General features: G+C 32.0%; 13 protein-coding genes across 15 annotated transcripts; 5 read left to right on the forward strand and 8 right to left on the reverse strand.

The window, feature by feature from the left end:
* Positions 1–929: 929 nt before the first annotated feature.
* Positions 930–4,011, reverse strand: LOC11426970 (40S ribosomal protein S7-1). Its single transcript, XM_003618717.4, has 6 exons — positions 3,868–4,011; positions 2,434–2,516; positions 2,256–2,329; positions 2,041–2,164; positions 1,360–1,542; positions 930–1,242 (listed from the first exon to the last, which is right to left on the reverse strand). The coding sequence occupies exons 2-6, from the start codon at positions 2,506–2,508 to the stop codon at positions 1,123–1,125; spliced, it is 576 nt and encodes a 191-aa protein (XP_003618765.1). The 5' UTR covers positions 2,509–2,516; positions 3,868–4,011; the 3' UTR covers positions 930–1,122.
* An 11,601-nt stretch (positions 4,012–15,612) lies between these two features.
* On the reverse strand, positions 15,613–17,509 carry LOC112422900 (zinc finger BED domain-containing protein RICESLEEPER 1-like). The gene is made up of 3 exons (XM_024786680.2): positions 16,969–17,509; positions 16,138–16,879; positions 15,613–16,037 (listed from the first exon to the last, which is right to left on the reverse strand). Exons 2-3 carry the CDS (start codon positions 16,546–16,548, stop codon positions 15,999–16,001), a joined length of 450 nt encoding a protein of 149 aa, XP_024642448.1. The 5' UTR covers positions 16,549–16,879; positions 16,969–17,509; the 3' UTR covers positions 15,613–15,998.
* Positions 16,722–17,689, reverse strand: LOC112422733 (zinc finger BED domain-containing protein RICESLEEPER 2-like). Its single transcript, XM_024786350.1, has 2 exons — positions 16,969–17,689; positions 16,722–16,879 (listed from the first exon to the last, which is right to left on the reverse strand). Exons 1-2 carry the CDS (start codon positions 17,687–17,689, stop codon positions 16,722–16,724), a joined length of 879 nt encoding a protein of 292 aa, XP_024642118.1.
* Positions 17,690–27,605: 9,916 nt separating this feature from the next.
* LOC11408827 (E3 ubiquitin-protein ligase RGLG2) lies at positions 27,606–32,613 on the forward strand. 2 transcript variants are annotated; one of them, XM_003618721.4, is made up of 12 exons: positions 27,606–27,761; positions 28,742–29,097; positions 29,405–29,489; positions 29,593–29,733; positions 29,828–29,941; positions 30,098–30,195; positions 30,550–30,629; positions 30,708–30,813; positions 30,924–31,051; positions 31,162–31,393; positions 31,866–31,922; positions 32,258–32,613. In XM_003618721.4, the coding sequence occupies exons 2-12, from the start codon at positions 28,759–28,761 to the stop codon at positions 32,336–32,338; spliced, it is 1,461 nt and encodes a 486-aa protein (XP_003618769.1). In that variant the 5' UTR covers positions 27,606–27,761; positions 28,742–28,758; the 3' UTR covers positions 32,339–32,613. The 2 variants fall into 2 exon arrangements, with proteins under 2 accessions (XP_003618769.1, XP_024641987.1); XM_024786219.2 differs by lacking the exon at positions 27,606–27,761 and having other exon boundaries at positions 28,231–29,097.
* A 1,946-nt stretch (positions 32,614–34,559) lies between these two features.
* Positions 34,560–43,684, forward strand: LOC11407697 (pentatricopeptide repeat-containing protein At4g35850, mitochondrial). Its single transcript, XM_003618722.4, has 13 exons — positions 34,560–34,703; positions 34,802–34,955; positions 36,994–37,156; positions 37,725–37,790; positions 37,903–38,000; positions 38,322–38,439; positions 38,525–38,734; positions 40,112–40,188; positions 41,448–41,541; positions 42,347–42,412; positions 42,502–42,579; positions 42,690–42,791; positions 43,347–43,684. The coding sequence occupies exons 1-13, from the start codon at positions 34,679–34,681 to the stop codon at positions 43,428–43,430; spliced, it is 1,335 nt and encodes a 444-aa protein (XP_003618770.1). The 5' UTR covers positions 34,560–34,678; the 3' UTR covers positions 43,431–43,684.
* A 2,113-nt stretch (positions 43,685–45,797) lies between these two features.
* LOC11416006 (pre-rRNA-processing protein esf2) lies at positions 45,798–50,639 on the forward strand. The gene is made up of 7 exons (XM_024786671.2): positions 45,798–46,265; positions 47,469–47,532; positions 47,676–47,743; positions 48,389–48,478; positions 48,560–48,690; positions 50,125–50,241; positions 50,351–50,639. Exons 1-7 carry the CDS (start codon positions 45,980–45,982, stop codon positions 50,366–50,368), a joined length of 774 nt encoding a protein of 257 aa, XP_024642439.1. The 5' UTR covers positions 45,798–45,979; the 3' UTR covers positions 50,369–50,639.
* Positions 50,640–56,544: 5,905 nt separating this feature from the next.
* LOC112422734 (uncharacterized) lies at positions 56,545–57,738 on the reverse strand. The gene is made up of 3 exons (XM_024786351.1): positions 57,409–57,738; positions 57,114–57,306; positions 56,545–57,005 (listed from the first exon to the last, which is right to left on the reverse strand). Exons 1-3 carry the CDS (start codon positions 57,736–57,738, stop codon positions 56,545–56,547), a joined length of 984 nt encoding a protein of 327 aa, XP_024642119.1.
* Positions 57,739–65,186: 7,448 nt separating this feature from the next.
* LOC11416007 (ras-related protein RABB1b) lies at positions 65,187–71,030 on the reverse strand. The gene is made up of 6 exons (XM_003618726.4): positions 70,806–71,030; positions 70,572–70,711; positions 68,073–68,155; positions 66,839–67,043; positions 66,660–66,728; positions 65,187–65,532 (listed from the first exon to the last, which is right to left on the reverse strand). The coding sequence occupies exons 1-6, from the start codon at positions 70,849–70,851 to the stop codon at positions 65,440–65,442; spliced, it is 636 nt and encodes a 211-aa protein (XP_003618774.1). The 5' UTR covers positions 70,852–71,030; the 3' UTR covers positions 65,187–65,439.
* A 3,727-nt stretch (positions 71,031–74,757) lies between these two features.
* LOC11422538 (elongation factor 1-alpha) lies at positions 74,758–77,653 on the forward strand. The gene is made up of 4 exons (XM_039826674.1): positions 74,758–74,897; positions 75,701–75,702; positions 75,898–76,369; positions 76,465–77,653. Exons 3-4 carry the CDS (start codon positions 75,908–75,910, stop codon positions 77,344–77,346), a joined length of 1,344 nt encoding a protein of 447 aa, XP_039682608.1. The 5' UTR covers positions 74,758–74,897; positions 75,701–75,702; positions 75,898–75,907; the 3' UTR covers positions 77,347–77,653.
* Positions 74,798–87,193, forward strand: LOC25495654 (elongation factor 1-alpha). Of its 2 annotated transcripts, none has more exons than XM_039826673.1 (3): positions 74,798–74,897; positions 85,268–85,740; positions 86,002–87,193. In XM_039826673.1, exons 2-3 carry the CDS (start codon positions 85,279–85,281, stop codon positions 86,881–86,883), a joined length of 1,344 nt encoding a protein of 447 aa, XP_039682607.1. In that variant the 5' UTR covers positions 74,798–74,897; positions 85,268–85,278; the 3' UTR covers positions 86,884–87,193. The 2 variants fall into 2 exon arrangements, with proteins under 2 accessions (XP_039682607.1, XP_013451336.1); XM_013595882.3 differs by lacking the exon at positions 74,798–74,897 and adding an exon at positions 83,851–84,008.
* A 33,925-nt stretch (positions 87,194–121,118) lies between these two features.
* Positions 121,119–122,267, reverse strand: LOC11413003 (F-box/kelch-repeat protein At3g23880). Its single transcript, XM_003618733.1, has one exon. The coding sequence runs from the start codon at positions 122,265–122,267 to the stop codon at positions 121,119–121,121; it is 1,149 nt and encodes a 382-aa protein (XP_003618781.1).
* A 2,945-nt stretch (positions 122,268–125,212) lies between these two features.
* On the reverse strand, positions 125,213–131,924 carry LOC25495655 (glycerol-3-phosphate dehydrogenase [NAD(+)]). The gene is made up of 11 exons (XM_024786304.2): positions 131,514–131,924; positions 130,811–130,887; positions 130,277–130,349; positions 129,865–130,082; positions 129,507–129,614; positions 128,814–128,877; positions 128,692–128,729; positions 128,485–128,605; positions 128,155–128,209; positions 128,001–128,049; positions 125,213–125,631 (listed from the first exon to the last, which is right to left on the reverse strand). The coding sequence occupies exons 1-11, from the start codon at positions 131,686–131,688 to the stop codon at positions 125,464–125,466; spliced, it is 1,146 nt and encodes a 381-aa protein (XP_024642072.1). The 5' UTR covers positions 131,689–131,924; the 3' UTR covers positions 125,213–125,463.
* LOC112422717 (uncharacterized) lies at positions 125,971–127,961 on the reverse strand. Its single transcript, XM_024786305.2, has one exon. The coding sequence runs from the start codon at positions 127,514–127,516 to the stop codon at positions 126,395–126,397; it is 1,122 nt and encodes a 373-aa protein (XP_024642073.1). The 5' UTR covers positions 127,517–127,961; the 3' UTR covers positions 125,971–126,394.
* Positions 131,925–144,179: the final 12,255 nt, after the last annotated feature.

Here is a 144,179-nt window from a genome sequence, read left to right on the forward strand (position 1 = left end):
TTTACCTTATTTAATTATTGTATGTTTGGTTTAGCGGTACGATGTTCAAACGTGTGTCTCAAAGACCAAATACCGTGAAAAGACATAAGCTAAAAAACATGGCTTCTAAGGTAACGTGATTTTCTGTCACGATTTTACATGTGCCAAAGCCATACCAAGCACGCTCTTAGTTGCATTACATGATTCCTACTTAATTACTTGATTCTACCGATTGACTTGGCTTTTAAACTATAATCCCAACCAAACAAGAGAATTGGGTGTAAGGTATATGAGAAAATGTACTGTTGATCAATTTATGAACTAGTGATTACCATGGAAAAGTAAAACATGTAAATTGACATGAATTTTTCTATTGCTTAATACAACTGAAAGTGTTATCATGATATGAGCTTCGACAAGAATGATCAAAAAACATAATTTGAACAAAAGCATCAACCATTATCTTCTTGTTACAGAAGATAAGAGTAGATGAAGAGCTTATTTCCCAAACTTGATTCTTATAAAGAATTCTCATAAATTTTAATTGAAAAACATGTCAAAAATATTTCATATTTTAGTTGTTATACACCAGATATTCATATTAGAACCGTCCTCGCTCGCACTTTACATTAACGTAGTCGCAACATCTCTTCTTTATCTTGCTTTCGCTAACGGACAAGACGATATAATTATGGCTTATAAGAGCTCATCAAATGTTGTTTCTTTAGCTTAAAAAGAGTTCTTGTTTGCATATCAGAAACAAGACGATATATCTTGCTGACGCTACTGAACAAGACGATATCTTGCTTCTGCTAATGAACAAGTTCTTATATGCATATCAGAAACAACTATGTCATTTTTTAAACAAGTATTGATGAAAGCAAATTTTTCATGGCAGCATATTAGCATATTCTTCCATTCCAGATCAAATACTGAAGAAAATTTGGAAATAAGCAAATGATTTAATCCTATTATAAATAATATATCAAAAGCTACATTAATAAACTAAGCCAAAGTATTTTTTCTGAAAGTCACCAAACAAAATCCAGAATCAAAGACAATTTGAACAAAACTTCAACAAACAGCATTCACCATATGCAATTCATGAAACAAATTCAAAACTGAGAAACAGAACCTAAGAACCTAAGCCTCAGTAACCGGATACTCAAAGACAACATCTTTGCCTGATAGTTTCCTGTAAACGGCAGAAAACGTCTCCAATTTGTATTCGGTATTGTTTCTCTCCTTTGGGTCCAAAAACACCTGTATCAATTAAAACCACAAGAATTCAATTAAAATGATTTCTTTTTCGTTATTTAGGTTTAAGTTGATTGAACACAACAGGAGTAACTTTTGGAAGTGGCTGCTACGATAGTTTACCTTCATGATCTTTGATCCATCAACTCGGTACCTAGTGCGCTTGCCAACAATCTCAGCAGGTAACACAACATCCTCGAGCATTGCCTCGTGCACAGCAGTAAGTGTACGGCTACGGGGGCGCTGAGCAGCGGAACCTTTCTTTGGTGGCCTAACAATCCTCCTGGTGGCAATCAGGATAACATCCTGCAAGTTAAAGGTTCATTAGTATATAATGGTATGGTATCATAAACTAATTACAATGATGAGAAAATCAAAGCTATTCATCCGGTATTACTTCCAATGGATGAGAAAATCAAAGCTACTCGGCAAGAATTAATATCAATGGTTGAAATTCAAAATCAAAACAGATTTATTGGTAACAAAATTTAAGTTTCTAACTCAATAATATAACCGTTCAAGCACTGTGTTTCACATCAGAACAGGTTTAGTATACAACGTGACAGCATAAACGACACGTTCAATCACAGAAACTAAACTAACAAGAGCATAAATGAATCGCAGAAATCAAAAACAGACAGTTCATAACAAAATTCTGATTTTAATCCTAACAACATTCCAATTCCAGTTCTCAGCGGAAACATAATTGAGGGAAAATTCAGAGCTATAGTAAACAGAAAGTGCAACAAGCTTTCCAAATAAGGACTATATACACAAAACAGAGGTAGATAAGACTTGGTATACCTTTCCGCTGAATTTCTTCTCGAGCTCCCTAACAAGCCTGACATGAATCTTGCGGAATCCCTTCCTCAATCTATATGGGACATGGATAACCACAGCCTTGCGGTTGCCAGAAACATCGACTTGGCTGTAGATTATGGAAAATAGTAGATACATGAGACAAATGAAAAACACATGTATCTTCTTCATACAAACAACTAGAAAGCAAGCATGCTTACACTGCTGAATTAATGTATAAATCTTTGAGCTCACTTTTCAGCTCGTGGTTTGTGTTTTCGAGATCAAACAAAGCCTGCAACAACAACAAATTTTAAACAGTTATCATCTTATAAAAATTTGTAAATAAACTAACTAGAAACAACAAATCGTTTATAAGAGTAATCAATGTATAACAACCTGTCCGACAGATTCCTCAAATTCAGTGGGCTCAGCACCTTTATCCTTGCTGATTTTCTTCCTTGATGTGAACATCTTCAAACCTATATGCAAAGTCAGAACTCATGTAAATTTAAAAAAAAACAATACAAAATAAGCTATAACCAAATAAGATCTGCTATAATCATACAAGTTAATCAAATCAAATAATACAAGTCTTCTAACTAATGTACTCGTCAAAGGACCTGTTTGGATTGGCTTATTTGACCCTCTTTACTAGCATAAACACTTCTGAGAGACTGTTATGGAAAACATGTGAAAACGACTTATAAAGTTATAACACGTTCATAAGCTGTTTTCAGCTTATTTTTTAAGCCCCCTAAGATAGATTATGAAAACAGCTTGGAGCTTATACGAAAAGTGTAACTTCATTTTAGCTTCTATTATAGAGATGGATTAAACATGTACACTTGTGGGAGTGTTTAGGAGCACTTGTGAAAAAAGCTTATCACACGTTTATAAGTTGTTTTCAGGTTATTTTCATAAGCCCCCTGAGATAGCTTATGAAAACAGCTTATGGCTTATATGAAAACAGTCTAACTTCATTTTAACTTTATTATAGAAATAGTGTATACCTGTGCACTTGTGAGACTATTTGAGAGAACTTAGAGCATAGGTATAAGCTATTACATAGGCTATATTAGGGGGCTTATGAAAACAGCTTATAGCTTATACAAAAACAGTCCAACTTCATTTTAACTTCTATCATAGAGATGGCTTATACATGTGCAATTGTGAGACTGTTTGGGAGAACTTGTGGAAACAGCTTATGAAACATTCACAACCTGTTTTCAGCTTATTTTCGTAAGCTGCCAAAATAACTTATGAAACAACTTAATAGAATATACAAAAACAAATTGATTTCATCTCATCTTGTATTATAGGGGCCAGTTAGGATTGGCTTATTTTTGAGCTTATGAAAAATAAGCTATGCAAATAAATAAGCTATATGTTAATCCATAAGTTTTTGCCAACAAAAATTGTATCTTCATAAGTTGTTGTTTTATAAACAACCTTAACAGGCTTATGAATGATACATTAAAGCTTATTTAACACACGTATGGTATAATCTGCAAATGAAGTTGTTCATACAAACAGTGCCTAACTGGATCTAATTATGAAATAACATAAACAACACATCATGTGCAAAAGTGACAACACCAGATCAAAACATTTTACAAGTAAAACATGACATTGTTTGAAGTACACAGAAAAATGATGACCCATTTAATCAAATCAATTAAAAACACAATCTTTATTAAAAAACATAAAAATCTCGTAAATTTTCAAACCAAATTACATCATTTAAACACAAAATTAACGAACAGAAACAAAGTAATAGGAAAATGAAACATAGATAGAATGAAAGAGACAAGAATCGAAGGAAGTTGTTACCTTTGCAGAAACGAAATCGAAGGTTGTTCTTGTTCAGCCGCAGAGAGAGAGTGAGAGATAGAACAGCACTGAGAATGAACGAAATTAGGGTTTTTATGTTTTTATTTGAGCAAAGATATTTTTATATTCCGAAAATGCCCTTGGTTTTTCTTTTTTTTCAACTGAATAAATTGATGTAAATGGACCGGGTTGGTATGGGTCACTAAACCCATGAATACCCTTAGGTTTTGAATTTTGATTGTTTCTTTTCCCACCCGCATACTTGTTAGAGTCTTCTTCCTTTGAGAAATGTTAGGAACACTCTCTTTCTAGCATTCTCTATAACAATCACCCTCCTATTGGGTGAAGCTCATGTGGGTCTCACCACTTTATGTGGGATCCATTTCTAATGTGTGGTACCCACATGAATTTCACCCAACAAGAGAGTGATGTTAGAGAGAGTGTTAGAAATAGAGTGTCAATAGCACTCCTCTTTTCCTTTTTTTTTACACGTTCGAATTTTAAAATCCAGACAAATATCAGGGTGTCTAAAAAGTGTGAGAGGTGAGAAGAGAAATTCATATAGGTTTGTACAATATTGCAACATCATTTGGGCTCTTGTTCGATTGTGGATCAAATTAAATGCGTAAAAAAAATCGTTACAAAGTTGTTTAATAATACATTTACATGCAAGAGCATTAAAATACTAGCTTAACGATGAAATTCACACACAATTATAAGAATTCCTGATGTATGCTGCTTCGCTTGTTATTGATACATATAAGACTTGATATTTTATGTTGGAGAGAGACAATCTAAAAGGTAGATGGGTGTGATGGTGCAATTCTAAAATTAGTGGTGATGTGAATTTTAATCATTTTTTTTTTAAAAACAATCTAATGTTTTGAGTAAGAAATAAGTAGGTGGAGGTCCTGACTCAAACTTGGGGAATGAGTACATATTAACGAGGAAATTACACTCTCCTTCCCTCAAAGATGCTTGAATTACACTCTCCTTCTCTCTTATGTTAAAATATACATTTTCCTCCCTTGAAAATAAAAGTTATACTCCCCTCCCCTATAAAATGCTTGAATTACAGACCCTCTTTTAATAATTAAATATGCACTACACTTTAATCTATTTTAACATAATATTTTTTTTAATGATATATACTAATTTTGAACCACCATTTAAGAAAAATAATTTCATTTCTTTATAGTTTAAATGGCAATGATAATTAAAGTTAAATATTTTGCTATTAATTTTATAATTTAGAGTATAAAATTAACTTTTAAATAACCATATTTTATCGTCTTTAGTAATTTTTCACATATTTAAATTTTATTTTGAGTTGTTTCATATTTTACAATAAGGTTTAAAACTATATGTTAATCAAATTGTGAAAAAATAGCGAAAAAAATATGTATTCAAATTTTTGTTATATTAAAATAGATCCGCAATACTATTTATTTTTGAAGTGTGTTACATTATTATTTTTTTGCTAGATTATTAGAATTAAAAAAAAATCATTGAGGGAGTAAAGTGTAGATTTTAACATAAGAGGGGAGGTTAATGTAATTCATGCTTCTCTTAAGGGAAAGGATTGAAATATTTTCTAATATGTTTTGAATAAGAGGGGAGTGTATATTTTAACATAAGAGGGGAAAGGAGTGTAATTCAAGCATTTTTGAGGGGAGGGGAGTGTAATTTACTCAATATTAATCTAACAACAAATTACTAAAATTTGTCATTAAAAAAAATAAAAGTAATTGTTTTAATCTATATATATATATATATATATATATATATATATATATATATATATATATATATATATATATAAAGGTTCATTGACACCACCAAATCATGTCCATTCATTTATATTAATCTAAAGGTTCATATTATTTGATGAAAATTTTCGGATACACCCTCTTCTCTCTAATCTTCCTCGGGCATTAATTATTACTTTTTTTAAGGAGTTAATTATTACTTTTATTGGCGAGACTTATTAAAAAAACATGTATTTTTTATTTTTTTTCTTTGATTTAGTCCTGCATTTGCACAGGGAAAAATTTCAGTCTCAAATCAAACCTATTTTGTTGGTCACTTAAAGTATTAGAAAAGTTCAACATTGAAATTTAATTAAGTGAAATATATCATATCCCTTAGTATTTAAATTTCGATCTGACATTATAATATTGAAATGTAGATTTTGTTAAAAACTTGAAATGGAGAAGAAGCCCTGATTAAAATATGAAACGACGATAGATCATTATTGTTAATTTTCATTTGTAATAGAGGGGAAAAACAAAAATCTGGACAATAATTCCTCAAAAAAAAAAATCTGGACAATAATAAAGATAACCAAAACGGAGAGAGAGAAGAATTAACATTTAAATAAATGAAAATAAATGGACTTTAAAAATTCAGATAAGTAAGGATTATGTGAGATTTTCAACTAAATGAACATGAGCCTTTAGATCATTACAAATGAATGGACATGATTTGGTGTTAACGAATCCTGACTCATATTATATATATAGTCAGGATCCGTTGACACCAAATCTCAATCGTGTATTTTATTTAATCAAATGCCAGTATGTTTCAATTGTGTGTGTATTCTTCCTCTCAATAGCATACAATTATTTGTATTTTGTACATATTTTTTTTAGACAAGGTCTGTGCATCTCTTCTTTCAACCGCAATTACTATTATTTTTTTAATCATTGTAAGACCTAATTCCCCAATTAGGCATGCTGATTTTCCAATCGATCTTTGTTAGAACTAGAACACCAAAGCCATGGATTACTCTTGAAATATATGCACCAAAATCATAAAATTAATTATCATATAAAATTAATTCAGATGGTGTTCAATTGAATTCAAAAAGTTTTTCATGTTACCAAAATCATAAAATTAATTATCATATATATATCCATTGTTTTGCATTCAGATGTGCAAATTCATTCATGATTAAACATCAAACCGCCATATTCATAAATTAATAAATTAATTATGGTATCATATTTTAGATCGTTGGATCAATTGATTTTAATGAATATCATTGTTTTAGAAGTTGTGTTCACATGGCACACATATTATAACTATCAACGGAAATTTTTATTGAATTTATTTAAAGATAATGAAGTTTTGGGGATACAAACTATACACATTTCAAATCATATTTAAGATGAAAAAAGATCTATTATCATCTCATCCAAGTGCTATTGGAGAATGATATTGTATGCTTAGACTTAGTAACAATATCCTTTTTTTTTTTTTTAAACAAGTAACAATATCCTCATTTAAAAAAATATATATATTTATACCCATAACGTTAAAAAATATAGATATATTTAAAACTTTTTGATACATGTTTGAAATTATGTTTGTACAAAATTGATTTAATGCCCGTACAAACTTCTTATGGAAGTCAAATATCTCAAAATATCAATTATTTTAATTGATATCTCAAAAGATTAAAATTATTTTAAATTATATTAATGCATTAAAATCATACATTTTTATCAATTTAAACGAAATTAAATATGTTAAATAGTATGATTCTCATCACCTTTTACAGTAAGTTGATGACTCTCATCTTACCATTTTCACTATTTTTTTAACAAGAGCAATCAACTTTGATTAGTGTTAATGATAATTATTTTATTCTATACTCACTAACTCATAATTTTAAAATAAATTATAATTCCCTTATTTAAACCGTGTGATTTCAATGTAATTTTTCAATGAATTTATCAGGATAGTACATTTGATGTACAAATAATTTAAAAACTATTATGATTAACATCTAAAATACAAATTTGATTTTTAATTTTTTAAGATTATATTTATACACATAGGATGCATTTGATTTGTTAAAAAATGAAGTACTTATGGAGAGGACAAGTATAGTTGTCCAACGTTTGAATTGAAAAAGCACTTATGCACAACACAAAATATGAAGCGGTGGACGTACAAATATCGCTTTTTTTGTACGGTACCAATGTAGTGTACAAAGTTTTGTCCCGTGTTAACATAAATGGAAAATACTTTTTTATCCCATTTTTATTTCGTTAGTTTCTTCTCTTTAGATAACTCTTTTTTTTTTGTTACACTTTAGATAACTCTTTCAAGTTTTCTTCTTTCAATTTTCTTTTTTCCCTTCCTGCTTTGCGTGTGTGTTTTATATATGATGATTATGATGTCATTTTTTTGTTTTGTTAAGGGCTATATAATATGATGTAGTTGAAATTTTATATAAACACTAGCGAAAAGATGGCCACTCACGTGCCCGTCATTCCGCTCTTTTTATTGCGTTAAGGTTTAAACGGTTTTTTTTTATGAAATTTTGATTTTGATTAAAACTAAAACTATAAATGTTTGTTGTTTTCAAGATATAACAAATTAAACTAACCATGATTATCTATTTCAATGACACCAACAATATAACAAACAAATATAATCTAATTTTTTTTAATGACGCCAACAACAATCTTTATTATAGAAAAAGTTGTTTAATGGTATAACTGAAATAATGAAAAAGTAATTATGTATATATATATATATATATATATATATATAAGTGTGTATTTTAATCAAATTTAAATTGTTTATAAATCGTTATCCATAATATTGGAAAAACAAATGAAATAATTTAAAAAATTTAAAATTTTGTTGTGTCTTTACGATTTACATAGTGAAAAATCAAACATTGCAAATCACAAAGGGTATTATAGTAAATATGCATTATTTTTACATGTTCATTAACATATCAAACAAGGTATGGTACAATAATGCTTGTCATGTGCATCAATCGTCAAACATAGTACAAGACAAAAAGTTGTCCTGTAACTCAGTCATTTGTTCAGTATTGTTCTGTCCAGTATCCAACATTTCACAAATCAAACGCATCCATAACGTTCATAATATATATATATATATATATATATATATATATATATATAACCTTTTTATATATGCTTAAAATTATGTTTGTATAAAATTTATTTAAATTAATATTAATACAAGTATCTCAAATATTTGATGCTTGATATCATTAATGAGTTTTTAACCAGCAAAAACAAATGAGAATTCGTGATACATTACCTGATATTTGATGTTTGATGAGTGTAGAAATTAGCTTCCCAATAATTTGGAATGAAGATTTTAATAAAAAAAAATCGGACTTTTTTGGTTTTTGGAGGTGGAGGGAAAGAAAATGGTGATTGGAACATGGACTATTGGGTTTAATACAAAAACGGTAATTTAACTCACGCAAGCTCACTTTACTCATTTCAATTGGGAGCGAGTGTTTTTAGTCGGGAGAGAGCATAATTCAAATAAAATAAAGTGAGTGTTTTGTGGGAAAGTTTAGAACACGATATGACCCTTCACTCTTGCATTTTCTCTCTCATCTCTCATACAACTTCCTACATATATACTCTCTCTCTCCACCACATTGCCCTGCTACTACTGCTACATCACCACTCACTCAGGTTTGTCATTTTTACCTTCTGCTACTCTAATCATCTACAGTGTTTACAACTCCTTTTACTAGTTAGTTATTGCAATGATTCTTGTTATTGTTTTGACCTAAAATTTAATATTTACCATGTTTATGAATATATTCTTGTTCTTGTTTCTGAATCTTTACCATATTTACAACTCCTTTTATTTATAGAATCACTTCATTCATTCTCATGTCTTCTCTCTTGTCCCACATTGTGCTGCTACTACTACATCACCACTCACTCAGGTTTGATACTCTAATCATTTTCATCGTTTACAACTCCTCTTACTGCAATATCGATCAAGAATTGTTCTTGTTCTTATTTCGCACTAAAAAATTAAATCTTTACTATGTTATTCTCTTTGTTATAAAATTAAATCTTATCAAAGGAAGTTTCTACTTTTCTATTTTAATTTGGTACAGTTCTTTTATTACCCATTAATCAAAAAATTGATCTGCACACATACACTGATACGCGTATTAAAACCATATCGATATTTTAGACATGTAGAAACAAATATGACACCAAATATTCAAACTATAGTTTTCATAAAAATAAAAAATAAAAAATCATTTATGTTTTGAAGGTATCTTATCATAAATCATTTTAGTTCAACTCACTTTTAATCAGAATCAACTATAGAAAATCAATTATCGTCATTACACAATCAAATACATGGTTCAACTCTAATTATATTCTAGTGTATTAAGACATTTAAAATCAATTGTTTATTATCATCATAGTTAATCTAACATACTGTTCAACGCCTCAAAGTTAACTATTGTTGCAAAAATGTTTGTTATTAACATTTTACATTTAAGACTTTCATCTCTGACTTAAATCATGAAATATCAACTTAATTCAAAGTTATGCTTATTAAGTTAAGTATATGTTTCCCCTAGAAAAAGGTATATGTTCAAGACCTTGATTTTATTTAAAATGTATGTATCCTTACAATGCTTATTAAGTTTCTTTTATATATAAGTCTTAGTAAATTATCAAGGTGGTTATTATTTAAAAGGAGGTGTGCTTGTTAATAATGAGCTTGTTCCATTTATTGTTTATTATGACTGTAGGTTCGCCCTAGGCCACTAAAATCTCAAAAACGGCCCTAGTCATAACCACTATTCTTTTCCATTATACAATACTGTATGAGTAATTTTAACGAAATTTAAAAGTATTTTTTATATTTATAACGACTTTCATAATATATTTGATGTTTTTTGTTATCTTTTTCCAAAACTGACAATGGCAACTGCTAACATTGCATCTACTAGAATTGATCTTGAAGCTTCTTGATGTTGTTAGAAGAGACAATTATCAATATTGGAGCATCGAAGTGAAAGACTATTTCAATGGATAAGGTTTAAGGGGCAACACAATTGAGGGTGATCCTCACATCAACAATCAAATATGGAAAAAAATAATTATCTAGCATTGCATGCGATTCGACTTATATGTGGATATGATGCATTTGATAGAATTAAGTTGTGCAAAACTGATAAATAAGTTTGGGATCTCTTGCGATCTATATTCAATGTGGATTTAAAGATTGAACACAACATCATTAAACATATAAATATGTTGCATCATGCTGTGAAGCAGGGACAATGTGATACTAAAAAATCCATCATCATCACCCATGGAGACATAAATATCATTTATGAAGCATCTGAGTCTACTGGATTGACTTCTATTCATGTCGCCATTGATGTTGAAAAAGAGGATATTATACAAAATTTGTTTGCAACGGAACAAAAATCATTGGAAGCAAGAGACTCATGGGGATATACACCTCTTGCTTTTGCTGCAAATCAGTATTCTGAAGAAAAGAAGATTGTTGAGTGGTTAATAAATGAAGGTGGAAATGACTTGCTGACTATGGAAATAACATCTAATGAACAAACCAAAAGTTACATTCCAGTAATTCTTGCAACAACAAAGAGACATAAGAAACTCAATAAATATCTCCTCCTTAAGATGAATTGGAACTACATGTTTTTCAATGATTCTTATTGTGCAGACAAGCTTCTAACGTTGTGCATCCATGCATAAATCTTTGGTAAGATTTACTTTAGATCATTTTCATTGATTATGCACTATTTTTGCATTTAGTTTGGATGTTAATTGTTTACACTTAATTATGGTTCTGATGTTGCTGCAAAAAAACACAACTTAATATGTTTCAAAAACACAACTTAATATGTTTCAACTGATTGTTTATAAAGGTACATTTTTTTTTCTTTCAATTTCAACAACAAATAATAATGCACTACTTTCTTTTATTTATTGGAGAAATGTTTGCCTAATATATTTTTGTTATAGCTTTTGGTCGTACCAGTGCAAATAGACATGGAAGAAAAATTCACAACCATAGGATCTCATGATGGAGAGAGAGAGATTAAAATGTGGTAAAATGTGTGTTTCCAAGTAGTTATTAACCCCTCTAAAATAAATATATTGAATTAGAATAATATATTTTTAATTGATACTAATGTTATGGCAATGTGAGGAGAATTACGAATCTCACATTTGATGAAAGATGAGTGTTTAAGATAAGATACTCAACTCACTTGTATGCTTACAATGTTTACTAATATGTGTGTAATATGTGTGGATTATTTTAACAAATTAATAATAAACTTTTAAACATGTTATTTTTTCACAGTATGTTGCTTAGACTTTTATATATCTAAATTTCATTAAAATTTCAAGGTGTAATGCGCAAGTTGGTGAATTCTCGTACGGGTGATGCAGTTACTGGTTTTTTAATCAAAATAACTGATGTGTGTAATATAAATTATTTTTTTACCTAAATTTGTTTTTTTTCATCAAATTGCTCCTCTAATTTTCCGTTTTTCTCATGCTCACCCTTTCTCAGGTATTCAGAAAATCTATGAAAAGAAGGTGAACCATCACATTGCAATTGAGGTTCTTAAATGTTTTTCTGAAAGAATTAAAAAAAAAATATTCTCAATCATAACTTTACAGGTTGTCAGTTCAACATGCAATGCTTAAAGCATTCTAAAATGAGATATTGGAATACATGGAGTTGATGGGTAAAGCTAACCCATACCTTTTATGTGTTACATATAAAAACAAAAGATGAATATTTGTATACTCTATTTTTAATCGTCAAAGAGAAGTCTTTAATATCATATATGAGATTGAAGGTAGGAAAAAGTTTGTTACTGCAACTAATGTGTTTGGAAACAACTTACTACGCTTATAGCAGCAGACTTAAGTCATTTTTCACTCATTGATCGACAATCAAATAGAGATGTTAAAATGCAAAGAGAACTTTGTTGGTTTAAAGTAATATAAAGATTACCCCTTCTTCTAATCTTCTGGAATAATAAAAACTTAGACATTTAAAAATTAACATTCAATAGTTTAAAATTTGTATTATCTTTTATCAATGATTCGAATGTAATTGATAAGTTGTTGTTATTCTTTGTAGGAGATAGAAAATATTTTGTCTCTAATGTTCAAAAAAGTTAAAACCTCAAGTGGTGTAAGGAATTGTTAGTTTTGAGTGTACAAAAAAGACCACAACACCGCATTTGGTGTGATTGATGCTCATTATGAGCAATACATTTTCTACAACTTAATTATAGTAATAGCAAAGAAAAGTTTTCTTTCTTCCTCGTGACAATTGTAACTGAATTTATCACATCGACTGCATCTGTTTTGCTGACTTATGATGAGATTATTACGTTCTGGTTATGATAATAAAGTTGTCGTAAGCATAGTGCCAATAAAGTTAATTCATACTCATATCAAACTTTTTTTTGTCTGCAGTGTTCTTGTTGGTTGTCTTCGGTTATAATCGTATTGCGACCTTTTTAAAATTTTACATAATTGCAACCAAGAAAGGTGCAGCGCTTCACTAGTTGCAAAAAGACACTTAAAAATTTGTAGAAGTTTGTATGTGTTTAAGAACATTTTTGTTATTTGAGTGCAAATGTGACAAAGTTTGCCTACATGTACGTCTATTCAAACATTATGTCCGTACAATTATTACCATTTTGACTTGTAGTAATTAATCATATATTCTTTATGTACTACTTGCGTCTAGACGGGCACTCCCCTGCTCGTCTGTTCGCTCTTTCTACTGCGCTAACGCATGTAACTCATAAACAATATGTTTTTCAACATCAATGTTGGTTTAGTTTTTTTAGTTTTTTTTGTATATATCTTGGAGCAAATTATTAGAATTAAAAGAATGATTAAACTTGATAAAAAAAAAAATCAAACTTGATAAAAATATTAATTTCGTATAGTAGCTATGAATAAAGAGATATAAATAGATATCTACCAAAAAAAAAGAGATCAATATAAATAAACAGTAAAAGAATAAGAGAGGATTAGAACACACCGTAATTGTTATTAATTAATACAAATGGTTTTAAAGATAAGATAATTGACATATCTCTCACTCAACACACTTCATACATACGACCCAAGATGCTCACAATAAAATAGAAATATAAATGAAACATAAAAAAATTATAATATCAACCCGTTTTCGAAAACCTCATTGTGATTCCAAATGCATAATTAATCTTTTTAGCCATTATCATTCTTTAACACTTTTCATTTCATTGGCATAGAATAAAGTTTTGACAACATAGCATAGAATAAAGTTTGTTACATAATCACTTCGTTAAAGTGTATTTCAGAACATGTATATTTACCTTTAGAGCTTTCTCCCACCACTTATGGTTCTTATTCTCTACTCTATGTTTGAGGCTGAAATGTGTTTAGCTGTTGAACTTGGGTAATAGTATACTTGAGTAACAAAAAGCAAAGCAAATAAAAAATAAGTCCAAAGGTACAAATCACAAAACCAAATTGGATCTTTACTTATAGTTATATTTGAAAATAAAACCAAAACCAAATCATTTTGTTTGAAATAAAAAAAAAATAAGACATGTTCATCATCTCTACTTACATCACACTCTCATTATCTACAAAATAAATGAAGAGAATAAAATTAATTGTAGATGTGAGCATTTGCATTTAGTCCACTGTCAAAGGGTGACCTAGATGGCTCCCTATTTTCCTTACATATTATTTTATCTCTCCCCTTTCTATACTCTTGTCCTCTATCTCACATTGAACAGAGTTTGATCGAAAATAAATAGTAAATGCAAAAAGAGACATAATCAATTTTTATAAATCAATTGGTTTGTAAATCAATTACATTGCCGCCAAGGGCATCCCAAATCCTTGTATTTTGAGTTAAGTGGTGTTCGATTGTACATAACCTTTCGATCAACTCCGTCGTGATACAATTGTTGCGCGACCATGAACAACCACTTATTTCTTTTGTGAAGACTTTGCACCATCGAAGGGTGGCCTTATGTCTCATACTTCTCTACCATTTTCTTTGTCTTTTGTCTTTCCATTTTTTCAGACGATGTCTCTCACATAAAGCATATCTCATGAATGTTTGGTATATATTATGTCACCATATCCTTATGCAGCAAACAACTGAGTCAACATGAAGTAACATAGTAAGAAGCATAATGTTGATTATTTAGTTTGATCTCCTAACCAGACATAATTATTTGAACAAGACATCTTTAAAAACATTACAAAGCATCGAGCACCATAGTTTTTTTTCTTCTTCTTGAATTTCACATACTTAAAATACAACATGGCAAAGAAATAAATGAGAAACTATATCAAACCATGGAAATAAAAAGAGAAAAAAAATTGTTAGAAGAATAATCACTAAATGCATGTTAGAAGAATAATCAACAATCATTTCACATGCAGCAACTACACCTTATAGAAGAAACACAAAAATAAGAGACAAAGGAATTAGTGAAATAAGTGTGAATTTTTTTTGAAGTAAGAGCAAATCCATACAATCTTTTTTGGTGATACCTTCTCTATTGCTGTCATGGCTTGTGCATACGTTGATGCCACTACGGGCTGCCGCTAGGGTTGGGAATAGGTCAGGCCAGGCCAGACTTTGAAAGGCCTGGCCTTCGAAAAATTATACAAGCCTAAGCCTGGCCTATGGCCTATCATAGACCGTTTTTCTTGGTCTGGCCTGACCTGGTCTGAAAGCCTAATTTGAAGCCTATTTAACATTATGGTCATCAAATAGTTCATTTTACATACTAAATAGGCTAAACAGGCCTTAAAGCCTACTTAAAAGCCTATTTTACTAAAAACAAATTTTAACAACATAACAAGCTGTTTAAAAGCCTATAACAACAAAACAACAAATCACAATGAATTTAGAGCTAATAATAATAATCTTTCATTAGTACTCATCAATGTTTATCAACCATTTGAGTACAATTCACCAAAAAATAGAAAATCATATGATTTCATAAAGTGCTTGATATGAGAAAACAAAAAAAAGAAATGAGTGATAGAGTGACACTCATTAGTCATAGACTCATAGTCACATGGTCTTAGTCAAAACTCAAGTGTAGCAAAAGTCAGCATGTCAACATATCACTCATAGTCAGCTCCATGTACATAGACCACCTAAAAAACCAAAATGATATCAAATCTTCAAGGTGTAGCAAAAGTCAGCATAATTCAACATATCACATAAGTCAACAAATCACTCATCAGCTTCATGTACACAAACCAGCCCAAAAAACCAAAATGATATCAAATCTTCAAGTTGATTTGTATCTCATCTTTATCAACCTTGGGAACCAAAAGAAAAAAAATACTTTAGTTATTGGACTAACCAATACCATATGAATATATGAATAAATATTAGTAAAATATCATGACAAAGAATAACCTTTGATTTGTTCTTCACACCATACTTATGACGGAACCAATCACCACCACAAATGAGAGCTTCAACAGATTCTTCATTTAATCTAGAGCGAAATTCATCGATAACTCTACCTCCAGCACTGAATGTGGACTCGGATGCAACAATTGAGATTGGAATAGCTAGTATATCAACAGCCAACTTAGACAAGATCGTATACTTCATGTTGTTTTTCCTCCACCAGTCCAAAGCACTAAAGGATTCAGAGTTAGGAACAACATGACCTTGATCAAGATAATCTTGCAATTCTGACTTCGTAGGAGAAATGGCTTCTTGCTCCCGAATGGTTTGTAACAAGTCATCAATTCCAGTGGCATTTTTAACATTTGTTTGAGAGGAAGATGGATTATCACAATCCAAATTAACAGCAGGCATCAAATAAGACTCTTCCAAAGATAAGGCCACATACTCATCATATAATAATTCCAAGGAACGCCTAACCTTCTCTATATTCTCATCAGAAACTTCCTTGGATTTATATATCTTGGGAAAACATATACAAACACTGTGAAATTAGCACCTAGGATCAAAAACACTAGCTATAGCCATCAACAAATTACACTCCCCCAGTATTTGTCAAACTTCTTTTTCATTGGTTTTGCCATTTCTCTCATAAAGAGATCTTCGTCTTCATCCGCCATATCAAGTACCTGCTTCACCGTCCAGACCTCTGGCAAATACAAATTTGCAGTTGGATACTCACTACCTACATTCAAAATAGTTATATTAAACACTAGTTATATTAAACATTTTTAAGAGTAATAAAATACAAAAATTAAATAGTTGAGAAACTACCTGAGATCACATGAGTAGCAGAATTGAACACTTCTAGCAGTTTACACACTTTCTCAACTTTGTCCCATTCCTCAAATAAAGGGGCATGATCATAGTGAGGCTCTCTTTCTTTGTAGGTTGAAAATACAATTTTAAATTTCAAAGCGGTTGACAACATATTGAAGGTTGAATTCCATCTTGTAGGACAATCGATGACGAGTTTCCTTTCTTTCAAACCTTTTTGCTCAACCACATCACATAAGTTCTTTAGCCTTGCATCATTGTGGTTAACATATTTGACACTCTCACGAATATTAAAAATGATATCCTTAATTTTACTAAGGCCGTCCTGCACTAACAAATTCAAAATATGCGCACAACACCTAACATGAAACAAATCACCATTAAGGATTAACTTTCTACTCAGTGATATATTATCCCTAAGATATTTCAAGCACAAATCATTGTAAGCAACATTATCAACAGATACTGTAAATATTTTACTTTCAATCCCCCAAGTTTTCAAACATTTATGAATAGCATCAGCCACGTCAATACCACGTCTTGGTGCATGCACTTTCACAAAACTCAAAACTCTTTTATGAAGATTCCATCCTGCATCAATGAAATGTCCTGTGATAACCATATATTCAACCACTTGATGGCTAGATTTCCACATATCTGTTGTTAAACTAATCTTGCTCACACTTTCCAGCTGTTTCTTTAAGATTTTTTTTCCCATTCTCGAATAGTTTCAAACAATCACTTCTTATTGTTTTATGAGTAACCTTGCGAAACTCAGGATTTGCATATTCAAATGCCCACATCCAAACATCATCCTCAACAACATTAAAAGGATATTCATGAACCATTACAGCAGTTGCAATTATTTCCCTCATCCTTTAATTAGAGTATCCAACACCAGAAGTAAGAAAGGGGTTACCTGAACTCACACGCTTAAATGGAATAGCAGCTTGTCTCTTTTCAGTAGCATCTTGCAATTTCTTGGCTGTGCAACTTACAAGATGTCGTTTCATTTGACTTGTGCTGGATCCTACCGTCCCAGTAGTATATTATGCTTTGCAGTGTTTACAAACAGCTCTAAACACACCATTAGTAATTTCCTTTTCATCGAAATCTTTCCAAATTACACTTGTTTTTTTCCTCTTTCTCCCAACAATTGGTTCAACTTGAGTTTCTTCTTCTTGGGTTGCATTTGCTTCTCCTTGAGTTGTGTTTGCTCCTGCTTGAGTTGGTTCTTCATTTGCTTGAGAAGACATTTGTTGTACATGGTAAAAACATTAATGAAAATGTGTTATATTAAGTAGAAAACTATTAATCAATTTTATTAGTTTTTGCTTATTGCCTTGTATATCAAAAAGAATATGATCAAAAATTTGATTACCCATCTATTTTCCTAATATTAGAAGCTCTTCTATGACAAAAAAAATTTAAGTATGACATAATTACATGTTAAAATCATGTAATTTTTTTATTACCCGTTTATTTTCCTAATACAGTGTCAAAAATTAAACCCAGCTCAAATCACATGGATCCCACAGAAACATAAACAAATAACCCCACCATTAGATCTTGACATCAACAACTGTATAGAACACTATAGAAATGCTAATCACAGACAAAGAGACGCCACCATCATGATTCTATTTCTATGCATGCAAGCATGGAAATCACAAGAACAAACGCTATAAAAAGGGGAAAAATTTACTATCCGAGACAATGAAAAAAATCCAATAAAAACAGAAACCCAATATCAGAAAAATCTCAAAGATTCAATCTTTAGCTGAAAAAATTAAGTTCCAATCCAAATAACGAATATAAGAAGAACACTATGAAGAGATAAAAAAAAAACAAAAGAAAAGAAAGAAGAAAAACCTGAGGGGGTAAACCGTGCCATCTGAGGAACCAAAAAAGAGAGGGAAAGAGAGAGGGTTCAAACCTGATACGGCGGCGGCGGCGACGGTGATAAGGTAGCGGCGGCGGCGATAAGGTAGCTGCAGGCAACATCGATTCAAAAGGCAGCAGCGATTCAAGAGAAGCCAAAGGAATGGGAATTGGAAAATAAAGTTTGTCGTTTCGTTTTTTTTAGAGGACAATGGGAATTGGAAATGATTTTTTGTTGATATATATTAATATAATAATAATTAGGCCTATTAGGCTTAACTTATGGGTATAAATAGGTCGGCCTATCAGGCTTAACATGCTTTTTTAAAAGCCTAAGCCTGGCCTATTTTATCAAATAGGCTTTTCTAAAAGCCTTAACTTGGCCTTTTTAATAAATAGGTCAGGCCAGGCCAGGCTTAAACAGGCCAGGTCGTAGGCCCCTGTAGGCCGGCCTAGCCAATTCCCAACCCTAGTTGCCGCTCCATTCCGTCGTTGACTTTGCCGGTGGCGAGGAAACTGTCATCCTCTTCCCCTTTCTCATATCTTTTCCGTCTCTAATTTATGTACCCCATTCAAAACCATTTCATCTCTCTATCTTCCTTCATGTCAGTGTTTCTTCTCTCTTGTGTGGAGCAGTTTTTTTTTTTTAATGATTATGTTGAGCAGTTTTAAATAGAAGAAGAGCAAGACTCATTAACCTGTAATCGTAGAATATTCTGGTGGTGGGACAGAATATTTGGAATTGGGATGGACAGTAGTTTGCAATTTGTCCTCTAAAAAAAAGTTGTTTGTAATTTGTTTCTGACTTAAGTTCTCATAAATATTGCGGCCAGTTTACTTCCCGTTAACAATTATGCAGTTACATGTTTTGAATCCAATTGCAGTTACTTTGAGGCAAAAATGTATTTAACTTCAAAATAAAAACTGTATTCAGAAAAATGAAAATTAAAACAAAAATTGTGAAGGGTATTTTAGGCAGTAAAAATAGGCTACACCAAATCCATGTAGCAAGTATGAAAAATTGATAATTGAAATAAGTTCATGATGAAATAGTTTGAGATACAAATTGAGAGAGAGAGAGAGAGAGAGAGAGAGTTATGCCTTATGGAATTACAACATTTTTATTTCATTAAATAGAAATTAAAGATACCAAATTCAAAAGTTAGTTTCCAAAAAAATGGAAGAGATAATATAAGGAAGAAAAAAAAAATACTATAGGAACTCCTACCACCATTGCATTGTAAAGGCCTCATAGCCACACATTAAAATTAAAAAAATGATAAAGCAAAGTTAGAAAGGAAATAAAGAAAGGATCCAGTGAGATGAAAGATGGAGAGAGTGATTCAAATACAGACAATCAACTTGAATTAGAAGGAAATGATAAAATAAATAAAGATATGTACAAACAATTATAAGAATCAGGGAATGAATTAGTGTAAGTGGTACCCCTCATTTCATGTTGAAATTTCCAATTTAAGTGACCAAGCGTGACTTTAAAATTAATGGGAAGGTTAAGAATATCAATGAAAAGAAATGGTAGTGCTGGGAAAAAATGATGGATGGGAAAATTGTAACGAAAGGTTGTAATGGAATAAAGGTCAATGACAAAAAGGTTGTAAAGGAAAGAAGTTACATTTTGATTTTCAAATATGATAACCAAACTTCCTTGAATTTTTTTTACTTCCAACCATTTATTTTATATGGAATATTTACAAATAATCAGGGGTTAAATGGGTAAAAAAAAATAGGCTACACCAAAATTATGTTTCGCCTTTATTAATATAAGTAGAGATAATTATTGACTTGCAGTTATTAATCAAATATTTAGTATATACTAGCTATATTATGATTATTTTGACGTGCAATAATTAATAGTTACTATGAGTGATATTCATAAACTATCACCTTGGTAGCAATTTCCAATGATACAGAGGAAAAGAAAAATCGAAAGCTGTCTATGAAATTAAGTGTTATTTACATCACTTTCCTTCATGTTATTTATTTCAATTCACGATTTGTGTTTCTTTATTTTTGTGTTTTATGCGATGTTGTGTTGTGTTCTTAAATTTATAAGACATTTAAATTTGAAATAACAATATATAGCTAGATTGACGAAAAAAGATTCATTACAGCATGTGATTTGATGATTTGCCACAATTTATTCTTTCATGTGTTATCATGTCTTAAATTGTTTATTTACAAATAATGTGCAATTGTTGAGATGATTCAACTTATTGATATCTCTTGATTTAAATACATTCAGTGCATGTTTTACTCTTGTCAACAAATGTTGGTCATGTAGCAATAAAACAATTGTTAGAACCTTTGAAGAAGAACCCGAATGATGAATATGTAGTTTATTTTTTATGATAACTATTGTATATTGCGTGTGTAAAGTGTTTGGGAGTTTTTGGACTTTCACTGAAAATTCACATAAACTTGATTTTACAATTTGAGCAAACAACTACTACATTATTGTGATGTTTTCTTGAGTTGGTGTATAATTGAGAATTGTAAGGTTTACATTACTTACTTCAAAATAGAATAACTATTGTTTAATTGTCGGAATAAATTACGCTTAGATTATTGAAATGGAATCTCATTGGAAATGCATTCAATGTCCATTGATTATACCAACACTAAACACTCATTTGGTTGATGAGATTCTATTAAATTAAGGGTCTGTTTGTTTTTACTGATGGAGGGAGGAAAGATTGCGAATGGAGAGAAAGAAAGTGGAAAGAAGAGGTTTCCATAGTTTGGAACACCATGGAAAGGCATAGGAAAGAAGAATCTTTGGTGGGGCCTACACAAAAATTGCTTCCACACTGGTTTGAGAAGAAAGTGGAGAAGAAACTATTTTTAAGATGAAAAGTCACAAATACCCTTACTTTATTACCTTTATAATGTTCATCAGTTTTTTTAAATTTCCAGTGCTTGTTTAGGTGAGTGGTGGTATAGTAATATTCTTATGCGGTCACCGCAAGAGAAGAAGTATCAAGATTCAAGAACAAAGTACAAAAAATTATAAAAATTATAATGTAAAACTTTATTCTTTGCACGGCATGATACTACACCTTTAGTTTATTACCTTTAATAATTATTTGTTACCATTCCTATGTTCTTATTTTTTGCATTATTTTTTATTTGGTACATTTTTTTGGGTATAACATTAAAGAGTTTTGTTAACGAGTGCCCCCGGGCACTTTTTAAGGATTCTTAAAGAAGAAATTGTTCCATAAAAAAGTCAAATATTTCAATTTCCGATGCATTGATTACATAAATTTTCAAAAAGAGTTATCATATAAAGGTCTTAAAGAGTGTCCCGGAGACACTCGTTAACATTTCCCAACATTAAATATATATTAATATAAGTATATACATATTAATTTAACATGTGGGTAGTTATGTAATTTACTAAATCTAACATTTTTTAATTTTTAATTTTCTATCTTTCTTTCCCTCCTTTTTCTCTTATACCAAACAACTAATAAAATCATTTCACTTTCTACTCTCATTCCTTCCTTTCACAATCTTTCCTTTTCCTTTCTTTCCTTATACTTTCTTTGATCAACTAAACATAGCCTAAAAGATTAAAGATGAAAGCGACTTCGCTATCAAAAACATGTCAGCATCAACAATTTTAATTTGAATAAATACAAGTTGTCGTTATGCTTAGGTAATTCATGTTTTAAAACATGGATAATTTTCCATGTTTAAATTCTATTAGATTGTGTGGTAACCTTAAATGTCAGTATACTTAGAGTATACTTGTTTTAACACTTTAATCTTAAAAAAAAAAGGTTTAAAACTTTTATATGTTTTAAAACATGAAACATCAACTGACTTTTGTATTATACTTGTTAAGTTAAGGTATACGTTTTTGAATTTTGATCTAATTTGAGATGTATTGATTATAAGGTTTAATAAGATATTAAAGTGGTTATCAACTAAATATGCAATTTTGGATCAAAAGACATAGAGATCGAATGTGGATAAAAAATGATGGATGATGAATATCGTTTTAATTATATAAATCATCTATCGATGAATTGATTATAGGATTAATTAAATTTTTAGTTTCTATAAATATTCACAGTTTTGTTTTTAGTCCCTATAAAATAAAATCACACTTTTTAGTCCCTGTAACATTTTCCTTAAGTATTTTAGGGACTAAAAATGCTGATTGAAAATTTTTATAGGGACTAAAAAGTGTGATTTTATTTTATAAGGACTAAAAACAAAATTCTAAATATTTATAAGGACCATTTACTTAATTAACCTTTGATTATAAAACTCTTTACAAACCCACTTGTGTAACACTTTCAAAACAATAAAGTCATATTTTATAATATAAACCTCATAAAAAAATTAATTGACATTTTCAACATTACTCACTTTTTAAATTATTCTTATTAGGGTTTTCTTCACCCTTCTTCTATTTCCCTTATGCGGCTAAGGTTTTCCACTACCATTCCAGATTCTAGATCAAGATGTAGTGCTAAGGTTGGTGGGCTGGGCCTGCTGGTAGTGTCGAGGCTCTCGAGGGTGCTTTGGCTGGTGCAGGAGTTGCTCTTGGCGTTGCTGCTAGTGGTGGTAGTTCTCTGGGCGTTGTTGGTGTTGGTGGCTCTCTAGGTGATGCTAATTATGGTTCTCACGGGACTGGACTTGAGACTAACGATACCAGACTTGTTTTTGATTGGGATGATTCTGATACTGAATTTTTCGATCCTTCTCCAACTCACTACAACCACGATCGAGAGATGATTTGGTTTTTTTTTTTTTTTTTTTTTGGGGGGGGGGAGATTATTATATTAGGCGCATTCATCCTTTTATATTTGTACTAATTAGATCCACTTGCTATGGTCTTATCATTTACCATTAGAACTCAGACAAAGTTTTGCTTCTAAGATATATATTCCCTTTTATTCTCAAAAAAATAAAAAATTATTCTTATTAGATTCAACAATCACACAGTTATATATATTGATAACATTCAACCTTAAAAGATTGAGTTAAAATTCAAATTTCGTGTCATTTCCAAGATAATAACAACTTAGTAAAGCTCTAAAGACTTCATCATTCACTTTCTACTATTAATGAATATTTATTTTTCTTCTATTTTAATTTTACTATTTTACCTCTCTTTTACTTCTATTATTTTTTAATTAATAGTGTGACAATTATTACATGTAAGTGATGTATTTCACATGGTTATTAATTTTATGCAATTTTTGTTCTGAATATTCAAATAATACTACAAAAATATCAAAACAATAAACCTTTGTTCTTAATTGAAAGTACAACCAATATAAAAAACATTATTATCAAAACCCCTAAATAAAGAACCAAAACCCCTAAATACTAATTCTAGAAGTTTCAATTTAAAGTCTTGAGCTTTGATTTATCTTTCTGTGTTGGAGTAGCAGTGTTCTAACACTCTTAGCAAGATTATTAGATTCTACACTTTGCTAGATGAGGTACATCATTTCCATAACTAATAGAGGATAAAAGATTCATTGTGGTATATGATTTTATAATTCACCACAATTTATTCTTGTAGGTACTATCAGTTCTTGGATTGTTTGTTTGCACTGAGATGAGCACTTGTTGATATGATTATATTTATTAATACATCTTGTTTTAAATACTCTTTTTGCATATTTTACTCATGTTATGGAAAATACATTGAAAAAATATATTAGTCAAATTATCTCCCTCACTATTAGGCAAATTTTAGTTTGCCCCTCTCAAAAAAAAAAGTTTGGAGATTTTCCCATGTAAATTATAGATTCTTTGATTTTGAACCCTCAAAGCAGATGACTGTTCAAAATTGATTACATGGCGTGTTGAATGTGTAAAACATTTTCTTTTGTTATAATTTCATTACATGTCATTATTGTTTTAAAAGGAAAAGCAAAAGTAAAATCAAAAACATATTTTTCTGGGTAAAATATATTATTATTATTTTATTTATATATCAAGATACTCAAAACTAATTAAAATTAGAATTCGTCATCGTCAACATTCTATCCATATTCACGTTTTCACATTAACAAAATCCTCCAAGCTTTCATTATATCATTCAATATTAAGGTTTTGAGATGACTTGAAATTTTGTTGGAGATTGTTTTTCTTAAATTGGTAGTAGATAACTATTTTCTTGAAATTTTAACTTTTAATATCCTATTCTAATTTGATTGGTCAAGAATATAGATGTAATGTTTCTCTAAATATATTATTTTTTGTATAATCTAGGTATCCTCTACGCGCGTAACTGTGTTGGCTAATCCCTCGAATCTTGTGAGATTCAAATGGGTGGCAAACTCTCCTAAGAGTTTTACTGCTGCTGCATGCCCAAAACTGGTTTCAAACTCAGGACCTTGATTAAGGTAGAGGAGATCAATAACATCTCATCTAAACGCTCTTATGTGTATCCCTGAATTTATACGTATGAACAAATATTATCATTCCACGTACACATATTAATATTATCATTCCACGTACACATGAAAAGTGTTAGAAATCCTTGGTTAGAGCAGTTTTAGCACGTACACATGAAAAGTGTTAGAAATTCTTGGTTACTATATTTTTAGGTAACACCATTCTTTTTTGTTTTTATCAATTAACCTGGTGGTTATACTCACATACTATACATAAGGAAAAAAAAATGAGAAATTTTCAAATTCCAACCCCTACATATTAATGTTCATAGAGTTATAAACTGAAATACACATACACGACTATAACGCCTTTGATTTACTTATAAAAAAATAATAACAGTTTATCATTTACATTTAAAAATAATAGTATATAAAGAAGCATAATTTTATCACATATACATATTTCATCCATTACATGGGGTAGACGTCTAATTTTGTAAAAAGAAGTGTTTAATATATACAAAGACAAAAATTAAAAAACAAATAGACATATAATAACTTTTTGGATAACAGTGCTATATTGTGCTCAAGTAGCTTATGGGTTTTATTTTTATTTTTAGGGAAAGTAGCTTATGTTAAACAACATAAAATAGACATTTTGTATTGATAAAAAATAATTCTTATACGTTTAAAATATTAGATGCATAATTTTTAAGAAAAATAATATTTATAACTTCTTTAACTATATTGATAAAAAAATAATTCCTATATGTCCAAAATCTTTTTTTAAGGAAATTTAAATGCATAATTTTTAAGAAAATTTATATTTATAAGTTCTTTAATATATATCCTAAGATATAAGTTAACAATTTTCTAATTTTTTAAGCAATGTATACATATTTTTTACGAAATATCTCTAACAAAGTTAGTGTTAATCTCACAAAAATGAAGGTTGAATATATCAACCAATTTAATTTAAAGAGGAATTCTAATATGGTCATAAGACCAAATAAATAGTCTTTGATCACACTCATATAAAGAGATTATATTTAGAGGTTTTTTTTTTTTTTTATTACAAAGCAAAACTAAAAACAACAGAAGAGCAGAAACAAGAAAAAGAGAAACACAAGCTACTGCCTAATAAAAAGGGACCCTATTTCATCTGTCCTCAACAGAGGGAGTAATAACTTAGGAGGAGAAGAGTGAATTGTCAAGTCGACATCAGTCGAGGTTCTAAGTTTGACCATGAAATCCGCACATTGATTGCCCTCTCTAAGTGTATGATGAAGAGTGAAATTCCTAGAGCTCATGATGTATTTGATGTTATGAATGAGAACCGCATAAACGTGGTGCTGAGAGATATCCTCCTTGATGAGATTGACAGTGAGTAGAGAGTCAGAATAACAAACCATTTCTTCAATATTTAAGGAGATTGCCAATTTTAAACTTTGATGAAGAGTTGTTAGTTCAGCAAACATGATATTTTGATAAATGGATATGAAACCCGAAAAACCTGTTATGTAAGTGCTTAAATAGTTGCGAATAACACCACCAAATCATGTGTAAATAGGAACACCGATGCAGCTTCTTTCGACATTCAAAATGGTGCCAACATATGACAAACAAAACTAATAAAAAAACCAGTTAATATTTTTCATTAGAAAAAGTATCTTGATCTCACGAGATGAACATGATGGAGCTAATCGAATATGTGTGACACGTGTATACAAACAAAGGATAAAATAAAGACCCATCCAAAGTCGATTACCTTTTTTCTTTTCTTTTTGGGTGGAAGTCCACTACCCTTTATTTTGAAGGAACAACCAATAATTCATCATCATGCTTTCCACTAGTACGTGATATAGTTCTCCACTATTGTTAATTTGTCATATGATTTGTATTCGGTCTCTATTTTAAAAGAAGACAAACAAAGTCATATACAATATTGATATCTCCCTTTCATATCCGATGTTTATCAAGATCAACCTATACTATATACTGAATCACATGATGATCATAAATATCACATGAAACTTACACGATATGAAACCATAAATCTTGGTCCAATTAAATAATTTATTTATGTACACATTTCGGTTACTATTATAATATGCATTATCCCTACCAACTGAGCTAAGCTTACGAGGATACATCTTTTACTATTTAACTAAGAGAAGAAAACTTGTCAAAAAAAAAAAAACTAAGAGAAGAATCAATTTGTTGTCAATGGTATAAGAGATTAATTTACACTTAAGATTTTGATATAGATTAAATAAATTAGATCGAAAAAAAAATTAAGAGCATCAAATTGAATAATTTTTTTTTTTATCAAACTCTTATAAAAATAATAAAATCTTTTTTCTTAGCCTTTAAGCTTTTTCAGCAACTTTTCACGTCTTCAATAATCATTTTATTTGTTTACAAAAAAAAAATCACTTATCTCTCTTTCTTCCACCGCGCTTTTCAACTCAAAACCACGATTCCAGAATATTCCAACCACCATTGTCATCCACTTTCCACAATCAGGTATCTTCACTCTTTGCTTCTTCGAATCATTACAATGTCGTTAATCTCTTAAACCGCAATTAAAATTATGATTAACAACATTTTTAGCAATCTTGCTTATTAATTAATTAATCCAACCGTGTTAATTGTTAAACACGAATTCATCATTGAATAATTCAGTGGAAATTGAATTGTTATTTAGGGTTAAATTAATTTAATTTAATCCATTTTTAGTAATATTGCTTTTTTATTAATCTAAGCGTGTTAATTGATAAACACGAAATCAACATAGTATAATTGTGTAGAAATTGAATTGCTATTTAGGGTTAATTGGGTTAATTGAATTTGAATTTTTTTCTATTTTTTTGTATTTATAGTTGAACGAGTTTTTGTACATTTTTGCCTTTTCAACACCAATAGAGGTTACGTGTGTTGAATGTGTTTGAAAGTTTATTTTTTTGCGGCTATTTTTGTTTGTGCATTCAAACGTTTTCATTTTTTTGATATACTTTAAAGGTTGCTTAATGAAAGTTTGCTTCTTTGAGTCGGTGAAATTTGTATGAATTAGTCATTGTTGTCATAAACTCAGAATTTGCTTGGAAACTAGGAAACTTCAAAAAGAAGATAACTTTGTGTGTTCTTTATCCATTTATAGTGTGTGGAATTGGATTTTGATTTTAATTTGATAATTGGGTTTTTGATTTTGGATTGCTGTTGTGGTAAATTTTGTTAAGGAGATAAGTGGGGTATTAGGATTTGGAATTTTGGATTGGTTTTCTGCTGAATTTTGGTTGGGAGATAAGTGGGGTGTTAAGATCTGGAATTTGGATTGGATTCAAGTCAATTTATCCAGTTATAGTGTCTGAAATTGGATTTTGAATTCAATTTTGCAGTTGGGTTTTTGAGTTTGGATTGGTTTTTCTCTTTCTGGCGGATTTTGGATTAAGGAGATACGTGGGGCGTTAGGAATTGGAATTGAAATTGTTGTTTTGGTTTTTCAGAGAATTGAGTTTGATTGATGGGGGGACAAAGTTCTAAAGAGGATAATAATTTGAGGCGGGATTCATTGCGTTCAAGTTCATCTGCTTCTGCTTCTTCTTCTTGGAATTCATATCCTGACCCTCATTCGGGTTACGGTCAGGGTGGTTATCCTCCTTATACTTATGATTCACAACAGCCTACATATGAGTCACAACAACCTTCTTATCAACCGTATTATGATGCTCGACCACCTCCTCCTCCTCAAAACTATGGATATGAGCCTCAAACTAGTGGTAGAGTGCCCCGTCATGACTATCAGAGAAAGTTAGACAGGAAATACTCGAGGATTGCTGATAATTACAACTCCATAGACGAGGTAAAAAATGCTTTACATGCTGATTTTGTATAGTTTTATCTTTAGCTTATCATGAAATCAACCCATGTTGATATCTTTTTCTTCCTGATGATTTTAAAGCTCTACATTTTACTATTTTTGTATTGATATTTATGTGATTTGACATGACCTGGTTGAAAATGACGTTGTCTTACAATTTTCAAATTTCCTTCTCACCGAAAATGCTACTTATTCATCTTTTTTATTTTGGGAAAATTATTTGCTCTTAATCATTATTTCAATTCTTAACTTCTAGTATTTATTTTTTTATACTTATATCTCATTACAGGTGACTGAAGCTCTTGCGCGTGCAGGCCTTGAGTCTTCCAATCTTATTCTTGGAATCGATTTCACCAAGAGCAATGAGTGGACAGGTTAGGCCATATATATCTACACATTTACAGTTTTCTAAGCTAAGATTATAATTTATGCTTTATACTGTTGTGAAATATATGCTGAGCTTGATGTTACTTTCAGGAAAGCATTCATTTAATAGAAAAAGCTTGCATCACATTGGGAATGGTCCAAATCCATATGAACAAGCAATATCCATCATTGGGAAAACCTTGGCCGCATTTGATGAGGATAACTTGATTCCTTGCTTTGGATTTGGGGATGGTATGTCTCTGAAAGTTCTCTCAACTCAGATACTGTGGAATTTTTGTTTGTGGTTTAAAATGTGCTAATGTGCATTACTGTGATATTATGGCAGCATCAACACATGATCAAGATGTCTTCAGTTTCTATCCAGATGAAAGAATTTGCAATGGATTTGAAGAAGTTTTGAGTCGGTATAGGGAAATTGTTCCTAATATTAAACTTGCAGGTATATATCTCCTACTTATCTTGTTGCTCTTGTAGGGATTATATTTATTCATGTTATAGATATTGTAATACTCCCCACTTAGTGTGGGATAAGGCTTGGTTGTTGTTGTATAGATATTGTAATACTGAGCTAATATTACTTATGTTTTAACGTCAGGCCCTACATCATTTGCACCCATTGTTGAAACGGCCATGACAATTGTTGAGCAGAGTGGAGGCCAATACCATGTTTTGGTGATAATTGCTGATGGCCAGGTATTCTACTCTTTTCCCAGTATGTTTAGGGTTATCTTTGAGCAAATCAGAAAAGACTGGACCACTTCTTACTTTCTCCTTCATTTATGTTTCTATTCATTCAAAGGAAAAAGTAATTGGACAACAAAGATGAACAGAATTGGAATTTTCTGTGTCTAACTCAGATCATACAACTTGTATTTATAATTACAATGGTATTACAGTAATTACATTGAATGCCCAATTGATTAGCACTCTATAGGAAACTGTATATTCTAGGAATATTAGCAAGTAATGAAGGAAGTTGTTGTATAGTTTAGGAATATGGACAGGTTTACTTAATTCTAACAATGTAGATGGCTTTGTTTGGTGCAGGTAACAAGAAGTATTGACACTGAACATGGAAGGCTCAGTCCACAGGAGCAGAAGACTGTGGATGCCATTGTCGAGGCCAGGTGATTATGCTGCAAGGTTATTCTCAATAGTTTTCTGTTTTTACGAACATCTTGTCTTACTTATCTACTTTGTCACAGTAAATTTCCTCTTTCGATCATATTGGTTGGTGTTGGAGATGGACCTTGGGACATGATGAAGGAGTTTGATGACAATATGCCAGCCAGGGCCTTCGATAATTTTCAGGTAAACAACGAAGAGCATGCAAAATATCTGATTAAATAATGCTTATTAAAATGTTCTAAAATTTTGGAATTCATCATCTGAATTATTGTGGAATTCTCTTTGTGCTTTAGTTTGTGAATTTCACGGAACTTATGTCGAAGAACATTCCTCCTTCACGAAAAGAGGCAGCATTTGCTCTCGCAGCATTGATGGAAATTCCTTCTCAGTATAAGGCCGCAATAGAGCTTAATCTACTTGGGTAAAATTTTGATTTGTTGCCTTCAGTATTACTATTCTTTTCTTCAAAAAAATCTCAAGTTCATTTCTGACAAAAATTTGTCGATATTTGTGCTTATTTATCTTAAACAGTAGTCGGAAGGCCAATGCTCCAAATAGAGTTGCCCTCCCAACACCGTCTTATGGTTCCGCGTCTTTTGGTACTTCAAAACCTTATGGTTCGGCATCTTTTGGCCCTTCAAAACCTTCTCCTCATGCTGCTAGTTTTGAGCGGAGTGCACCTTCTTACCCACCTTCGTACCAAGACGTCGTCAAACAAGTTGGCGCAGCTCCTTCTGCCCCAAGTTCTACTTATGAAAATCAGGTACAACTTACGAAGTGCTTCTAATGAAAACGTGCAATGTTCTTGATCAGGCATGTTGGTTACAAACATGAATGTTACAGGAAATTGCTCGAGTTATATGAGTACATGTTTGTTTTTCCTTATAGCTTTTGGGGCTACCTTCACATGCCAAAGTTGACTAATTAGATTACTTGTCCAACAAAGCATATACTGTCTAATGTGGAGAGATGAATGGCATCATTTACATGCTTCATTATGCTGCATAGTTTTATGGTCTAGTTTTCCTATTTAATATATATCTGAAAGGTACTTGTCTAATTGTCAACCGTCATTCATCCAGGTTGTATTATTTGCATAATTTTATTGTCCGGTTGCTTCCTGTGCATTTTATATGTTTAATATAGGGATTGAGTATGAAATGGTTCATGTTATTAATTTATCATGAGAAGATTTCCTTACAGCAAAATTAACAAATTAAATTATTCTTATGCAGCTTTGCCCTATATGTTTGAGCAATGAAAAAGATATGGCCTTCGGATGTGGGCATCAGGTAAACACAATATTTTCAAGAGCAAATGTCCAAATTGGTCCCCTAAAAAAACACAGACCTATTGATCCATGAGCAATAAAAAATACAAATCTGGTTTATAAAAGTATTTTGGATCAAAATAGTATTTTTTAAGATAATATTTTATTTTATTCACATCTGAGATTCTTAAGGATCAAATGAATATCTCTTTGTTTTTTAAAGACCAAAAAAGTCTTGGCGTTTTTTATTTAGCATGGGACCAATTTAGTTATATACTCTATTTTCAATTTCTTCCCATATTTCTGAGGTAAACAATAGATTGGGAGAATGCTTATGATTTCTTTGTTACATGACAGACATGTTGTGAATGCGGACAAGATCTTCAAACGTGTCCCATCTGCAGGAGCCCCATTAACACCAGAATCAAGCTTTACTGAGCAGCATCTTCTATTGGAAGGATTTGTTTATTTGTATTCTTTGAATTTTTTTATATGATTGTATAAAATATTAGATCAAATATTTGTTTCTACAGTGAAACATGGTGTTTCTGTATGTCAGTTGTAACCATTCCTTGATTTTTTTGCCCCATTCATTTTGGTTTCTGACTATATTGGTTTGACAACTTAGCTTAGGGTGGTATTTGTACAGTTTTAGTTGAATCAATTTGGTTTGATTTGTATTAATCGTGGCTTTAAAATGTGAATTTCGAATACAAGAGGGGATTTCCAGATTTTGGACCAAAAGAATAAACGATGCAGTCTATGATATAAGGTCCTGCTTTGTGAAATCAAACTATGTATGTTTTTTCAAAGAGAATATTTTCTAAAATTGAAGGAGTCATATTTTCTCTCTTATTTTCTATTTTATTGAAAACTAAAATAGAAAATGGGTTCACTAAACAAATCATAATTAAGATAAGAATGCTTTGGAGGAAAAAAAATACTCTTACGAGAATAGATCCTCTAATGTGTAAATCACACATTAGAGAGAAAAATGTGACTTTTCACCGTTTGAAATAAATAGATAATTATATGAGAAACTTAGATAAAGAGAGTTTAAATGATGCAAGATTATATTTTAGTCTCCATCTATTTTTTATTGTTTTGTCAAGTAGCATGAATTCATCTTTTTCAAAGTGAATAAGTGAGGTGTCTAATGTTTAAATTCCGGCCCCTGCATATAAAAATGTTAGTCTCTGTCAATTGGGCTATGTTCACATTTTTATACTCTTACCATCGTGAGCGTACAATTTGTCTCATTTTTTACAAAAGATCCCTATTTTGATTGTTGTACACACCTATCTTGTACCGTATACATTGAAATACATTTTGTTTTTATATATTTGATACACAATTTTGAAAAAATGCATACTTTAAATTTACGGTATACGCCGAAAGCTTCTAATTTATACTACTAAACATTTATGTTACATTTTTTCTTTTGTTTCACATACGTTCTTTTCCTCTAGAGTCCACTCGAGATAATCTTATTCGAGACACTATAATCATATATTAACGTGAACACCTCTTTCGGTTATGATTCAAACCATGTTTCACCATTATACATGTTTCTAGTTTTTTCCACTAGACTCAAACTCAGCCAGTATGATACATTTTTCCACCGGTAGTATTTTTGCTCCCAAATAAAAAAAAAACAAGAAAACTCTGGCAATTGTAGGTGTACTTTATCCAAATAACCTAAAGAGAATATTGCTCTTCTCCCATTTGGTTTTACTCATTCCCATCCAACGTGAGTTAACACACACTGAAAAATACATCTACGTGAATTGAAAATACATCTGCGTGAGTTAACTCACATTCGGGTTTTCCTCTAGAGTCCACTCGAGATAATCTTATTCGAGACACTATAATCATATATTAACGTGAACACCTCTTTCGGTTATGATTCAAACCATGTTTCACCATTATACATGTTTCTAGTTTTTTCCACTAGACTCAAACTCAGCCAGTATGATACATTTTTCCACCGGTAGTATTTTTGCTCCCAAATAAAAAAAAAACAAGAAAACTCTGGCAATTGTAGGTGTACTTTATCCAAATAACCTAAAGAGAATATTGCTCTTCTCCCATTTGGTTTTACTCATTCCCATCCAACGTGAGTTAACACACACTGAAAAATACATCTACGTGAATTGAAAATACATCTGCGTGAGTTAACTCACATTCGGGTTTTCCTCTAGAGTCCACTCGAGATAATCTTATTCGAGACACTATAATCATATATTAACGTGAACACCTCTTTCGGTTATGATTCAAACCATGTTTCACCATTATACATGTTTCTAGTTTTTTCCACTAGACTCAAACTCAGCCAGTATGATACATTTTTCCACCGGTAGTATTTTTGCTCCCAAATAAAAAAAAAACAAGAAAACTCTGGCAATTGTAGGTGTACTTTATCCAAATAACCTAAAGAGAATATTGCTCTTCTCCCATTTGGTTTTACTCATTCCCATCCAACGTGAGTTAACACACACTGAAAAATACATCTACGTGAATTGAAAATACATCTGCGTGAGTTAACTCACATTCGGGTTTTTTACGGGAACAAGCAAAACCAAATGGGAGAAGAGCAATTCTCTTACCTAAATCAATAAGCCCGATCCAGGCCCAAACAATCACAACCCAAAAGCCCAACAAAAACCCAAGAGAGTAAGAAGAAGAAACAAAATGCAAAGGGTTTAACGAAACGGAGAGAGAGAGAAAGTGAAGTGAAGTATTATTCTCTTCTCAAATCTTAATCTACACTACTATACTATGAAATTTCTTCAATCTCTCTTAGGTAAAACCCTCTTTCTTCTTCTTCTTCAATTTCAATTTCAATTTCATTCTCACACCCTAATTTCAATAAAGTTCACTTTATCTTCTTCATTTTTGCAGGTAAAACCCGTTTTGCAGTGCGAAATGGGTCACTTCCACGGGTTTCGGGGACCCGATTCTACAATGTTCCAGCAGAAGAGTATAACAGGAGAAACTACGCTAAAAATGTTCAGGAATACAACACTGTTTTGGGTTCTCTCAATGCTCAACGAAGGTCTTTTTCTCTTTCTCACTTTTCAATTTTATGAAAAATATCAATTTTGTTGTTAGAAATGTAAAATGTTAGTCACATTATTCATTTTTAATTTTTAGGATAATTTTAGCTACTAATTTGAACATGAAATGAAAAACGAAAAATATCATTTTTTTTTTTTGTGTGTTAACTTTCCGGTTCTCAAGGAAAAAGGGGTCCCGGTAATCTGGAGTTATAAAGTGTGGCCAAGAGTTGTTCTACCTGAGCCCAATTGCCTGGTTGAACAATGTCAATTTGGTTGTTAGGAATATGAAATTTGAGTCAAATTAGTCGTTTTTTAGGATAGTTTTAGGGATGTACTATGGTGCTAATTTGATCTATGTTTGATATTTTTAAGAACATAATTGATATTTTTGTTTTTGAGTGACCAACTAGATCTTAGTGTTTTTTGTGGAGGACTAATTTGGTAGTTTGAGTATTTAGGATATATTAGGATTGACTTATTTGAATTTTTAACTTATTTAATGGCATAAACACTTGTGAGGCTCTTAGTTAGAGCTTACGAAAACAGCTTATGAGTTATTGGACCTGACTCCTCTAAAGTGAGTAATGTCAAGTGTTAATTTACAAATCAATGTAGATATTGTTGGTACATTATAACAAATCACGAGTTTGTTAAAATAACAACTCTTGCTTGATTTTCTCACTTTACACTTTATTCACTTTAGAGAATCCAATTTTTGAGTTATGACATGACAACAAGCTGTTTTTCAGTTTATTTTTGTATGCTCTCCATAATAGTTTATGAAAATGGAGTAACTTATAACTTATATGAAGACAGTTTGACCTTACTTTATCTTTTGTTATTGAAGTAGACATAAGTACTTAAATGGTAAGTGCTTGATTAAGCTGTTTATCCAAACAAGGCATTATATCAGAGTTTGAAAATATCAATTTGGTCGTTCTGAATATCAAATGTTAGTTAAGTTAGTCATTTTTAGATGATTTTAGGGACATATAATCATAGTAGTTCGATTCATATCTGACATTCTTAAGGACGAAATAAGTATTTTCATTTGTGTTTTCAAATAGTACTTCGTGTTTATTGTGGAGGACTAATTTGAGTATTTAGGGCTTGTTTGGATTGAGTTGAATTTATCTACTTGAATAAGCACCTGTGCAACTGTTTTAGAGAACTTACAGAAACGGCTTATGGCATGTCCTCAAGCTGTTTTGAGCTTGTTTTCATAATCTTTTTAGGATAGCTTATATGATAACAACTTATAACTTGCATAAAAAGAGTTTGACTCTATTTAGTACGATAGCGTGTCCCTAAAATTATCTTAAAAATAATAATGACTAATTTGACTCACGTTTGATATTCTTAAGGACCAAATAGATCTTAGTGTTTTTATTGGAGGACTAATTTGAGTTTTTAGGGCCTGTTTGGATTAAGTTGAATTTGTTTACTGGTATAAACATTTGTGATTTCTGAGACTCTTTAGGAATTTATCAAAACGGATTATGAAATGCCAATTATTTTTATGAGCTCTTCAGGATTGCTTATGAAAACAGTTTGACTTTAGTTGATCTCTTGTTAATTGTTATAGATATATCTTATACAGAACTTGCTACTCTGGACTCAATTATATATAAGTAAAAAAACATATCTAAATTTGTTGGACTCAAATATAAGCAAAAGTTAGTTATCTATGTACAGTTAATGTTACCACTCCAAAAACACCCTTACATTAGTTCATTAATGTTGTGATGAGATGACCATAACAATTAGGAGTAGGCTTGTAAGTTTATTTCATTTTTACATAAAATGAAGAAAATCAAACGGAGTTAACTACCATCCTTAAAAAGCGTGAAAGTTTGTATTTTTGCTTATAATTGAGTCCAGAGGGAGTATGTTATAAGCACTTAACTAAGTTGTTTATCCAAACAGGGCATTACTCTTTTACTTATTTTTTATTTTATTCTGTTGTTGATTAATTTAGACACCTCATTTGTCAATTGTTTTATAATAATAATTTTTTTGGATATTATTTGGTAGGATTTTTTTGCTTAGAGATGTGTATGAAGATATGATGCTTGATGGAGTGAGGCCAACCCGTGAAACTTTTCATGCCCTTGCTGTTGGATCCATGAGAGGCTCTAGAATGCATGATGCTTTCTTCTTCAAGGACCAAATGAAAATCATGGGTTTGGTTCCTGATGTATGTACTATTTTATTTTTCCTCATAAGTTTTTGCCTATACAACTTTTTGTATGATGTTTGATGTATAGATATGGGTTATTGAATGTGTAATGTTTGATGTTGTATGATTGAAAAATGGATACTTTGCGGATTTTGTTGATTACTTGCACCAACTAACTGGGTTGCTTGTTCTTTAAAAAAAAAAACTGGGTTGCTTGAAAATTGAAATTTCAGTTGGTTGACGATATATGTGATTTGAAGTTAACATTGTTTAACTAGTTTTTCTATATAATCTTTCCAAGATTCCATGCTAAATATGGCGGTTATTTTTGCTCTTTTGTCAGAAAAATGTGACTTCAAATGACTAGCTAAAGGCTGTAGACTTTGTATTTTATAAAGTGTCAGCCTTGTTTTGTGTGCATGTATTCATGAAAAGGTGACTGGGTATGTGTATCCATTGCAGAATCGCTGTTAAATTGTTTTCTCGTATCATGCCATATCCCCCTATTGCATGTTGACAACATAGACTTCGACTTTTCATGCTTTATTTTTGAAGATCAATGACTACTCTCATATTGATGATGTAGGTTACTTTCTACAACTTTTTAATTTCAACCTGTGGGAAATGCAAGAACTCTGATCAGGCTGTTCAGGTACCTGTCGCCATCTACTTGTAGACAGGCTTTTAATATTCTATTGCATTAGAAGTGCTTATTGCTTCCTTTTCTTTATATGTATAATGTTTTGTTGTCCTTTAAAATGAAGATTTTGGAGGAGATGAAATCCATGGAAGTAAAGCCAAATGTACAAACCTACATCTGCTTGCTACATGCATGTGCAGCCCAAGGACGCATAGACCGAGTGTATGTCATATTCCTACTTCTTTTATTATCTAATCTATTTTCTACTTAATAAAAAAATGACCTAAAGGAAACATGCCATTTTTTTATGAATTTGTTTTTCGTCCAAATCGGTTTTTTAGTATCTGTGTTTTTACATGAGTTTCACTACCACTATTTTTTTCCTACTAAAACTTGATTCTTTTCATTCATTCCTTCACATAGGGGTATTTCGTATTTCACCTTCTCTTTTTTTATGTTGTCAAATGCACATCAGCTTCATCAAGTTTACCTTTATATGTTTTTATTTTTCAAAAAAATTAATTATTTAAATTAATGATCCAGGCAAATTATTGTCCGTGATATGACTGCAGCTGGTCTGGGATTAAATAAGTTCTCCTATGCTGGGCTTATAGTTGCACACCAGAACAAAACACCTTTGACTGATGATTTCGATGCAAAAGTAATTTCCGTATCTATTTCTTGATTTGACATGTATTATGCTGTATTTTCCAGCAATCTCTGAACTTGTTATTCTGTCGAAAAAGGTTATTGAGTATGTGGGCAGGTCAAAGAATTGGTCTTCAGTAGAAACTGACAGCGCAAATGCTGAGAATGTGATGGTGGGTGTTACTGATGAGGAGTTATATAACTTACCAACGGCAGAATACGTTACTAGGCGTGGAGGATTCTTGAACAGGCCATTTACTGCATACCATACTGCATTTAATGCTGCTGCGGACTTCAAGAATGTTAAGGTATGAAGTTCCATGTCTGTATGACTTTTCATAATATTTTTAAATGGTTCTTGGAAGAGTTGTTGTCATCAAGCGGTGCTATAGTGTTGGTGTTGCGGAATTTCAGCAAACTGCTATGCGATACACAATTTAGTACAAAGTGTTGTCAGATAGCAGCTATATCAGCTCTACAACACTCTAGCATAGCCTGCATACTGCATAGTGGAATTTGAACTAACCGTTATTTTTGGCGGTCGGTGGTTGACAACTCTAGGTTCTTGCATGCTTCTAAGTTCTTATTCTGATGCTGCCTGTTTGTGTGGCATGAAATCATTCAATGTGCATCTAGACCTAGTAAGAATTGATTATGTGCGATATTTAAATCTGGACGTATATTTAGCGCTTAAGTCAAATTAAGATATCCGCTTTACTGGTTAATAATATTGTATATTTCTCTTTAATAATTCTTTACCTACTTCATTCTGGCTTTCGTGGGAAGGGATTTTGATGTGATGATATTGTCTATTAAACCAGAATGTTACACGACACTCTTCCTTTTAATGGTAGCCCTCTAAATGTTCTCCTATTATGATTATGATTACACTATGTACTGACCCGTAAAAAAAAGATTAAATGAATGATAGTGATATAAATTAAAGGATCTATTTGTTAATTTTTTATGCTTTCTAGTTTCTATGGAGTAATAATCTCAATTAGCAAACTACACCTTTCTTCTATGTTTAGCCGTTATAGCATGCATGATGGTTTTAATTTGTTAAAGATAAAATAGAAAATTGTAGAACTTAGACTTCCTATTTTATTTGGGGCTAATAATTTAAAGCTCAAGATATAAATTTGATCATTTTGTTTTTGTATTTCCTGAAGGGGAATCAAATATAAGAAAAGAGCAATTTCTGGTTTCTGCTTTGTTTTCCTGCCAGTTTATTTATTGGTGAAGCACAATTCATCTTTTTTATAGAATCACATCCAATTATCTGATTTAAAATGTGTTTTTTTTTGTAAGAGCAGTGGTTGCCCCTTTATTGATTTTTGATCAGATTTAAGCTTATTTTTGTAGATTTGTTTATATAATCAAATGTGACATGTATATGGTGGTTAAATTTTAAGTAGAGTTCGGATTGAAAAATCTAAGTCTCTCATTCACTTTGATTGTGGTTTACAACTATAGCTTTCATACCTGTTTTGAGGGGAATCAGAAAAAAAAGAAAAACATTTTCTATAATAGCTCTATATTTCTGGTTTGTTCTACCATCACATTCACACATCATTTGTTTCTTTGCATGTTCAATTTTTTAATGTTACATTCGTTAATATTTTTTCTTTTTTCGTATTAAATTGTCTTTCAAATTGTTTATGGTTGATGTCTAATTTCGGCAGTTGACGGACACACTTCTTGAAATGCTGGAAAAGGAGAATAAAACCCCTGATATCTATATTGTCATGCAAGTAATTAGGTAATTGATTATTAAGTTCTCTTGTTGTACTATTTAGATAGCCTGAAAACATGCATTTTATCATACTATAGCTTTATGTTAGTATGTAATTGATTATTAAGCAATATTTTTTGGTTAACTTATCAATGATTCCTTAAAATCTACTACTGCTCTTTGAAGGATGCCTTCAGGTTGGTCAAGTTTTGCTTTTGCAACGCTAAAAGAAAAATACTATTTAGTTATTGAAAGCTAAAAATCCTCCTAAATGCATAATATTGCTTTAATTATTAAATTCACTAATCAAATGTAAGGCATGTCTTGCTGAGCCTGTTTTTTTTTATTTTTTATAATAACTAGTGTTTGCAAATCTCACAGTCGTGTTTTGTACTCATTTGTTATTTGTTAAGCAATTATATGAAGGATATAGCCTCACTCATTAGCATCAGCAAGAAAACTCTAACCCATAAACAAAACTGGGCACCAAACAGACATGATGTAGTATTTCTAAAAAGTGTTATGCACACTCCCTCAAAAAAAAAAAAAAGTGTTACGCACACTTTTTTTTTTTAGAACTTAAGGTCCGACTAATCCTAGGGGTCCAATCCCACCGTCCCACTTGTGGGGACCCCATTTAATGCCTTATGGACTAGCCCACCGAAATTGGCACCGGGGGGAATCTAACGTGAGACCTTGAGCGGAGCACTCTTCAAGGTCTCAAGCCAATACCACCAGGCAAGTGTTACGCACACTTATCTCTATGTCTGTAGGATATGTTAATTGCTTAACATAATTGCATATAGAATGTATAAGGAGTCCAAATGTTTTTCATGAGTCTTTTCATAGTTGTAATCATATTAGGCCTTGTACTAATTACACTGCACCGTTACTGGACCTAGATTTTCAGTATTAATGAAAGCATTATGTTAGTGTTTTTGCAATGCATATTTTAAGCATTCAGAATACTTGTTAAAGTCTGTTGATCTGTTCTATCTTTTCAACATTTTCCCTTTAATTTCAACAACAAAGCCAATAGAGTGTAACCGTTTTGGAATTTCGGGGACGTTGCTAATAATAGACTATGAACTGTTTGTAAAAAGAATAATTGTAACCATCAAACTTGGTCATTTTGGTTGTGGTGAAGTAAGGAAATATGTTAACAATTTCAACTTTTTTGGTTTTAGACTAGATCCTCATTTCTTGTTGATGTTTCAATTTCTACTGTTTTTGTTGTCTGTTATATACAAATTTCAGTTTTACTTCTGATTACCATTATTATGCAGGTGCTATTGTCATGCCGGAGAGATTGACCGTGGTCTTCAATTTTTTGAGGACTTTCTAGCTTTAGGGAAGGGTAATGCTGCAGAAATTTATGTGGTGAGTTTTCTCACATATAGTTTCTAATACAATAAATACCAAATCTTGTAGTTGAATGCTTATATTTCCTAATATATCAGAAATATGACAAAGGGCCTGTTTGGATATACTTGTTTGTGCTTATCTACTGGTATAAACACTTGAGGCTGTTTGAGAGAGCTTATGAAAACAACTTATAGCTTATATGAAAAAAATTTAACTTTATTTGATACAGAAATAGCTTATGCATGTGAATTTATATGATATGTGCTTTTGCTATAAGCACTTAACTAAGATGATTTTCGTCGCAGAGCCTATGTATGCCTTTTTTAGAAGTGGTGAGCCCATATGTGTGTGAATTTTAAAATGCTGATTGCTCTCTTTAGGGCTGCTTGGTTTGTGAAAAAGACTTTTTGTTTCCATTTTCTATTTTCACTTTTAATTACAAAATTGCCATCTCGTTTTTACTATTTTTGCATACAAATATTTGAAAACTGAAAATAGAATGAAAACAAGTGATAGTTTTGAATTTAAATTTTGCCTCAAAAAAAAGTTTTGAATTTAATGTTAAAACAAAATATTCTCTCAAAGTAAACAAACCCTAAATGTCTAGTTTCTACTTCTGCTCTACCATTTAGCGTTTAACAACTGTTCATGGTATATTTGGCTTAGAATTTGTGTTTTTGTTCTATTACAACAAAATAACGCTGCCGTAGTCTACTAGGAATATTGCCAAACTCCGCTGATGTTGACTCAACACTAATATTTTTCATAAATTGTATAAAATGCATATTGATTAATGCATTTAAACCAACAATGACTGCAGACGCTTGCAGAGGGGGCAATGGTTGGGTACACCGAGAAAGGAATGCAGATTTCTATAGATATACTGGTAAGTTATCGTAGACACTTCATTGACTTTGTCAAGTTGAAATTAATTTGGTATATTGAAAGATTTCAAATTTAAATCTGCAATTGTAGACAAGAATGAATGAAAGAAACTTTTTCATGAATTCCAAAATGGGAAGTGAGCTCCTGATTATGGCTGCTGGTGAAAAGGTAAACAAACTCTTCCAATTATACCCTCTTGTTATGTGTTTGATATGAGATAATTATCACATGTTGCCTGCTTGTTAAATGTGTGCATTTTGTTGTTTTTGAATTCATAGACCGGAGGATATACTAATGCTAACTACATATGGGACTTGATGCGAGCTCGTAATATATACCCTTCGTTAGCTGCGGTTGAAGCATACTACCAGGGTTTGAAAGTGAGTTATGAGGCATTGCATCTTACTTTTCATGTGCTTTGAGATAATTTCATATTTGTTGCAAAAAAATTATATTGTAGAACACATTGATCTTTTATTTTCATTGGGGGGTAGTAATTACAATGTGCATGTTTGGATTCACTTTTGAAAGAGCCAGAAGTGATTATCAAGTACTAAAATTTATTTTGGTATGTTAGTAGGGTCTGATTAAAATTGATTTTAACTTGAAACTATGATTTGTAGTTTTTGCCTCCAAACCAAACATGATTTTTACACTTAAATTGTTTGTTCAATTCACTTTCACATGAACTTATCCAAACATAAATCATTTTACCTTAAACTCACTTTTAAATTAAATTGTACAAAATCAATTTTTACCACCACAAACTATGTTCAATTTTCATCCATTATTTAAGGTTCAACATGTAGTTCACTTATTAAACCAGTTCACTAATTATTGCCCTTAGTAGATTGATTAATAAAAAGAATATCTACTAGTTATCTTACAATTGGATTATATCCTTGATGTTCACTGCTTTGTACATGGAATTGCAGGATCGACAGATTCCTCAAGATGATCCAAGACTCATGTTGGTTACTCAAATGTATGACAACCTTCGCTCGAGATTTAGAACTTGAATGTATAGAGATTAACGTTCTTTCCTTTTTGTTATGAATTCTGTTAGCTGTTGATAGGTTTTTCTATTTTGAAAAAAGAATCCATGAGTTGGTTGCTTACCAAGATTTTTTTTACTTGATTCATGTATGAGTTGATCCTAGACATTCATTCCCAGTCTAAGGTGTATCTCATTAAAAACGGTGTACTAGTTCCTTTTTTTTTTATCAACCGTTGATTTATTATTTAAAAATAAATGAATGGTAGAGATTAACTTCCTAATTTTTAATATATGACCATGATTCATGTATGGTTTCTGTTGCTCTCTTGTGCCTCACTAACAATTTTCATGTCTTTATACATTTATAATTTGATATCCTAATTTAAAAAAAAGGTAAACTTTTTCTCTACCTATGTGTTGTTGGCCGAATTCCTTTTTTGGTCTTGGATAAAGTGGTAAGCCACTGAAATTAAACTCACAATTGTGAGGTTCTGGGTTTGAACCTGGCTCACGACGCCCGATCTTGTAATTTCGACATTTGCCGGTTGATCTAGGACTTCTAGACTTGTTGGCTGAATTCTAATGTAGTCGGCGATATTTATGTGACAATTGGATTGATAGATTTTCACTTAACAAGTCATTAATTCATGTTAGAAAATCTACCAGGTTTGATCCCAAGACAATGTCTGGTCACATTTAAGCATCAGAATTCAGTACAATTTTATTGGAAATAAAGGGGCAAGTCCCAAATAAAAAGAAACTAGAAACCTCTAGGAAACATAACATCTCTTAAATCTGCCAATATGGCATTCTAGGTAAAAGAGGGAAGAACTTAAAATTTATACTACTTTTAGTGATACTAAAACCATATTTTGCAGAAGCATCAACAACTTGGTTTGCTTCCCGTCGAACATGCTTTACAACAGCGAAGTTGAGACTATGCAGAACATTGCGAGCGCTGAATCATGTTATTACACGTTTGTCCGACATCACATACATTCACAATGAAATGAATGGCTGTAGAAGAATCGGACTCGATCTCCATTATCTTGAATCTTCTACCGATGATAAGCTATTACCTCCATGAAAAATTGTCCAAAGCTAAGCCACCATAATACTGCTCATACCTGCTATAAAAAAAATAACAATGCACATACCAAGGTTAAAGGTGAAACCAAGTAAAAAAATTTCCTCCCACCTTCAGAAAACTCCACCACAAGTTGCTTTAGCACCATGGTCTCCATCAAGTTTCACGCAACTAGCACTAGAAGGTTTTCAAGATAATAAACTTGGACACCCAATTTTGAACACTTCCACCATCAGGACCATCCTACTTACAATGCCTCTAAGAGCATATGAAGAATAATAGGGTGAGAGGGACAAAGATCATAAATGGAAGCAAGGAAGACAGCATCTGTGTATTCATGAGGTAGAAGCTTATGGAAATTCATATTGAACGAATAAAATTGAAAAAAAAGATGAATTGAGTTTCGGTGGAGTGACTTATTTATAATCTTCTAGGGCATTAACTAGAGTGGTTAACTAACCAAACCACATAACTAAAGTGGTTAAGTAACTATAACTGCCTAACTAAAACTTAACTAACTCCACGTAACTTTCTACTATTTTAACATGGCATCCCCAATGGAGGTATATAAGCGAGTTTCATAGAATGAACCATGATGTGGCAGTGCGGATAGCAAAGAAATTGGTGAAGTACTGAAGTATTTTAAATAAGCTATCATATCATCAAAGTTAAATAAGAAAAATCATCGAAAGCAAGTTACATAAAATTGAGTGTAATTTAAAAAACCATTAAAAATGAGTTTCACATACTTAATTTTTTATTTTATTATCTTTGGAGCAAAAATATGATTGAGTTGTACAAGTGTGATATGATATTGTTGAGAGCCACTTAATATTGGTACGAAATTAATTTCGAGTTCCTTACAAACTTGCCACTATAGATGCCATAAGAGACTTCATAAGACTCACAAAAATTTAATGTAAAGACCTAACTTGATCCCTCTTAATTTTTTTCACATCCAATTTAGTTCATGGCATTTTCATACCGAAGACAAATTAATCAATTTGATATAATGAGTCGAAAATTGATCTTTCGTATGATAAACAAATTTGTCCACAATATAAAAATATCAGACTAATTTTAGTACAATTTTTTTTTTTTTGGGTCATATTCCTTTCTTATTGTAATGATTCAAAGGATTATTGTAAAACAAAAAGTCATAAGAGATTAAAATTCAAGTAAAAGTTCGAATTTCACATAAAAATAAATTGAGTTTAATATTATTTTTTTCAAGAAATTAAAGTGGATATTAAATATTTTTTTAAAAAAAATTTCTGCAAAACGAAGCCGTTTTGTTACAATTAGATTCACCTCCATCACAATTCATAAACCCTAAATCAAATCCTCTTCTCTCACTCCTCAACCCTAAACCCCCAAACACCGGCAACACCACCACCGCACAATTCCACCGTCGCCACCTCATCCACCGCCGCATTCTCCTTTTCAACCATAAAAACACATCAGAACTACAAAAAGAACAAAAAATGAAAGTTCCAGAGGAAGAAAACAACGAGATTAACGCTACAACAATAGCATCAAATGATGAGAATTCGAATTCGGAACCGGAATTGGAATCGGAATCGGAATCGGAAATGGAATTGAGATTGAAGAAATTGAAGATGAAGAAGAAGCTGAAAATGGAAGCGAAGAAAGCTAATATGCGCGGTGTTTGTTATTTGAGTCGAATTCCTCCTCATATGGATCATGTTAAGCTTCGTCAACTTCTTTCGCAATTCGGTGATATTCAAAGAATTTATCTTGCTCCTCAAGGTCATTCATTCTCTCTCTCTATCTGTAGCACCGACACTTCTGATTGAAGAGGTCTGTGTCTAACACTACACGAGATAAAATAAGGTTGAATAGTTTACGTATAAGTTATTAGTTGTTAAGCTATATTGGAGAAGAATGAAAATAAGGTGAAAACAGCTTATGGGCAATGTTAAGTTTTTCTGAATAGTCCCAGGAAACTTATGGCAGTGGATAAACTCAAATAAATCAATCTCCAAACGAGCTCTATATCTATGTTCAATTTAATTTAATTTAATATGTTGATATCACATTGTATTTTAGTTTGACAAACAGGCTCATAAGATAGGATATGATTTGTGAAGCACGTACATGGACACGGATACTGGACACCGACACGCCAACACAATTTGAGAATATGTGTTGGTGTCGGACACGATACATGTCCCGACTCCCGGATATGCCTAATCCAAAGAGTGTCCGTGCTTCATAGGATATGATAAGCTAGACCATTTTTTGACATTTCATACGACATAGTACTCACTCTGGTGTGGGTTATAAGCAAAAGTATCTAATCTCATGCTTTGGGGCTGTTTTGATTAGTTTATTTGAGCTTATCTACTAGCTTAAGTGTCTGTTTGAGACTATTTGACGTTTCACGCTCAGGTTTGGATTATAAGCGAATTAACTTAATCTCATACTCAGGGCTGTTTTGATTAGTTTATTTGAGCTTGTTTACTAGCATAAGTATCTATGAGACTGCTTGAGATAGCTTATATAAACAGCTTATGATATGTCCATATGCAGTTTTCAGCTTTTCTTCATAAACTCTACAAGAAAGTTTATAAAAATCAGCTTAAAGCAGTAGGAATCTGTTTATGCTTAAGCTTAATTAAGTTGTTTATCCAAGCAGGGTTTTATCAAGAAATTTAGTTAAATCCAGCTAATCTTGTTCTCATAAAAAAATACGTGCATTTTTTATATTGTCCTGCATATGAACTTATTTTATTAAACTTTTAGAGTCAATGGAAAATAAAACATATATTAATGTAGGGGTATTTTAGAAACTACCTTATTAAATATTGAAATAGTTAAATTTATTTACATTTGAAACGGCAGAATAAATGAGCACTTTTTTTGCTTATATTCCATACAAGAGAGAGTGATGCGTTACTACTTGGTTAGTTCTAAGGTTGTTTGGTTTTAATTTTTTTTTTAATTTGCCAGATTCTAATGCCAGAGTGCAATCTAAGCGAGCCCGGGCATCCCAAAACCAAGCTTATTCAGAAGGGTGATTATTTATTCTTATAAAATGTTTAATTTGATTTGGAATTGGATTGTTATATAATTGCAGTTGTTTAAGGTGGTTGCTGGTATATTTTCTTGACGTTGATTGAGTTTTGTTGATTGATTTTTTGCTTTGTGATTGTGTAGATGGGTTGAATTCGCCAATAAATGTGTTGCCAAGAGGGTTGCCAATAACATAAATGGTGAACAAATAGGTAGTTGTTTGACTCATTGTCGTTCTTTACAACTTGCTTTTGATTCTTGAATAGAAATCATAATGTTGTCGTTTTTCAATTCTAGAGTATCAGCGTATCACTTGCGTTAGCTTTTGTCTCCTATCAGAGGTTATCTTTCTGCAGTTATCTCTATCGTTAATTAGATGTAGATAACGATATAATTGAAAATTAGCAATTGATATTGTGTTAAAAAAAATAAGAACGTATTTTTCTTCTTCTTTTAATTGACTCTGGAATGGAGGGATTATTTGTCTAGGTTATGTAAAAAAAATATACGAAGTTAGCACTTAGCAGGATACCCAATGCTATGTGATATATGTTTTTTTTTTTCCGACAAAAGTGGCTAGGTGTGTTGCTGACACTGTTTCTTATATGGTCTTTTGATGGAAATCACGATACTACGCTGCCAACTCTAGAGTTATTTCTATTCTTTATACTTGGAGAAACGTAAATAAAATATGCGTTTTTTTTTTTTTTTTTTGAAAACTCGGTATCCGATCCAAGAATCGACTAATAAAAAAAATATGCGCTTAACAGTGTTTATTTGTTGCTGGAATGTTTTTTACATGTCTGTTTGCAATAATTTGGTTTTGTAAGTTTCTGAATTTTGTTGTGTTTACCTAGGGGGAAAAAAGAGGTCATCTTTCCACTATGACCTTTGGAATATTAAGTACTTGAGCAAGTTCAAGTGGGATGATCTAACTGAAGAACTAGGTAATTAGTTTATGATCAGTTCTTGATTTTATTTATTGACAAATAAGAATCTCAATCTAAAGCAAGATATATTTGTTACAGCCTTCAAAAGAGCTACTCGGGAGCAAAAACTGGCATTAGAACTGTCTGCAGCCAAGAAAGAGAGAGATTTCTATATGTCCAAAGTTGACCAGTCGCGTACTTTGAATGCTATAGATGAGAGGTTAAAGAAGGTACACTCTCTCCTCACTTGACCAAAATTTATAACTAAATGATAGGTATTCTCTCTGGTCTACGAGCTTAGCTCTGGTAGGTATTCTCTGAATTCTAGTTTATCTTTTCGTTTCCTATTTCCACCATTGTAAAGCTCTTGAGCTCATCATTTTATCATTCAGTAATATACAGTTCGTTTCTTGATTTTACGGGTTCTATCATAAACCTTATCCGATTCTTAAAGGACAAATCTAGCAAAGACTCTGGCACTGGCTTCCCCATTGTTGAGTCTCAATGCTGTTTCCTTTTGGTTTCCATATGGCTGTCATGGTTGGCAATTCTGGCAGACCATATGATAGTGTTTTTACTGCTTTCTTTTACTTTATTTTTTGTGTACTCACCAGATTCTTTCTGTAAAAATGATAAGGCAACATTGTTTTTCTTCAAATATGGTTTCGGACATTAGGAAAGATTTAGAGGTTAATGAGTTTTATCCAAATATGGTTTCGGATAGAACATTATAGCGTTATTTGTACCAAGTAGCCGACCCCACTTAGTGGGATAAGGATTGGTTGTTGTTTTGTTGTTGTAACCAATGAAAATATTCTCTGTAATGGTGGCGAGGTTTTCATCTCTGTTCTAGAACAATTCAGTCTTTTTTTACCAACTGTTAAAGACTGACTCCCTATATATTCCTGCTCAGGACTCACACCTAACAATGAAAATTGTGGATAAATTAAATAAATAAATCCAATTAGGACCCACACCTAACAATGAAAATTGTGGATAAATTAAATAAATAAATCCAATTTTGAGAACTTTAATTTATTAAATTAAGAATATTGGGTTTGGAGTTTGCTGCAAATTTAAGATCTTGGTTTGTGATTTGCTAGGGATAAGGGTTTAGAGGAGTTCAGAATTGGTATTAGTTTTAATTATGAGTTTTATTCCCTTTTTGGGTCAAAAACTCATTCTTCCCGCCTGATGATGTTTGATTCTATAGTTGCTAGATCTCTGTCACTTATTTTACAATCCATAGAAAATTTGTGTATTATGAATTTCTGATTCCTCTTTATTTTGTGGTCCACTCTACGTTCTTAATATCTTTTGATTGTTTAATTTTTTTGTTGAATTACTTTAACTCCTTAAAGGCAGAATAGATTGGCAAGCTCTGTGGTTAAGATAGTGTTGTGGAATGGAAGAACTTGTTTTAGATTATAAAAAATATTGTTAACTTTTTCCTTCAATCCACTAGAATTTGCGCAATTTACATCTTTTAGCTGACGCTTTCATCACATTGGCTCGCATAACTTGCTGCACAAACATTTTGATTAGAAACTATTTTAATAATACATTCAGCTACTTCTTTTTATACGTACTTATCAAATTTCAATGAGTATTATGTGTATTGAGGAATCATTTCATATTGATATCATTTCATTCACGTTGCACAGAAGCAGAAGGTTCAACATGTGGAAAGAGTGATTCGGCATTTCCCTCAAACAAAGCCAATAGCTGCTGCTAATGCTAAAAAAAGTAAAACCGAAGTGTCAGACGATCTTCTAGATGCAGTAAGCATAAGTTTCATTCCCGATCTGCTATCCTTTAATTTTGTAAATATGTCAACATATGTGAAATCATTGGTTTTTAATCGAAGATTTTCCGCTACGACCCTTGCAGGTATTTGGTGGCTTGTAATGCATGTATTGATTGATCTTCCAATATGGGGTGCTGCTACCTTGATGTATTTATTCACTTGAATTTAGGTTTTGAAACTGGTTATCAAAGTAATCTGTATACAAAACAAGCAATAATGTTTCCAAATGGAGTTGAACTTTGAATTGGACAAGACCTGGTTTTCCATGTTCTGTTTTTGCCTCTGTTATAAAATGTCAAATTATGAGTTGTTGTAGTGTAAACTCCAAATCTGTTGTTGTCTATGCTGAGTACTTTTTTTTTGGTACAAGAATGCTGAGTACTTTGATTCCAATATAATGTTATTTGATTATGAATATAGCATTATTGTCCTCAATATGGTACAAGGTAGATTGTGAAGTTACGTATCTAGAATTCATGCTTGAAACCTTTATTTTTGCATTAACATTCTTGATCAATTTCTTTCAAAATAATATAATTTTGAAGCAACAACAAAGGAGACATTTGAATCTCTTGATCTCACCTCATTATTGTTAGAATAGAAGCATGAACAAAGATATAAATTTGGTGTTAGTGATTTGGAATACATAACACAATATTATTGTACTTCAAATAAAATATGTGAAATGGAGAATCTTATGCTTAAAAAGAATGGGTTTTAACGGTTGCAACATCCCATGTGTTTCTTGTGAGACACATGAAGTCATGTCTGTTATCTAATGAGACAATATCATGCGTTTCTTCTTTCTTCAAAAAAAAAAAAAAAAAAAATCATGTGTTTCTTCTTTGAGTTAGGCTTAATGCACTATAAACCTTGTATTGTGCAAGAATTATCAACGATATGTAGTACGTGTGCAGGTATGGTACGATACGGGAACACAGATACGTAAATTTTTTTTAATTCAGAATACGATAAAATTTATTTATATGCATGTAACATACTTGGAAAAAAAAAATTAAATTCAAAATACGATACAACTAAGATACATTACCAAAATATTTATACTAAAATTTATCTATATGCATGCAACATGGAAAAAAACACATTGATTACTCTTCAATACTATATAATCATAAGAAATGTGAAGTTTTCGTATAAATCATATTTTATTTTCATTCATATATTCTTTTTGTAACTTAGTAATTCATATGTTAGGATATTAACAAATGAATCAATAAATCTTGTTCAAAAAAAAATTAATCAATAAAAGATCAAAACAAAATTTATTTAATACTGATTGATTGATATCTCTCTCTCACATAATTTTTAATAGGTTAAATAAAAAACAATTATAGTGATTCATATCTTAAATTGAATCATGTACATCTCCATTGAATTTTCACAACACAATATCACCTTTTCACCCTTCATTTTTTTTTCCGAATACATCTATGTGAAATATCTTATAAGTATCATTTTTTTTTCGAATACATCTCTGTGAACTATCTTATAAGTATTTGTGTGTATCTGTTGAGTATCTTATAAGTATCCAATAAAATATATATTTTAACTTAAAATAATTAATTTCGATACTCCATAGATATGTATCCGCAAGTATCCATGAAGTATCAGTATTCAATACAAATACATCTCCATTTTGATAAAGTTGATTATCACTTTTTCATTATTAAAAGCTACTATTAAAACTTGTGAAAAAGTTATATGATAAAATTTTCATTCTTTTTTGAAGAAGATAAACTTTTCATTATTAAAAGTATCACTTTTTCATTTTTAAACACTCACAATGAGCATAGAAAAAAAATTCATTCTATGATTAAAGTGTCTTCACTCACTTGCATATTCTCAACAGTAGATAAATACACAAAGCTCATATCATTTAAACATCATACACATGCCTCTCCAACACATGCTTCTCTCCATCTGTTATTTTATTTCCATCTTCAGCTTCAACCAATCTCATCTTTCTCATTTACTTTTATCTTTTTTCCATTTTTGTTCTTCAAAAAATAAATAACTTAATTAAAATTAAAATTCTCAACAGGCTGAGAGTTTAACCTACTTTTTAGTATAAATATGACCACAAAGTCAGTGATACGAAAACCACAAAATGTATATCTCTTTGCTCTTAGTTTTTACTGAAGTTTATACAAAATTTATTTCTCTATGTGCATTATCATCACGATATTCAATTTCTTGCTGTGTACTACTAGTATTGATTTCATTCCTTGCCCTTGATTTCTAATTTTTCATCTCATTTTGTTCTTCAACTTTCATTCTTTGATCTTCTTTTATGAAACTTGTTTATAGAAAGTCTTTATTGTTCTTCTTCACATAATTTCAGATTATTGGATGGGGATATTAATATTAGAAATCATCTTTATAATTCTACTTTTTTATTAACTTATCTTTTTTGTTATTACAAAATTCGCTGGTTGCTGCAAATTGAAAACACCGTGCTTGTTCTGTCTTTCTTCTTCCCATACCTTATTAGTATTATTTATCCTTTCACTCTCTTAACAAGTAAATACACTTATTGTTGTTGTTTTTGTGTTAAGATGATCAAAATGCTTTACAAATGAGGCTTCTATTTATAAGTCACCAAGTGATATTTCTTAACCACTATTATTTATGTCACTGTAGAAATATGAAAGTCAGCCAATTTTATCGAAAAATTGTCACTAATTTCACAGTCATTCATATTCACAAGTCAACGTTGCAATTTTATTCAAAATCAACTTTACCGCTTTCACAATCTCCCACTTAAAGTGGTAATTGAGAGTTTGTAAAAACATATAAAGTATGTTGACTTTTGAACAGAAATACAACCTTTGTTGACTTGTGAACATGAACGACAATAAACTTTTGGCAATTGCTCAATTTGATTTGGTTGACCATTGTTCATATTTGTTTGTATGGAGATACAAATACAAGTGGATATGAAGTATCACTTAATATCCTATAAATAGAAGTCTTGTATGTGGTATTTAGATCAACCTATCACATAGAATAACATAAAATTAACAAGTGTGTACTTGTTGAGTTGAGAGAGTGAGAGGAAAAACATTTTCTCACGTGAGGTTGGTTTCTCTCCGTGATAATATTCGCCTATTTCAATTTGGCTTACCATGTTCAAGAACCGGAAGCTTACTTGTACTCTTATTGTTTATGGATATGCTTGTACCCCTGTTTTGAACAAAATGCTACTACAAATGATGCTTCTATTTGTGGTTTGATTTTGCATCGTCTTATACTATTGTTGTTTTCGGATATGCTTGTTTGGTGGTTGATGAGAATTTAGGGGATGTATTGGATTAGAATTCTATGAGATTTTAAAAGATTTTTTAATTATGAAAAAGTATTCTGGTATTCAATCAAGACTTGTTGCAACTTAAAAAAAGTCTTGTGGTATTCAATCAAGATTTTTCATCACTTAAAAAAAGTCTTGTGGTATTCAAAATCATTCAAATTTCGAAGGAGTGTTTAATAAATTGGATTTTGATGGATTTTGTGGATTTTGTAGTGTAATTTTAACAAGAAAAAGTCTTTCATGAAAAGATGAGATTTCTTGAGATTATTTTTCTTTTAAAAGTTACTATCTCTTTATTCTCCTTTCTCTCTCTCTCTCCCTCCCCCTCCCTATTCTCTCCTTTCTCTCTTCGTTTCTTTATCTCTCCATTCTCTCTCTCTCTCTCTCTCTCTCTCTCTCTCTCTCTCTCTCATCTCTCATCCCCCCTCTCTCTATCTCATAAAAAAATAAAAAATTGTATTGAGAATATTATGATAGAGAGTATGTCGTAATCAATGTTCCGCAAATCGAATGTTAACTCTCCGAGATTATCAAGTTTACGTTTTTAGGTACAAAAATCGTGTTAACTCTGAGGTAAACTCGGTTTCTGGTAAAATTGGAAGGTTTAACGAGTTTGATTGAGTTAACACTCGTGTAAACTCGACCGATTTGTAATGGCTGACCCAATATTTTTTTTTAAAAGATTTGTAAGTACCGACATAATTTTAAATATGTACAATTGAATTTTTTGGGAATAACATTTTTAACAATTAAAAAATGTGTATTGAGAAAAATGTGTTAGAGTGTTTTTTAGTCCCTTAAAATCTTATAAAATCCATAAAATTCTTAAAATTTGAAAATCAATAGTAAAAGAATTTTTTATTGGTTTTATGTTTCTTTATTCAAACGCTAGAATTTATTTGTTCATTATTTCTATCATTCACGCTTGTAAGTTTGTTCTTTTTCCCCTAAAATTCATTGAATCCTTTGAAATTTTAAAATCACATAAAATCCTTTGAAATCTTTAAAAGTCAGTGTGATAAATCCTTTAAAATCTTGGGTGTATAAAGTCTTTTACATAAAAAGTCTTTTAAAATCTCACAGAATCAATACAATCTCACACAATCTTTTAAAATCTTAAAGACTTTTTTTTTTTTTTTTATTAAAATAGTCTTTTAAAATCCTAATCCAATACACCCCCTTTAAGCTGAGTTTTTAGTCTCGTAGCCGTTACATTGCTTTTTGAGTAAAATGTAGCCATTACTCATCAATATCATTTAACCCTAATTTTTGTATTTGGAAAACAGTTTTTTTTTTAATTCTTTGATCATACATAGTTACATACAAATAACTAATATTTAACCAAAAGAATACAAATAACTAATATTAGAGCTTGTATCAAATGTAATTTTAGTCTCTCTATTTTGGTCAATACTCCCTCCGTTTTTAAATATAAGTAAAATTGACTTTTTAGGTTCATTCATTTAATGATGTATGTGACCATGAACCACATACATTTTGCTTTTATTAAAAGACGGAGGGAGTATGTAATTTTGATCCCCATTTTTAATCACGCAATTTCAGAAAAATTGACCAACTCTATTTCGACTATCCTGGTCTCTCTATTTCGGTTCTTGAAAATTTTGGTTTTTATTTTTATTTTTTATAAAGTCCTAAATAGTTGAAGTGCAGCACAAAATGCATTTCAAAGTTAATTTTATAAACTAGTCCTCCAAATCTGTTTTTTATAACTACATCACCAGCTTACAGTGCTGCCTCCAAAGTTAGCACAGTGCTCAAATTAAATACTCGAAGCAAGAATGAGAATTTGAGAAGAAAAATAATTTGTATAGTAAGGGGAAATTTCAATGGAATAAGATTGGGAGAAGCAATATATTTTTTGTTTTTGTTTTGTGATTCAATTTTAGATATTCACTAAAAAAAATCAATCGGTTGCAAATACTATTTAGTAAAGCTAGATAATTTCATAAAAGAAAGATAGATAAATTTACTACAAACCTTGTGCAATAAATGTCTCAACAATTTTCTATCTTAAAATATTTAATATCAATTGCAATCACTTATAACATTGAGGTTTATGCAACAGATGTATTAACACCCATGAGAAAATATTGCAAAGTTCCACCAACTTGAAAAATGTAAAATTAGCAAAATCCCAAAAGATAAAGTCTGGTGACATGAGAAAAAGTGTGATAGATCGTTTGAAGTATCACAGCCTAGTAATCTCTTCGATGACAGAAAATATTTTTTAACTAATTTTCATTATTGTTCCAACAGATTTGGTATAGTTAAGGTTTACAAATACAATATTTTCTATAGCTAGAATTTATTTCAGCGCATTTTGTAAAAATATTCTTTGTTTTCATTTTATTAAAGTATGTGTTTGTTTCAACTCGTTAATAAAAAGATGTGAGATTTGTCTTGTAAATATAACATTTGATAGTTTTAATGACAATAATATGTAAAGGTTAGAGTTCAAACCCTTCCACTTCGCTACACTTAAATGTGCGAGTCCAGTCACTAGACTGGATAAAATAAAATATGAGACTTTTGAAATGAAGGGAGAAGATGAAATGTAAGTTAAAGATGATACTACCTCCGTTCCAAATTATATGATGTTTTAGACATTTCACACGTATTAAGAAATGTAACTAATTTTGTGTTGAAAAGAGATATTATGAATTGTTTTACGAAATTTGGGTAAACCTTGCACCATTTTCTTCTCACTAAGCATATTAAAGTCCCTGAAATTGATATGCCCATATCTTTGATGCCATAACCAGTTTCACTCTTAACTTCTGATAGCAGACATTTATCTTCAATAACACTGATGTTGATTTTGAAAGTTCTTTGCTTTGACATAGGAGCTTTCAGAATCAACCTACTCTTGCTATCAAATACCTTCATAGCTTGTGCCTCATCCTTCATAGTGTATCCTTTTTGCAGTAATTAACCAATACTAATGAGATTGCTTCTCATGTTTGGTACATACAACACATCAGTGATGCAAGCTTTCTTGTCATCCTTCCTATGAATCAGTACTTTCCCAATACCATCTGCACAAACTATACGATTCTCTGCAAATCTTATTTTTCTATTAACTGAATCATCTAATTCAGAGAACCAAGATTTCTTGCATGTCATGTGATTTGAACACCCAATGTCCAAATACCATTCATCACTTCTTTCTTCTTCCCCTTTGACTGTTGCCATCAAGAGTACTTCTTCAGAATCAGAATCTTCATCCTGAGCAAATTGTGCCTCATCTTTGTTCCTTGGCACTCTCTTTGATTTACATTCAGATGCATAATGTCCCATCTTCTGACAATTATAGCATTGAATGTCTTTCTTATCTTTCTTTTTCTTCTGATCAGACTTTGCATCATTCTTTTCTTGATTCTTGCTAGAACCTTCACCATCCTTATGAGAGTGATTATTCCAGGATTTCTTCCCTTTCTTGAATTTTCCTCTCTTCTCATACTAAGCTTGCAAAGCTTGATCAGATGATACATTTTTACCTCTTTCTCTATTCCTATCAATCAACCTTAACTCATGTGCTTCAAGACTTGCTTGCAGTTCCTCTATCTTCGTAGAATCTAAGTCTTTAGATTCCCCTAGGGCCACTACAATGTGATCAAATCTTGATGTTAAGGTTCTGAGAACCTTTTCCACCTTCATCACATCAGTGGCAATTTCACCATTCCTTGTCATCTGATTTGTAAGATTGATCACCTTATCAAAGTATTGACTAACAAATTCTTCTTATTCCATTGTCAACACTTCATACTGTCTTCTCAAAGCTTGAAGTCTCACCTTCTTCAACTTACCATCACCAGAATACAGTTTCTCTAATGCATCCCATGTCTCCTTCGCACTTTCATAATGCATGATCTTCTCAAAGATCTCATTGCTTACACTCTGATGCATCAAGAATAGAGCTTTTCCATCTTTCTTCTTCAATTCTTTATGTGCTGCTTGTTGTACATCAGTTGCATTCGCTGCCAGTGCCGGAATCCCTTCATTCACAACTTCAAGTACATCCTGGACCCTGAAGATCACCTTCATCTTCACGATCCATTGATCAAAGTTCTTGCCTTCAAAGATTGGTAGATGCGCAGGAATATTATTGTTATGAGTTGCCATTCTTCACGAATTCTCTAACAACAATGAACGAACCAGGCTCTGTTATACCAATTTGATGGAACAATGTATGAAATTAGAATGAAACCAACACCTAAAACTGTGTTCAATTGAAGAAGATGGAATTGAGATTCTGGGTTTCTATGGTTTTGAGAGAGAAAAGAGATATGAGTAAAAGACTTGTGTAATTTTATTGAATGAATTGTTATCTATTTACAACACATGAGTGAGTATATAAACAACTGGGCGTTGTAACAAACTCCTCTAACAAACTAACTATCTTGGTTAACACGCTAACCAAGGTTTGTTACTAGACTCTGCTTGTGAAGACATCAGAAGCTCTGAAGACATCAGAAGTTGTACTTCAGAAGCTAAAACTAACTAAACTGAATTACTAAAGCAATAATTCTCTGAAGATCACACTAAAACATGCATTTTAGTTATCCGATCAAAATCAGACGGTACAAATTTTAATTAGATTTCGATTTTCTTTAAATCTTAAAAACCGAGCTTCAAGTTTGAACAGTTCAATCTTGATTGAACTATTAAGATGTGTGTAACTGCATTCAGAGACAGTTGTGACCGGACACAACCCCAATCCTAGGCTACTCTAGTCTCTAGATGAATCTCCTTATTTTCACAATAGAGCATTAAGGATTAAGGATCATGTTCAATTTAACAAATTCTCATTTTCCTCATAATATGATGAGAACCAAACACCAAGAGAGGATGAAAACCAAATGCAGTTTTTATGCTCCCTTTTTTCTTCATAGAACAACACTGTTGTGAACTCCAACACTTTTCCTACTTTGCCTATAAATAAGAAAAACAACAATTGCGATATTGGTCTAAAATTGACATGTACTCTTTGGTTTATTCTTGACTTCCAAAATAAGATAAAACAAAAGTATGGTTTGATGTTCATTAAATTTTCTCCATATTTGAGAATATAAGGGACCAAATTTATCATGTCCTCACATACAATGTTCTTAACAAACAAATATATAAAGAAAGAATATATCGTGACAACCGGAAGTAATTAATGTAAACTCTTCACATATAGAAAGTTATCCAACCATGTAATTCAATGAAAGATGAGTGCTAACAACACTCATTTGAACATTAGTATTTGTTCTAAGATATTGTACAAACTACAAAGTAATTGATGACCGAATGTCGAAGATTTGCATTCAAATGGCGATTTAGAGAAAAATAGATAGATCTTATGTACAATTTTCCCACTTTCTCGTTTTGACATTTGAATTGCAAATTTAATTGTTAAAAATTTAGTTGAAGGATCAATATAAAATATTTTGGTCAGCACCAAAAGAATGTAATCCAATAATATTATTGTTTGATTGTATACACATTTCGATAATCGTTTAGAGTTAGATGTGATTTTTGAAATGCATTATACAACTCTTATTACAATATATTTGACACCTATTTATAGAAAGAAAAAAAACCTTTTTTTTTAAAGAAGAAAGAAAAAAACCTAACGGCTAGTGGTTTGCATTTTTGTCACCTATTCTAGGGCTAACTTCAAGTCTTCGACACACACATTTTGTTGTTGTGCATACTACAAATCCATATGAAGCCTTTTGTGTTTTTGTTGTGGTGCTTAGTCCTTCTATTTATTTGTTGTTGTCCACAGCGCCTTTCATGCATGACTTATACATATTCGATTACTTCTTTGTATTTTTACCAAATAAAAAATATGTTATGAAAGTTTATCCCCTTGTGTTAAACCCAACCTCTATTACTTTTTAATCAGTAATACTCAATCAAATGATATGGGTCAAGTATTTAATAAACTTCACCATAAGATGAATCATTTAAAAGAATTCGGATTTAATTTATTGGTCGAACAATACTTGATCATATTATTCTTATCTCACCCTCAAACTCTAAATTACTAGAGTTATTTCAGCTGAAAATTGGAGGATTAATACACAAGAAAAGTTCAAAATACTAAAATTGGAGGATATCCACTTTTAAAATTAAAAACTATAGTTCAACATGACTATTGTTTCTTCACATTTTTATATATTTTTTAAACTTATGATTGAATCACTCTGGAGATGGGATCTCAATTTTCAAACCTACACTTAATTTTCAAACTTAAGGAAACCCTTTGAGAAACACCCAAATACTCTCGTGATAAAAACTTTGAAGATACTCTCTCGATTTCAAGTCTCATAGCTCTTATATGTGGAAGAGATAAATTAAGATTGTACAAGTAGTTCAAAGTGATATTTATCAAATTAAGTGGCTTCAATAGTACAGAGTCTACGTTCGGAGATTGAAGAAGTGATGGAATATAAACTGAGATCAACCATATCATATAGTAAGGTCGTTTAAAAGATACAATAGATAAGACAACGTCAATAGTTTTTGTTAGCATGACGAAGATCACTCAACAAAATGTGATCACGTATATCGCTTATTTTGGCTTCTTGTCCATAAATCCTAGAAGCAATGAATGATGTGTGACGTTGAGTGTCCAAAATGCACTCAACTACACGCGACATAATGCTTCAAGATTTATGAATTTATAAAATAGAGAGGTATTTGTGATTATGTTGTTTTTGGTGATATCAATCGTGTTCAAAATATTGTGTTGTACGCACATGTTGAACCTTTTAAACTATCAAGGATATACATAAATTGATTATTTGAAACACTTGTTAGACAAAATACGTTTGATTAAACAAGTACAAATTTTACATATATAGACCATAACTGGAGCATATTAATTTGTCAAGTTAATTTGTAGTACAATTGTTTATGTCTTTCATTTGGTCATATTACTTAATTTTTGTTCTTTTTAAAGCAAAATGATTTTCGTTAATAATACATGCTAAATATATTTATATGGTATTCTATAATTTTCTTGTAACTGTTGATTTGAATTATTATTTGGTAGTATGAGAGTGTTGAACCTATACTTGTCAATGTGTTTGTTCCATGTGCTGGTAATTGAGGTTTGGTTATGTTCCTCGCATTCACAGATTGAAGATCGAATAAGATTTGCTTTTGCTCCCTCGTCAAATATGCTAGAATCTAAGTAATATAGCAGTGAAGCTCGGTTTTTTCTTTAAACTCTTATAGGTAGAAGGGTTGAGAATATAAGATGTATTTTAGATTGAAAAAAACAAAAGTCTTCTTGTTTTCAACAAAAGTAAGGTGAAATTGAATAATATTTCTCGTTTCACACGTATTAAGAAACTAGTTACTATAATAATTATCATATTAAATTTGCATTGGGGTATACACTCACCTTAGAAAATTGTTTGGATTACTACAAAATCTCGATTGAATTTTAACGGTTGTAACACCCTATGTGTTTTTTATTAGAAACATGAAGTGTCTTTTATTTGATGAATTAGACAATATCATAGCGAGCATGTTATTTTTCTTTTTTGAGCTCGACTTATCGCATTATCTAATTGTGTTTGACAATAAGCCTCCTTTAACTAAAATAATTCGATTTTAGCCCCCTATGTTTTGCCCCCTAGGCTAATTTTGACCAAGTCAATGCTGATGTGGCGCCACGTGTGTATTTTTTTTTATTATTAATTTTTTTTAAATTAATTAATTTTTTTAAAAGTAATTTTTTATTTTTTAATTAAAAAAGTATTTTTTAAATTTTTTTAATAATTAAAAAAAATAAAAAAATTACACATGTGGCGCCACGTCATCATTGATTTGGTCAAAATTGGCTTAAGGGGCCAAAATTGCAACTTCTTGAAATATAGGGGGCCAAAACTGCTATTAAACATAAATTTTATAATATTCTCTATAACTTTATTGAATTTATTTGGTTTTGTTCCTCAAGATTGAAGATGAAATAAGATTTTTCTTTTCTCTCTAGTCAAATATGCTAGAATCTCATATTCATTTATAAATTACAATAAGTAATAGCACTGAAGTTCGATCTTTTTTTTAATAGAAGGGTTAAGAATATAATGGTGGTCCTTTTATTTTGTACTCCGAATTTATTTATAAGCAAAACTTTTTTGTTTCACACATATTAAGAAATTAGTTATATTTACTAAAATATTTTTTTCTTTAATAATTATCATTTGAAATTTGCATTGGGCTATGCACACACTTCAGAAAATAGGATGGTTTCTCTCCCCTGCTTCTAACACTTCTCAAAACACGCAATTTGTTTGGATTACACAATCTAGACGTGCAAAATTGTGCATCAGAAAATTGTATAACTTTTGTTTCTAATTCTTTTGACTGTCACGATTATTTTTATCACCGACCTATAAATTGACATTTCTTTCAGAAAATAGAATGGTTTCTCTCCCCTCCAAGTCATTAGTGTTAGTTAGTTTTCAAATTATTTTTTATCATCTCTTATCTCATACATAGGTGTTATGACATATTATTAAATAATTGGATAATAGAGACATACTCAACCATATTTAGTATCACTGTGCCCAACTAAGTTTATATGCTTCAAAAGATAAACTTAGTTTATTTTTCCATTTGTATGCTTCAAAAAATAAAAAGATTAATTAAAAATAAAATATGACCACAAAATCAATGATACAAAAACCACTAAGTTTATTTCTCTTTACTTTTAACTGATGTTTGTAGAAAATTTATTTCTCTCTGTCCATTACCATCACCATGTTCAATTTCTTGCTATCTTCTCTATGTTTGGATTTGGACTTTGGTCTTCACTTTTATTTCTTTCTTATTGGACTTGGTTTTGTTAAACAAGTTCCACTAAAAAATCATTAATGATAGTTTTTGTACGTAATTAACCAACTAATACCCAAAGAAACACTATCACTCGAACACTCTCATAAAATGACTTGTATATGCTCTCAATTTCAAAAGTCTCATGACTTTTATGTGGAAGAGATAAATTAAGATTGAACTTTATATTAAAAAATAAAATAAAAAATGCGATGAAAAACAAATTGAGGTTGACGATATCATCTATAGTCTGATCATTTAAAAATCAACTAAAGAATACATATCAATAAACTTTTACAGCATGATGAAAATCTCACAATTCAACTTAATCACCCATGTTTTAGGGTTCTCATCTAAAAACGGAAGAAGCAATGAATGATGCGTGAGTTTAAATGTGCATAATGAATTAACGTCACGCGACATATAGTTTCTTGAATTTATGGGAGAGGACTGGTAAAATAGAGGAGATTATGATTATATTGTTTTGGTTATTTCCCTTATGCTCAAAAGGCTCCATTGTAATGTATGTCTTGCTTGATCTTTAAACAATCATAATTTATAGATAAAATTGTCAGGATAGTTTGAACTATATGGTAGTAGTTTTAATCTTCAAATGTAAACTATTTTAGAGGCACTTGGATGGGCGAAATACATTGGTTTGGACAAATACATACTTTAGAAGAATCGGCATCTTGTCTTGTTAATTACAATTATGGACCAACTCACCATAGTTTTTTGGTGTCATTGGTGCCATAGGTAACTTTATATTTATCTCTCTCTTAACAACTCATTCTCTCTCATCTAAATAATTTATTTTAATCATTCTCTTTCATCTAAAATGAACATATGGCACCAAAAAACTATGGCATCCAAGTATTTTCCCTAAGAGAACTGTGTTGCTTGATTTGGTATAAAAAAGGGGTTAAGATCCTCTCTATTTATAACTTTTTCCATTTATTGCAATTTGGAGAGAGATAGACACACAAAAAATAATGATGGTGGAATCCACTTAGTCATAGGACCCACCATTGTGTGTATAATTTGCAATTCAAATGTCAAAACAAGAAAGTGGGAAAATTGTACGTCAATTTATCTATTTTTCTCTAAATCGCCATGCAAATCTTATGCATACGGTCATCAACTTTTTATAACACTACAATCTCTACATTTTAAAAATTGTCTTAAGCTTCAATTGCTTGTGGCGCAAGTAACTGAGGTGTACGGTTCTCTTCTTCTTCTTTAACAATAACTAACACCTAGGGTTCGATTAATTGAACGGTTCAACTACGGTTTTGTTCCAATTCGAGTGGAACAATTTAAAGCAGTTGAATCATGGTCTGAAATTCTAGCTGGTTTGATATCAGGTTTGTTATTTCCCAAAGCTGATGAAAACTACAGCTGCATTAACACTAACGGAATGTATGCGAGGAAATGATAACTTTGGTTCTTTATATTTTCAATTATGGAGGACATTCGAAGGGCATCAAACCATACTGCTGTTTTATGTTATTAGAAAGTATGGGAATATGGTGGATAAAGTTAAGGAGGTGACTGACTGCCTTGATTCTAATTTCATGCCAAATTCCAAGAGAAATGAATTGTGACTGTCAAAAGAATTAGATATAGAAATTACACAATTCTCTGATGCACAATACGATGATTTCTGTTTTTTGCACATCTAGATTGTGTGTGTAATCTCTCAACAAATCACATGTTTCAAAAAGAAAAGAGAATTTTTCACTATGGTACCTCGAGTCTTAGGATAGATTAGAACATCAACAATTGTAATTTTACAATTTAACTTGATAAATCATTGCGACTATTGTATAAAGAATAAATATCTTATTCACTTGCTTTGAATCCCAAGAGCTATTATTGAACTTTTTTCCTCTCCATTTATAACTTTTTCCATTTGTTGCAATTTAGAGAGAGATAGACACACAATGGTGGGTCCTATGACTAAGTGGATCCCACCATCACTATTTTTTGTGTGTCTATCTCTCTTCAAATTGCAACAAATGGAAAAAGTTATAAATGGAGAGGATCTTAACCCATAGATCATATTATCATTTATTGAATGAACTTAAAAAGTAACAAGTTATTTATAATAGAGTCCGGAGGGAGTATGCTCAAATCTCATATTCAATTATGCATAAGTAATATAGCAGGGAAGCTTGATCTTTCTTTTGTTGAAGGGTTGAGAATATAAGTTGTATTTTAGATCAAAAAGGTAAAAGTCCTCATGTTTTCCACTTAAAAGTAAGGTGAAGAATAATATTTAATATCTTTCTGTGCCAGATTTTCTCTAACATTGTATTGAATTCCAACATTTTTCCTATAAAAGAAAAATAATTGGTTTCTTCACTTCCAAAATAACATAAAATAAAAGTATGGTTTGATGCTCTTCTAATCTGCTTCATAGTAAGCATACATTCCGGTAGCGTTAATGCAGCTGTAGTTTTCATCAGCTTTGGCGAATAATGAACCAGACATCAAACCAAGGAGAACTTCAGGTCGTGATTCAACTGCTTTAAACCATTCAACTTGAATTAGAACGAAATCACAGTTGAACCGTTTAAATAATCGAATTGTAGAAGTAAGTTACGACCTTGGCAATGTCAAGTTCCTCCGTTCACTTTTCATCAATTAATGCTAACCACAGCTAAACAACTTTTTACTACTTGTTTGATATCAAATAGTTACTCTATGTTATTGCAAGGAACAATGAAGCGAAACAGACAAATAAAAACGTGGCATAAAACAAATTCATAACGGTATTTAACATAACAGGCAACAATTTTAAACATTTACTAAAACTTAACAACTATGCAGTCAAATTTGTCACAAGAAGGCCTTTGAGATCAAAGCTATACATGAAATTGTAGCGCTATCAAATAGTTCCATGTCAAGTCTAAAAGAGTATACACTCAGTTTTCCAGAGATAGATTGCACAAAAGGATTAGATTCACAATTCAGCTTTCCTTCCAATCAGCTGCAACATGCCCCTCCTGCAGCTACAGTTCCATCTCTGCCTCCTGCTTGGCCTTGTGGACGTCCATACCCAACTTTTATACCACATGTCTGCAATGATAGATTCATTGAAAATTTTAGCCAAAAGGAAACATTAGGTAGCAGGAAATGGACCAGATACTCTAAATACAACGAATCAAACATTAGACGCAGCCACGCAATCTGGACTGTAGGACCAAGATCAGACGTCTCACGTTCAGACTTTGGTAAATCAGGTTCATATACAGAGTCAATAAAACGTGAGGTCATCTGATCTTTAATCCGTAGGCCAAGATGGGCGACTGCATGATTGCGTGAAAATGAGGGATCCAAATCCAAGGAAGATTTCCTTTTAATTTTATTGATTTGAAGTACAAAAGGAAGAAAAAACATACATGCTTCTACTTCATTTAACTAATTTTGGAGAAACTAATAATCAATAATAACTCAAGGAAATACCAAGACATTTGAAAACACCAAAGTTCTTATGAGTAGATACCAATAAAAAAGGATGTAACCATTCATTCTCGGGACACAAAGGAAACTGAAAGAAATAATCCCCGTTTGTTACAGATTATTTGATAAAAATTGTCATTTAACTTTAAAAAAATAAGGATTTTGATTGTGTTTGTTTAAGCTTTTTACAATAATCAAAGTCTTTTTTCTGGTTAAAATGAGAAGTTGTTTTTAGTAGCTTCTAAGAAGTAATCTGATTTTATTAGTGTAATAGATGAAAGAGAACATTAAAAAAAGGGTCATGCTAACTTGTGCCCTAAGGGCACATGTTAAGAAACCCAAAAGTAGAAACATGTTCTTAAATTTTGTGCATTCAATTAATCAAAAATAAAAAAAGTAAATTCAAATGCATTGATTACAACACAATATTTCTACTTTTGACTCATTAACTTGTGCCTTAAGGGCAAAAGTTAGCATTTCCCTTAAAAAAAATATATATATTAATTTAAGCCAACACAAATAAACTTCTACTTCCCATAAAATCTCTAAAACACTAATCTCTAAATTATTTTATATGAAAACTACTGTTTCTTCATCTTAAACAAAAGGGTCCATCACATAGATTCTGATTTTTATAATTTGACTTATAAAGCCAGTACCAAATAGATATGGCATGGGACCAATGCGATCATCACAACTAATTTAGCGCATCAGTTTACATTGAACTGACTTTAGATAGTTACCTCATTGGACACATCAAAGACACCATCTTGGATGTTCTGAAGAATCTTTGCAGCAGTCTTTATGAAAGCCTGCAAAATAAGCAGTGGATTATTTTTTTATGGTAACCAAACTCATAATATGCTCGAGGCTACCATATATTTGTGCTGTATCTTTCTTGCTATTGAATAAGATGAATCACCTCTTCCACATTTTGTGCTGTCTTGGCAGAAGCCTCCATGAATAAAAGTCCATTTTCCTTTGCAAATTGCTCTCCCTCCTCTTTGCTCACGGCCCTTCGGTGAGACAGATCACACTTGTTCCCTATGAGCGTGATTGTCATATTAGGATTGGCATGCTGCCGCGCATCTTCCAACCAACTTGCCAAATGATTAAATGTCTCTCTCCTGATCAACAAAAGAATTTTCTGATTTTCAATTGAAGGCATGATATGAAAAATAAGTGAACCTCATACTTAACCACACCACCACACACAGAAATACAGAAAATAGAAGGGGGTGGAATTGAACATAAATCGATTTGTTTATATGAAACAAAAGTGTATATTGTTTGGTGGGCCACAGCAAAGGAAGAAGGGATAGTTGGATACATACTCTTAAAATTTGGGTTGGGACTCTTAAGGAAGTCCACATTTTTCAAGTTGTATCACATTCACATCCGATGTAGGACTCTTACAAACACACCCCTCACGCCTAGGACTAGACATCTAAAGTGTGACATGAGTGACCGATAGCGGGATGCCTCTTACTTATAAACACATTTTCAAGTTAGATCTCATCCAACGTGCGGCTCTCAACACATACCACATTCATTCATAAACTTGAGAAACAAAAATAAAATCATGAAAACATGCTGCTTGCAATCAGCTGTACTACAGCTCCTCAGATAAGGATTGGAAAACCATTTAAGATGGATTGAACTTTTAAGTTTGACAATAAACTAGGTGACAAATGTTCTATTCTCCAAGTTCAGAAGAATTGAAACTTTCAGATAGGAAAATCAGCAATAATAAATGAAAAGGCAGTGGTATAGCTATAGTCAGTCACCAAAAGTTTGTAGACGCCTAACTGCACAAATATACAGCATTTCATTTCTGTTGCATGGGATTTGACTCCTCTAGAGTGAAGGGAGGATTGATCTTTAAACGATAAAATTTGAAACTACGGTTTGGAAAAACAATAGCCGAGAATTTAACAACGTGCACATATATTTTTCAGTCAATAGTTATTCTTGCGTTTATACTCCAAAATGCAATCTCTCACTTTTGTGAATATCAACATATTCAAACATTTAGCATTCATCGAAGTGGCAAATATCATGCAAGATGCATGTAGAAGCGCGCAGATATGAAGTTAGGTATTATTCTCAAGATGCAGACCATAATTGTGTGTCAAAATGACAAAAGCACCACCCACCTTGTAATGTCATAAACTAGAAGCGCCCCTGCTGCTCCTCTGTAGTAAGATCTAGTGATTGATCTAAAAGATTCTTGCCCAGCCTACAATTGAACAACGTACGCCCCATCAGTATTTGAATCTTATTGAAAACCAGAAATGAGGATACTGGGACAAATATATGACTAAATAATTCTATAGCCAGCTCTTATTCATATTCTACAAATACACCTCCATCTGGATCAATATCATATACCAAATGAGTGTCAAATATAATTTCAATTACTGATTTTGATAGGAATAACTAAAAAATTTGATGACAATCTTATTGAAATGTTGCATGAATAGAAAAAAAATTAAACGGGTGCCACAAATAAAGATGTCTTAAATAACCTATGGAATAAACAATAGGTTCTATGTGCTATCTGCTTGAAAAAATTCAAGCAGAGATTTGTCATCCTAAAACCCTTTAGATTTCAAGAGTAAATGTCTTCTACTCACTCACACCATGACGGAGATTGGTTAAAATATCTCTGCGAAGGACAAGTTTAAGTAAACGCACATATTCATTGAAGACATCTTTCATTCATTTCACAAGTAGAACAAATATAAACAGTTCTCTTCTATAGCAGCTGAATTAAGCAGCACCTTAATTTCTGTTTCTTTCTAATCCAAAGCATCATTTGCAGTAAAAACAAAAACAGTAACAACCAAGTATTTTTCAAATACGTATAATAGGCTACATAAAACAGTAGACATCGTAAAATCCTATAGTATATTAGGTCTATAGATAGATTATCAGCCTCTAGATCTTGCCTATTGGAGTATCCTTCATCTGATCTGCTTTTGAGTTTTGATATAGTAAGACTCATTTTTTATTACTTGGTTACAAAATTGACACCTTGTTCCAATATCTCTATCTACATTTATACACAGGAGTGGATCCTCTGATGTTGAAAAAACATTAAAGGGGTCATATTTCTAATCCCATCATTCAAACCCCATATTTTCTATTTTTAAACACAGATTTTCTGTCATTGAATATAGTAGATGAATAATTGAGATTCAACATAAGAAAAATTAACATGGAGAATCCATTCTCCACACACACATACATACATACGTAAATTTATATAGAAAGAGATACAGACCCTTGCTCACAGCCATATGTCCCTGCACCCTTATTTTCTATCATACAACCAAACAATAAAAAGAAAGGGAGTATAATTGGGGGATTCCCCACCGGTTAAATTAGTTTTACACTGACAACCAATGTGACACGAGTTCACTTTGTAACCATATTTTAAAAATAATTGCAAAATACTAGATTCTCATTGAATGTTGGTATAAACTGTGCATGTCCCCTTTATACCAAAAAACTAAATAAATAAGGATTTAATACATATATACTGCCAGCGTAAACAGTTTTTACACAGTCAATCAATAATCATTATAAACATTTGGTTTTTATCATAATCCACTTCGAAAGTGACACACTGGTTATGATATGCCAGCAGTGTAAACACCAACACAACGTATCCCACTAAGTGGGGTCAACTACATAGATCAAATTACGTCATAATGTTCTATCATAAACCATATTTCGATGTAATTCGTTAATCAATATATCTTCCTTAACAGTTTTTCTGTTCTTCCTCTGCCTCTATTGGTCTGACTATCCTCCATCTCATCTACTCTTCATATTTTACATAATCTACATCTTCTCTCTACATGTCTAAACCATCCAAGCTTGTTTTCCACCATTTTTTCTACTTTGTGTTATCACCCCAATTCTCTCTAGTCTCTATTGCTGTCATTTCAAATCTTATCTCATCTAGTCTTACCACACATCCAACGCAACATCTTCGTCTCCACTATTCTTGTTTTACTCTCGTGAACACCGATACAGCAATAACAACAAAAACAACCAAGCCTTGTCCTGCCAAGTGAGATCAGCTACATGAATCAAACAACGCCATAGTGTTCTATCAAAAACCATGTCTTTCTCCAACTCATTCATCTCTAGATCCTTCCTAAAAGTTTCTCTTATAGTTTATCCAGGTCTTCCCCCTGCCTCTAGTGATTTGACTCCCCTCAATCTGATTGACTCTTCTTACTACATAATCCACGGGTTTTTCTCTTTGCATGCCCAAACCACCTAAGTCTAGGTTCTACCATCTTTTCTATTATAGGTGCTCCCCGAACTCTCTCTAATGTCATTTCTAATTATATCGCGTCTAGTCTTACCACACACTCAAGGCAACATCTTTATCTCTGCTACTCTTAACTTATGTTCGTGCTGGTTTTTTACCGCCCAACACTCTCGTACAATACCGAATTACCGATAGTGCAAGAAAATTAAACTCAATAAATAAAGCAACCTAATAGAACATTCAAACCCACTAATTATAGTTCAATTTAGTAATCAATCAATCACCTAATTTCAAATACCAAACACAAAAAACAAAAATCCAAATTAAAAACACAGTAAGAAAATTCTAAAGAGAGAGAGAGACTAACAGTATCCCATATCTGAAGCTTAATCGGCCTAGAATCAATAGTAAGCATACGAGCACCAAACTCAACACCAATAGTAAGATCATGAACAGGTTGAAACCTCTTATCAGTGAACTGAAGGAGCAAACAAGATTTCCCTACACCTGCACCGTAGAAAATCAAAACCCAATTTTGAAATCAGAATCGGTGACCCTTTTGAGCGAATTGAAAAGGGTTGTGACTGAATTAGCAGCGTACCTGTGTCGCCGATGATGATGTACTTGAAGAGGTAGTCGTACGACATGGTTTTGGAGATGAAACGACGTCGTTTAGAGGAGAGTTTTGTTTTGAGAAGAAAAGAAAGAGGAGTTATAGCGTTTTATGTTTGGTTTTGATTTTGAGTGTGGATTATGGATGATATGATGGATTTGAATCTCAATCAAAAAAACTAATGTGACGTATAATGTGGGTATTGGAGCATGAGAAAGAAACATCTATCATACTATATCCTTTTCTATGTCTATGTTTATTTATTTTTAATATTTTTTAAGTTTGTTTTTACATGAGATATTTTTATGGTTCTTTTACTCTTAAGATATTTTTTAAGTTTAAATATGTCTCTCTTGTTAAGGCATGTATTTGAAATCTTCTTCATTTATAAAAATGAATGGAAACTTGCATTATGAAATAGATACATACAAAAAATTTGGCAGTGAACCATATCATTAAATGGATCTTACCATCATTAATTATCTTCAATATTTTTGTGTCTTTATCTTTTGAAATAGAGAAAATAGATAAGACTTTAAATGAAGAGATCTTAACTCAATGGCATGGAAGTAGTTCGGACCGTTTGATAGAAGCATATGACCTAACTTATTTAAGGTTTAGCCCGGTTCGTTTAATTACAAGGACAGAATTATATTGAAGAGCTTATTTTCTTCTCCTAAAAAATATAGTACTGGTCATTTTGTTTCTTGAATATGTAAAGAGTAATAGCAATAATCTATCAATGTTTTTTTTTTTGACAAAAACAAAACGATATTCATTCATTCAAATCGATAGAGTGCATCAGATATAAAATCGCTAAAAACGTAAAGGGTGAATTTGCGAACAAACTCACAGAAACCAAGTTAATAGCATACAGCAGAAAAATGCCTACAAATAATATGATAAAACCTAAGTCACCGACATACACATGCTTCCGGATTTGCAACGTTGACGCCTAAATCATTGGTTGAATTTGTAATTGAGTGATGTAGATATTCCAATAGGAACTAAACAAACACCGCGACAAGACGCGAAATCAAACGTCGCCCAAGACGACGAACAACAAAACGCCGCACTTAGACGACGAAATCACAAAAACACAAAAGAAGAAACTTGATAGATGTGAAAACCACTTATTTAGATTGGAAGAAAAAGGGGAACAAAATGTAGAGGGGTGATTCTAGGTCAAAAAAATAATCTAAAACCACCCCTCCTCGATGAACGAAAGAGAAAGCAAGTTTAGAGAGAAGTTGGAGCTTCTCTCTCTAAAAACCTAAGAGAATCCAGATAGACTGTGCTTCTATTTGCTTATTGACTCTTTAACATAGGGATATGAGAGTGAGTATTTATAGGGATTGATATGATAATATTAATGAAACATTTTAATGCAAGAGAGTATTTTGACTAAGATAATGCATAATCAATGACTATTTTATAAAAATGACTATTACCCCTAAAAAATAGTCTATTTACTTGTAGATTGAACTTTTTAGAAAGCCTAATAGGCCACCCTATTTGTTGTCATATATACCATTAGGTGAAAACAACTCTAACATTAATCGACAATTAACTACTTTTTGTTTCGACAACTTTACCCGTAACAACTTGTTTTTGATTAAATTTAAGTTTAAATCTACAACATATTAAAAACAAAAAAAAAACTAACTAAATATTTTAATTAAAAATATATATTCAAAATCCTTAATATGAAATAGAATTTTGGGTCAATATAGACTTTTCAAAAGGTCATATCATACCTTAAAAATTGGTTTATATCGCAGATAATAGATTAGGTTCGAACCTTAAAATTTTAAAATAGGTCGTACCTATTTAATCTAAAGTATAATTTAGCCTACTTCCGTCCATAGCCATAACGTATATGTCATGATATATACTTGGCTTGTTTGACCATACATTATTGCTTAGAGATTATATGATATGCATCAAAATGGTCTTTATGTTGATAGCGGAAGTTTAACTCATGAACTCACGTCATTGCGGGGTATAAGTCAACTCTTTACCAATAAGTCATAATTAATTGTCTTTTCCAATTTTGTATTTAAGGTATTGACAAGCTGTGATTAGTTGTCGATGCAGTGACATTGTATAATTTTTAATCTCTATTGTTTGGTTTTGGAGATCTATTTTAAATTTAATCGATGCGCACCGATAATGTAAATATTTTGTACGTTTTTCGTCAATCATAATCGTTAGATCTTTAAAAAAAATTAAGATTTGTGATTTGTTGGTGATAAAGTGCATCAAAGTTACTCCCGTTTATTTTATAATTAAGGTTTGGATTTACTTGATGCTTCTGCCTCATCAAGAGAAGGGAGAGGATTGTTGAGTTTGAGGCGATCGGAAGGTTGGTAAGTTTTTTGTTTCCTCCGCTTATAAACTCTCGAACAACTTTAATGCTGATAATATGGACTTGGTGTGGACTAAGATTTGGAGGCTTCATACTCCATAGAAGGTCATAAATTTTGTTTGGCTTGCTTACCATGATCGATTGTTGACAAATTTGCGTAAGAGCAAGATATTAAAGGAACCATTAGTGTCCAAATTGTGTAGATGAAGTTGAAAGCTCGATTCACATATTGTCATTTCGCAAAGGTTGTTTAGCGTGTTCTTGTTCGTCCTACCAGTGGCGGAGTTAGGATTATTATAAAGTCTGGGCAAAAAAAAAAATTACAACACATTTTTTTTCTCTGCAATTTTTGAGATGTAGGTCTTTTTCACTCTCTGGGTTTGGGATAAATTGCATTTGCAGCAAATAATCAACATTCAGAGGGTTTTACTTAAGAAATTGCAAGCAAATGATAAAAAAATCTAAAAAAATTGTCCAACAAAAAATATACATAAGAAATTTGTAGGAGTTTATGTAAGAAATTAAGAGGAATTTACATAAAATTTTGCATAAGCTATGGGCTAGAGCACGAGCAACTGCCTAGGCTAGGTGGGCCTTGGCTCCACCCATGTCATACACATCCCTTAAGTCAAGACTGGTATAACACAATCGCTCTAAGAGTTGTGAGTACATGTCACACAACTCTTCCCTGAACACGATGTATTGATTACAAGGTACCATACCCCTATACTTTCTCTCGGAATTTTCCAAAATTTGTCCCCCCTCTGGCAAATGAACCATAATTTGATGAACCCTATCTTCAAAACATGAAGTTATACACATAAGGTGTGTTTATCGCAACCTTCGTGCCACATCGAGTATTCAACAGACACATAAGCTTTTTGTTTTTCTAACAAAATATGGTTAAAAAAACAACAATGTAAATGTTTACAAACTTAAATGACTAAATTGTTATTAAAAAAAAACTTGGGGAAATGTTAAAAAACGCATTTAGGACACTTGCTAAAGACTTATTTTTTAAAAAACCTGTCATAAAAAGTGGTGTATTCAATCTTACTCAACTTTTTGAAAGTTCGAAATTTGTTATTTCCAATACCAAATTTTCATTTTTCCTTTTCTTAACTAACATCCTTGGATCTCACTCGTTAGCGTGACTTAGACTCTTACAACATTATCTTGTCATACACCTCTAGCTTTAATGACATCACAATTAGCATGACCTAAAAACTTACCGGACTAACTTTTTTCGAAATGAATTGACATTGTATGTCGGACATTATGACCTATTTGACATTATATGTCTATTAATTAATAATTTTTTGAAGAAGAAACCTTCATGTTTGGTTTTGCCCAATATTTCACTTGGGCCACACTCAAAGAAAAGCCCAAAAAAACAATGTCACAGACATTACAAACCTAAATGAAACGATGTCGTCACAATACCTTAACCTAACCTTCTTTCTTATTCCATCCTTACCTAAAAAACTCACAAAAGCATATTCCATCCGCCACTCTCCAACGTTCACATTAGGGTATTTTCGGAAATCCAAAATTCAGCAAGGACACTTTTGGAACATAAAAATATCTGAGACCCTATAAAAACATTGTAACCCTAGGTTTTTTCATTCTCACTCATTTCTTTCACTCTCAAATATCACTCCGTCTCTCTCTGCGGCTGAGAGTTCCCAACCCTAGATTTCGATTCAGCTGAGGTAACAACAATCTCCGATTCTTGTTTCATTGATTCGATCTATGTTTCTTTGTTGTTCAATTACATGAATTAAATGAATCTGTTTCATAATTTTGTTCGGTTAATTTGCATGTTTTGATTTTGTTTATTGTTTGAGAAATTTAATCATGAATGAATCGATTTATGATTGTAATATTGGATATTGAATTTGTTTGAGCTAAATTTTGTATGAGAAATTTTAATTTTGAATTTAATCTGATTCTGTTTATTGTTTGAGAAATTTTAATTATGAATCGATATGATTTTGTAATATTTGATTAATTCTAGCTAATTTAACCGATTGTTAATCTGAAATTATAGATCTGTGTATTTTGTTGTTGAAATGATTTAATTTTGTTTGAAAAGTTATGAGTTTTTGATGTTTTTATTGTTTAATTATGGATCTGTTAATACAGTACTGTGATTTTAATTTGGTTTCGTTTATTTAATTAAAATGGTCTTCAAATTTGAGCTGTGTTTGTTTGTTGATGTGAAAATGTAATTTTTTTGTATCTAATAACATGAGTCTGGTTTATCATGTTTCATAATTGGATCTAGATTATGTATGTTGAAAGTCTGTTCTGAATTTTGATTAACAAGTACTTTTTTGTTATTCTGATTTATTGATTACTTTTGGGGTATGACTCTTGTGTTGTTGGATTTGGTTTGATGAGATCTTGTGTGGTTAAGTTGATTTTAAATTTCATGTTAATATTGATAAGCTGAGTTGGATTATTGCTTGTCTGTTTCACTTATTATCATTTAGCTTATTACACAATGAATTAGTTGTTTGGTTAAGCATGATTTGTTTATTACAATGAAATAATTTACGAATTAGCATGATAATGACTTTTGAAACTGTCAAATGCGGTTCAATTATTTTAGTGAACATGATTCAGAAGTTTTGAAACTTTGCATGGATTTTCATTTGTTATGGTTTTTTACTGTTGATTTCTGACTTTTGTAGTTTTTATGAATTGCAGTTAAGACAACATGGGAAAAGAAAAGATTCATATCAACATTGTTGTCATTGGACATGTCGACTCTGGAAAATCAACAACAACTGGTCACTTGATCTACAAGCTAGGAGGTATTGACAAGCGTGTGATCGAGAGATTCGAGAAGGAAGCTGCTGAGATGAACAAGAGGTCTTTCAAGTACGCATGGGTTCTTGACAAGCTTAAGGCTGAGCGTGAAAGAGGAATTACCATTGATATTGCTTTGTGGAAATTTGAGACCACCAAGTACTACTGCACAGTCATTGATGCTCCCGGACATCGTGATTTCATCAAGAACATGATTACTGGAACCTCCCAGGCTGATTGTGCTGTCCTTATCATTGACTCCACCACTGGTGGTTTTGAAGCTGGTATCTCTAAGGATGGACAGACCCGTGAGCATGCTCTTCTTGCATTTACTCTTGGAGTGAAGCAGATGATCTGTTGTTGTAACAAGGTAAACTTCTAGTGCTAGATTTGTGTGAACTTTACTATGATATGATTTTTATGTTTGTTTACAGATTCTGACTTTTGGTTTCAATTTTGTTTCAGATGGATGCTACCACCCCCAAGTACTCAAAGGCTAGGTACGATGAAATCGTGAAGGAAGTTTCATCCTACTTGAAGAAGGTTGGTTACAACCCAGACAAAATCCCATTTGTTCCAATCTCTGGTTTTGAAGGTGACAACATGATTGAGAGGTCTACCAACCTTGACTGGTACAAGGGACCAACTCTCCTTGAGGCTCTTGACCAGATCAACGAGCCCAAGAGACCCACAGACAAGCCCCTCAGGCTTCCATTGCAAGATGTTTACAAGATTGGTGGTATTGGAACTGTGCCAGTTGGACGTGTTGAGACCGGTATTGTGAAGCCCGGTATGGTTGTGACTTTTGGACCCACTGGTTTGACAACTGAAGTTAAGTCTGTTGAGATGCACCACGAGGCTCTCACTGAAGCTCTTCCAGGAGACAATGTTGGATTCAATGTTAAGAATGTTGCCGTGAAGGATCTCAAGCGTGGTTTCGTTGCATCCAACTCCAAGGATGACCCTGCAAAGGAAGCTGCCAACTTCACTTCCCAAGTCATCATCATGAACCACCCTGGACAGATTGGAAATGGATATGCACCAGTGCTCGATTGCCACACCTCTCACATTGCTGTGAAGTTTGCTGAACTTGTTACCAAGATTGACAGGCGATCTGGTAAGGAGATTGAGAAGGAGCCCAAGTTCTTGAAGAACGGTGATGCTGGTATCATTAAGATGGTTCCCACCAAGCCCATGGTGGTTGAGACCTTCGCTGAATATCCTCCTCTTGGACGTTTTGCCGTCAGGGACATGCGTCAAACTGTTGCTGTTGGTGTCATCAAGGCTGTGGAGAAGAAGGATCCCACCGGAGCCAAAGTCACCAAAGCTGCTGCCAAGAAGAAGTGATCTAACACCATGGTTACTTCATAAGTTGTTCCTTTTTAATAGTTTGTTATCTTGTCCGTGTCTTAGTTTTTTGTTATTCCAGTTTTATTTTTCCAGTTTTAGAAACTTACAGAACTGGGTTCTTGATCGGCGATGGTACCGTTTTTGGTTTTAATTGTTAAGAGTCTTGAGAACTTGAATTTCAAAGGGCAGCTTAAAGGTTTGACATCTTAATTTTGCTGCTGAGGAATGTTGTAATTGCATTTTATTTACAAGACAGTTTTGTTATGTCAAATCTTATATTTATCTTTATGGTTATGTTTTTGAATTTTTGTTCGTAATATTTGTCCTTGATTGTGTGTTTGTGGTTCCGTGCTTGCAATTTTACTTGGAAAGATTGGCTTTCTGCAGGTTGGTTTTAGCCTGTTTAAGCTGTCATGACATGTTTGATTAGTGAATTCCAGAGAACATGCCTAATTCATGTGCAGCAGCATTTCTAGTTCTAATAAGTACTATATCTAAAATTGTCATTGGGATTTCTTTTATCAATTGAGCTCCTGACAATCACTTTTGTATGCATCATTGATAGGTCGTGTAGACATTTTAATAATTTCTTACACTGTTTCTTACAATTATACCCAACCCTTTGCTTCCATTTGAAGCATCCTGCTTCAATGTTCACTAGTGTGTTTTGCATATTCATGTCTGTCATGTATCTCTCTAGTCTTGACTTGTATGCATTGAGTTTGAGTAGTTTGCAGAATTATCAATAGAAGCACCTGACAATCACTTCTGTATGCATCATTGAAATGTGATAGCCTTGGTCAATTTTGCGGACATTTTAATATTCTCTTGGAGTTGCAGCTGCATACTCAACAGTCATGATCCACTGTTTCTCACAAGCCACAATCCTTGCTTCCATTTGAGAAGCATCCTACTTCCGTTCCTATCTATCATGGATCTGTTTGGATGGAGATTGAGCAGTTTGCAGAATTATATATTCTTCTGCAAACTCAGAAATTCTCATTTCTCAAAATCGATTTATTTCTTCCTTTACAAAGCAAAGCATCCATAATATAACAATGAAAGATGTTATACAATGGCAATCACAATTATTAAAAATAGGTAGACTTACTTTTGAAATAATTCATTTGATTGATTTTGATTTGTTGATAATGCAAATGTAATTACTTTTTGGTTACAAATGTTCCAACACGAGTCGATCAATGATTTTATTGAAAATAAAAAACATCAATCCCTTTCAACTTGTTTCCGGAGCTAATTCCAATATCAAAACTTTTACTTTTTCTTTATCTTGAACTAAATACACCAAGAACTGTTCTTTTGTTTGTGTTAGAGAAGTTTACTTTTTCTGGTAATTAAAGATGAATTCCCAACATTACATTTATGCCAGACTAACAAGATTTGGATCCCTTAAACAGAATCTTGAAATAAGTGGTTAACAAAAATCATTAGGTAAGAAAAAATGTTTGCTTTTGTTGCTAATTAAACATTGAATTGAAAGAACTTTAATTTATCAGTGATGCTATTTCTCGCGAACTGTTGTGGAACCAATCACATCTCATGTTGGCCGGCAAAAACGGGATAGTCGGGTAGTGGCTTTTCAATTGTACAGTGGTAATAAGTCTTCGTGACGTTCTCGCTGCAGTGTTTCTCGCTAGCTTAAGCATTTTCCTTAATTTATTCTGAGCTACTAAGAGCATACACATCCATAATACTTAAGGAGGATTGCTACCATTTTCCGTAAAATTCTAGCAAGAATTGGCTTGGTTGACAAATGAGAAAAAAAAATTAAGAGATAAGATAAATTTAGACTAGACGTCAATGAAAATTTCTGATTTAAGTAAAATAATTGGTATATTTATTATTTGTTCTCAAAATGGTTGATCTTTAATTTGTTAAACGGTAAAAATAGAGCCGTTGTAATAGATACATTATGAAAAAAAAGGTTCACAAATCTGAAATATACTTGTATCCATATATTTTTTAATTTTACAAATTTTTAAATCAAAAAGGCAGAAGAAAATGGGTGGCTCTGCAAGGGAACGTGAGTGAAGAAATAGCACTACGGTGCTTAATATCAAATATTCATACATACTTCTCCAAAACAATGTTCTTGATCAATGTGAAGACACTTCCATAAAGCATTGGTGTAGGTGCTCTAAGACCTCTTAAGTAAGGTCTCAAGTTCATTATTTATGATAGGAAAAACTTTTTTTAAAATAGTTCGTTTAAAAGAGTTGATCACCGACAAGTTGGTTGATACACTTCACACCAAATATCATACAAAAAAGCATAATTAAGAACTTTGGTAGTTACCCATTTGATGAGGTATTTCAAAAACAAAACTTGAGTTCAAATATTACTTACTACCTTTGGGTCATCTTTGTTAGGCTTACCATTTGTGAGGCAATCAAATCCACATGTTAAATTAATGGACAGTCATCTGAAGCGTCATAGATTAGATAGGCAAATTTATCAAATTTTAAGAACCAACTCTGCATTCACATGTTCAAGCTGACATTTGTTGGGACATACTTGATGTGCATAAAGAGATGTACTTGGCATTCCATACTTCTAGTTGGAAGGATTGACCTTGCTAGTTTCCATAGGAATTCCAATTAGCACAATCCTTGATTTCTAGATAAGGATGCTTAAGGATTAATTTTCTTTTTTTCTTCAATAAGTGGAAAAAATCACACTTGTTATGATGTCATCACATATTCATGTCAATTATCTAGTTGCATACTCTTGTTTAATGTATTCAAAATTACTTTAGTGGAAACAAAACTACATTACTCTTGTCTATCTATCTATCTGTCTAAGTCATAATGGCTGCTTATTAGGTTTTGAACCCAATTTTTTTTTTTTTTAAAAAAGGGTTTGAATTCCAGTTGTTTGTGTGAGTTTTTAGTGTGGCTATTAATTATTGTCATTTCGTCTACTAAAAAACAACATTACTCTTTTACTACTATTAAAATCTCTCTGATTTTCTGTTAAAATTATAATTACTATACACATACAAACACTTAACTTTTCTGTCCTCTTTTATTAAATCAAACAAATCCAAAAAGTGATCTCGATAAATTAAAGTATGATCAAAGGCGGAGCCCTTCATGGATTAGAGGGTGGGTCACGGTTCACCATAATTTTTTTAAAAAAATTATCGAAAATAGGTTCATTTTGCGATATTTTATCCGATTTTGCATTGTTTTTGGTTTTTAGGATATACAAATCCCCACAAAGTGGTGTTGTCGTCCACCAAAAAAAACTATAGGTATATTTTGGGAGACTTTAAATAATTTTACAAGGATTTTAGTTTTCGGCGGTTTCAAAAGTGACATACGTGATTTTTGTTATGCTTGTACTTGACCAGTTAGTAGAGGCTTATAGACCTTCAAATTTGCATAGGTTTCAAATTTCTCGTATATTGTCTTATCAACTAAAAATTCCCTTAGTTAACATTTGTACCATAAAAAAAAGTTTCATAATTTATAGTAGATGTAAAATATGTAATTCATTTTTTTAAAGTATCCACCCTAGTTTTCTTAGTAAAACTCCACCATTTCAACTTCGTGCATAATGATTATTACAACTTTAATTTAGTGTTTATATATTATAGTTTATTTTGGTGGCCCACCTAAACTCTTTTTTCTAGATCCGCCACCGAGTATTATCACGTGAAGATTGATAAGGGTGGGATACATTCATTTAGTTTCTCAAAATTTCCTCCGCTATAAGATCATCTTATTCAAGAGACTCTTACTAGAGTTGTATCGAGTCGATTTGATTGGATTTTTAAACTAAACCGATAAAGAACGAGTTGATTTGATTTGGTTTAATTAAAATAATATTTTAAAAAAATAAGAAATTTATTAAAAAAAAAAACACTTGATTTATATATTATTAAATAAGCACATAAGCTATAAAGAAAAATAACAATACATTATGATTAAAAAATACATTAGTTCTGCATAATTTTTGAGATTACTAATATTGTGTGAATGAAAATATATAATCGTTTGGTTCGGTCTCACATGATCGATTTTGAGTGATATGAAATTGATATCCAAAACTAATAGATTTAATCTGTTTGGTTTTAATATGAACTTAATTGTTTTGGATTGAATCATTTAAGTTTGTATCTAGGGCCGTCCCCGTAAAATAGGAGACTCGGTTCTCATTTTAAAATAGATTCTTAGTAAAATAAAACGTAATTTTTTTGTGTAGCTTAATTTTATTAAAAAAAAAAAATCAGAATAAGAAAAAGTTCTAAACATGAAAGGAATTAAAAAAAATTAAGTGAAATAGGTGAAATTTATCTAACGGTGTCTTTGGATTTGTCACTCCTCTGTTGTGGAAAAGGGTAAAATAAATTGTTTATGCGAAGAAAAAAATGATTGTTGTGATTCTTTCAATAAAATAACTTTCCAAATTGACTGATTAAGTGATTATACAAATTATGGGTGGTTTGATAGGATCCGATTTATGTACAAAATGGAGAACTAGAGTCTAGAAAAAAACTCAAACGTGTACTAAAGAAAAAAAAAGGATATAATATATAAATTTTTTATTTAAGTGGGGGGTGAGTATTAGATTTAATTTTTCGTTAGAGACCCGTAGCATTTGGAGGCCCCGTCTGGTTGAGCATCTTATACACCCTCAAGGTTGGGCATTTCTGTATTGTTATTAGTTTGGTTCTTATACTCCTAACTTTTGCATATTAAGCGTACTCTTTCAACCATAAATCAACTTTTGATTTGTCATAGTAACTAGTGAGAGATGAATTATTTAGTTCTTTCGCTTAATTTTTATTCCATACTACATAGTTAAAGTTAAAAAACAAACAATGGAGGGGAGGGGCACAAATGGATGGTGACCGAGGAAAAAACGCGGTGTTGGCAAAAAACGGTCAAGAATATTAAAGAAGAATAGAAGAATGGGGTTAGGGTTAAACGTAAAATCTCATTCAAATGATTTAACATCAAGGACAACATGTATTTCCCCCCAATTAAATAGACTGGTTCTAAGAAAAAGTTGACCCTAACCTGCTCCACACTCAAGGCATACAAACACCTTGTCGCGAACATACACCTTGTCGCGAATAGCCACCGTGCTCCAATGCTTCGGCGTGATGGCACCTCTATTGACTACCTAGTTGCAATAGAGGCTAAATATAAGTGAGACTTTTACTTGTCATTTTTAATATAATTTCTTTCGAATTTTCAACTACATTAATCATTTTTTTTTCTATAATTTACTACCATTTAAAAGCTATTGTTTTTGTAAAAAAATGTGGGCAAGTTAAAAATTCTACTACCATCATTTTTGAACTCGTTATTTTTTTACGTCCCAACTCATGCTAAAAGTAAAAGATGGTTGCTCAATTGGCAAAACATCGATCGATCGAAAATTATGACCCGATCCATGTTTACACAAAAAAACGATTGAAAGTTACAATCTAATTAGCTGAGGGGTCTTTGAGTAATCCAATGAGAATATTGAATAACCATTATGCTAATTGGCCAACCTGTAGATCCGACCTAATTTGACAGGTTTGGGTACAACTTTCAGTATGTTGTTCCCCACCTCTCAAAATTTTGTGTGCGAGTTTTACAACTTTGAGCATGTAGTTCCCCACCTCTCAACATTGTGTGTGTACAAGTTTTACAACTAAACTCTCTCATTTGGTCAAAAAGTTCAATGATTAAAATTTTACTAAATGAACTATGCTCATGGGAACAACAACTAAAGTCTTTCCAAAAGTAAATGAAAGGATATTTTTATGTAGATGCAGGATATGCATGAGTACCCCTCTTCTCACAATATTTTTTGCTCATTCCCAACACAAAATAGCCTAGCATGAGTTAACTCACGCATGAGAATACTCCTGCGTGAGTTAATTCACACTAGGCTATTTTGTTGGAAGTGAGAAAAAAATGTTGTGGGAAGAACAGTACTCGATATACATTACCAAGTGAATTATGCTCTTCACCCAACACTTTTCGCTCGCACCCTGCAACGTTGCCTAAATTATCCATGCGCAAGTTAAGTCACGCTGCGTGTCTTAACTTGCGCACGTTGTATATTAAAGGAACTTTGTTGAATGCTTGAATGAATGATGAAAAATGTTTGCTTGAATGAATGTTTGAAAGAAGGATTGAAAAAATAGGGAAAATAGAGGTTTCTGCCTCTTCTGTTTGTATGCACAGACTGTGTGTGAGTTAACTCACGCATGTGCTAATGGTTGCGTGAGTTAACTCACACAGTGTTTTACACTTGCGCGCTGTAAGTTGCGCAACGTTAGTTAACTAACACATAATTTTACACTTGCGTGAGTTAACTAGCGCAAGGGTAAATTTAGAACGGCTGCAGGGCGCGAGCAAAATGTACTGGATGAAGAGCATAATTCTTGCCAAGTATAGATGATGTATTTCATTTGGGCCACACTCTAGGGAAAGCCCAACCCATGTGATCAATTTCACAAACCTAAAACAAATCCAAGGGTACTTTCGGAATATGAAACTATCTAGGTCACTATAAAATTCTTACAACCCTAATTTCTTCATTCTCTCACACTTCACTTGTTCCTTTATCACTCAGTCTCTCTCTGCGGCTGAGGATCCGAACGAGTAACAACCTTACATTTCGTTTCAGCTGAGGTATCATCCTTTGATTCCTTTCTCTTTGATTCGATCTATCTTTATTTGTTGTTCAATAATATGAATTAAATGATGCTTTTTAATGATTTTGTTCGGTTCTTTTGTTTAATTTTCATGTTTTTATTTTGTTTCAAGTTTGAATTTTTTTTTATTGATGTTCGTTTATGTGGTTAAAAGGGTCTTCGTTTTTATTGTTGGTTTGAGTTTTTGTTGTGATTATTTGTCAATCCTTCAATTAGTGTCATGTTGTTCTTTGATATGTTGTAATATGATTTATTGTTTTTGTTTCATGATTTCATGATGTTGTTAATTAATTGGATCTAATTGATATGATGTTAGTCTTATATGTATGTTTTAACATGATTTATTGTTTTTTGATTAATGATTTTATGACGATTTTTGAAATTGGATCTAGTTGATATGTTTAATAACAACGTTGTATGTTGTATTTGTTTTGTTGTTAATGATTTGGTTAAACTGTTTGATTGTATCTTTATTTGTTAAGCTGATTTTGAACATGATGATTTGGTTAATCTGTTTGATTAGATCTTAACTGGTAAAGCTGATTTTTTTTTCTTGAATAAACTGGTTAAGCTGATTTTGAACTTGATGATTTGGTTAAGCTGATTTTGAACTTGATGATTTGGTTAATCTGTTTGTTTAGATCTTAATTGGTTAAGCTGATTTTAAGATTGATTTTGTCAATTATTAACGTATTGTTGAACTATTGATGTGTATCAACATCAAGTTCAAAATCAGCTTAACCATGTAAGATCTAATAAATCAGTACCAAATATATTGGTTATGATTTGTTGCTTTTCTATTAGATTGGTTTCATCGAGCGTAGGGCTTTGTTAACTGGATCTTATTTGTTGAACTGATTTAGTTAGGGTTTTAGCTTGATGTGTTAAACTTCTGAGCTTGATGTTGTTAGGTTTTGAGATTGATATGTTAAACTTATTTTGGGATTGATGTTGTTAGCTTTTGAGCTTGATGTTGTTAACCATTGATGAATTATTCTGCTCAATTAAGGTCTTTGTTTTGATTAGATCTTATTTTCTTGGATCTGATTTGTTGTTTGCTTAATGGTTTGATCAATTATTATTATTTGGGTTATTAACCTGAATTATTTTTTTATTAACATGAGTTCTGGCTTTTGAAACTTTTTTCCGATCGATGATTAGTTAGTTTCTTGCTCATTAACTTATTTATTTTTAAACTGATATATGTTCTGACTTGAGTAATTTTGTGGATTGCAGTTTAAGACATCATGGGAAAAGAAAAGATTCATATCAACATTGTCGTCATTGGACATGTCGACTCTGGAAAATCAACAACAACTGGTCACTTGATCTACAAGCTAGGAGGTATTGACAAGCGTGTGATCGAGAGATTTGAGAAGGAAGCTGCTGAGATGAACAAGCGTTCATTCAAGTATGCATGGGTTCTTGACAAACTTAAGGCTGAGCGTGAAAGAGGAATTACCATCGATATTGCCTTGTGGAAATTTGAGACCACCAAGTACTACTGCACAGTCATTGATGCTCCCGGACATCGTGATTTCATCAAGAACATGATTACTGGAACCTCCCAGGCTGATTGTGCCGTGCTTATCATTGACTCCACCACTGGTGGTTTTGAAGCTGGTATCTCTAAGGATGGACAGACCCGTGAGCACGCTCTTCTTGCATTTACTCTTGGAGTGAAGCAGATGATCTGTTGTTGTAACAAGGTAAATTTCATAGATCTTTTTATATGTAAATTTGCAATAATTTGTTATTAGATTTGTTGACATGCAGGATTTGAAATTAGATACAGTCTGTTAAGTAACATTATTATATTATCATAATAGTTATTTGTTATGTTTATTTGCTGAATCTGATTATGGTTTGTAGATTTTGATTTCGTAATCTCGTGTATGCAAATAATTTTGATTTATTATTTGTTATGTTGAGTTGTTGATTCTGACTTTGGTTTCAATATTTTGTTTCAGATGGATGCTACCACCCCCAAGTACTCAAAGGCTAGGTACGATGAAATCGTGAAGGAAGTTTCATCCTACTTGAAGAAGGTTGGTTACAACCCTGACAAAATCCCATTTGTTCCCATCTCCGGATTTGAAGGTGACAACATGATTGAGAGGTCCACCAACCTTGACTGGTACAAGGGACCAACTCTCCTTGAGGCTCTTGACCAGATCAACGAGCCCAAGAGACCCACAGACAAGCCCCTCAGGCTTCCATTGCAAGATGTTTACAAGATTGGTGGTATTGGAACTGTGCCAGTCGGACGTGTTGAGACCGGTATTGTGAAGCCCGGTATGGTTGTGACTTTTGGACCCACTGGTCTAACAACTGAAGTTAAGTCTGTTGAGATGCACCACGAGGCTCTCACTGAAGCTCTTCCAGGAGACAATGTCGGATTCAATGTTAAGAATGTTGCTGTGAAGGATCTCAAGCGTGGTTTCGTTGCATCCAACTCCAAGGATGACCCTGCAAAGGAAGCTGCCAACTTCACTTCCCAAGTCATCATCATGAACCACCCTGGACAGATTGGAAATGGATATGCACCAGTGCTCGATTGCCACACCTCTCACATTGCTGTGAAGTTTGCTGAACTTGTTACCAAGATTGACAGGCGATCTGGTAAGGAGATTGAGAAGGAGCCCAAGTTCTTGAAGAATGGTGATGCTGGTATCATTAAGATGGTTCCCACCAAGCCCATGGTGGTTGAGACCTTTGCTGAATATCCTCCTCTTGGACGTTTTGCTGTCAGGGACATGCGTCAAACTGTTGCTGTTGGTGTCATCAAGGCTGTGGAGAAGAAGGATCCTACCGGAGCCAAGGTCACCAAGGCTGCTGCCAAGAAGAAGTGATGTCAAAACATGGTTGCTGCACAAGCTGTCTTTTATAGTAGTTTATCATTTCAGTGTCTTAGTTCATTTCTTTTCCAGTTTTATTTTCAAGTTTTTGTCGATTTCATGCAGCTAAACTTACAGAACTGGGTTCTTGATCGGCGATGGTCAATTTTCTTGTCTGTTTGATTTTGATGGTACTGTTATTTTGGTTTTATTAAGAGTCTTTTGAGAACTTGATTTTCTAAAGGCAGCTATATAAGGTTTATAGCTTCATTTTGCTGCTGATGGATGATATCTTTGCATTTAAATTTCAAGACAATTTTGTCAACCCCGTTTCTGTGGTTTGTTTTTATTATTTATATGTCTTTGAATGAGCTGTTGCTGTGAGTGATGGTTATTGATCAGATAAGCCCTCAGCCTGTGCTCTTGAGAGCTTGTTGATGGTTATTGATCGTTATTGATCATACTTGATAGTGCCTGCAATCTGTCTTGTGATTTGTTTTGGCTACAGCTTTTTGATCTACACACGTATTATCTTCCTTATAGTGCCTGCAATTACCACAGCTTTTTTATCAACATGATTGCCAAATTTTTATCAACATGATTTACATCGTATAGATTTAGAGGTAAAACTAGAATATAATAATTGAAGTTACATTTTTTTGAAGGGAATAATCAAAGTTGAATAAAGTAGACTTTTTCACAAGGAGTGCTGACCACGAAATACGTACCACTCTTTAAAATATGAGACATGATGATAAATCCATCTACGATCCATCAATATGTTGAATTAATAACAAAAACTAGAGCAAAATTGTTATTTAAAGGTTTTGATCAACTAACTTAACATGTACCAAAGACATTTTTTCAAACGAAATCGTTTCCTCTAAGGAAAATTTTATACAATGCTAAAGATTCATGTGGGGAAACAACCAAATACGTAAAATAATAAATTATATTAATATTTTAATCATTGATTTTAGGATTAGTAGTTATAATTATGTTTTTTATACACTAAAATATATTTCTTTATTTTATTTTGTAAAATGTAACTTTTATTTTAAAATTATGAACTGAATTCCCTAAAAAACAGATGAACCGAATCTTATGATATGAAATTGTAGAGTTTGGTTTTCCGCGTAAAGTTTTAAATTTGAGCGTTGTGACTAATTTAAAAGACTAGCTTTCATGTTTAATTCTCTAGTAAAAGAATTCTGAGCATCAAAGAATATAGAGAATTATACGCTTTTAAATTGTGCCAAAACTCCGATCAAATCTCAAGGACAAAAATACTTCAAAAAATTCTTGCAAACTTCTATAATACCTAACGTTACATAAAAAAAATAAAATAAAATGTATACACGACTTGCTTACTACTCTATATAATATGAGAAATGATGATGACATGTACGTATGTTATGTCATTTTTCAATCGAGATTCTACATAGACAATATCATGCAATGTAAAAGATAGCATGTCATGTGGGGACACAATCAAATACGTACAACGATAAAAAAAACTTTGATCAACGATTTTTGGATTGGTGGCATTTAATTTGGGAAAGGAGACTTCTTTCCTACCATGGGAAAGTATTTTTTTGACCATTAGATCAAATATAAATCATAATATTATCATAGACATTCACCATAATATTTTATTCACTCTCCTCCATATCCCTCTCACTACCCAACAAACTCCTCCTCTTCTCTCCCTGCACATTCAATTCCTGCAATCAACAACAAGATCTCTCTCTTTTTGAACGGATGTTGCTCCACCAAAAAAACTACTCAAGCGCACTCGAGTTTACTAAACGCAGAAACTTGTTCAAAAAGAAGTTGGAGCATATCCATGAGTTTAACAAAGGTTATATATATATATATATATATATATATATATATATATATATATGCCAAATTCATTTATTTTTTTCACACTTTCTTCTCAATGCAGAAACATATTGCTTAAACTATAACCGATTTTTTCCATGTAATTGAACAACAAGATTTCTTCCATGGATTGAATATTGTTAAATGGATTAAGTAGTTGCTGGAAGTGGTGAGTGAGAGAGATATGGAGGAGAGTGAATAAAATATTATGGTGAGTGTCTATGATGATATTATGGTCTATATTTGATCTAATGGTTAAAAAAATACTTTCCCATGGTGAAAAAGAAGTCTCCTTTCCCAAATTAAATGCCACCTTTTGAATTAGTTCTTAAAATTATGTTTTTTATACACTAAAAATTTAATTCACTATTTTATTCTCTAAAATGTGACCCCTAAGTTAAAAAAGATGAACCAAATCTCTTGCTATGAAACTGTAGAGTTTGGTTATAAAGTTTTGAATTTGAGTAGTGTGAGTAAAATAAGAAGATTTTTGTACTCTTCAATAAATTATTTATCATTATTATTGTACTTTGATTGATCCCATGACTAATGTGTTGTTTTAGTACATTTAGAGTCCGTTTGATGATTAAAAAGACATGATAAGATAAACTATCACATTCTATCTTAATTAATCCAACATTTAACGAACCTAATATAAAGTGTCTATTTAACCTCATTTTATTATTCGTCTCTATTAAAACATTTTATCCTCATCTCGAGAGACCGCAAGGGCCAACCTCCAAATATTAATGTCCTGGATACTCACTCACAAAGGAGGATAGGTCTTTAGCACACATAAGAAATAAGGCGATATAGAATCTCTTTGTCTAAGGCCCCTATCAAGAATTATTGTGACCAACTTCATTTTTGTTGAGACAGTCTGATCCTCCCACACGGTCAATCTCCTCCCACATGTTCGGAGTTGTCATCACCTTCTCCCATTGTCGCTATCAATAACTCAGTCTCTCTGTCTCCTCCCAACCGTTGTTGCTTCACTATCTTCGTTGTCGAATGTCTTTGCACTGATTCAATTGAAGGTGAGCTTCTTAATGTTAGAACAAGAGTGGATTATAATTATTTGTTGAAAATGAGAAAAGGGGTACAATCACAAATTAGAAAATAAATTTCACATAGTCACAATAACCCATTTAAAATGAGATAATGAATTAAGTGATATCATTTTGAAAAAGGAAGATAATTATGTAACTCGTATTGAATCGACGTCAATCATGTTATTATTTTGCCGTAAATACAAAGAGAGGCATGATTTTTTTCTTGACTAAATTACATCAGAGGTCTTTAAGTTATTTAATTATAACAAGTTGTTCTTTAAGTTTTTTTCGTACCACTCACATTCATTAAGTTATTTAATTATAAGAAATTAGTCATTTAAATATTTTTCGTAACACTTGAATCTTTAAGTTATTCAATGTTTTATTTTTATTTTTATTTTTTTTTATTATCGATTTCTGATTGTCATCTTCTTTATTTATATATTTCTCTTCCTTTTTATTTTCCTATTTGATTCATCCTTTTCTTTTTATCGGTTTCATTTTTTTTCTTCGTTTTTCTTATCAATTTTAATTCTTCTTCTTTTTGATTGATTTCTAATTTTTTTTTATTATTTTTTTTATAAATTCTTCATTTTCTTGTTTAATATGAAAATATGGTAAAAAATATAATTGAGTATCAGGGTAATTTTATCATTTAATTATAACATTTATCCTATCACATTGTTATCCTATTTGTTATTATGCGGCATCAAAATAGCATAAATATGTTTATCCCATCCATATATTATACTATCTCTATTCAACTTCATATATTCTAACATGTTTTTATCCTATGTCACTTGTGATATGCTTACACCCCAACCATATGGTGAAAACCAGACCGCCTAATCTATTGGTTTAGTAATTAAGTTTAGTTAGAATTAGTTTTGTCTTTTGTTTTAGAAACTTGCACTTGAAGTAACTAACTCAAGTTACTTATATGTGAAGTAATAAGTTTGTTAAGAGTTTGTTTTGGTTTGTTTCACTAGCTTGTTACATCACTTGATGTATATATAGGTTCATTTACCTTGTAAATATTAATTCTAATTCATTCAATAAATTTTACAAGTCTTTTACTCATATCTCTCTTTTCTCTCTCAAAACTATAGAAACCCTAGAATCTCAATTCCATCTTTTTCAATTGAATACAGATTTAAGTGTTGGTTTCATTCAATTTTCATACATTGTTCCATCATGATCCTCCCACACGGCCTCCCACATATTTGGAGTTGTCGTCACTTTCTCTCATTATCGCTGTCAATAACTCAATCTCTCCGTCTCCTTCCAATTACCGTTGCTTCACTATCTTCGTTGTCAAATGTCTATGCTCTGATTATGTTGAAGTGAGTTATATTTTCTTAATTATAAGTATTTGTTCAAAATAAGAAGAGACATGGTCACATATTAGAAAATAAATTTCATACAGTCACAATATTCCATTTAAAATTAGATAATGAATTAATTGATATCAGTTTAAAAAAGAAAGATAATTATGTATCTCGTATTGATTCGACGTCGATCATATATTATAATTTTGCCGTAAATACAAAGAGAGTCATGATTTTGTTTCCTTTTAAAGTATATTATCGATTGTTAGAATTTATGATAGCACTAATTCATGATACACATAGAGACAAAAAGAACTATTTAGCAAACAGTATTATGTAGCAAACAGTAGTTTACCAACGGTTAAATTACTTTGATGAGTAACGGTAACAAGAGTATCACTTCAAAATCAAATCATAATAAACGGCTATAATCATCCATCATCACATCAACAACAAAAAATCACTATAAATAATCACTAACATTGTCATTTTCATCACAAAAAAAATCCTTCTCCATTTTCATATCATAATTTAGTGCTCAAGTATTATATTAGGTTAGTTAAATTTAAATGCGACATGGAGTTAATCATGGTACTAATTTATTTAAGTTGATTTTACAGTTTTGTATATCTGATGGTTAATTTTATTTTACATAAAGTTATTCAAGAAAGTTTTAATTTCATCTTTCTAGGTTTCAATTTCTTTCAGGATTAAACTAAATCTTGGACTGAAAGGTTTGTGTTCTGTAATAAGCTTTTGAGTTCACTAGCTTCTACAATTCATCTAAGGTACATACATTAACTGGATAATGCTATATTATAAAAATTTCCATGATTTAAAATAATTATTTTACTTTATGCTAATGATGTTTGCAATTGTTATGATAATGCTAATGATGTTCACTAGCTTCTTCATATGAATACTTATTGTTCGTAGCTAAAGAACAAATTTATGTGTTCTCGTGGATTCAATCTTGATTTAAAATTTTAGTCTAGATCAGATTCTCCACTTTTCTACTTAACCTATTCCTAATTCTTCAATATTGATAATACTAATAAGGAACAAAACAATGACAACTAGAGTGATGCATATAAGAAAATATTTAACCTTTTTGAAATTATAGATAAATATTCTAAGAATGATATGAAAATTATGAATGAAGGTGAAATATTTATATAATGGATTTTGTAAAGTGTCGGTTACTGTTACCGTTAATGTTACCGTTAATTCTACTGTTCATAACCGTTGGTCAATAAATAAAATATAAGTGTGTTTCACCATATAAGATTTTGATAAATATAATAACACACTTGTAAGGAGACCTAAGAAGTGACTAACAAATGTCTCCATTTTGAGTTTTGTGGTTTAGCTCAACAGTCGGTAAGACATTTATTTGTCACTTGTGAGGTGATTGTTCCTTACGAGTGTGCTATTGTATTTATCAAAAACTGAAATAGTGGAACACATTTAAATTATTTTACTTATTGATCAACGGTCATGAACAGTACAATTAACGGTAATAATAACGTTAAGTAACGGTAACAACAACTGATTCTTTACAAAATTCATTCTATAAATACTTTACCTTCATTCATAATCTTCACATCATTATGAGAATATTTATTAATGCTTTTAAAATAGTTAAATGTTTTCTTATATGCATCACTCTACTTATTATTGTTTTATTTCTTATTAGTGTTATCGATATAGAAGAATTAAGAAGATGGTACAATGTATATCATTCACTTTCCACAAAGTTAGAGACAAAAATCACTATTTTCACTATTTAACAAATAGTAGTTATGGTTCGAACTTTACAAAATCATCCATCACCGGTTAAATTAATTTGATGTGTAACGGTAACAAGAGTACCACTTCAAAATCAACAGCTACAATCATTCATAGTGACGGAGCCTTCATGGGTTAGGGTGGGCCACGGTCCATCCAGAAAAATTTAAAAATTAACGATTATAGATCTATTTTGTAGGATTTTATACAATTTTGTGTCAATTTTAGGTTTCGGCTGATCTAAATTCTCGCAAAGTGGTGTAATGACCCACCCGAAAAATTTAAATAATTCAATTATAGGTCTATTTTGTGAGACTTTAAACAATTTTTCAACGGTTATAGTTTTCCGCGGTTTCAAAAGTGGTATATGTGATTTTTGTGATGCTTATCTTGGCATTTTAGCGGAGGTTTATAGACCTTCGAATTTGCATGAGTTCCAAATCTCCCACATATTCTCCCCGTCAACTGAAAATTCTCTCAGTTAACAGTTGTAACGTACAAAAAAAGTTTCATAATTTATATTAGTTGTTAAATATGCAATTATTTAAGTATCCAGACTTACTTTTTAGTCAAACTCTCATTTCAACTTCGCACTTAATGTTTGTTACAACTTTAATTTGTATTTATCTTATCTTATTATCTAATCCTAATGTACAATGTAAACAACTAATGCAAAGCCCTAATCCTAGATTATGGGCGGGAAAATTTTGCTTGCAAACTCATTTAATGCAGTTTTCAAATTTCAAATCTCTTAACTTGGAATAAGTGCATACCCTTCCTATACACCACGTGTATTGCTGTTCACACATTTGGTTTGGCTGAGGCACACGAGTAATTTACGTTTTTGCCCCCTCGGCAGTTAATTGTCGAGGAATTAAAAAACCGGCTGCAGTTAACTACCGAAAAATAACTGCCGAGGAAAACTGATTATGCAGACAGTGAATTCTGCATAATTCTAAAGCATTTCCAAGCCATTTTTCGGCCAGTTTTTACCTGTAATTAAACCAGAGCATTTCCAAAGGCAATATAAATCATACAACATTGAAACTCGGTCATAAACAAGAAAAATACAATATCTTTTACAATTGTCCATAATTAAATCAAACCGACATTTGGTTAAAATTACACAAACGTTTGAAATTCATCTAAACATTACAAAGTGTCCATAATTAAGTGTCCATAATTAAACAAATCATTGCACATCATTAAATTAAATCCCTACTTACATTCAACGCAAATGCATATGGAACGAACATACATATATAATATATTATCTTCCACCATATTCCGAAACATAAATCCGACGTCGCTATCGTCGCGAATAAGCCAAGGCATATAACTTGCTGTTTTCCATGCGTATTCGTCTCTATCTTCTCCTAGGTCTATGCATGGAATTTGACCAAACAAGTGACATGTATATTGATTTTCACCAAGATGCTCAAAATAAGTGTTAAGTGCCTTCAAATCATCAGGAAGTGAAAAAGAGGAGAAGAAGATGAAGAAAACCTAATGTTTTTGAATTAAAACTAACAGAAAGGACCAAAATGTGTAACCGAGAGAAGTTATGGGACCAAAATAAATCAAATTTTAATTAAGGGACAAAAGCGATACCACTTAAATAGTTAAGGGACAAAAAAATGCAATTTAGCCAATAAGAAATGAAGACATGGGAGATATTCTTCAATGTCGTTGCCGACAGTGATGATAACAATTACAAGTGGTGGCAAATCAACACTTCAAATGATGTTATTAAACCTTTACCCCCTCCTTTTCCTATTCCCACCTCCTTCTATGTACAACCTACTCCTACATGCTTCTGCATCACACCTTTTCCAACCTCAAATACATATTTCTCTTCATTTTAGGGCGTTGATGATGTTGTGTTAGGGCCTGTTACCACACATGATCCCAATTTTTTGGGTTAATAGACTTTTACCTTCCTGCTATTTGGGCGTCTTTTGGTTTACCTCCTAGGGAAATTTTTTTTTGGAGATTCCCCCTCGTAAAATGAAGATTCTTTGAGTTACCCGCCTAAGGCCATATGACTGGATTAATGAGATGATGTGGCACGCGATGTTTGATTTTTTTTTTTTAAATTTCACGTGGCACACATAATACTTTTTTTACAAAAAATAATATTTAAGATATAAAATACCTAAAATACCATTAATGTCAAATTAAAAATTCCAAATTCTTTTCTCCTCTTCTTCTTCAACGCATCTTTTCTCTTCTTCTCTCCTCCTTCATCATCATCTTCATCAACACAACATCAATCTCATAATTCTTTTTTCAGAAACTACAAAACACAACACAACACAACGATCCACAACAACACATCAATCTTCATGAAAAAAATCCAACAATGACACAATTTAACAAAGAATCTTCTAATCAACAACAACACATTCTTTAACAAACTCGTTCTTCTTCCCAAATTCATCATCTTCCCTCTATCAACAACACAAACACCATCCATCACTTCTCAATCATTATGGAACGTGATCGAAGAAGGGGCCAACACAACAACTCAACTATAACAACACAAATCTAAAATTTCATTAAAAAAATCTAAACACAACACAACCGATTTTTTGGAATTGGGATTTCTGGAATTGGGTTTTTATCATATTGAATAAAGTTTTGAGTTTTTATATTGATGATTTGAAAAAAACATAGATCTTGAAATTGGGTTTGAATAAAAAGAGAAGAGGAAGGAGGAATAGAAGAGAAGAGAGGAAGAGAAAAGAAGAAGAACAGAGAGCGAAGGGAGATCTGGGACGAGAGAGAGAAGAGAGGAAGGTGGAAGAGAAGAAAAGAGAGGAAGGAGAAAAAAGAACAACACAGAGAAGGGAGAATGGGGGCGAGAGAGAAGAGAGGAAGGAGGAAATTTTTGAAAAAAATAATAATATTTTAATATTTTTAATTTATTAAATTAAGTTTTGTTTAATATAAATGGATATTAAAAAAATCAAAAATTAAATTCTATACATATTCAGCATGCCACATCAGCCATGTAATTCAGTCATATGGTCTTAGGGGGATAAATCAAAGAATCTTCATTTTACGAGAGAAATCTACAAGTTTTTTTTCCTAGTGCCCAAATAGCAGGGGGTAAAAGCCTATTAACTCCAATTTTTTTTTTATGTTATAAGAAAATTAGGACTCAAAATGAAGGGACTCGATCTCACATCAGTTGATTCGTTTTAAAATCACCAACAACTCAGTTCATATTGTTAGGTTCAATTCGTTAACTCAAATCACATAAGTAAGTACTATATACAATTGAATCAGGTCATGAAGCAAATGAGTCAAGCTTTTTTTATAGCTCAAGATCAACTCATTTTAGTAAACAAACTTAATTTTTATTATTTATCTATCCATTTCTCAAATCTCAGCGATGACCAAATGATTTATTATTTATTTATCAATTTATCACGAATTCCTGCAAGGATAATTTTGAAGTGTCTTTATTTGAATTAATGCATATTGTTAATTTTTTGTAGAAGAAGAAAATGTGATATATTGTTAATTTTTTCTCTGTTCCACATCATTAAACACTGGTGACTGGTCTAGAACGTTTATATCGTTCAACGTTCCCGGACATCTAAAAAAGGCATGCCAGATCTATAGATCATGAGATGCAACTGCTTCAAGAATAACCGTGGTGGTTCCCTTACCCCCCTATTAAATTGACCTTCCCATGCTTTAGGACAAATTTTCCACTCACAATGCATGTAGTTAATACTCCCGATCATCCCTGGGAATCCCCGCATTTCACTAGCAAGTAATTCATTGCAGGTCATCTTGGGTTGATGCCCTCAGGTACAGTTGCTCATACAATCAGATAACTCCTTTACAAAATCTTGTGTTGAAAATTCGGGAAATTCAGGTGCACCAACACTCAGAATATTTTCATTCTCCATTGGCATATAAGCATTAAACGGGGGGTGTTTCAGATAGATATGTCATCATAGATCGATAATATGGATTAAAGTTTGGAACAGAGGATGCCTGGTTGAAATTTGGTGCAAAACCAAAATTAGGTATGTTTTGAGGACATTGGTTGGAAAATTGATTTGGATTTTGATAATTGTTGGGATTTTGGTAGCTAAATGGATAATTAGAAGAATTATGGGTGTTGAAAGGATTATTATTGGGATCCATTTCACTAAAAAGAAGATTAAAACTTCAAAAGAAAAGCTAATAATATCAATAAAGTACCTTCGAAAAAAAGTACTTTTTTTAGAATGCATAAAATTGAATGGAATGAGCTTTAACCAAAAGTTGTTGAATGCTACTTCAAAAAACTACTTCTTTGTAATTTATTTCACATGCACTTCTCTTCAACTCACGCATGCAACGTTATCTTTTATTTTTTAATATTATATTTCAATTTGTTTTTGTTCTTCCATTTAATTTTTTTTGAACCGGTCCATATAATTTTTTTTAAAGGAGGATCAATTTGATTTTAATTAAAAGTACTAGTATAGATGCCTAAAAAAATTATACTTATACATATATTTTTCTTATTAAAAAAATTAAACATATCTTTTTCAATGACACCAACAATGTAACAAATATAATATCATATAATATAAATTCTTATCTTTTTAAATGACACCAAAAATATGATATTCTTATAACAAAATTTGTTATACAGTATAATTGGAAAAGAAAAAACAAACTATTCTCTAGATTAGCTCAGTTGATATAGACAATGTATAAATATATGCAAGGTCGCGGGTTCGAACCCTGGACACCAGAAAAAAATAATAAATTGAATGTTTTGTACAACATTTTGCCAAACAACTTTTAACTTAAAAATAACTTTAGAACTAAAAAAAATAAAGAAACCAAACAGCTTTAGCTTTTTCCTTAAAGAGCTTTATTTTAACTTTGTTTTAAAGTAGCTTTTAGACCGAAAAAAAGTCTGGTCAAACGGTACCTAATATTAAGATAGTGAAAATCTTTGTTTTGTTTTCTGTGTCCAAATCAAATGAACCAAATCTCTATTTATAGAAAAAAAAATCATGAATTTTGGTAAACAAAAAATAAAAAAAAATAAATTCATTTGCAATTACATAATTGAATTCAAATAATTAAGATGAGATAAATCCAACCAGCAAGCACCACATGTTCCTTCTTATCCACCAACATTTGCGCGCCACCTGGCCTAGCTGTCCCACAACTTTACAGCATTCAACTTGTTAAGAGTTTTCATCACCCCTCTCTTCCACATCCTTTTTCAACAAATTTTAACTCCCCATTGCACAACTACTAAGTGTTAAAATTGTCATTCAACACAACCACCGTAAATGGTCTAAGGAGGTAGTTGTTGAGGGCGGTACAAACGGTGGTGTTCTACCGTTATGCTTTGTAGTTGTTTTGATCGGTGGAGCGGAGCCCCCAAAACACTACAAAATCATATTTGGTGAAGAAATGTGATTTGACATCAACAATGTACGTTCAAGTGGTAAGAGACTTGATTCCATTACATACGTGGTCAGAGGTCCAATTTGTAAGAGGCAATAGAAAGTTCGTACTAATATCATGGTAAAAAAATGACTTAATTTTAAATTTATTATTTTTTTACATAATATATTTATGATTCTCGGAGTTTGAGCTATGTGTAATTTTAGTCTCCTTCGTTCTATACTTCTATTCGATGGTTTGTCTATCTATTTTTTTTTAGAGGTTGTCCATCTATTTACAAAATTGATTAATCAAATATAATCTTAAAACACCAATTCTCTTTCACCTAAATGTCTTTTAAGTCTCATATTTTTCTCAACATATTTGAGCTTCAATGATGCATTTAAAATATAAAATAATATCAAAAGTTTAAAAGAAAAAAGTAAATAGAATTTGAAGAACTTTTTAGAATGTGAGATTAATGTTGTGAATTCTTTAAAAATCACATCAACGAAATATTTGATGTATGGAACAAGTTAATCACGCAATCAAAACAACGTGAATGACAATTATAAACACAAGTAAAAGATAGAACAACAAAGGAGAAAGAGAAGAGAATACCAAAATTGTTTACCTAGTTTGGTCAAATACTGACCTACTCTGAGGAGGAAGCAGCTTTCCGTTTCACTGTAATTTTTGAGTAACTTTACAAAGAGATATCAAAGGGTTACAAAAATTAGTCTTCAAACCTAATTCTATCCAAATTCCCAAATCTCTTCCCGTGACCAAGAGACTCAATCATAATAGTGTTTCTCCAAGTGAATCAATTGTGATTCAATCCCAACCCTAGTGTTTGTTGCCAAGAGAATTCTTTACAAACCCTATTTTATTGTTGGCTTCTATTCCTTGTTTTTCCTACTCTCTCTCATATTTCATCTGATACAAGATAGAGGAAATATAACTTGTAAATTTGAAACCGATTAGGTTACCACGTCCCGACGGACTCATCACTTAGATAATCTACTTAGAATAACTAAACACGACTTGTCTCCTATTTAATTCCAACAAATGAATAGGGAGATTCGAAGAATCATAACCGCCGCTAACATTCTGCAATCAAAACATGTAAAATTTACTCTATTGCGAAAAAATTAAATTGCAAAACTCGAAACCCTTATCTCTTTTATTTTATTTTATTTTGTTTTCGAATAAGTAACGCGAATTGTTTGGATGAAACTACAGTCCACATTGATACGATACTTTACTTATCACTTTATTACTTGGTAAACAATTTGATACATTTGCCTAATCCGACCATCAATACTCCTAAATTTTAGATGTAAAATCTACTAAAATTACAAAAAAACATGCTAAGAAATAACGTAAGATGACTTGTCATCACACTGACCCCAACTATGTAAGTGACTTTGCGTCACACTCAAGGTACTATCACATTTTACCACTCTTTGCACACTTTCTTCTCTTCAATCGTATATTGACTTGAGCGTTAAAGTGCTAATTTTTTTTTTTTTTTTAAGATTTCTCTCCCTAACGAGAAAACGTCTTCCGTCACATCAGAAAACAACTTCTTCCGCACTAAAATCCTTTTTTACGAGCACTTCTACCGGTCACCGAAGTTCTAGTCTACTCTGAATGTTATTGATTTGAGCTTATAGCCATGATGATTTAAATTTTTAATCATTAAAACTCAAGTTTTCATAAAAAAAAATCATTAAAACTTAAGTTATATTTATTTCAAATTATTTACCAACAAAATCGTTATTTTTATGACTTTGATTACTTACATGTACCCAAAGACCTCTTTTATTCGAATTTCTTAACACGAGGGGAATAAAATTACTTACTAAAAAGAAAAGAGGTTCCAACGTGTTGAAGAAAATAACTTGAGAGATTATAAAATCACATAAAATTATCACTTTTGATTTTTTAAATTTCACAAAAATACCAGATTAATTGTTTAAGTTTATTAAGTTTTAAATTGGTCATTGCTGACCAAAAAAAAAAAAAGATTTAAATTGGTCATTTAATTTGTTAATTTAAAACATCGATGTCTTTTTAAGGATTTTTTGAAAACTTAAAAACTGAAAAAATATTTAAATGGTTGTATCAAATTAACGATTTAAAAGGCCTATTTAAAACTTAAAAAACTTAAACGGATTGATCCAGTAATTTTGTACGAATTAAAGGATCAAAAGAGTATTCCACAAAAATAATAATAATGATGGACCCCAAAAGTCCTCAAGGAGTTGTCCAACACTATCTAGAAATTAGTATATCATCTAGAGATGACGACCAAAGTAAATTTCAACTCTTTAATGTGCTTCACAAGGAAACACCCTAGAAACAAAATAATCACCAATGACCAAGTCAATAGTGCATTTTTTCTCTTAGTTCTAGAAAAAATTACTCGTAACAATAACGTTAACCACATATTATTCATTTCTTCATTCATTTTCCTTCTAACTAACTACTTTATATTTTAATATTATTCATAAGAAAATTGAAAAATATTCATAAAAAAACTATATATTATAAATATGTATCTAACTCAAGCACTATGTTTCAGTTCAAACAACATTCACAACTCTTTAAGTTTTGTTCCATAAACCATGAATAGCTACCAGAAATTGCTTCAACCAAAATCAGACTTCGAATTTCATACTGGTTTTAATACTTCACCACCAAAGGATGTTATTTTCTGTGGAAAACTCATAAGTCGCGAAACTGAACCCGGTTCAGCTAGGCAGATGATGAAAAGAGAGGAAGAAGACACGTCTGATCGGCATAATGTCTTTGTTGCCGGACTGCGGTCGCCATCCGGGAGGGAAAACCGGTGGCAGAGAAGTAGCAGTGATAGGAAGAGTTATACTGGTATATTTGGGACGGTGAAGTTTCCATTGCAAATGGAACTGAGTGATATGAAGACGAGGCAAGATCGGAAGTTGGCGATGACGGTGCCGAAGTTTACCGCGGAGGACGGTGGTGAAAAGAGTTTCTGGGAACTTGTCCGGCCATTACGGCGTCGGGGAAAGTTTATGAGTAGCTTGAAGTCATCCTTTAAAATTAGATGCATATCTATTGCTTAGGATTATTTTTTTATTTTTTTTATTGATTCATTTTGATACCCTTAATGATTATTTTTACTTACTAGTTAGTATTTAGTATTAGTATTATATAAAGATATATACTATTTTTTTTAACTCGTTTTGTTTAATTCTTTTGAAAATATATTTTTAGAGAATATTAGTTATAAATGTTTTACAACAAAAAATAAAATAAATAAGACATTCGAATAATTTATTTTTTTGAAGGAAGACATTCAAATAATTTAAAGGGCACAACTTTATTGATTTGTCATCGGCGCAAAAAATTCTTAGGACGGCCTTTTACGTTACTTGAGGTTATCCATAATGGTTAGACAAGTTGGACCAATAATTCTTGAGTTGAAGTTGGGTACATGAAACCATTTGACACTTAAGTGAGTAAAAGAGTAATTTTAGGTGCAAAGATTGTATACTTATTTTGTACGTGGTAAAAACTTGGATGAATATCCCCGTGAGCTTAGCTCAGTTGGTAGGGATATTGCATATTATATGCAGGGGCCAGGGTTCGAACCCCGAACACCCCACTTCTCCACAATTAAATTGTGTGAGCTCTAGCCACTAGACTACTTGACAAAAAAAAAAACCTAGATGAATTTATACAGCTATGGAGGTAGTTGTTGAGGTCGTTACAAATGGCGGTGTTCAACCGTTAGGGGTCATTCAAAGCTGGAGACATTACAATTCATAAGCAACTTATACATTCCATTTATAATTTTTTTTTCCATTTGTTGCAATTTGGAGAGAGATAGATAAAAAAAATAAAATAATGATAGTGGGATCCACTTAGTGATAGGACCCACCACTTATTTTTTGGTGTCTATCTCTCTCCAAATTGCAACAAATAGAAAAAGTTATAAATGGAGATGATTTTTACCCTGTTGTGATTGGTGAACTAAGTGTATATTAATGGATGCGAAGCCCCCAAAACACTATGAAATCATATTTGGTGGAAAAATGTCAACTTATACCTTTTAAACAAAGGTAATAGATATTCTAAAACAAAACCTGAATTGATAACTAAAATTTGACATTGCTGGATGGATGGGTTGAGAGAGTTAAAGAATGAAGAGCAAATACTAATAAATTAACATTCAATATATTAACATTGATTGTTTAAAAAACTAAAAATTGACATTATAAATTATTCAAAACACATGAAATCATAGAAAAAAGACTATATTAATCAAATGAATTATATTTAAAAAAAACCCCAATAAATAGAATATTTTGTCTAAAATAAATTTTCTCAAAAATAAATTTTATTAAAATCGATTCTCGTCAAACAAATGATTGCGCTCAAATGATAAGGAGGTCTATCAATTTCTTTTTTTTAATGACAAATTATATTATATATATAGGGGATTAAATCCCAAGAATTACACCAATAAGAAAAATAAAAGCCCCCAAAACACCGGCGAAAAATAAAAAACACAACAATATTCCAACACCACTAACAAAGATAAAAAAAGCAGCCGACAATGATATGTTGCTTCAAACGATCAGACATGACCACCACTCAATTTCCAGTAAGACGGAGGAGCCACCAACAAAGCCTAAAAGAATCAGAGTAAAAAAACTAGCTTCCGATCTCGAATCAAAAGTGATCGGTCCACCAGACTCTCAACACCAATAAAAAAGGCACCCCTCAACTCACGAACCACCAGAGCAGACACCATAACCTATCCAAAAACTCGACCCACAAAACCCATATGCCAAATTCATAAGACAGAAACGGTGGAACAATAGCGCAAATCGATCCAGCTCAAACAGAAACAAACCAAAACAGCCACATAATCAACCACCACAAGCACCTCCAAAAATACTGGTTCAACGCCACCCTCTGGACCACCGACTTACGCTGCGGAAGAGAAAACCTCCACCCAACCATGAATTGGATCCATCAAATGAAATGTAGTTCGAGAAAATGTGAGTTCAATTCTTAAAAAGAAAATCTTAATCAAACTTTCTTAATCAAACTTTCTATACTTTCTATTCGCTTAAGAACGGAATGATTAACATAAAAAATAATAATTCTCTCCATCACATAATCAAACACACGAATACAAAAGACAGTGGTAGGAACACACTATCCATGGACCTATTTTGATCATCCTTCCAACTTCTCTTTACTTAGCTCTCACCTCTGTCTTCACATGTTTGTACTCCTCTTTATCTACCAAATTAAGTTAAAACTTTCACCAAAAATGCAAGTAATCATAAAGTTGAGACCCTCCTTCCCTCTTTCATCCATGCAATCCCAATTTTACTGTCAAAGCATACATCTATACATAAATCAATTTAGTTTAATTGACACAATGATTTATTATTGGAGCCTATAAATTGAAACCTAGCAAGTCGAACAAAATGAAAAAATGTAGAGAAGGGGAGTTGCTCCCTCTTCTTCTACACACACCTCAATTTTTCCATTTTCTAAATTGCTTCCGTTTTCATTTTTGTGTTTTATGTTCCAAGTTCCTTTTCATCCCTTTATTATTATTATTATTATTATTATTATTATTATTATTATTATTATTATTATTATTATTATTATTATTATTATATTATTATTATTATTATTATTATTATTATTATTATTATTATTATTATTATTATTATTATTATTATTATTATTATTATTATTATTATTATTATTATTATTATTATTATTATATTATTATTATTATTATTATTATTATTATTATTATTATTATTATTATTATTATTATTATTATTATTATTATTATTATTATTATTATTATTATTATTATTATTATTATTATTATTATTATTATTATTATTATTATTATTATTATTATTATTATTATTATTATTATTATTATTATTATTATTATTATTATTATTATTATTATTATTATTATTATTATTATTATTATTATTATTATTATTATTATTATTATTATTATTATTATTATTATTTTGTTTTAACATTGTTTGGATTTCATTATATATTTTTTCTTTCTAAATGAACGTAAATATAATATTCAAATAAGATAAAACAAGTTTTTAAGTGTTCATTGTAACATCTTAATTTTTGAATGATCGGAATAAAAGTTGTACAACTTATTAGTTCTAAAAGTGGCTCTTATAACAAATTAATCACAATAAATAATTTAAAAAGAGTTAACTAAATGAGACATCTTTTTAATTTTTGAGTTTTTAAAAGACATGTTATACAACTTGATCGTTTTCAAACTAATTTTCGAAACAAATCATTTTTTAAAGGGTTAAGCGATTATGACATCATTTTAATTCATGAGTTTTTATAATACAGTTTGTATGGTTCTAAAACTCATGTTTAAAAAACCAACCAACAATTAGACAAACTTGTCATAGCTCACTATTTTTTAATCAAATCTTTGCAACTTCAATCAAAATTCACCACAACAAAAATATTTCTTTAAACTCAATCAACAGTAATGCAAACGTCGAGATCTATTTTTTCGCATTTTGTCAATTTTATTTTATCAAATCATTGCATTTTTTTTATCACACTCTAATCATTTTTATATCCTCCTCTATTCTTTTTTTGGTTACAATATCCTCCTCTATTCTCTAGTTGTGTAGGTTTTTCTCCTTTTATCTGTAAGATTTTAAAAACATAATGAACTTTTGCAATCCGACTTCTATGACTGTCAACTCCAAACAAAGTCACAAGGTGTGAACTTTTAAAACCAAGAATTTAGGTGAAACATTGTAGCTGCCATGGGCAGAAAGTTTCAAGTATAATATAGTCTAGAAGCATTTGGCAAGCTAAATGATTTTTTTTTAGAACAAAGTAACAAGAACATTTCTAGAAGTGCTATATATTATAAAAAAAATGTGAAAGGAATTAAGGACGTTTGGTTAAGGGCTCCATTCTATTCTTGAATGAATAACTCAACACATTCATGTATTTTTTCACAAATTTGAGAAGAAACATCTTAACATATTCTATGTTTAGAAAAGTGGGTTGGTTAAGTTCCTTTTAATTTCTATTAATTTTACCATTCTCATCTTTCAAAAGATTGAAGTACTTAGTGAGAATTAAGTTATCAATCGGGTTAGAGATTGATATTGGGCATCTGTGAGGTTATAAGCATGGTTCTAAACGGCATTAGAAAAACATTAGTCACCTATTTCAGTCATGGGTATTAAGGGCATTAGCCATGTTTTGGGCTTGGGTGTCAAGAAGACCATGAATATGATTAATTAGATTATCATGGAATTGAGGATGTGCTTGTCTAACATTCACCTCACCACCATTTTGCAATTTATGTTGCAAGTTCTTCTATTAATAGTTCTCAAGGAAAGCTAGTTGGATCTTTCTATGATCCCTCTGAACTTCCATTACTACTAAAGACCACTCTTGAAGAAAACTACCATATGATATAATTTATTTATACCAATGAAATGTTTAGCATAGAACTCCAATCATTAGTATAGTGATGATATTTCAATTGGTTTATAACGTCTTCACGCCATTTGTTGGAGAGTCTACTTGTTCTTAGGATAAAGACCATTTTGAATCATCTCTACCATTCTGTCTACATTGGCAGTCATCTTGGGAAAAAATTGTCCATTCCTTATTGTCTTCATTGTATCCTAATTGACTTCCAAAGTAGCAAAGATAGAATAGAGGAATTAAAATGGCCTTCAGCCAGCGTGTGAGAAAGCTCTGCAAAAACTGACAAAGATGTTTTGAAATCAAATTGAAGCTTCATCACTCTACTTGGAATTAACATTCTATGGCAGGTAGGTATTAAAGAAAGAAAGTATATTGTATTGGTCATTTTCTACGAGGGTGATCTTTAGATGAAAAGGAAGAAAAGGTTCATAGTGATCAAAGAAGAATCCATGTAGTTTTTTTTTTTTTTTTTTTTTTTAACTACTCCATCTTTCCTAAAATATAAGCAAAAATTGGTGTACAAAAGTTAATGTATTTGATTCAATTTGAACCAAATACGAATCAAATATATTAACTTTTGTACACCAATTTTTGCTTATATTTTGGAACTGAGGAAGTATTTCCTACATACCTTTGTAGCAGCAAATGCAAAATCGTGGTCCGATGAATACATTATAAATGGCAATCACAAACTAAAGTCTATGATAATTTACTCAATCAGATTCAAAATCTTCCTGAGACTCATGCCTAAAGTCTGACTAATGCCTTCAAACCCATAATCAGAACCTAACTATTCCCCATCAAACCCATAACCAAAACATGACTAATGCTCTTGACTTTCCGATGCCCAATCCCAATTCCTAACCCCAAGTCCATACTTAAGTTCTTACTAATTAAGTACCACAATCTTTTGAGAAATGAAACTGGTAAAATTGAGAAAGAAGTTATTCTTTTTTTATCCTTTTTTTTTTGAAGGAGCCATTTTTAGCTTCTTTATTTTAGAAATAGATAATTAAGTTTTCTAATACTCCACCCCAAACTTAAGCATTTGTTATAATTAGGATATTAAAATTTCTACCTAATTTCAGTGACTATTTCACCCAACGAAAAGTATCTTGTTTCAAAACGGCTTGCCAAAATGATAAATTAATGCATGAAAAGGCTTAGGGCACCAAAGAAAAATTGATCGGTGTATGTAAATGTCACAATCAACTAACCATATTGTTGTTACATGTGCATAATTTAATATTTTTTGTTGGAAACCAACTAATGATAACCAACTTGACTAACAAAAGTACATGTGGGAGATCAAAACGAAACAAAAAATAGTTTTAGGACCATCATAAAAGTAAAAAACAAATTAGAAGATCAAATGTATAATTTAACCTAATAAATATCGTCTCCTTCTATGGATCATTTAATGTTAAAGGTAACAGGTAGAAAATAAATTTACTTTTTTTTTAGCAAAGAGAATAAATTTACTTTTAAATGATAATAATTTTATCAATTTTTTCATTATTGTTTTTTTAAAAGGTAAAAAAATAATTTATTAGAGTTGTAAGGTACCAATGATACCATCATAAGATATTACTTGGGGTGTAACAGTTTGGCTTAGACCGGTTGTTAGTAAAAAAAAATGACTGAATAGATGAATTTTTCGTTGGTTCGGATTTCACTCTTTTTTAAAAAGGAACCGAACCAAATAAATCAGTTTGATTTGGTTGGATCAGTTCGGTTGATCGGTTTTATTTGAAAACAGAATTAAAAAATTCATATTTTTACAAATTTGTATTTAATGCATACAACATAGAAAATACTAAAATATTTCATGGAACTTTGTATTTAATATTTTGTTTTTTAATGTTCTCTATTTTTCAAACAACTTTTTATAATCAATAGATGGACGATCTCAGCGGTGGTGAGGAACGATGAGTTAGGTGTAGTTGGCGGCTAAGGTTTCTATTTTAGAAGAAATAAAATAGAGTATGAGTGATGAGATGATGACGGGAGAAAGTGAATGGATTAAGAAGTATTTTTTGTAGTGATTTAATTTTGGGTCTAATCATAAGTGTGAGGAGGAATAATATTTGTAAAATGGAGAGTGGGGTTACCATCGGTTCGATTCATCGTTTCCTTGTATCTCGAAATGAAAAATCAAGAACCGACCCAAACAAAGCCGGTTTAGATTGGTTCGGTTTGGTTTTGATCCGAACCAAACAATGTTGGATACCTTTTCGGTTTCGTCGAGTTTGTCCAAACCACTTACGCTCCTAAGTATTACACAATTGAATGAAAGTATTAAGCACAAAACAATCAAACTCCACTTACGGTCACACCAAAATTACACATACATATTGTTAATTTCCAAAAGCTTTGCAATTGGAAATAAAAAAGGATAAAAAAATAAACAATAAATAGAATCACAAAAAAAGAGACGGACCACCGTACAATTCCACCAAGTTGCTTGAGTCATGACAAAAAAAAAAACCTTCATCGGTTCCCCCTATTTTCAGCATCATGCTAAATTCTCTTTACTAGTTACTTCTTCTTTTCTCCAATGTAAGTTCTCACTGCAGTGCCCAATACCCTTTATTTTCACTAACTTGTTCTTCTTATTTACCAAATATGATTAAAGCTTTCACAAAGAATGTAAGTAAACAAAAAGTTGAGCTATGCTTCCCTCTTCCATCTCTGTAATGTTTGGACTTGAAGTAATTCATTATAGAGGTAAAGAGGATCTACACGTACAGAGGATCTAAAGGTGTAGAGGATCATCATATAGAATGCATCGGTGCATTAATATAGTGTATTGTTGTTATGATGTATATAACAACAAGTTTATTATTAAATTGTTATTGGCTAGAAGTTGGTCGGATAAGGATGAGTTAGTTAGTTAAAAATTAACTCACCATAGAATTTACTTGCGAGTCAAGTAACCATAGTTAGTTAGAAGTTTTGATTTGTGTATATAAGTGATGTATTGTATTGAGAATATGTGTACTATTGGTATCACTCATATCAATCACTCATGTGTACTATTAGTATCTCTTGAGGGCTTTAGTTAGGTTCTAGTCATTGGTTTGAAAAGCATTAGTCAAGTTCTAGGTATGGGTCTCAAGAAGACCCTGAATATGATTAATCCAACATTCAACTCACCACCATTTATAATTGATGCAGCAAATTCTCCTAATAATAGTTCTTAAGGAAGGTTAGTCTAAAATAATTCTGAAGACATCTCTTGAAGAAAATGACTATGCACCAATCTTTCTTTTATAACTTTGAAATTTTTACAATAAAAGTCTTAACCCTAGGTATAGTGGCGACACTTCAAAGAGTTTCCAACATATCCCTGACATTTGTTACAGAGCCTACTTGTGCCCTGTCTAAAGACCATTTTGAGTCCTCTCTACCATCATCTCAACTTTGGCGGTAACCAAGGGATAAAATTGTATCTTACTTATCGTATTCATCATAGCCCAATTAACCTCCAAATTAGCAAGGATGGTAAAAAGGAATTAAAATGGTTTTCAGCCAGGGAACAAGAAGACTCTACAACAAATTACAACGATGCTTTGGAACCAAATTGAAGTTTTGGCACTATACCTTGGATATGAATTCTATGGCATGAATCTATTAAAGAAAGTCTTTTGTTTGGTCCGTTTCTACAAGGGTGGTCTTTATATGAAATGTATTCAAAGGTTCATATGGATCCTTGTTTTTCCTAAAAACTATTTCCAACATAATTTGTAGCAACAACCGTTAAATGGTGGTTAGCGAATGTTGGAGAACCTCAACCTCAAGTCCATGAGAATCTACTCAATCAAATCCAGGGTCTTCTTGAGATCCATGCCTACAAGTCTAGTCTCTTTTGCTAGATCGAACACTGTTGCTTAAAAATAGTTTAGAAATATTTCGGTGTTGGTTCAAGTATAAAGAATTTAATATACATACTGATAAAAATTTTAGTGTTTAGCCATGGATCATTATATACAAATTATAGCATATCAAGACAACAAAGAAGGAATAAGAGATTGTGTACCTTTAAGGATTCATTCACGAAAGATAGCTGTCTAAAGGATGAGAGGGATGACTACCCTCATTCCGTTTAGCACCTGAAAAATGTTCAGAATAGTTTAACCGTCTGATGGGATGATGTTTAAATAACTAAACGGCCGAGGGCAGGGACTTCTCACTGGGTTTAGCTAAATGGTCCAACCCATCACGATCCATTTAAAAAGAATAGCCCAATCGCACATATTCATCATTAATTAATGCTTAACACCATAGACCATAATTTATATTATGACATTAACTTATAATAATTGATTATTGTCAACCATATTTGATTAATTAAATAATTAATCCAACACATACATCTTTTATTTTTTAATAATTAATTGTATATTTATATTTCACAATAAAAATCTTGAAGTTCAAAGTTAAAAGGAAATTAATAATGGACTCCAAAAGTCCTATAACGTGATATCATCTAGAGATTGCCGACCAAAGTAAATTTCATCTCTTTACTAACCATCTAGAACCAGAAGGTTTTATGTAGATCATATGATACTGCTTCTCAAGGAAACCTCTTAGAAACAAAATAATCACCAATGACCAATTCAATAATCTTCTTTTTCCCTAAGTTCTAGAATTAAAAAAAAACTCGTATCATTAACGTTACTTACGTGAGACCACACATATGACACAAATTTCTTCCTTCAATTGCCTTGCAACCAACTACTTTATATTTTAATATTATTCATAAGAAAATTGAAAAATATTCATCAAAAAACTATATATTATAAATATGTATCTAACTCAAGTACTATGTTTCAGTTCAAACAACATTCACAACTCTTTAAGTTTTGTTCCATAAACCATGAATAGCTACCAGAAATTGCTTCAACCAAAATCACACTTCGAATTTCATACTGGTTTTAATACTTCACCACCAAAGGATGTTATTTTCTGTGGAAAACTCATAAGTCGCGAAACTGAACCCGGTTCAGCTAGGCAGATGATGAAAAGAGAGGAAGAAAACACGTCTGATCGGCATAATGTCTTTGTTGCCGGACTGCGGTCGCCATCCGGGAGGGAAAACCGGTGGCAGAGAAGTAGCAGTGATAGGAAGAGTTATACTGGTATATTTGGGACGGTGAAGTTTCCATTGCAAATGGAACTGAGTGATATGAAGACGAGGCAAGATCGGAAGTTGGCGATGACGGTGCCGAAGTTTACCGCAGAGGACGGTGGTGAAAAGAGTTGCTGGGAACTTATCCGGCCATTACGGCGTCGGGGAAAGTTTATAAGTAACTTGAAGTCATCCTTTAGAATTAGATGCATTTCCATTGCTTAGGTTTTTTATTTTTAGTTTTTCTTTTTTCTTTAGTAATAATAATAATACATTTTTAATTTAGGATTTATTCTTTTACACGACTATTGATTATTACTCCCTACAGTTTTTTAAATTCTAAATATAAGAAGAAGAAGAAAAGAAATTTCTTCAAAAAAAAATATAAGAAGAAAAATTGTTTGGCCATTTGAATCTCTAATCACTTAAAATTTAGAACCATTTTGTTAAGATGATTGAATTGTTCATTCACAGTTACTTACTATGGGTGCTCTCGGATGGATGCATTTGGTGAAAAAATTTCATGTGATTCAAACTTTACAAACTATATTACATTTGAGTCAAAGAAAATGGGACGTACACCTACGCTTTATAATTGTTTACCTTAGAGTAGTTTATAGACTTACATTTTGATCCTTGATTCAATCTTATAAGAGAAACTTTAATTAAATTTTCACTAAATAATTAAGTGAATATCTGTATATATACACATCATTTATTTATAGCATTTTAATAATATTACACAATAAACATTCAATCTTTATCACACAACACCACTAAAAAAGAGTGAGAACTATGTTACCCCTTCTTGAATAAGGGGTAATTTATCTGTAATGACAAATATGATTCAATTTAAAAATAAAATAAAATGCAATTTACATATTAAATGAAAGAGAGGTATTTTTTTAATGTTTTTAAGATGAAAATGGTATTTGATTAAGAAAAAACTCATCAATATGCCGTGGCGGAGGCACTAGGGGGACCTGGGTGGCCATGGTCCCCCCACTTTTTCTAAAAAAATAATTATATTACTAGTATACAATTCTATTTTTACATAGTCAAGAATATGTTCCCCCCTTAATATTGTTTCTTCTTCCTGTTCCCTGTTACTTACCTATAGGTGCAAGTCATCATCTGAATGTTAGCTTAACTCTCTATTTCTTTCTTTATTTAATCTTTATTTAATCCTTACTATTAGACTAATCTGATTGTTATAGTATCAGCAATGTCAAACAAAATTTCTTGTTTCATGATTCTACCCGTGTTGTGTAGTGTTGTGCTTGCTTTATTTAAATGTAGCACCATTAATCCAATATGATTTTTATTTTTTGGTTAAAAACAACCATTATGCATTTATTGATTTCATTAAAGAATTTTCCTTTTGAATTGATACATTTATATTTATTTGCACTATTTTAAAATTGAAAACTCTGAAATATTCTACTTTCTCTAAATTTAATTTAAAAATTGGAAACTTATATATATATATATATATATATATATATATATATATATATATATATATAGCATTTGAAGATTTAGTGTTTCTTTGTTAAATTATACCTACTAAGACTTGGTCTCCCTGATATTTAAAACCTGGCTCCGCCACTGTCAATAAGACATGCATTATCCATTGATGAATTGAGGGTAATTTATCCCTAATAACAACTATGATTCGATTATGATAACGAAAGATAGGAAGATCACATGTTGAATGAATGATATGAATAAATTTAATGTTCTTGAGATGAAAATGACAACTCGCTGTCATAATGAAGATGAGGAAAAGAGGGATGTAGGGAAGGGTCTTTTTTGAACGGATATTGGGTTGGATTGGTTCCTTTACGGGACAGGTTTAGGAGGCTTTTCGATTTGTCTATTAATAAGGATATGACGGTGGCGGAGATGTTTTCCTTAGGATGGGACGAAGGAGGGGTGATTGTTTAGAAGCAGATTGTTGGCTTGGGAGGAGGAGTTAGCTAAGGAGTGTAGGACATTGCTCACTGATGTTTCTTTGCAGGATATTGTTACAAATGTATGGTTGTGGCAGCCCAATGTGGCAGACGGGTATACAGTTCGTAATGTGTATCAAATGCTTACGCGGTAGGAGATGCACATCTAAGATGCAGCGTCCGCATTTATTTGGCATAAAAGTGCTCCTTTGAAGGTCTCGATATGTGTGTCGTTTCTTCTTCGTAACAGGTGACCTACAAAGGATAACTTGGTTAGACACGACATTATTTCAAATGACACTCAGCTGTGTGTGGCTGGATGTGTGGCCATAATGAATCACCATATCATCTCCTTATCCATTGCCCTAATTTTTCAACTCTTTGGTAGCTTGTTAAGGAATGGATTGGTGTCTATTTTGTGGAACCTCAGTTTGCTTATTCTACAAGAGGATTAAAACCTCAGCAATCTTTTTTGCGGCTAATTTGGCTTTGTTGTCTTTGGATGTTGTGGACTGAAAGGAATAATAGGCTCGGAATAAAGCAAAGTCAATTCCGCAACTCATGGAAAAAGTAAAAGTTTCTTCCTTTTTGTGGTTGAAAGATAAAAATGTTCGTTTTCCTTTTGGTCATTTCATGTGGTGGTAACAACCCTTTGTTTGTTTGGGTTTCAATTGATCGTCTTTTTTTCTCTTTAATTTTTTCGGTTACTTTTGTTGTAATATTGTTTCGCTCTACCTTGCAATCCTTGTGCTAGGGAGCAGATTATTTTTATTGTGGTAATATATATCTCATTCTGTCTGGTTAAAAAAAACAACGAAGAAAATGATTTTTTTTTTTTTTATAAAAGTAAATTACTCTAATTCACCAAGGGATAACGTAGAAAAAAAATTAAAAAATAATACAATATGATAGTACAATATGGATCTCAGATTAACTTTACATTAATAATTTAATATAGATTTCAACAACAATATTCATTTATTTCAATGTTAAAATATGTGGGTCTCGCGGTGAAAGATAGTTTATTAAAGCATCTCTAGCTACTCCATAGTCACCATTTTTTTTTTTCTCCTAATAATGAAAGTACGTATTCTCAATGATTAATATCATCTCACCATTGTTGTAGTACCTCTAAACATCGTCGTTAACCCGGATTATTCTTGTATGGGACAAGTATAAATATCTTAGACACAATAACAAAATACTAATGTTTTGTTTATTTCACGCATATTAAAAAAAAAAATATAAGTGAAATAGATAGATAATTGCTTTTAAACATTTTGTTAAGTATTTATGCATTCCTCATTATCATGAATGTAAAGTTGAATATATCGAATAATGAATGATGAAATTAATTAAAGTTGTAATTGAAAAAAATAGTTTATATTGTGCTGAAAAGTGAAATAAATCAAATTTGCAAGACAATCTTTTTACAATTAACTCATTTATTATAGGACAGAGCAGGGGCGGATCTAGCTCATGGCCATGCGTGGCTATAGCCACACATGAATTTTTAAAAAAATTAGAAATTTTTTATTTAGCAACCGAAATTTCAATCTCTAAGTCATGAAAATCGGTCGCTAATATACTTAGTGGCAGAAACAGAGACTGAAACTCTAGTTGATGAATAAAAATTGGTCTCTAATACGTTTAGAGACGTAAATAATGACTAAAAAATCCGTCGTTAAAGTATAAAATATTAAAAATCTTTATTTTTTCAACTGCTACTTATTTAGCCACACTTAAAATATATTCCTAGATCCGTCCCTGAAACGGAGGAAATATTAGTTATACATTTTATTCTTTTAATATATATTTTTAAACGGCCAAAAGAATTCAAATAAGTTAAACCTCTATGATGGCACAAGATGTGCACAAAATAGAGAGAAAAATTACAACAAGAGTCTAACATCAATCAACAAAAAACCTGCCTAGAAAAAAACACTTCCTAGACAAAAGAAAACCCAAAAAGCTAGAGGAAAATTCAACTATATTACTCTTAATTGTTTCAAAATAATCAAAATATTAAATCTATAATTTTGTGACCATAGAAGTCTACTATCTTAATCTTATCGTATTTTATTGAGTATGAAATAATGTAGTATGACATCCTAGAAACTATGACCCTGTCAATAATTAATATGCATTCTAGAAAGTCATATGACTCAATATACTATTGTCATTAACGTGTTACACATGAAAACGACCATGGCCCATAATTTCTTCGTTTCATTTTCCTTTGAACAAACCATATAAATATGTCTTTAATTCAAGTCATTTTTATTTCACTTCCAACATTATTCACAGCTCCTTCATTTTCTTGTTCCATCAAAACCATGACAAATTTTGAGTTCCCAACAAATTTTTCTAATGAACTACCCAACGACATTGTTTTCTGCGGAAAAGTCATAACACGCAAAACTGAAACACAAGTAAACAAAGACAACACCACGGTTGTTGCCGGTATCCGGTCGCTGTCCGTCAAGGAAAACCGGTACCGAAGGAGTTCGAGTAAGAGTTACACAGGTATGTTTGGGATGGTGAAGTTTCCGTTACAAATGGAGTTGAGTGATATTAAAATGAGGCAAGAGCGTAGGGAGCCGATGAAGCTGCCAAAGTTTACGGAGGAGGAGGACTGCAATGGAGGGAGTTGTTGGGAAATGGTGAGGCCGTTAAGGCGGAGGTGGACAATTATGAGGGCTTTGAAGGCTTCATTTGGATGCATTCATATTGTTTAGTTTAGGAGCTTTTTTTCTTCATTTTTTTAAGATCCCTTTATTTGGGATTTATTCATCCACTATGTTGGAATTCATTGATTTAACAACTGATTTTGTACATTATATAATTAGTCAGATTCATATTATGTGTCTCATTGAAAATATTCTTCACTATCAAGCTATTTGTCATTTTAGAGCATCTTTATTGGTGATTTTTAGAGCAATTCATTTTAGGTTTCGTTAACTACAAAAAGTTGATCACACAGTACCACATGGTATTTTTGCAACTCATATACATTTTTATTCAATGGTAAATAATTATGTAACTTTTAACCCACATTTTATATACTTTTTCTAACTCAATGTTGTCTCAAATTCAAATATTAATTGATTAATTTCTATGATATTATATTTTATTTAAGATACATGCTTCAATAATTTTTATGTTACCCACCGTGCCAATTCAAGTTCCTCCAATATACTGAAAAATTATATACAGATTCATCAACTTACCCATCTATAACAGACCTATTGGAGATGCTCTAATTAATTAAAGTTGTTTTTAATGCAATTTTAAGTATACATTAATAAATTTAAGGTTCAATTGCTTTTTTGATCCTTTTATTTTTGAGGTTTTACTTTGGTCACTTAAGTAGATTTCGTTCGATCTAAGTCAATTAACTATATTTCCGTTAGTCAAATTAGTCTTTTCCTTTAATATTTAACCTTAAATGTCCAAGGTGGATCAACGTTGTAGTTGATCCATGATAAATATTTGACAAGTGTACTAAATTTGATCGAAGTAATAAAGATAAGTTCGTTTCCACGAAGACTGTTTTAATCTCAATTTTAACAATGACATTATTATTTCGGATGTGTAAATGTTATTTTGTTGCCCTAGGCAGTAGGTTTTGGGTGCATGAAAAGTAAATAACAAAAATATAAAGTTTGTTTGGAAAATTAATTGGAGATGAATGATTAAGCCGGTGAATCCGATGTTGCTTTATATGAATCGTTCATCTCTCTTTACTCTCAATATTTATTAGTTCTTTAAGACAAATTAACTAATTAGTTTTGATCAATCTCTTGACTCAAAACTCTTTCCTAAGTTATAACCTTTTAATCTCTTAAATTGATTGACTCATTCGTTTTGATCAATCTCTTGACTCAAAACTCTTTCCTAAGCTATAACCTTTTAATCTCTTAAACCGATTGAATAACTGCGGAAGCCAGGTTTGAACGTTAATTCCTAAGTCATAACTCGCAACTTCCTATCTCTAGTTTCATATGTAAAGTTAATCAGAATTATTATTTCAGAATTAATAGTCAGGGTTAGGAGTCAATTAACAACTAAGATCAATTAATATGATTGAAAGAAGCTAGGGTTAATTGTCATACAAACAATCATAAGAAAAACACTGAACATAAATAATTCTGAATAAAGACTGAATAATATTGATAATAAAGAGAGTTTCAACTACTGATTCACATATCACAATAGGTTCATCATGGTTCAATCAACCTAAGAGATTAGCTACTCATAACTAAACAATCATAAACATTTACAAGAGTAAACATACATAAATCCGAACCAACTATGAGTTGGTATGAGATTCAGGGCTTGTTCTTAGGTCTCCTGGTGCTTCCTATGCTCGAAATCGCAATAATAATCGACCTTTTAATCTTGGCCGCATCTGGCTTTTATAGACAAAGAATTAGGGTTTCAGAAAAGCTCATCATCGTGCCAAGTTTTGAGACCTTTGTGGCACGATTTCCTCATTAATCTAACGTGGCAGCAAATTCAACGAATCATCGTGGCACGTTTCGTGGTCCATCATGCCACGAAAATTTCAATAAGCTCAGCGAATTCCACATTCTTGCAATGTGCCACGATGAAACCCAAATGTGGCACAATTTGTTCAGTGACATCAAGTTTCCTATATTCTTCAATTTCTCATTTGTGCCCTTGTTCCATCTTGATCTGATTTAATCATGTTTTACAAGTAATTGACTCTCTATATGCCATAAAAATGACATAAACTTAACCAAAATGCCATAAAAATGATTGAGTCTTGGCCTGGTCCCAAATACATTCATATATTCCAAAAAGTGGTCCATACATTTTCAACCTAAAAAGGTTCATAAATTCCTAAAATACATGTTCAACTTTCTATCCAACTCGACCCTCTCCGTTTCCCCAATCAACTTCATCCCTCTATGTAATGTTAACTTTAATAAAAAAAAAACAAAAAAAAACCCATTTTATCAATATTTGCAGACTCCTCATTATCAACAACAACAAAAACTAGCACTTCTGGTACCACCGGTGGTTTCTTAGCAGCGTTTTCCTTCTTTAGCGGATTTTCATTTTCTTTATTGTCTTGTCCTCAAATCACGTGAGAAAGTTCAAATAGTTTCTTCTCAATAGGATTAGACAAGATAGGAGGAAATTTTTGGTTTTGCGCTTTCTTCATCTTCTCAAATTTGCGCTTTAACTTCCAAATCCTCTAGCTAAGTGTTTTTGTGTGGGTTTCACGTTAAGTAAATCCTTAAAGGAGTTATAAAAAGTAGTGTAATGTGTCATTGTATTTTGATCTAAGGGGCCTTTGAGGATGAGGATTTCGTCCTTCCAAAATGAAGAGTCTCTTACTCGAGTTTAATGTTTGCTTCTTTGAGGAAGAAGATGGTTTTAGGGGAGTGATGATTGTCTCATGTTGTTCTAGTTTTTAGGATGAACAAGAACTTGTTTTCTTTGCCATCGAAAGAAAGAAACAAAGAAGAAATTAAAAATAATTTTAACCTAAACCTTCGAGTGATAATGATTTTTTTTTTTTTGTGGTGTTCGGGGTTCGAACTCTGTACTTGCATATTTTATGCATTGCCTCTACCAATCAACTGAACTAAGCTCACAAGAACAAATAATAATGATTTAGCGAGGAGGAAAAGTGTGTCTCGTGATGAAATTAGGTCACCAAATTATTGTATTATTATGAAATGAAATTATAAAAAATAGGTAGGAAATTTTGCCGTTAATAAAACATTCTTTAATAATTTATAATAAAATATTATGGCGTAAGTTAACTCATATAACCGACCACATTTAATAAAATACTGTTTGGTTGTTTTTGTATTTATACTTTTTTGATTAATTTGTACAAAATGAGCAAACAAGTAAGTCTCTACCCTTATTGTGAGACATAGAGAGAGTAGCAAACGATTACTTTCAATATGGATCCAAAAGTCTTGAAGAAGGTAGCTAGCCGCAAAAGAGAAGGGAAAGTTGAAATCCTCTAGATCAATAGAAATCAACAGAAAAGAGATAAATTTCATCTCTTTTCTATCTAGAATGCCTCACACATTATTACTCTCTCATCACTTAGTCAACAATTATGTACAATCTAATCTCTCTTCATTGTCTAGAAGAAAACAAAATGTTACTCCTTTGCATAACACGGCATCACACATTTTTCTTCCTTCGGTTTCCTTTTCTTAATAACAATTAAATATTAAATACTTGATTTCCCTTTCAACATAATTAAATATTAAACCCATAAGTCATATGACTCATATATATAACATTAATAATTTAGTCATTTACGTGTTACATATGACGGCGAGCATGGTCCATAATTTCTTCGTTTCATTTTCCATTCAACAAACCATATATAAATATGTCTTTAACTCAAGTCATTCTTATTTCACTTCCAACTTTATTCACAACTCCTTCATTTTCTTGTTCCATCAAATCCATGACAAATTTTGAGTTCCCCACAAATTTTTCTAATGAATTACCAAACGACGTTGTTTTCTGCGGAAAAGTCATAACACGCAAAACTGAACCACAAGCAAACAAAGACAACACCACGGTTGTTGCCGGTATCCGGTCGCTGTCCGTCAAGGAAAACCGGAACCGAAGGAGTTCGAGTAAGAGTTACACAGGTATGTTTGGGATGGTGAAGTTTCCGTTACAAATGGAGTTGAGTGATATTAAAATGAGGCAAGAGCGTAGGGATCCGATGAAGCTGCCAAAGTTTACGGAGGAGGAGGACCGCGATGGAGGGAGTTGTTGGGAAATGGTGAGGCCGTTAAGGCGGAGGTGGACAATTATGAGGGCTTTGAAAACTTCATTTGGATGCATTCATATTGTTTAGTTTAATTTAGGAGTTTTTTTTATTTTTTTTAAGAATCCTTTATTCGGAATTCATTCATCTCGATGTTGGAATTCATTGATTTAACAACTGATTTTATACATTATATAATTCGTCAGATTCGTATTATGTGTATCATTGAAAATATTCTTCACTATCAAATTATTTGTTATTTTAGAGCATTTTCCTTCAAAAAAATTTTAGTATTTCATTTTAGGTTTCATAGACTACAAATAGTTGATCCAGTGATAACACTTTTGACCCACATTTTTATACTAGACCGTTGACCCGTGCGAACCCCGGCTAGAATAATTTTTTTGGTTAGGTAGTTTAGTGGCTAAAATTCACCTTATAAGGTGAATAAGTGGGGTGTCCGGGGTTTGAACCCTGACCCCTGCATGTAATAATGCATTGTCCTACCAACTGAGCTATGCTCACGGGACTATGTTAATATATGTTACGATAAATAAACACTTCTTTAAAAACATACCAAAATGAAAACAAACAGATAAAGAACTTTTTAGCTAATTTCTGAAACGGAAAATGAATTTTTTAGAATACAACCACATTAGTTTAGCCTATTTAAAATATCACAACTTGATTTGATGGTAAGAAGAAATCAAGTTCAGAAATTACTCTGAAATCCCTTTGAATCTCTAAATGAAGGATGCTTCTTGATGTGTTGTAACCAGAATTGCTTGTTTTGTGTCGACATGACCTGAATTTTCCCAAGTAACAATGACAAAAAACTACAAGAAGTGTATTTAAAGCTAAGAGGCAAAGGGAACAATTGGAGAGGAACACTGTGTTAGATGATGTTATGTCGATAGGCAATGACCGACTTAACCAAATAGACGGTGTTATGGTTATTGGCTTGGCATGTCTTGTGTAACACATGAACCAGGTAACCAAGATAGTTCTCAAATTAGGTAGCACCAACACGTATGATTACATTCAATTAATTTATTTTCTCAAATTATTTCTCGAATGGACAAGTTAGTGTCGTGTTTGTGCTTCATAGCAAGAAAAAGCAGGAGCATAAGCATAAGCATAACCACCTCTCATTAAGTAGCAAGATAAAGGTTAATAGTATCAATCAATGGAATCTGTGAATGGAACAATTGGGTGATTGCTAATGCTCATAGAGAATGAAACAATATAAATTCATGACAGTAAATAAATATTACAGAGAACAGTACCAATATGTAGAAAAATAGCAAAAAACTCAAAGCAACATTAAATAAATAACACATAAGACGAAAACACATATGGAGAATCTCTGAGATCCAACATAGCAAAGCGTGTAGGTCAAGGTGATACGAGACTCTCAACATAGACATTAGAGGAGAAATCGGTAAAAGCGAGATTTTGAATCCCCGAAATCTTTACGGTACCATTCTTATAATTGTAAACATATAACTTACCACAAAAGTCAAGCAACACTTGGTCATCCTCCTCATAGATAAAAAGCACAGGTGCATAGCAATTATCACTGAATTCTTTGAATGGAACACTGAACAATTTAGTCCAAGAATCCTTGTTTCCATAATCCTTCATAACCCAAATATTCAAAAAAGTTGTAGTGTGAGCAAGGACCCATAAGCAATCCCTACAAACCCCTAAGCTAAAGTAACGCAGACGTTGGTGAACACCATAATCTGGCTGCAAAATCTCTTGATAAGACTCGTTACCTAAATCAAGGGAAAGAATGACCCATGAAGAGTCATTATCTTGATCTTTTATGACCCAATGAATGGCGCCACTTACAAATTTCCCAACACGTCCTTCAGGTACACCCTTGTTTTCAGAAGGGAAGTCTGGAATCCTTCTCCAAACATTGCTACCTAAAGTATGAACCTTAACTTGAGTTTTGCAAAATTTATAGGAGTTATAATGTTGATAGCATGCAACCACAATTACTTTGTAATTATCGGTGAAACTATCATACCCGACACTATATAGAGTGTTTAATGTATGGCCAGGTAGGTTCAAAGGTGGCAATGTCTTCAATTTTCTGGTACAAGGGTTCCATGCTACCATATTACAATGTTTGTAATTGTATTGCACTCTGAAAAAGATGATGCCATCGCAAGAGTCAATCACGTGAGCATGAATGTCACGAGTGTTTAAAGGGAACTTAATCTTTGTCTCGATGGTGCTAGGTGAGTTGCTTAAAATAGAGCGAAGTTGGAAATCGGAGAGACTGAACTTCCTTCTTAAAAACATATTCCACGGGCATCTGAGGAGGTGGTAATGGCGGGTTTGTGACAAGCGAAGGTGATCTTTAGCGAATTTAGGATCGGAAATTATTGAATTCAAGGACTTACACACACACCTAAGTGTCAAAAGTGATTTCACGGGGAGCCTATGCAAGATTTCTAACAACAAATCGAGTGTTAATAGAGTAAACAGGTTGAGAGGATTTCTTGTTCCGGCTGTAAATGGTCGCCTGCTCATGGTTGCGGTTTGTGGACGCTGCTGAATTAGGTATACCGAGTGAGTGAGTGAGTGTCAAGGGTTAAAATACATCGTAACCCTAACTAAAGTGTGTATATATGGATCACATGTTTTATATACTTGCAATATATATATTTTTTTCGAAGTAATATTAGTTTTTGAAAAATAAATCTTTCTAAATCACTAGTAAAATACTCCTGCTTTCCATGAGCATAGTATAACTCAGTTGGCAGAGATATGCGTCGGGTTTGAACCCCGGATACTTATTCGCATTGAAAAAGGTGAATTCTAGTAACTAGTCTACGTGACAAAAAAAAAACTCGTGCTTTCGCGCGGGTCACGTAACATTGCGATAATTGTATATAAAATAATTAGATTGTTAATATTGTATAATGCTTATATACATTAAACGAAAATTATGAGAAAATTGATATGATAAAATTTTAAAAACTCATGACTATTTTCAAAATAAAATTAATGTAGTGTTTCTATTAAATAACTATTTATTTTATATGCAAAAGACTGTTCAATGATAGCACCACACCCGTTGCAAATTTTATGAACTTATATCTACATAAACAAATTTTTATATACATATATGAGAAAGTCGACTCATGACTTTTCAAAATAAAATTAATGTAGTATTTCTATTAAATAACTTTTTATTTTATATGCAAAATACAATTCAATGTTTGCACCACAGCCGTTGCAGATTTTATGTACTTATATTTGCATAAAAAGAATTATATACATATATGAGAAAGTCAATATGATAAAATTTTAAAAACACATGACTATTTTCAAAATAAAAATTAATGTAGTGTTTCTATTAAATAACTTTTTATTTTGTATGCAAAAGACTATTTAATGTTTCCACCGCTCTCGTTTCAGATTTTATGTATTTATATTTGCATAAACAAATTTATTTATATATATTAGCAAAAAGATGGTCACTCACGTGCATAAACAAGTCCCATTAAAGGTCTCTTTGTTCGCTTGGCGGCTTCTGAGAAACAAGTTACCAACTAGAGATAATTTTATGAGGCAGGGGGTTCTTCAAGACGGCAACAATGGTTGTGTTGGAGGATGCGGTCTCCCGGAAACTGCGGTGCATCTGTTCCTAGGGTGCAATGTTTTTGGAAGCTTATGGCTGCTCATTTGGAGGTGGCTAGGTATCTCCTCGGTTGATCCATTTGAGATACGTGATCACTTTATTCAGTTTGGGCATTTTGCAGCTTTACCCTGTTCATCTCATTCATTTTTGTGCCTGATTTGGCTTGCTTCTGTTTGGTCTCTTTAGAAGGAAAGAAATAACCGGATCTTAAAAAATGCGGCATCAGATTTACTCTCTATTTTAGACAAGGTTAAGTTGCTATCTTTTGTGTGGTTAAAGGCAAACATAGTTACCTTTGCTTTTGACTAGCATGACCGGTGGCGCAATCCACTTCATTGTATGAGTTTCGTTATGTAACTTTGTTTTTTTTTCTCCCGTTAGTCGGGTTCCGTTGTTTCAGGTTATGCTCTTGTAATTACTTTGTGAGTCTTCTATAGCACATCTTGTGCGAGGAAGACCACTTTTGGTTTTTTAATTCCATTTTGACTTATTCAAAAAATAAAAACATTATGGCGTAATTTGACTCATATAACCTACCCCACTATAATGCTCGGTTGTTTTTGTATTTATACTTTTTTTATTAATTTGTACTAGATGACCAAACAAGTAAGTCCTTACCCTTATTGTGAGACATAGAGAGAGTCGATAACGATTACTTTCAATATGGATCCAAAAGTCTTGAAGAAGGTAGCTAGCCGCAAAAGAGAAGGGAAAGTTGAAATCCTCTAGATCAATAGAAATCAACAGAAAAGAGATAAATTTCATCTCTTTTCTATCTAGAATGCCTCACACATTATTACTCTCTCATCACTTAGTCAACAATTATGTACAATCTAATCTCTCTTCATTGTCTAGAAGAAAAAGAAAATGTTACTCCTTGCATAACACGGCATGACACATTTTTCTTCCCTCATTTTCCATTTTTTAATAATAAATAAATATTAAATCTTTCATTTCTCTTTCAATATTTCAAAAACTAATAACTATATATATCAAGTGCTAAGTTTTATTTCAACTACTCCTTCACCTTTTGTTGCTCCATCCAAAACAATGAAACACAACCAGAAACTACTTGAACCTGTATACGATTTTGAATTCCCAGTAACTTTTTCTAGTGAACTACCAAATGACGTTGTTTTCTGCAGAAAAGTCATAACACGTAAAACTAACTAAACCACAAACAAACAAAGACGACACCACAATTGTTGCCGGTATCCGGTCACTGTCCGTCAAGGAAAACCGGTATTGGAGGAGTTCGAGTGAGAGAAAGAGTTACACGGGTATGTTTGGGATGGTGAAGTTTCCGTTACAAATGGAGTTGATTGATATTAAAATGAGGCAAGAGCGTAGGGAACCGATGAAGCTGCCGAAGTTTACGGAGCAGGAGGAAGTTGGTGGAGAGAGTCGTTGGGAAATGGTGAGACCGTTAAGACGGAGGTGGACGATTATGAGTGCTTTGAAGGCTTCGTTTGGATGCATTCACATTCTTTAGTTTAAGAGTTTTTTAATATTTTGTCCGAGAACCCTTTGTTTGGGATTCATTCATTCTCTATGTTGGAATTCATTGATTTAACGACTGAGTTTGTACACTGTATACTGGGAAACTAAGTATTTCCCTTATCCAAAATTGTGGGTTTAGTTTCTAGAAAAAAGAAAAAAAATAATCAATAGAGATATTCTTCAAAATTGGTACCGGGAAAAATCAAACTTGATACCTTCATAGGAGCATGTCTCAAGCCAACATCATCAGATCAACAGGTTTATGCAAACAAGTTTCTTGTTGGCAGAAGATTTTGTAAATCAAAAGCAGCCAGTCACAACTCCGTCCACATTTGATACACTGCTAAAACATGCTAGTACTATAGTACTTGTATATTCTTAGAATCAATACTATAATTTATGAGTTTAATTTTAATATATTGTCACTGTAAAAAAAAAAAATTACACTGTCAAGTAATCAAAACTAATCGTATTGTAGTGATCAGACAATCATAATTTATTGACAGTATAAAAAATCTTTACACTGACAGTACATATTGGTCCATACTTTATATGTGTGGAAACACAAACAATATCTCCAAGCTAACACCTTGAATTAGAAGGACTAGGTAGCTTCTCACTGTATTCAACTATGGCTGATGGTGGAAGAAGACCACTGCTTATCTCATGTACCGTTGAGAAGAGAGGGAACAACTCTAGCCACCCACGATGGCTTAGTACCTCATATACTTCCCTTGCAGTTGAGACACCCTAAATATTGCAACAAAATTGAACATTAATTTATAATAACATCATCAAAATCAACAACCTGTAAAGCACAAACACTTCTTGGATTATGTGTGTCCTGGTTTCGGACACAGACATGATACCAACACCTATAATTACACTGAATTATGTAATTTTCTCAAATTATTATCTGTGTTGGTGTCCATGTCGTATCCGGTGTCTATATATGTGCTTTATTGTCAACAACATAAGTTATTTTTCACTTCATAATAATAACATCATCATAACCACGTTAAGATCATATTTAACTTTATATGGTTCTTAAAAAGCAGAATCAAACTATAACATATTGGATTTAACATATGCTTTTGAAAGCTTATTTAGACTTATATTATGACATAAACATTTGCATACATCCTTACAAAAACTTACAAACATAGCGTATATGGTATGTCCATAAACTATATTAAGCTTACATTCATTCTTTAGATAATTTATTCTCATAACCCATTTTAAACTTATGGAGAGATATTTTCTATCATTTCCTCTTTGATTATAGATATATTTCGCGTGCAAATTTAATCTGTTTATCGGTGTATGTTTGATATCACGGTAGGTTTGTTAGAATCATGTGAATTAACGTGATTTTGTAAATACTACAAAGTGTAGTTTCTGCAAAATCATGATAGCTCACTGTGATTTTTACAAATTGTCCATGATAACAAACATGCACTCAACTTATTGAAGCTTATTGAATAAGTGCTTAATCCAAACGCCTCCATGATGATCAACTTATCTTCTTATCCATATTCTTCACAAGCTGCCTCATTTGAAACTTCCAATACAAGAAACAAACCAAACCAATTCCAATAATAACATACATCCAAACACTCTTATCCTCACTCTCTTTAGAAGATCTAACTTCCACAATTCTAAAACCCTCCCTCCCAAAACTCCCTAAAATACCCTCCTTCACATGTCCATACAACACATACCCCCTGTCATTATCCCTAACTACAACTGAAGTAGGGTACCCTTCCAAGTCAAGGTCAATTTCATCAAACACCACACCCTCTACCCATGCATCATCACTCTTTAAAAACCACAATTTATTAACTTCTGGTGACACAACCAAAACGATGCCGTCAGTTCTCAAACTAACACCATCAGGACATGTTAGATCTTTCTCGAGTTTCACGATCTCAACGGTAGTACCATCGTCCGCATCAACTTTGAATATCTTGCCTGTATTAGATTGCACCACCAGAAGGTAACCGTTATCATTGCTGATGTAAGCAATACCGTTAAGACCACAGTAACTATATGGTGTATCGAGGTCCACCGTAGGTTCGGTGAACTTCGGTGAGTTCGAGAAAATCGACGGTTCTCCGTTGGTGTTAACTTTCCAAATGTAATTGTCGCCAGAGTTTGTTACGTAAGCGTTTCCAGTGGGGTCCACTGCAACGTCGTTTGCAACGGGTTGGTCAGAGGGTTTGGAGGAGGGTAGGTGGGAGAGGAAGAGACGGTTTCCGGAAATTAGGTCGTAGGCAGCAAGAGCGTTGAAAGGAGGATAGGGTTTAAGAGCGTGGATTGCGGCGAGGATGCGGTTGTTGTGAGAATCGACAGTGAGGCCTAAAATTGTGACGTTTTCGGGGAGGGAAGGATCAAAGATTAGGGTTTTGATTACGCCAGTGTATGAGATGGCGGAGATTGTGCGGTGGTGGAGGGAGCTGACTATGAAGTGTTGATTTGTTGGGTCCCATGCTATGCTTTCTGGATAGAGGTTGGGTGATCGGAAATTGATGACGTGGGGTTTTCCGGCGATCAGCGGTGAAATTTGGAGAAGGATGAAGAGGAGGATTGTGGTGGGGCAAGTGGTAAGGGTGTGTTTGGATGAGTGCATTGCCATGGTGAAATTTTAGGATTTTGATTCGGTGACTTTGTGGCGGGAAAGTCACAGTAACTTTAGTGTATTTTATTAAAGAGAAAGATGAAAATAAATGATAGATAAGATAAGATCAGAGAGAGAGATTGGAATTAGATTAGATAGTTTGTTTATTTATAAATAATCAAAGATAGTGTTTACTTTCTTGTCAAAAGGGTTACCTTATGTTGTTTCTTGTCAAATGGGAAAGATTATGATATTGATATATATTACAAGTTTAGAATTATTCAACCATTTTATTATTAGAAAAATGTGGGTCTCCACCATCTTAACCAATAACAAATGGCACCATCTCTATGGCTACATCAAAGATTAATGTGATCATAGGTAAAGAGACCTCAAAATATGTCTATGTGATTGGAATCTAAGATTATTTAGTAATTACTTTTCAAAGCAAACATTTATATAGTTTTTGGTTTGGCATGGTAAGCAAGATTCATGAATATACCTGCAATTTCTGGCCTTGTAGCATTTCTGCTTCAAGCTCATCGAAAGATCTGTAGAAAATATCAAAAAACAGGTAGAACTAATCAGCTGTTTTCCTTTTTTCAGCCGGGAACGAATTATAGACCAAAGAGAATGAAAACAAAACAAAAACAAACCTCTTCCCTCCATTCTTTGCATAAGCTTCAGCAACTTTCCTGTTTCTTCCACCCACTGCAACAACAAAGATATATCGGTTTCTAATGAAACTACGCAGCAAATTTTTAGGAAATGCACTTGATGTAGTGAAAATTACTGAAGTCACTACATTCGATAGACTTTGATGCGTTGGATGAAGATCGAACGGTCAAAGTTAGTATTTTAAACGATGTTTGCAGTTATATCTGATTCATGAAGTAAAACTATGAACTGTTCGATCTTCATCCAACAATCGAGATTTGTTGATTGCAATGACTACGATTTCTCGACTGCGGAGGTGAAATTCTTACAGCAAGTTGTGATAAGGTCGGCTACACCACAGCTCTCGAAAAAAGTACTGTCCTTAACAGATGGAAACAATAACTTTGAAAATGCCTTCATTTCTCTGAGACCAAGTCTCATGATTGCAGCCTGCACATATTAAAAGAATATTATATACAAAAAATAAATATTTTCAACGTTAAAATCTTTATATCGTTAAATCATTTTAAGCTTACTTTTGTATTATTTCCCATCTCCAAGCCATCAACAAAACCTGTACCATTTTTGTGTCATTCTTTGATCATTCACAAAATTTTACAAAATAGATGTAGTAAAGTGAAAATACAGTGCAACAAACCTGCTGCTATGGCCACAACGTTTTTTAGAGTTCCACATAATTCAACTCCTTCAACATCTTGAACCTAATTTTAATATAGAACACAAAGAACATAAGCACAAGAAAAGTAATATAAATGTCAGTGTCTTACAAATTTCAAACTTCTCATGCACACATGATTCTATCATATGTCATGACAATATTTCTTTGGTATTGCTTTAACCAAAGTCCAGATCTGAATCCTCTATAGCAGCTGCAGATTCATTGGATCCAGGTGCATGATTCAACTACACTTAATGCATGTTTGGATTGGCGATAAGTTTGGCAAAATCACACTGAATCACCTCGATTTTGCGAACATCTATATTTTTTAGAGCTTTAATAGAATCACAGTGACATTGTGATTTTGTCAAACTTACCTCGAATCCAAACATGAATTTAGATCCGACAGTTCTACAACTACATAAATGGTGCAGTTGTTGCAGAGGATCCAGACAACCAAATTTCACAATTTCATTCGAAATAGGATTTGGATCCTCTCCTACTATGTAACGGTGCAGCAAAATTTTTGTAACTAGGACGGCATACAACCGCTTGCGGTAGCACTTTTTACACGAATATTTTTTGCTGCACTATTGCATCGTAGGATAGGATCCGAGTCCTTCAAAATAACATTTGACAAGTTTGTATTTTTTACGAGATTGCTTCACTCACAGCTGTCACGATGAAATAAGGAGTGTAAAACAAATGAACCCATCTCTCTGCAGCTTCTCGGTTCTGCCTGTATCCAACAGTTGCTTCACTGAACTTCTCTACCGCTATCTGTACAAAAAGTTATAATCGAAATAGCAAAAAGTTAAAGAACTCTAATCCTCTACGGCTATGTACGGTGCAGTAACTGTATTGACCTTTAGAATTAAAGAGAAAAATTTCTCTCTAATCTTACGATCCATACTACTGTTGCACCATACTGCAGTAATCGAGCATCCAATTTGAAAATTCAATCCTCTAGCAAGAAAATTGGAAGAAAAAGAAAAGTAAATAAAAAAATCGATTTTTTTTTTCTAACTACCTCATTTGCGATGTTTGCTCCCATCAACACAGAACAGTTGATTCCAAGTTCTTCAGAAATTAGAGTAGAGATCATGCAAGGGCCTTCCATTTTGACTTCCATACCTTTAACAAGGGAAATAGCCTCGGCATCAGCCCTTATCTTACCAGCTATCCTTTTGCATATTCCTTCCATAAATTGATGCGGTGTCACAAAGACTAACATATTCGCATCCCTCACTGCATAATTTACTCAATCAGAACAGCACACAACTTGACACCAACACCTCACCCTAAAAAATGTAAACGATTTTTTAATGGTTTAGGAGTTTCCTACATTTTTTTCTTATTTGAAAATCTTAAATTTTCTCATTCATAGTAAAAGTTTTTTTTTTTTTATTTATTTATTTTTTAAAAAAAGTACTAATTAATACCTGCATTTTCTAAGTCGGGATCTGCAACAACATTTTTGCCAAGCTTGATTCCAGGGAGGTATTTTACATTTTCCTGCCAGAAGCAATAACAATATACTAATATTCATTATTGTGTATAGTCTAGTATATCAATCGCAGATAGCAGAAAATAACGGCTTGTTAACATTCAGCTATACAAAAGTGTTATTGCTATGTTTTAGCTTCTATTCGACAATATTTTGTACTAAAAAGAGTAACGCAAAACACAACAATTTGTTTAAATATCGCTACTACACTATAGCATTATAGCGCTGCTATAGCTGCTATTTAACAACACTAGTCATTAAAAGCGTATCGCAAAACACGGTGATTGTTTAAATTATGTTACGCAATAATGCTGCTATAGTCCCTATTCGACAACATTTTATACTAAATAGCGTATTGCAAAGCAACCACAATTTGTTCAAATATCGCTACACTATAGCATTATAGCGCTGCTATTTCACGACACTAGTCATTGGAATGCTAAATATGAAATGATGAAATAGTCCTTACATTGGTTTGATTGATCACATCCGTGAGCTTCTCTCCACTTGGTAATGTCTCCTCATATACCCACATCCTTACTTCATCTGAATTTACCAAACAACTCATCAAAATGAGAACTTTAAGATTCTACAGGAAAGTCTGTTTGTTTATGTCAAATGCTATGTTTCAACATGAAGTTAAAATTTCCATATTCCAAAATCACATTAACATTTTCACCATTATATATCTCCCAAATCCCAACTCGTGAATTCACGAACATCAGACACGACATTGACATGTATCAAGTATAATCCAGTAATAATTTATATACAGAATGAATGTGTTTGAACATATAGGCAAACATAGTGTCACATTAAATTCATAAAAATGAGAAATTTATGATTCTGTCGAAAAGTTTATTTGTTTTACATGAACAATTATGTTTCAACATAAAGCTAAAATTTCCATATTCCATAATCACATTGGCATCCCAACATGTGAATATCTACAAAACATTTACAGTGACATGTATAAAGTTTAAACCTATAATTATTTAAGAAAATGATTGAATATCAACACGTGCTACTGTCGTTATCAGACACATGTTGAAAATTACACACATGTTACACAAAATTCAGTGGTCCAAAAGAAACACAACTTAATCTTCTAAAACAAATCTCATCAAATGCAATGAACTCAAAAAGAAGAGAATTATAACAAAGAAAATTACCATGAAAATTGTTCATCCTAATGGTGTTAGAAGCAATAAGTTTAGATGCAACACTACCCCAATTACCACTACCAATAACAGTAACCTTGGATCTGTTTGTAACATCATCAACATTGTTCAAACCATTGTTTTGAGACACATTTTCTACTCCTTGAACCTCCAATGCTGGAGCCATGACAGAACAATTGAGAATTAAGTGAATATTTCAATGAATGGAACAGAAAAACAATGAAAAGAAGAAGAAGAATAGAAGCTAAGAGAATGAATATAAGGGAAAGAAAAGGGTCATTGAGGGCGGAGAAGACAGACACAAGTTTCGTGAGAAACTATGTTTGTGTTTATGTTTATCTCAGAAATGTGAAATCTTGCAGTTAAATCTTGGCGATTCAGTCTATGTTGTTGGCAGTGTGGAACAGGACAAAGACAAATACATTGTTTTTGGTTTATGTTGGGCCCACTTTGTGAATTAAACTAAGACATTTATTTTTTTGTTTTTTTAATTTTCACTGAAACAAAAATAACTGATATCATTAATTAAAAATTGTTTAATATAAGGAGAAGAAAAATAAAAAAATATGGTGACTAGACCAAGATCAAGCTCTCATAACAAGGGTATGAGTAACCATGTTTGTCGTATTAAAATTTCTTTAATTTTTAGTACCTATACAAATTTTAGGGTTAATAAGTTTTTATATCATGTAATATAGTTCGTTTTCGATTTTTCCCTATAAAATTTTTAGGGTTAAATATGTTTTTGGTCCCTATAAATATACTAACTTTTCGTTTTAGTCCCTCTAAAATTTTCCTTAAACTTTTAATCCTACAAAATTTTCAATCTTTACTTTTGGTCCCTCGTTTAAAGTAAACTCATATGTAGAATTCATATTTTCAAATAAAATTTTGCAGAAAAATGTATAATATTACAAGAATCTCTCCCAAAAAAGTTTAGAATTTTTTACCAAAACATGAATTAAATATGAATTTTTATATTTTTGGCGGTAAAAAAATTCATATTTAATTCATGTTTTGTTAAAAAATTCTAATTTTTTTGGAGTGATTTTTACAATATTTCATACAAAATAGGGACCAAAAGTAGCGATTGAAAATTTTATAGGGACTAAAAGTTGAAGGAAAATTTTAGAGGGACTAAAACGACAAGTTTGTATATTTATAGGGACCAAAAACATATTTAACCCAAATTTTTATTTTGATTCACCCCTTGTAAAATATTTTTGTTTTAATTTACCCTCCTAATAGACTAAACAAAGACGAAAATTTCTTGAAAAATAAAATAAAATTGGTTTTTGCGTGTTTAAATTTTCAATAAATGAATGTATGTATGTATGATTGCATGATCGATGAAAACGAATGAATGGAAGTGTGAATGAATGATTGAAATTAGGTAAAAATGCCAATACAATTGTTCTAGTAGTGGGCAGAGACCCTGCATGACTTAACTCACGCTGATTTCAACATGACTTAAGTCACATTACGTTTAACACCTGCGTAACTTAAATCACGCTAAAAATATTTTAGTCAGTTTGTATGGAGGATGAGCCATTCTTGATGGAAGAAGAGCAATTTTCATGCCTTTCAAACTCATACCTTGAACGTGAATGATGTAGTTTTTCTCATGCCCAAAACTTGACAAAATGCCAAATCCAATTCCTAACCAAAGCCCGGAACAAAATTATTACCAAGTAAGAGTTACCACTCCACGTGAAATGTTATTTTATCTATTTTTTTAAGAAGCCCTCTTAAATTTAGTTTTTTTTTTAGAAATAGATGACTAAGTACTTTTTATTTTAACAAAGATAACTAAGTACTTAGATCTATTTGAATTGACTTATTTTCGAACTTATGAAAATTAATTTATACAAATAAATAAGTTTTTATGTTAATTAATAAGTTCTTATCAACGAAAATTATATCTTCATAAACTGTTTTTTTATAAATTATGTTAACAAGCTTATGAATAATTGATAACGGTTTATTCATTTCCATAAGTTCAAAAATAAGTCAAAACAAACGAGCCCTTAGTAGTTAGTATCCCACCCCAAATTTATAATGTTGCTAGTTTCAAAAACAACCTCAAACTTAATAATTTGATACGATAAAGAAATTAAAATTTCTACATCACTTCAAGAAGGATGAAAAGATTAACATTTTAGGTCAATGGCTTATAATATATTAATATGGGTATGTCACCTAACAAGCATCATTACTCCAAAAGGAAGATAGAGGAAAAAAACATCATATGAGTATGAGAGAGTAAATTATCCAAAAATTATTATAAAATAGATGTACAAATATCATTTCTTCCTAACAAAAGGGTATGTAAAGCTCAAAGAGGCTTGGTAAAGGACAAATTAACAAACTAACCGTAAAGAATAATCATAAGTTATAGACAATGAACATAAGCATGGATACTCACATTAATAACAAAAGAGTTTAAGTGTTTGTCAGCAAAAGCTCATATGTTAGGTTAACAGAGTCGAGAAGTTAATATGTTGAAAACTTATCTCTTGACATGTTCTTCAATCACACATCTCTTTTGAATTGTAGTGACAACACAATTTCATAAAAAAAAAAAAAGCAGTCAAGTTCATTACTTCATCATAATTCATACAGTAAGACTCGTGAAAGTATGTACTTAATCATAATTAGTAGATTCCATTTAAGAAATTTGTGTAAGATCTGAATTGGAGAAATTGAAGGTTTATTAAATATTATTAAAAAATTATAAATGAGTGATGTATACATATGCGATCCATTTAAATACTCAAAAATGAATGTCTTCATTATAGATTTGATGATCATCGTTATGGCTACTGTTGTTGAGGTTAATCATAAACACAAGGTCCAGTCTTCAACCCTTCAAACCAAGCTATGCCTATCACAATCTTTAGAGGCAAATCCATATCTCTTATTTCTCTCCTACATTCATCTTCTCCAATGCATCGAAGTTTCTTTTTAAGATAGATGCGGGAATTCAAGCCATTATTAAAGGAGAAGAGATTGATGTATGGAGATGTGATCAGTGATACCATCGCCCAAACATAAAATGATACCAAGAAGGGTTTGACAATTGGCTATTGTAATTTTTTTTTAATGATAAATTTTAGTATATTTGTTAATTAGTATGTTAAGGACTTAAACCATCCATATATCATTCACTCAACAACTCTTTAAATATCAAGGCTGGCAAGTTTTTTTTCTTTATAATAATAAATGTTAGTGTCTTAATTAGTATTTTATCTTTCTTGGTACAGTCTTAAATAGTATTTTAATTGTGTTAGTGTTAGTATTTTTTTTCCTTGTCAAAGACTTGAACCACTATTTTTCATTCCACACTCTTTTAATCTTTTAGCTCAAATAAGTTAAACTAGCCAACCCCAAGGTTTATAACTCATCATAACATAAGTTTGTCAAAAAAATAAAACTCATAACATAAGTTAAACCTTTCAATCCCATCTTTAATTTAATTCTAGAAGATAATTATTGAAACCTAGATAGATGAAATCAAAAAACGATCTTTTTTTTAAGAAGCTAAGAAAAATATATTAAAACAACAAACAACTCCTTAAACACAAGTAGTGTTTAAGAGAGCTGCCAAGAAACTGTTGCAATAATGTTAAGCCACAAACAACCAGAACGCAAGAAAATAAAGCTAACAATTACACAATAGCTTTAAGGCAACTAAGAGGATTCTGCCTCCATACAGAGTAGTCAAAATCAAACAAGATGTAGTACGATCTCAACCACCAATACGTTTGGAGTTTAACCTTTTCAACAAGAGTGTCAATTTGATCAGACTTGTTGTGGAAAATCATGTTGTTGCGATCTTTCCAAATAACAAAAAGAACTGAAGTCCAAATAGTGGTAAACGCAATCCTAGAGTTTTTGGAAAACCCTCCAAGACCACGAAACTGATGAGCATGAACAAGAATGTCTCCATGAAAAGCCGCCTCGAACCCCAACCACTTTGTAACCAATGACCAAAGCCGCCCATAAACAGGACCGGTAGAACAAATGATGATGGTCTTCAGGTTCCCCACACAGGGCCACACATGGAAGTTGAGTAGCATCAATAACTCCTCTCCTAAGCAGATTATCCTTAGTAGGAAGCCTATTTAAAAAGAGACGCCAAATAAAGATATTCACCTTCAACGGAACCGCCTTAAGCCACAAAAAGCTATTGAACCCTTCATTAAGATTGGTATCATCGCTGTTAAGTATTCATAAGCTGATTTCACTGTGTAATACTGCGACACATGGAGTTTCCACACCCACCTGTCAATCGTTCCAACCTGCAAAACACAAACGCTCCACACACTCCATAAGAAGTCCCTCCTCCCAAGCAAATAACCTTCTCCGCCACTTCCACGCCTCGCCTCCAAAACCCCATCCTAACTCACACATCTTCGACACCGTAGCTAGTATATTTGAATTTAACCATACAGATATACACAAAACTGTAAGAGCTAAATAAATTAAATTAAATTAAATTATTAACATGTTTAAATTGATATGATAATGTTTAAATTACCATGTTCAAGAAACGTAGACCGAGAAAAGGACCAAAAGGTTGAACATAAGTTTTTCTCTTTCAAGGAAGGTTGAACATAAGTTATTGCGATGATTATATGGTTGGGGTTTGATGCTTAATGATGCATGATTTATTTTTTAAAATTATTTATTCTACGAGTTCCCCATTGTTTTCTTTTTTTAAATTGATGTCTATTCAATTTTTTTATTTTTTTTTACAATCAAGAAATATTACTTCTTTTTTCTGGTACAAAGAGAGATTACATTTAACAGCTTAAATAAGTGCCCTTCAAAAGCTACTTAAATAAATGAAAATGACACAGTGGAACTACGATAAAACTTTGTCGCCGTCGAAAATTAATTAAGGGTTGTTCGAAAACAATGAAGTTGTCATCAAAATTTATTAAAATATGAAAATACATTGAAAAACTCTTTAAAATGAAAAAAATATCTTTGAAACCAAGTTTTGGTTCCGGAGTCAATGTGTGTGGAATATTTTAGCACCTTGTTATGATATCCATTAAAAAACGGTTACATCTAATTAATTGAGTAAAACAATATGTTAACTTAAAATTATTTATTTCTCTTTATTATTAAATACGAATTAAAGTTTTGTTAAATGAATTCTCCTGCTTGAATAGGGGAGAAAAAGATTGGTCTCTTGCTTCTACGTATCACTCGAACGATAGAGATTCAAAAGAAAGTTAAAGGATAAAAGATGTGTTAATTTTGATAAAAGAAAGTTGAGTGGTCTCTTGTGGGTTGATTGATTTTAAAGAAATTATAGTTGATGTAATAAATTGCGATGATTTTGATAAAAAAAAAGTTGAGGGAATGAGAAAAATAGATTATATATGATGTTTGCATTATTGCTGATTGATTTTCAAGGAATGTTTTTTTGGTTTGTAAATTTTGATTAAAAAAATGCTAGGATTTGATTAAAAAAAATAGTGTGAATTAAGAGGAGTTTGTTTGATTGTTGGTTGGGTTGTTTTAGATGTGAGTTTTAGAACCATCAATGAGTACACCTTGTATTTTAGCAATTCATGAATTAAAAGAATGTCACATTCAACTAACCTTTTAAAAAATGATTCATTTTAAAAGTGAAGTTGAGAACGATCAAGTTGTACAATTTATATCCTAACAATTTGAGAATAAAAAAGATGACACGTCTAGTTAACTCTCTTTAAATGATTTATGTTGATTAATTTGTTATAAAAGTGAGTTTTAGAACCAACAAATTGTACGACTTGTGTTTGGATCACTTAAGAATTAAGATGTTACACCCCATTAACTTCTAAAAATTTGCTGTCTTATTTAATTTTCATGTTTAAGTTCATTTGAAAAAGAAGAAAAAATTCAATACAAACCCCAAACAAAGTGTTAAAAAAAGAAGATAAATAAGTTAGAAAATGAAGATAATAAAGGGATGAAAAGGAAATTGAAACGTAAAACACCAAAAGGAAAAGACATATATAGTAAGGATGAGTTAAGTAAAGTGAAGTAAAACACCAAAACAAAAAGATTGTTTTCATGGTGATAGAAGATAAGAATGAATCCCCGTGAGCTTAGCTTAGCTGGTAGGGATATTGCATTTTATATGCAGGGGTTGGGGTTCGAACGCCAGACACCTTACTTCTCCACAATTAAATTGTGTGAGCTCTAGCCACTAGGCTACTTGACAAAAAAAATAAAATAAAAGATAAGAATGAAAATGAAAGCAATTTAGAGAGTGAGAAAATGGGCTTGAAGTTGAACCTGTCTCACCAAACATACAAGAAAAAACATATAATAACCTGTTTCTTTTCCCACATTACACGAGCTTCTCACACGCTCTATACAGTTCGGATTTTAGAATCCAAATAGGACGCTTAAGAAGCTCAAAAGGTGGGAAAAGTAATGGCCTACACAATATAAACTAAAAATGGTGGTGCATGGAATGGTGACACCTATAAATTTTTCACGCGCTCTATACAGTTATTATTTTATAACCTAAACAGTGTAAACAACTTATAAAACCCTCCAAAACACGTGAAATATTTCAAATTTTAGAATCCAAATAGAGTATGTTAGAAAATATTAAGGTGGGAAAAGAAATTCCATGGAATGGTGTATGGAGAGAAGAAGGAGTAACCCCCTTGCTCTACATTGTTGCTTTTCCCTTTTATATCGTCTTTGTATTTTAGGTTACCTCCCTTTTCAGTAACCTTCTATTTGATTTTTCAAGATTGAATTTATTGGCAAACCCTTGTGTTCATTCGATTATATTTAGTTTTGTATTGTTGTATGATTTGGCAGAAAAATTGGGGTTGCATAGATGGATGAGGGAAGGAGGGACACAAAATTTTGATTACTTGCATTCTTGGTGAAAGATCTATGCATATTTGGTAAATAAGAAGGACAAGCAACTGAAGAAGAGGGAGTTGGGACACTGCAGTGAAAGCTTAAAATAGAGAATAGAAAAAACAACTAGTAAAGAGAAGTTGAAATGATGCTGAAAATAGGGGATCCGAGAGAGTATGTATGTTGCTACCATTATTATTTTTTATTATTTCTTGACTCAACGGACAAAAAATGGAATTAATTGAAAATGTCTAACTTAAACAATTGTATTTTTTTCTTACAAAATTCGATAATATCCATCTTCACACCTAGTGAGGATCTTTTTTCAAGAAGCTACATTAGTCCATCCAAATTGACAATAAAGAGAATCGAATCTGATATAGAGAAACAATCTCTCATATCCGAAGTCAATACCATCACGTCAACCCAAATGGATTTCTAGTGCAGATCTTATATTGCATCGTAAAATTCTCATATTGTTATGCTAATCCGACTTTGATACCATATTACTACATGGACTTCAATCTCCTTGTCAAAACCTAACTCATAAAATGGAGATAACAAATCATATAGTTACATATATATTGCTTCTGATACCAAATTAACCATAGGACATACATCCTTTTATTTTTGTTACCTGAGAGAAAAAAAAAAGTAATTACATCTTAATAAAGGACACTACTACAACATCCGCTAGAAGTGTTAAAGAGAGACAAGATAGTTGTGTTGGAATAAAATATGTTTTACAATAAGCCTTAATGAATTTTGATGATAACAAGGTATTAAAAATTGTCAATTGGAAATTGCTAATAATTGTTCAAGTGTACATGACTGTTATACCCTGATTTTGGACCTAAAAATACTCGTTCAAATTTCTTTTCTAACACTGATATTTGTCAATTCTCTGTTATTTTATTCTGAACCCTTACTCTCTTTTCAAGCGTATTTTACTGCCTCTGTCTGTCTTTTCTTGCATTACAAGTCATTTAAAAACTCTCAGAAACATCGCATTACTTTTCTGGCGTTTTATTTCAAAGCACCATGCAAAAGGGTATTTTGGTCATTTCCTGCAGTGAAACCTATTTTAGTCCCTGTGTTTGCCTCTGAGTCTTTTTAACTTGTCTGTACAAATCACTGTTGAGTCTTTGTTTTAAAAAAAAATCATTTCGAAAAATTGCATCTGAGTTAGTTTGAGTCAGTTTAGTCCCAGGGGCATTTTGGTCTTTTCCTGTCAAAATTTCGACAGGGAGGTATTTTAAAATACCTCATGTCAGTAATTGGTTCGTTTTAGTCCTTTTGTTGGTTTTATTTTCTGTTTCACTTTACGTTTTTTTCCCAAATTACCAATTTTAGTCCAATTTTATTTTAATTACATTTTAGTCCCTCAAACAATTCTCAAAATTGCACTTTAGTCCAAAACTTTTCAAAATTACATTTCTAGTCCATTTTTCTTATTTACAGTCCAGTCCTCATTTTTTTACATTTTGCAGAAAGGTCCTTAAAGTCAAAAGTCCAAGGCAGAGCCAAACAAAGTCCAATTCCAGGTGGCAGTGTCCCATTGGGTCTCAGATACAAGTGGCAGCCTATAAAAGGCGCATTCAATGCACAAGTCAGAAAAGAAATGAATCACACGCCACCACCACAAACACCTGAGAATTCTCTCTCTCTTGGCAGTTACAGATCAAAACAGAAAAAATCACAAGAACAATCACATAAACCCTAACCTTTCCAGAACCAGATTCATCAAAATTCATCAAGATTTTGATCAATTCTCAGAGATTCATTGGTGAATCTTCATCATTGAATTGATCCTTCTGCAATTCAAGGCACGAATTCTTCACCGGAGGTGAAGAACTCCAAGCGCCGATCACAAATTCTGAAAATTTGAGAAGAAGAGGAAAAGAAGCAGATTCGAACCGGTGAAGAAGAAGAGGAGCATTACCGATTTATTTTCGGTTTCAAAGCCAGAAATCAACAAGCAAAGATCAAGTTCAAGTGTTTCCGAAGATCTTCGTTCAAAAGATCCAACTGAAAACCACAGGTAAACACATAAACTCCACTTTCTTTCTCAAAAACATCAACAAGGACGAATCTATGTAGATCTTCAAAGCTTCAAACAGTTTCTTTCAAAAAGATTGAAAATCTAAAAAATATTTTCAAGACCGTAAAAAAGAATCTCAGATCTGCTCCGATTGGAACTCTTTTTGAAAAATCTAAGTTCGGATTCGAGAAGTAGAAGAAAAAGGATATCTAGATCTGTAAAAATTTTGAAAAACGGAGATGTTTCTCATCTCCGGTGCGGCGCCGCCGCCCTGTTGGGCCGGCAAACCACCACACCGGAGCGGTGAAACTTGCCGGAGAAGATGAAGATCATCTTCTGGTTTTCCAGAAAATTCTAGAGAGAGGTGAGAGCTTCTCTCACTAGGTTGAGAGAAGAGAGAGAAAGAACAGTGCAAAAATGAAAAAACCGGTGTGAACGTGCTTATATAGACAACTGAACCGGACCGGTTCAAGACCGGTCCAATTCCTTCAATCCTGAGCGTTGGATCTAGGGTTTCCCTCCCTGGATCAATCCAACGCTCCCTGTGCTTCCAGACTTTTAGGTTTTGGGCTTGGGCCTTTTTCTTTGCAGTTTCTTACGTTTTTGCTTTTTTCTTGCTATTTACACCCTGTTTTCTTGCTGATTGAACCCCTACTTGCTCAATTTTTTCTCTCAAAATTCTAGAAAAATTCCTATTGTTTTTTAATTCTTTTTTTGATATTTTTATGATGCTTTTCACATGTTAAAAAGTGATAAAAATATAGATGTCATTTTCTTGTTTAATTTGTTCTTTTTGACCTAATTTTTGTGAATTTCTTGCCATATTTTTCCTCATAAATTTTGACACATGTTATGAACAATTAGTATACAATTTTATGATAAATGTGATGTTGATTTTATGATTGTGCTACTGTTTTGGTATGATTTGTGTGTTTCTTGCATTTTAAGCAACTTTTCTTCTCAATATATCTTGGTTATTTTCACCATTTCTTCACCATTTTATTTCATATTCAATTGATTACTTTTTCCTATCACTCATGTTATATTTTTTCATCTTGTTTTACTAACATTGTTGACTCATGTTTCACTCATCTCATAGCATCTCACCTCATCATTCTCATTTCTATTAGGATAGGTTTTATTTCTTGCAATTTTTCCTTTTTTTGTATTTCCAATGGTTATGTAATATTTTAGGCTAGTTTAAATTCATCTTTTAAATTCTTGCAAGACCATAGCATGTATTTAGGACTCGATGTAAAGGACTATGGACACTATAAGTGATGTACACCGACACAAGCACCGACACATGCACACACCCCACATGGATGTTCTAGATGTATGATTAGGGAATGTATGTTTAGATGTATGCTTAGGTTTTACAACGCTTAGACAAAAATCATTTTCCCAAAAAAAATGTAATAACCTCACTTGAAAACCTTTTTTCCAAAATAGGAGTCAAAACTCCTCATTTTCCTTTTGTTTTCTTAAGTAAAAAAATCTTAATGAATTTTAATCATACTTAGACTTTATTTTGCAAAGTAACTACTTCCACCTCACATTTTCCAAATCTCATGCCCTTGAGGCCTCTCATCTCCATTCTTCAAAATTCCTTTTTCAAACTTAAAATTAACCAACAAAAACAAAAACACTTTTCGAGAACGAACTACGTTTGGTTTTGATCCCTTAAAAGGGTACGTAGGCAATGAGTTAAAACTCCTCCAAGCCAAGTAAAGTAAAATCTCAATCATCTTCTTTCCCCCATTCTTCACTCAAATAAAACTTCTTTTTTCAATAAGTAGGCAATAAAAAATAAAGCGTAGAAAGAAACTTAGGAGAACGGTTCTTATGGAATACCATAATCGTTCCGGGTGCTTAACACCTTCCCGTAGCGAAAACGACCCCCGAACTTAGACTCTAAGGGTTTTTTCTCAATTTTGCCCTTCCCAAGAAAAAATAGAGAATATCAAAGATTGAAAGGTTCAAGCCTAATTAATGACTTGACACCCGAAAATCGCGATAACAATGACCATAGACAAAGTTGATCAACATAATAGGTCTTGGAAGAACAAAAGAAAGCAAATGAATCAACAAGAAGAGAAACCTAGAAGCATCTGAAGAAATCAACATCTGAAGTCTATAGTGCGTCTGAAGCCAAAATGCATCTGATGACGTCATCATCAGAAGCAAATCCGTCAGAAGCAAGACCTTCAGAAGCCATTTGTTCAGAAGCTATATAAACATCAGAAACTGAAGTTGTTCAGGAGATTCAACCTGAAGTTTCAAATAGCTGTCTAGTGGATTTAACCTCGTCTAAGAGAGCGAAAGACTAAAAGGAAGGTGCCAACGTTCATTTGAAAAGCACTGGGTGCTTGTCCTTCATTGAAGAGTTGACAAAGTACAAGTGTACAACCACTACCTCCACGACTCTGTTTGTGTCTACGCTACAAGACAAGATAACAGCTCTGCCTGCAGAAATGTTCCTTCAAGATAGGAATGGATTTGAACTTGATCCTTCATAGGACAACATCCAAATCAGGCAACAGATCATTGGTATTGATCAAGGTTTCTCAACGACTCTTTTGACGTGCTTAAAGATCTCAACGTCTCTCTACACACCTCTATATAAAGGAGTGAAGACTTGAAGATCAATAGAGACAATACAACAAGTTAAAAGCGCCCAAACTCTGCCAAATTTGTTTCATACAAAAAGCACTTTGAATTTCTGTGTTGATTTGATATATCTTAGAAATTCTTAAGTCTAGAGTCTTTCAATTGCATTGTATTGTGAACACCACTGATAGTATATCAAGCGTTCAAACTCAAACAATTTTCTGTGTAAATCTGTTTGATTAGAAGTCTCTTGCTTTAGTGCTTGAGCATAGGAAGTCTCTTGCTTTAGTGCTTGAGCGTAGGAAGTCTCTTGCCTGCGTGCTTGAGCATTTGTGAAGTCTCATACTAGGTAGTATTGAGCAGTTGTAATCAGTGTGATTATTTCTTAGTGGAAATCTCCTTGGAAGTGCAAGGGGGACTGGACTACTTCCGGTTTGTGGAAGGAACCAGTATAATTGCTTGTGTCTCTCTTTCTTTTCTCTACTCTGTTTTTACTCCGCTGCGTATCCGATTCTAAACAATACATCAGAAGCAATTTAATTGCATCTGAAGTATTATCACATCAGAAGCACTCTCAAACAACTTCTGAAGTGATATCAGAAGAATATTTTTTTTGAGAAAAAGAAAACACAATTCAATCCCCCCCCCCCCCCCCCCTCCCTTCTTGTGTTTTTCTCACCTTCAAGTTGCTCATGCACATGGACGGATTCACCACCCAGCTAGCCTGGGCACGTGCCCGGGTTCAACCGATACTTAAGGCGGATCTCTTTGGAGATCTATGGGAGCCCTGCCATCCTTCAAGGTTTATATATAAATATGGGATGTTTCAAATGAGAGATGAGAGCATTGAATATTAACCATTAGATCAAAATTAACGGTTCAGATCTGAAGTTTCCTTGAAACTATATATTTTGTCTCATTTTCTTATTGTACGCGTGCGTGTAACTCACATATGTTTCCAGCAATTACTTCTCCTTTCTCATTTTGATTATAGCTTTCTCTGTCATTTTTCTCACTCTGCAACTCCTTTCTTCTTCTCATGACCCTTTGCAAACTATGGCTACTTACATATTAAGAATTATAAAAAGTTAAAATTAAGAACAAGCTACTTCTCCTTTCTTGTT

The sequence above is a fragment of the Medicago truncatula genome, chromosome 6 (genome assembly GCF_003473485.1).
Source record: "Medicago truncatula cultivar Jemalong A17 chromosome 6, MtrunA17r5.0-ANR, whole genome shotgun sequence".
Classification (NCBI taxonomy): domain Eukaryota; kingdom Viridiplantae; phylum Streptophyta; class Magnoliopsida; order Fabales; family Fabaceae; genus Medicago; species Medicago truncatula.

Bases quoted from the DNA above. Each gene is read 5' to 3' on its own strand.
- LOC11426970 (XM_003618717.4), bottom strand. From the start codon at position 2,508: ATGTTCACATCAAGGAAGAAAATCAGCAAGGATAAAGGTGCTGAGCCC. The intron at 2,165-2,255 runs GTAAGCATGCTT...CATAATCTACAG, and splicing joins TTATACATTAATTCAGCAGT to CCAAGTCGATGTTTCTGGCA. The intron at 1,243-1,359 runs GTAAACTATCGT...TAATTGATACAG, and splicing joins ATGGATCAAAGATCATGAAG to GTGTTTTTGGACCCAAAGGA.
- LOC112422900 (XM_024786680.2), bottom strand. From the start codon at position 16,548: ATGCCTGCTGTTAATTTGGATTGTGATAATCCATCTTCCTCTCAAACA. The intron at 16,038-16,137 runs GTTATTCTTTGT...TTGGTTCCCAAG, and splicing joins GTGTGAAGAACAAATCAAAG to GTTGATAAAGATGAGATACA.
- LOC112422733 (XM_024786350.1), bottom strand. From the start codon at position 17,689: ATGGGAAAAAAAATCTTAAAGAAACAGCTGGAAAGTGTGAGCAAGATT. The intron at 16,880-16,968 runs GTAGTTTCTCAA...TTTTGAATGTAG, and splicing joins TGCTACTCATGTGATCTCAG to GTAGTGAGTATCCAACTGCA.
- LOC11408827 (XM_003618721.4), top strand. From the start codon at position 28,759: ATGGGGGGACAAAGTTCTAAAGAGGATAATAATTTGAGGCGGGATTCA. The intron at 30,630-30,707 runs GTGATTATGCTG...ACTTTGTCACAG, and splicing joins GATGCCATTGTCGAGGCCAG to TAAATTTCCTCTTTCGATCA. The intron at 31,394-31,865 runs GTACAACTTACG...ATTCTTATGCAG, and splicing joins GTTCTACTTATGAAAATCAG to CTTTGCCCTATATGTTTGAG.
- LOC11407697 (XM_003618722.4), top strand. From the start codon at position 34,679: ATGAAATTTCTTCAATCTCTCTTAG. The intron at 40,189-41,447 runs GTAATTGATTAT...ATTATTATGCAG, and splicing joins ATTGTCATGCAAGTAATTAG to GTGCTATTGTCATGCCGGAG. The intron at 42,580-42,689 runs GTAAACAAACTC...TTGAATTCATAG, and splicing joins TTATGGCTGCTGGTGAAAAG to ACCGGAGGATATACTAATGC.
- LOC11416006 (XM_024786671.2), top strand. From the start codon at position 45,980: ATGAAAGTTCCAGAGGAAGAAAACAACGAGATTAACGCTACAACAATA. The intron at 47,533-47,675 runs GTGATTATTTAT...GTGATTGTGTAG, and splicing joins AACCAAGCTTATTCAGAAGG to ATGGGTTGAATTCGCCAATA. The intron at 47,744-48,388 runs GTAGTTGTTTGA...GTGTTTACCTAG, and splicing joins CATAAATGGTGAACAAATAG to GGGGAAAAAAGAGGTCATCT.
- LOC112422734 (XM_024786351.1), bottom strand. From the start codon at position 57,738: ATGGCAACTCATAACAATAATATTCCTGCGCATCTACCAATCTTTGAA. The intron at 57,307-57,408 runs GTGAGACTTCAA...CTTACAAATCAG, and splicing joins GTGATGGTAAGTTGAAGAAG to ATGACAAGGAATGGTGAAAT. The intron at 57,006-57,113 runs GTAAAAATGTAT...AGGATGGTGAAG, and splicing joins TGATAGGAATAGAGAAAGAG to GTTCTAGCAAGAATCAAGAA.
- LOC11416007 (XM_003618726.4), bottom strand. From the start codon at position 70,851: ATGTCGTACGACTACCTCTTCAAGTACATCATCATCGGCGACACAG. The intron at 68,156-70,571 runs GTTAGTCTCTCT...GTTCAATTGTAG, and splicing joins AGCTTCAGATATGGGATACT to GCTGGGCAAGAATCTTTTAG. The intron at 66,729-66,838 runs GTGATTCATCTT...CTTATTTTGCAG, and splicing joins CAGCACAAAATGTGGAAGAG to GCTTTCATAAAGACTGCTGC.
- LOC11422538 (XM_039826674.1), top strand. From the start codon at position 75,908: ATGGGAAAAGAAAAGATTCATATCAACATTGTTGTCATTGGACATGTC. The intron at 76,370-76,464 runs GTAAACTTCTAG...ATTTTGTTTCAG, and splicing joins TGATCTGTTGTTGTAACAAG to ATGGATGCTACCACCCCCAA.
- LOC25495654 (XM_039826673.1), top strand. From the start codon at position 85,279: ATGGGAAAAGAAAAGATTCATATCAACATTGTCGTCATTGGACATGTC. The intron at 85,741-86,001 runs GTAAATTTCATA...ATTTTGTTTCAG, and splicing joins TGATCTGTTGTTGTAACAAG to ATGGATGCTACCACCCCCAA.
- LOC11413003 (XM_003618733.1), bottom strand. From the start codon at position 122,267: ATGAGCAGGCGACCATTTACAGCCGGAACAAGAAATCCTCTCAACCTG.
- LOC112422717 (XM_024786305.2), bottom strand. From the start codon at position 127,516: ATGGCAATGCACTCATCCAAACACACCCTTACCACTTGCCCCACCACA.
- LOC25495655 (XM_024786304.2), bottom strand. From the start codon at position 131,688: ATGGCTCCAGCATTGGAGGTTCAAGGAGTAGAAAATGTGTCTCAAAAC. The intron at 130,888-131,513 runs GTAATTTTCTTT...TGGTAAATTCAG, and splicing joins TAGGATGAACAATTTTCATG to ATGAAGTAAGGATGTGGGTA. The intron at 128,606-128,691 runs GTAAGCTTAAAA...TAATATGTGCAG, and splicing joins AGATGGGAAATAATACAAAA to GCTGCAATCATGAGACTTGG.